The sequence below is a fragment of the Myotis yumanensis genome, unplaced genomic scaffold (genome assembly GCF_028538775.1).
Source record: "Myotis yumanensis isolate MYYU_CA2020_CCGP unplaced genomic scaffold, mMyoYum1.0.hap1 SCAF_10, whole genome shotgun sequence".
NCBI classification, from domain to species: Eukaryota; Metazoa; Chordata; class Mammalia; order Chiroptera; family Vespertilionidae; genus Myotis; species Myotis yumanensis.
In genome coordinates, this window is record NW_027223761.1 from 71,862,729 (window position 1) to 71,976,983 (window position 114,255).

The 114,255-nt window shown below is 40.5% G+C and overlaps 1 protein-coding gene and 1 pseudogene across 1 annotated transcript; one reads left to right on the forward strand and one right to left on the reverse strand.

Moving 5' to 3' along the window:
• Nucleotides 1-6,019: 6,019 nt before the first annotated feature.
• On the reverse strand, nt 6,020-105,250 carry CUL5 (cullin 5). The gene is made up of 19 exons (XM_070425983.1): nt 104,821-105,250; nt 64,102-64,211; nt 52,422-52,521; nt 46,617-46,793; nt 43,347-43,488; nt 41,362-41,507; nt 41,199-41,279; nt 28,483-28,576; nt 26,272-26,402; nt 25,192-25,299; nt 23,037-23,101; nt 21,081-21,213; nt 20,135-20,266; nt 18,944-19,067; nt 18,203-18,378; nt 17,486-17,647; nt 16,659-16,777; nt 14,696-14,819; nt 6,020-9,544 (listed from the first exon to the last, which is right to left on the reverse strand). Exons 1-19 carry the CDS (start codon nt 104,842-104,844, stop codon nt 9,350-9,352), a joined length of 2,343 nt encoding a protein of 780 aa, XP_070282084.1. The 5' UTR covers nt 104,845-105,250; the 3' UTR covers nt 6,020-9,349.
• On the forward strand, nt 55,854-56,646 carry LOC139017636 (14-3-3 protein zeta/delta pseudogene; annotated as a pseudogene).
• Nucleotides 105,251-114,255: the final 9,005 nt, after the last annotated feature.

A 114,255-nucleotide genomic window follows, 5' to 3' on the forward strand; every position in this document is an offset into this window, starting at 1 on the left:
TATGTAGTTATAAGCCCCAGAGTGGTTTTCTAGAAGTAGAAGTTAGCTTTAGGAATAATATTTTCACAGCAGGGGACAAACTGAAAAATAAATTTAAAAAACCTTAAACATTTAGGGAAAAAATGTGGGTATTAGATTCATAATACAAGGTTGTTTGCTATTCATTTCTAATTAAAGTTCTTCTGTAACAAGTAACTTCTATCACAGTTAGTCTACCCTGGTATTGGAATAACCAATTGCACTAGGTTGGATAGTGTCCCCTCCAAAGCCCCACTCCCATACCTGTGAATGTGACTTTATTTGGAAATAGGGTCTTTGCAGAGAAAATAAAGTTAAGATGAGGTCATACTGGAATAAGGTAGCCCTCAATGCAATGACCGGTGTGCTTGTAATAACAGAGACAGCCACACGGGGGGAAGTCACGTGGAGTCAGAGACGGAGACTGGACAGATGCGTCTATAGAATAAACGCCAAGGACGTTCGGCAACCAGAAGCAAGGAAGGAGGCGGGGGACAGACTCTCGCTGGAACCCACAGAAGGAGCCAACCCTGCCAACACCTGCATTTCAGACTCTGGGAGACAACAAGATTCTGTTGTTTTAGCCGTCCAGTGTTTGTACTTCATTCCCTAGGAAATGAATACACTCGTCCTGGGTCAGATAAATTATGTCATTCTTTATGTTTTCTACTTATGGTACATGCCCCGTAAAGCATCTCCTTCCTTGATATCCGGGGAGGTACAAGTATCAGGAGAGCATGAACATGTTTGTACCCCATTATTGAAATAAATATGTAAGCCACTCCTGCCTGGGGTGCCACGTCAGGAACTCAGGTAACTTCTGTGTCCCTGTAAATGCTCGTCTAAACCAGAAACACAGTATGTCCAGCTGGTCAATCCCCAACTGTAATGGTTTCCTTGTTCTAAGTAAGGACAGATATGCAACCCCAGTCAATTAACTTAAACCAAATACTCTTTCCTCATTCCCGGCTTGACTAATAATGCCCTCTTTCCACGTTGCTGCTTTAAAACTCACTCTTGCATCATAATCGCTTGGGAAGAATGCCCAGCTGCTTGTGAGGCATTGCACTCCCCAATCCATGGATTGTTTTCTCTTGAAAAAGGAAACATCAGACTCATTACTAAATTGTTTTATTTTGTCACTTGACACCATGTATCTGTGTAAGAAAATGATTACAGAAGGAAGATACACAAACAATAGTAGACAGTCCTAAAAATAACTTTCATATAATTTATCACTGGGTCTAGAACAAAAAGATACCAAAGAAGATATCTCATAAGAATATATATATAGCTGAAACCGGTTTGGCTCAGTGGATAGAGCGTCGGCCCGCGGACTGAAAGGTCCCAGGTTCGATTCCGGTCAAGGGCATGTACCTGGGTTGCAGGCACATCCCCAGTAGGAGATGTGCAGGAGGCAGCTGATCGATGTTTCTCTCTCATCGATGTTTCTAACTCTCTATCTCTCTCCCTTCCTCTCTGTAAAAAATCAATAAAATATATATTTTTTTAAAAAGAATATATATATATTCAAATTGATTTCTGAGAGAGGAAGACAGAGGGAAGAGGAATAGAAACGTCAATGATGAGAGAGAATCATTGATCGGCTGCCTACTGGGGATCGAGCCCACAACCCGGGCATGTGCCCTGACTGGAAGTCAAACTGTGACCTCCTTCATGGGTTGACGCTCAACCACTGAGCCACACCGGTAGGGCTCAGAAGTTTTTAATGAGCGTAAGACAGAAGTCCTACTATCCAGAGAATGACGTTTGGGCTTGTTACATGTTTCTCCACCTTTAGAAGATGTAGTTCTGTCAACAGTGCTTCCCATGCCTATGATTTCAGTTTTTACAAATAGTGGGCCCCTAATCGAGCAAGGAACTGCACTAGAAAGTGTAAGAAATTTTTAAATGATGAAAATCCTTTCCCTGCTTTTATGCTTTAGATTTGGAGTGATCCCTCAGACATATGCTAAAGGGAATGATCCATTTCACATCTGGTGTCTCAGTCTCAGATACTGGGGTATAGGCTCAATACAGAGAAAAATTGGGTCCAGAAATGCCACAGATTTAAAGCAAGTACAATCTTACAAATCTGTACATTTAGATAGTTTACTTCAAAATGTAGGCCAAGCCCTAGTTGGTTTGGCTTAGTGGATAGTGTGTTGGCCTGCGGACTAAAGAGTCCCAGGTTCGATTCTGATCAAGGGCACATGCCTGGGTTGCGGGCTCGATCCCCAGTAGGGGGCGTGCAGGGGGCAGCCGATCAATGATTCTCTCTCATCATTGATGTTTCTCTTTCTCTCTCTCCCTCTTCCTTCCTCTCTGAAATAAAAAAAAAAAAAAGGCCAAGAAACAACCCAGCAGCTAGTCCTCCCCTACCTCAAATGGTATAAGCATACTATTAAATGTTCCTTTTCACTCAGTGAACACAGTACAAGTAAACAAAGGTCAGGTTCTAGAGATAATGCAGAGGTGGAATTATAATGTGGTATAAGGACGGGAGCAATAGAGATTACATCAAAATTCCCAACCTGGGAGGCTGAGATTGCTACTACGTGGAGCAAGTTTGTGAAAGATGATGAGATGTTCAAGAAATTGCTGGAGCCCCGACCAGGTAGCTCGGTTGGTTAGAGCATCGTCCTGATAGGCTAAGGTTGCTGGTTCGATACCAACATACAAGAGTCAATCAATGAATGCATAAATAAGTGGAACAACACATCAATGTCTCGCTCTTTCTCTCTCTACACAGAAAGGAAATAAAAAGACATTGCTGGGTACACATGCTGATCTTAGGAGGGAAAGCTGGGCTGGAGACACGCTGGAGTATCAATATGCAGACAGTGGTTGAAGCCAGAGTAGATGAAGTCACCCAGGAAGAGCATGTAGCTCAGCAACAGGGGAGAACGGAGATGAGATCCCGAGGTGTGCAGGCAGAAAGAGTCAGACAATGTGACTGAGAAAGCTAAGGGAGAGAAGCGTGAGCCCAGGAGAGAATGGTATCTTTGAAGCTAAGATATGAAACAAATTCAATAAGTAGGAGTGTTCATGGTACAAATGCTGCAAAGAGGTCAAGAGAAAGGTTGAAAATGAGCTTCGGACTAAGCAATAGGGAGGTCACAGGTGACCATGGCAAGAGGACTCGTGGGAACATAAGCCAGTGAGTACCAGGCAGAATACAATCAGATTATGGACTTCTCTACTACTCTTTCAAGATGGTCAGCAAAGAATAGAGGAAGGAGGAAAATAAGGTCACACAAAACATGATCAGGGGAGAGGAAGGAGTTTGTTTGTTTTTTAAAGGACGGTGGATAGTTGAATATGTTTGTAAGCCAGTGGTTATCGAACTTTAGTGTGAACCTGGAGGGTTTACTAAAATTCAGAGTGCTGGGCCCGACCTGAAGAGTCCTGAACCAATAGGTCTGGGTGGGGCTCAAGAACTTGCATTTTCAAGTTCTCAAGTGACGATAACGCTGCTGGTCTGTAGGCCTAGGAGGTTAAGGAGGAAATAACCAAAAGAAGGTTGTGTGAGAAATATAGAAAATATACTTTAGAGCAAAACACAGGAGGCAGAAGGGACTCAGTGAAGGGGTGAAATAGTTGGCCTTGAGTAGGAAGTGAGGTATATCCTTTCTCTGAGACAGGAAGGCAGATGCACATTGTTAGAGGTGGAGAGAAGGCAAGTTATGAAAGTTCATGCCAAAGGTCTGATTTTTTTTTTTAAAAAACTGTATTTTTATTGATTTCAGAGAGGAAGGGAAAGGGAGAGATAGAAACATCAATAACGAGAATCATTGATCCGCTGCCTCCTGCACGCCCCCTACTGGGGATTAAGCCCACAGCCAGGGCACGTGCCCTTGACCGGAATCAAACCCTGAACCCTTCAGTACGCAGACTGACGCTCTATCCACTGAGCCAAACCAGCTAGGGCCGAAGGTCTGTTTTTTTTTTTCTGCTTGTTTCTCAAAGCAAAGTCTTCTGCTAAGGATGGAGGGGATAATGTAGAGAAGGGGAACCATTACACATTCAGTCTCAGGAAAAGAAACTTGTAGAAGTGTTCCCAAGCCCCACTCTTTCTTATAGGCAAGATAACTATGGTCTCTTATCAAGGAGTGTTAATTTTCAAAACGGCTCATTCCTCAAAGTTGGCGATTTCCTCAAACTTCACCATCCTGGTTCCCATTGCTATCACTGAACCATCAATCACTGTGGAGTAAACATCTTTTTAAATAAGTTTATATATTTTTTTAAATTTATTTATTTTAGAGAGGAAGGGAGTGGGAGAGATAGAAACATCAGTGATGAGAGAGAGTCATTGATTGGCTGCCTCCTTTGGGCCCCACACTGGGGATCGCCCACAATCTAGGCATGTGCCCTGACTGGGGATTGAACCATGACCTCCTGGTTCATACTGATAGATCGATGCTCAACCACTGAGCCATGCTGGCCAGTCCAGGAAACATTTTAAATAGTATCAGTCTGCCCGAGTAGCCACAATACAATAAAGGACACACTGCATTTATCACTAAAAGAAAAACACCCAGGGAAATTTCCTGTCAGTTTTTAGATAAACAGCCAAAATTAAAGTTTGGATCAGAATTTGTGACATTAGGTCACTACCAATCCACAGAGCGAACTGCTACTCTTCCCTCACTCTAGAATCTCACTCTAAAAGATTTCTCATCTTGGGTGTTGGAACAGTTAAAATTTATACACAGAATTGTTTATATCTTTTATATGCATGTCTTTTCTTGAATCAGATGCTCATAAACGTCTGCAATTCCACAACAGTCGAAGACCCCTGCTCCAGGCTGTCCATTGGTCAAAACAGTTTAGTGGCAAAGTCCACATTTTATAGCCTAGAATGAGTATAAAATAGTTTCCCCACTTAAAACATTGAACTCTACTCTGTTCTCAAGCACACATGCTCTCATTCATTCGATCGGCATTTGAGTCCTACTATGTGCCAGGAGGTTTCTTTTTGCATTGGGTGTTATCAGGACCGCATCCAACTTTTGATATTTTGGGGACTCTGAGAAAAATATACAAATACAAAATCCCTAGGGCCCTTCCCAGGGCCGGTGTAAGAGCCCCGAAGCTTAATGGTAAATCTAGGTTCTGATTAATCTTATACTCAGACCATACTTTTCTGTCTTCAAGTCAACCCCTGCGCGCCCCCCCCCCGCCCCCCAAACACACACAATCCCAGTTAAAGTCTATGGTTTAGTTCAGGGTCATTATGAAGTGCTATGAATTATCTGTCTCCCTCAAAGTCATATGTTGAAGTGTAATCCAATGTGATGTTATTAGGGGGATGAGTGGGGCCTTTGCTTTGGGTGGTGATTAGGTCATGAGGGTGGAGTCCTCATGGATGGGATTAGTGCCCTTATAAAGCCCTCTTTCTGCCATGCAAGGGTACATCGAGAAGTCAGCAGTCCGTGACCTGAAGAGGTTGTTCACCAGAATCAAACATGATGGCTCCCTGATCTTGGCCTTCCAGCCTCCAGAACTGTGGGAAATAAATTTGTTGCTTCCAAGCCACCCAGTTTTTATACGTTGTTATAGCAGCCAATGACAAAGACATGGTCCATTTTCATAACCTTATTACTAAACTATAGCTTCAAAACTTAAGTATTTACAAATTTTCATATATATAATTTATATTTTAAAATTTGATCTGATATGAAATTTAAATTTGTTATGACAAGGCCTATCTAAACTGATGAATGAATGCATTAATCACTTTCAGGTTTAGAATTTTTGACTTCTTCCAGGCATGAGGACCATATGCTAGCATCAACGGAAAAACTGCATTCCTGATAGCTTTCATTCTGAACTAGAATTTGAAATCTAAAAAAAAAGTGGGTTCCTCTTCATATTTCTGATTCCTAAGGCTGGCTGAGACTTACTATTTCTCCATGAAATACATGAATATACCTATTATAAAATTTTAAATTAAACTCAGAAACTATTTTACAGTAGAACATCAACATTTTCTGGGTAGGTGAAAGCTTTTATATTACATTTTTATTTTGCAAGAAAATAAATTATACAACTTAAAAAATAAAATCCAAAAATTAAGCAGTTCATCAAAATATTTCAGCCTACTGCATACAGAAACTGCTACTATTTAAAATTGTACAGCGTTATCACCTTAGTATGTAGTGGCACACATTCAAAATCGTACATACCATATACGGATAGATTACAACTTAGGAACTCAAATTTGTTCAACACTCCAGGCGACACAGATAGTGTAGATGACAGGAAAGCTTTCATGTAATGTTTATTTCACAAACATGACCTTGGAAGAGTGTGTAAGATAGCATTCCAGTCATTTACATGAAAATAGAAAAACCAGCTTGAGTTTATGATAGCAAATCTTTCTGGAAAACTAGCAAATCTTTCACCCAAAATGTATTTTTTTAAATTTGCCCTTTGAGCAGGGCTAATGAAATCCTACTGCAAATAATGCATAATACTTTTAAACCACGGTCATATTTTGCATTAAATTTAATAGGAAGTAAATATAAGAAGCTAACATTTCATTTTTGGAAATTTCAACACTTATGCACAAAGTAAGAGTAAGAGACTTAAATAGGTTGACAGAATGCTGAGACCCCCTCCAATAAATGTAAAAATTGGAAGACTTCAGAATGTATTTCAAGATCTTCATTAAATCATTGAAACAGTAATGGTTTAATATTTATCTCGTATTAAAATTGTTCTATATTTTACTTTGTAAGTTTTTTTCACATCTATTTACTCTGGCAATGGGATGGTAACAAAGGTTAACATTTTCGAGATGACTCCATCTCTAAGTTAGAAGATGAATGTTTGAAGCTTAAATTAACCTGTGAAGAGTCCTATTGCCATACTAGTCATGGGGGGAAAAAAAGGAATATATTTTTTTCCTTAACTATGTCAGGTTTCATTCCTGCTCAGATAGCACTAATTTTAAGTGCACATTATAGAAAAGGGACCTGATACAGATACAGCTGTGATTATGTATTTAGCAAATTGCTGGTAAATTGTTCTTTTTCTTCAGATTTTTTAAAAATTTAAATTAGCAAATCTATTGTCAAAACATATTTAAAGAAAATTCAGTAATGGTATAGGCACCTTGTCAACTGAATGGTTTTCATAAATACCAAAAAGTAGTTAAACTTTTGTACACATAACAAAAAAAAATGATGAAAGCTGTGAGTCTACAGTATTTACTGCTGTTCTATTCCCCAAAATACAGTTAGGACATAATTAGCTATTAAAAATTTATAAAATTTAATAGAAAAGTTTGCTATGAGTTACCCACTTTTGCATTAAATTTGCCTTTATTAAATCAAAACATCATGGCTCTCACTCTTAAATCACCAAAATGATTAGAAGTTACAAAAAAGTTCTGAGAACAATTATAATTTAAAACAATAAATCTTCGACTTTGAAAAATGGCCTGTAATATTTCCTTCCTTTGGCATTCTTGTATTGGATAAGCAAATATGCCAAGAGCTAAACATAAGGACCACATTTATTACAATTCTTAAAGAATTTATCCATTGTTAGCAGTCATTTAATTAGAGAAAATGATGAGCACTAAATTAATTCTTCACAATAGACTTGGTCTAATAATTGACATTTGCTATCTTAGAACTCATGTATAAGATTTAAAATTAGAAACAAAATTCCAATTTCCTATGAATTTCAGAACAGGCATTTGACTATAATCAGCAAAACCTTAAGTGTTTTAAATCAGCTTTCCTTCATCAGGCAGCTCGCAAAGCCTCTTGGGGTTGGGCAGATTCCGTGAAATGCTCCTGTAATCACTCTGTGATAATGCTGTAAGCCTTCAATGCTCCAGCACACCATATCGGACTGACTTCAAAATCGTATGTTAAAAATTTTACTCAGTATCAAACAAGAAGTAAAACAATTTGCAAGAAAATTTGAAACGTGTATCATAATGAATAAAAATCCACGTTGAGCCATACTTTCCCAATGGGGAGTTCTTCTCTTTCTAAGTTGCTCATGTCCTCAAGTACGAAATCTTCACTCCTCTGAATATTCAGTTACCAGCAACTCGTAAGTTGCTACTTTGGATTGACTAAGAGGAACAAGGTAAGAGTTGCCTTCTGAACATTTAAAAAATGTTTATTTTTCAAATATATAAATATATATGTACATGTATTTGGCAAGTTTACTGTTCATATTAAGATTGCAACACTTTTACTTATGCTTTTCAGGTCTTTCCTATGTTGTGGTTTCTCTCTTCCTCGTAGGTAACTGGTACTTATTACTTGTTTAAAGCAGAATGTCTTCCTATCAGGAAACCTGAGGCTATACATCCCTAATCAAGAGACTAAAATACCAAAATATTTCTATGCTACAGATTAAGGGATCAATTATATAACTGCATTATATGAGAGCAGGAGATTTCTGCCTTGTTTTTAATGAATTTGGATAATGGCATAACAAATATTAGGTATAGATATATTAAGTGTATTAGAAAAAACACACTTAACTTTGCTATTTTGACTCTGCAATCAAAATGACCAACCTATCTCCATACATGTTTCAAACAATTGAAGAAACAATATAAGCTTCACTTTTCCAAAACAAGCTCTCCAGCCATATAAAATAAAAATACTCCTTATCATTAAAAAACAAACAACTAAAACAGCAGTCTCTTGTTTAAAGAAAGCCAACATTTGTAAGGTGGAAAAATTTAATACCATTCTTAGGTCACCATTAAAATCCAGTTATTATACTGAAGCAGTGTTTGAACAAATAATTTGATACTTATTAAATACTTATCTCCTCACCTACATCTGCCCTCTCCCAATGTTGTGTAGACCAGCTCACTCTTTTGACCAAAAGAAACCAAGAGTGCTATTTCTAGTTTTAATTGCATTTTAAAAACAACACATAACAGCATTTTTCAGTGCACAAATATCTGAAGAACCTTCCTTGTGCAAGTACATTTTTGTAAGAGAGGAAAAAGGAGAAAAAAAGCAGTAAGAATCCCACCCTCACCCTTCCCAACTGTATTTCTTCTGGTGGGTATAAGTCAAATTTCCTTTTAAAAGTTCATAAAGGGCTCTTCATGAATGCAAGTGTCTCCCACAAAAGAGCATGCTGTTAAAGAGTGTGTGACATGAAGGGAATGCCATCATGCTAACTAATGTGGTTGGCAAAATATAGTTGTTTTGTTAGGTAAGGCAGAGATTTTAATATTTATGTAATCAAAGTCCAAATAAACTTTCAGCACAAACTGTTGCAACTTTCTGCCCAAGCACTCCAAAATTTGAGTTCTTAATGTTGTCCATGATGTTCAAAATTATGCCATATAAATGAAAGTGTTGATATCAGATTCATCTCTTCTGATGTATTTGTGCTCTATTAGCCATTCTATTTGCTCTTTTATCATTTTCTTTTGTGGCAAGAACATGTTTTTCAAAATTTCTACTAATTCAGTCTGCAGCTGAGCATTACTAATTTTCTTTCTCATCTTCATTATTTGTATGATAGCCTCCTAAAACAAAAAATAAAAATGAAAGAGAATAGTTAGATTATTTTAAGTAAAGGAAAACAAAAAATGACTTTTTATGTATATTATCTTTTATCCAACATCTATCCAAATGATAAATAATCACTAAGACAGCGATTTTCAACCAGTGTGCCACGGTACGCCACAAGAATTTTTAAAACATGCAATACTATTTATTTAGCAGGGGCACCGACCTCTTTTCTCTTAGACTGTCAAGTTAACAACAGCCATGTGGTGTGTATGCCCTGTCTTGAGCCATAAATATATAAGTCACATAACAGAGTTGCATCCTATTTGTCACGTTGCATAATAAGGTTGTGCCTAGAAATCCTTATGTAAAAGTATAGGCACTTAATTTTTTAAAAAGTCACTTTGGAACAAAAAGGGTAGGTAATTATTATTATTACTATTTTTTTGGAAGTCAGTCAAAATTATACCTATTGTTTTTTTATCAGATCGGTATAAAATAAACTTTTGGGTGTGTTGCAAAAATTTACTAATTAGTTTGTGTGTGTAATGAGATAAAAAAGGTTGAAAATCACTACACTAGGAGATTAACATTGAGATCAGTATCTTTTTTTGCTCACTGTAAAAGATAATCTGATTATAGAGATTTTGGAAAATGAGGAAAAGCAAAATTATCTATTCTCTCTCTGCTGAAAGAAAACCAGACCAATGTTTTAGCCAATTACTTTCATTCCTTTTTCCACACTATGTACATGTTAAAAATTTCTATTACCTGTGAGCACAATATGTATATAATCCAGTATTGTGTTAAAAATTAATTAAGAGCCCGGCTGGCGAGGCTCAGTAGTTGAATGTCGACCCATGAACCAGGAGGTCACGGTTCAATTCCTGGTCAGGGTACATGTCTGAGTTGTGAGCTTGATCCCAAGCGTGGGGTGTGAGGAGGCAGCTGATCAATGATTCTTTCTCATCATTGGTGTTTTTATCTCTCCCTCTCCCTTCCTCTCTGAAATCAATAAAAGTATTTTTTTAAAAATCAATTAAGATTCAACAAAACCCTTACACATACTTCTCCCCTTGCTTTCAGTTATTTCTTTATGTAGTAAGAGAGGCTAGTTGGTGTCTGTTTTAAGACATCAATAATTACTATGATTTATATATTTATCAGATTAATAAATTGTATTTGTTATAAATACTATCTTCAATTTGTACCGATTCAACTAAATCTTTTTCAATTTCTTCAGGAGTAAGCATTTTTATCTATGTCAATTTATTCAATATTTTCCTTGATGGTTTAATTCCTACACTGTTACTTGGAGATCAAGTGAATTCCTCCTATTCTCAATATATCCAGAGGCCAGGCTCCTGATCACAGGGGTTTATGTCAAGGGTCCACACAGAAAGAAGGAAGAGGGAAAGTCTGTCCCTTTAAGCTTTTGAGAATTACAGAAACCAGGGAGGAGAGGGAGAACAATTGTAAATGTCCCAATTTCTCCCTTCTAGATTTGGTAGTGGTAAGATGGTGGTTGTGATAAAGAAGTTAAGATGAAAACTGAAGTCAATAAAAATATATTTTAAAAAATATTTTAAAAATTTATTTTTAGAGAGAGAGGAAGGGAGCAGGACAGAGAGACATCGATGTGAGAGCAAAACATCGCCTGGCTGCCTCCTTCACACCCCCTACTGGGGACTGAGCCTAAAACCTGGGCATGTGCCCTGACCAGGGATCGAATGGGCAACCTGTAAGAGCATGGGACAACACACAACTGACTGAGCCACACCGGCCAGAGGCTGGTCCCCATTTACTATGCTGGAGGTCACTAGAAGAGTGGTACGATACGATGGAAATAATCTGCACTCCTGAATCTCTCTCCATTCCCACATGACGCAGAGTTTAGAGTTAATGAACCTGCCACAGGGCAGGAGAGAGTGATCCTGCAGCAGCGAATGATATTACAATGTGCCATGTAGGCCACGGGCCACACTGAACACGTGGCCTAGTCTGAGAGCTCAAGAGCTCAGTGAGAGCAGAGGATGGCAGTGAGAGCAGGGAAGTGGCTATGTGGTCCTTACCAACTGCAAAAAGAATAAATCATAGTTCCTCTGCTACAGACATCAGCAGTAGATAGCAAATTCTCATCTGACAGATAAAGCACTCCATAGCTGCCATGAGCAAGAACCCAGGATACTGTCACAACTTATAAATATGACAACCCCTTCACTGTCACTACAAGGCCAAATGAATTCCTTTCATCCTCAATACATCCAGATGCCATCTGTGAAAACAGCAAATAATGCAAATGGGTGGAATCGGACCAGGGAGAAATAAAAAAGGCTCAGCATGACCTAAAGGAACAGCTCAGGTTACTAGACTGGGCACAACTCTGGATCAGTTTAAGACAAAACAAAAAAACCTCCATTTTCTCTGCACATCTAATAGTATGACTGTACCTGCCATCCCATTATACTCTCAACTCTAATCCATCTGAAATTTACCTATCCTGGTGTCACCATAAACTAGGAATATATCATAATTTTTCCTCCAAAAAGTAAAATTTCCCAAAACTTTTTCTTGAATAATCCATTCCCATTTCATTGGCCATGAAAATTATTTCCTTTATTGTAAAGTTTGTCTGTACTTATATAGGAGACTTACTTCTGAGTTATTTTCCTCAAGTAATCTGCTTGTCATATTTTTGTAGATATTTTTTGTTAACCCTCACCTGTGGATATATTTTTCCATTGGTTTAAAAAAATATATATTTTTATTAATTTCAGAGAAGAAGGGAGGAGAGATAGAAACATCAATAATGAGAATCATTGATCAGCTGCTTCCTGCATGCCCCCTGCAATCTGGGCATGTGCCCTGGACCAGAATCGAAACCGGGACCCTTCAGTTTGTAGGCCGATGCTCTATCCACTGAGCCAAACCAGCTAGGGCTCCATTGATTTTTAGAGAGTGGAAGGGAGAGGGAGAGACAGAGAAACATCGAAATTGGTTGCTTCCTGCATGCGCCTCAATGGGGGCCAGGGATCAAGCCTTCAACCGAGGTACATGCTCTTAACCAAAATCGAACCTAGGACCCATCAGTCCAAGGGCTGATGCTCTAACCACTGAACAAACTGGCTAGGGCATTTTGTAGATATTTTAATAAGTTTTAATATTTGGCAAGGCAAGCTCACCATCATCACCCTATTATTTTTTTAAGGTTTCAAGCACATTATTCTGATAAAACTAAGAATCAATATATAAAATTCCAAAAATATTCTTGGTTGAATTTTGTATGAAATTTGGTAAACTTGATACTAATATGGGAAAAATTGACTCATTAAGTTATTCAGCCTTATCATTAAGGAATATGGTATTTCATGTTCAGCAAAGGCAGCCAGAGACAAAGAGTACATATACCGTCTGATTTAATTTTTATGAAGAACTAGAACAGGCAAAACTAAGCAATGGTGATAGGAATCAAGTGGGTTGGAGGGGGGGACAGTGGCTGGATGGGAGATATGGTGAAATTACTGGAGTGATAGAAATGTTTTGGGTTTTTTTGTTGTTGTTTTTAAAAATATGCTTTATTGATTTCAGAGAGAGGAAGGGAGAGGGAGACAGAGATAGAAACATCAATATGTGAGAAACATTGATCCGCTGCCTCCCACACGCCCCTCACTGGGATTGAGCCCGCAACCTGGGCGTGTGCCCCAACTGGGAATTGAAATGAGACCTCCTGGTTTATGGAACGATGCTCATCCAACTGAGCCACACCAGCTGGGCAAAATGTTCTGTATTTTAATTGAGATGATGGTCACACAGGTATATACATTTATGAAAACTCACTGGAAACTATACTTTGAAAGGCACATTCTGTTATGTGTAAATTACACTCCACTAAAAACTTTAGTAACAAAAAGAGCATGATCTCTTTATTCATATTTTCTTTTCAATCTCAGTAAAGGTCCACTCTCTTCATATAAGATCCTAAACACTACTTTTTAAAGAAATACCTATGAATTTTATGATTTCTTCTTTACTTTACCTCTTGTTTTAAAATTTGTTTACTGATAAATAGAAATGCAATTTTTATTCATCTTTACTCCTTTATCATATTATATGATCTCTAAGTAACAAAAAATTTTACCTTCCTCAAACCTCAAAGGGAAGGTAGGAGAGGGCAGGAGTAAGGGGAAGAGATCAATCAAAGGACTTGTATGCATGCATATAAGCCTAACCAATGGTCACAGACACCAGGGGGGTGAGGGCATGAGTGGGGAGTGGGCGGGGGGGTGGGAGGGCAATGGGTGGGATAAGGACACATATGTAATACCTTAATCAATAAAAAAAAAGTTAACCTTTTCTCATTGCATTGGCCAGTAGTTTCAAATAATACTAAGTAAAAATTGTAAAAGTGGCATAGTTGGTTTTAATAGATCTATTTCTAAAGTTACAATGGTCGTATATTAGCTTGTAATAGGTATTCTTTATTATGTTCAGAAGATATCATAACCCTAGCTTTAAAATGTTTTTAAAAATGTTCCCTAATTTCATATTTCAATGGAATTAGAAGTCAAATAAAAATGTAAATATATCAATCCCAGAATTGTAATTTCTTGCTGAGATACATTTAATCAGGTGTGGTCAAATGAAGACAGAACCTAAAACCAAGGGTTGGCACAACCTACAGAATCTACCATACAGACATCTCTTTTTTTTCTTTTCTTTTTGTTAATCCTTACCTGAGGATATTTTCCCATTGCTTTTAGATAGAGTGGAGGGGAGGGAGGGAGGGAGGGAGAGGAAAAAAGAGAGAGAGAGAGAGAGAGAGAGAGAGAGAGAGAGAGAGAGAGAAAGCGAGGCACACACTGGGGATCAAACCTGCAACCTAGGCACATGCCCTTGAATCGAACCCAAGACCCTTTGGTGCCCAAGTCAATGCTCTAACTACTGAGCATCATTGGCCAGGGCAGACAGACAACATCTCAGTACAATTTTTAAATTCCAGTAAAATGAAAATTAGGTCAAAAAAAGGAAAAAAGGAAAATTAGGTCTTCCTTACAAAAAGGCTGAATACCTACATGCTTTTAAATGTAAAAAAAATGTTTGAAGAATTAAACAACATCAAAATGCCAAAGTTTAAAAAAATTTAGACATTCTATCTTAATATTACAAACCTGGGTTCTTAGTATTCGTAGTTGAACTATTCCTTCATTCTCTTCTTCTCTCATTCTTTCTGTAGTGAGCTGCAAGCGTCCAATCAAGTTGATTTTACCCCTTTTCTGAACTTTTGCATTTTTTCTATAAAAAACATTGAATCAAATTATTTTACAGTGAGAGGCCGTGTAAACATCATATTATAACAACAAGGTCTGAGAGAAAAGAGTTAGATATATTTTAAAAATTAATATCCAGAATTATTTACAGGACAAGTAACAAATAACCAACATACATAGCTTTTCCTAAAATAAACTCTATGATTTCACTCAAACACAATAAAGACTCCATTAATAAAATATAGGTGATTACACTCCTTGTAATAACAAAGTGAATATAATTTGCATTGCCATGAATGCGATTAGATACTTGAAGATATATATGTTGTAATTCAGCATTAGCTTATATACATATACATACATACATATACACACACACATATATATATACATATATATATTTAATTTCAGAGAGGGAGATACAAACATCAACAATGAGAAAGAATCATTGATGGGCCGCCTCCTGCATGCCCCCTACTGGGGATCGAGCCTGCAATCCAGGCACATGTCCTGACCAGGAATCGAACCGTGACCTCCTGGTTCATAGGTACATGCTCAACTACTGAGCCATGCCGGCTGGGCCAGCATTACCTTCTAACAGTCAGCCGTGGGCAAACTACGGCCTGCGGGCCGGATCCGGCCCGTCTGAAATGAATAAAACTAAAAAAAAAAAAAAAGACCTTACCCTTTTATGTAATGATGTTTACTTTGAATTTATATTAGTTCACACAAACACTCCATCCATGCTTTTGTTCCGGCCCTCCGGTCCAGTTTAAGAACCCATTGTGGCCCTCGAGTCAAAAAGTTTGCCCACCCCTTATCTAACTGGAACTTTTGAAAAACTTTTATGTATTGACTGATTTCAGAGAGAGAGGAAAGGAGAGAGGGGGGGAAGGGGATAAGTAGGGAAGGAGGAAAGGAGAGAGAGAAAGAGAAGGAGAGAGGGAGAGGGAGGAAGGAGAGGGAGAGAGGGAGGGGGGCGGGGAGAGAGAGAGAGAGAGAGAGAGAGAGAGAGATTTGTTGTTCCACTTATTTATGTATGCATTCATTGGCTGATTCACTTATTTATGCATGCATTCAGTGGCTGATTCTTGTATGTGTCCTGACTGGGGATGGAACCTGCAACGTTGACATATTGGGACGATGCTCTAAGGAACTGAACTACCCAGCCAGAGCCTAACTGAATCTTAAGGGGAAAAAAAATGCTTTGTGTGCATAAAGCTGCTTTAAAATGCAAAAAGATGATTTACTTTAAAGATGAAAAGCAATACAGTATAATGTCAGACACAAAAATGTATCCATGAAAAATATGTAAAGAAATAAATATCTCCATGGACACAGACAGTAGTGGGGTGAGGACATGTGCTGGGGGGTGGGAGCGGCCTGGGAGAGATCAGTAGGGTAAAAGGAGACATACGTAATACTTTAAACAATAAATAATTTAAATTTAAACAAGAAATAAACATCTCTAGTTCATTAATGTTTAATAAACAGCTCACTGGCATATTCTAGAGCAGCAGGTTTTTCAACTAATGTGCCACAAGAATTTTTAAAATATACAATACTGTACCTGACTATTTAGTCAGGGGCACTGACCTCTTTTCCCTTAGACTGTCAAATAAAACATGACTACAACACAACAATAGCTATCTGATGTGAATAAATCAAAATTATACTTTTTTTTGTGTCAGATTGGCAATAATATATTTTTGGTATGCTGCAAAATTTTAGTAGTTTATGTGTGCCATGAGATGAAAAAGGTTGAAAACTGCTGCTCTAGAATGATGAAGAGTATACGGGTGTGTTTTAAATACCAAAATTCAAACAAGGTATTTTGTTTTAGATCAACCAACATAAACCTTACATTAAACTGAATTCCTGGTTCACTGAGAAGAGGGTACCTTCGGTAAAGTCTTTGGGTGAGTTGACTTGAGGTTCGTACAATAAAACTTGCCGTTTGAGCTTTGGGAAAGCTACTAAAGACTATAAATAAAGAGAAAACAATTAGCACCTATGAACAGTATTAAATACCAAGATCAATTCTCCACCATGCCCAATAGAGGTGAGAAAAGATTATATAATTCAACCTTTTATTTGGTACCTCTGTGAATATAATAATGTAAATGCATAATGAGAACAGAGAGAATGAGGAGAAAAGAGTTGGTTATGAGGAAGCAATACATGTTCCCTTTACAATACATCAAGAAACTAGAGGGACTGGTCATACATGACCCACAGCAAACACCACTTGCCAGTTATATACCAGCTGTTTCTCTCTAGGTAATAATTTATTTTGGAACTTTTAAGATGTCTATGGAGTAGGGATAAAATGTAGTTATGAGCAGGAGGCTAATGAGTACATTTTATAAGGCCACAAAAAACCAAAGTTGTCTAATTCTTAGATTTTTGGTCATATATCTTTGAACACATTCTCATAACGAAACCTTTGATCACACTCCTTACAGATACTATTTAACTACCAACGCAATCGTTCTCTCCTTTTTCTGCCTTTCTCCATTTCAGTAACTTGTTTATTTTTCATTTCCTTTTTTCCATAAATACGTCATTAAAATGTATTTTTCTTGGTTAAAACTCATTTGAAATTGTTATGAATTCATAAATTTATTATAAGCAAATCAACACATTTTTCTGCTATGTGACAGGATAACATTTTAAAAATAAAAAACAAACCCATAAAGTCCTTCTAAGTTCAGCATCAGGGAGTTCAGTTGCAAGTTTTAGATTTTCAAAGCTGATTTTCTCTCTGGGTCTTTGGTTCCATGCAAACAACACAGCCAGCTGAAACGTTGTTACCTCCAAATCATATTGACCTACTTCATTCTTAAATGTTATCTATAACATAACAGATAATACAATTATTTAAAACTAAGAATCTTTTCATAATGATTACCATCTATCTACTATAGGATCTCTTATGTGAGATTACATATGGATAATACTGGTAGCTGCCTTCCAATATCCATTCTTTACTGTCTTACATGGTATTAAGATATTTAACAGACCTCAATGACTGCCCAGAATAAAGGCTTATCTCCCAACTTTCCCTGGAACAAAATGTAGCTATATGACTGAGTTCTGGCCTATGAGATACAAGTGGAAATGATGGGGGAAACTTCTAGAAGTTGCCCTTAAATGAACATATACCCTCATCTTTCTGTTGTGCTGAAAGACATAGTAAGGATCATATTGAATTCTGCGGACAAAGGCAATATCTTAAGGAAGGGATATAATTAGAAGCCCATGTCCCTAACAAGTTCATGGAAGAGATCTACTACTCCTGCTCATACTTTTATATGTGAGAAGCAAACCTATCTTGTTTAAGCAACTCTTATTTGGAGTCCTGATACTTTCAGTCAAACCAATATCTTAACTAACACATTTACTTACAATTCCATTTGACATGAGATGATGCCAATGTAATTTTCTACCACTATGATTTTTTTTATAGAATTCTTCTACTTCAGGTATCAAATCCTCCAGTTCAGTAGGAAGTGAGACAAAGACTTTCTCAGAGCTTCTTGACCAAGCACCGGCATTCAAAATTTTTATATTTACTGAATCAGCTATAGACAAAAATATCAGAAAAATATAAAGTAAATTTTGACAATCGATAAAATTCAAAATAAATAAGCATGTAAATTACATACAGGGTAAGCTTTGGTGAAAATAAACAGGACTAAAGATTTTAAAAGTGTATACTTGTTGACCCGCCCGGGTGGCTCAGTAATTGACCATTCACCCATGAACAGGAGGTCACAGTTTGAATCCTGGTCAGGGTACCTGCTTGGGATGTGGGCTTAATCCCCAGTAGGGGGCGTGCAGGAGGCAGCCAGTCAACAATTCTCTCTCATCATTGATGTTTCTATCTCTCCCTCCCTCTCCTTTCCACTCTGAGAGCAATAAAAACGTATTTTTTTAAATAAAAAGTGTACTCTTGTTTCTAAAATAAAGATTAGCAAATATAGACTCTATTTTGCAGGATGTCTAAGGAATGTGATCTTTGCAACATCCTTGTATTTATTACTGCCAGTGTTTATTTTTAATTTACTGGAAAACAAAGATATTTCTTGTAAAAAAAAAAAGTTTAAAAAATATGTGTGTATCATATACAAAATTATAAAATAATACCTGGCAAAGCCAATTTATTATTTTTGTGCATTTCCTTAAAAGCTTGGTTCAAATCTTCAGATACTTTTATGTCCTGAAACATTCTAGCAAGCTTGTTTACGTAGTCTGCTGGCATACCAACCTCCTATGAAAACCAAAGACAGAAGCATTAAATAATACCCTTCCTCTCACTTATTACAATGTTTATAGTCTACTACCTACTAAATGCAATTCTTAGAAAGTAAATAAGATAGTACAGGCAATCCTGGCTTTCTTTGCACAATTCCAATACGCATGAATTTCAGTTACTCAGTATAATAAATAACTCCAGGACATCAACAACACAGTTCAACTTTCAGTTACCGCTATGTGTTAAATATGAGTAATGCATATTTACTCATGACTAAAGTTTTTTTCACAAAGAAATAAAACACTGAAAGTTTATTTTAAATTACAGTGTACTAAATATTGATTTTGCTAATTTTTCATTTTTCCTACATATTTATATATAGTAAGAGCTTTTAATGTATTGACAAAAATTTCTGAAGTCAGTCACAAAATATTTTTTCCACTGACTTAATATTAAGATCACTTTGCATAGTCTCAGTTTGCACAATAATTTTTATTATCCCACACTACAAAGCAGGTTTACCTCTAAATCTGCAATTTGAAATATATATAAATGAAAGACATAAAATATTTATGTATAATAAAGGTAATTATTATATATAATATTATTATTATATATCAATATAATACAGTATATAATACCATATGTATAAATGAAAAACACATTTTAATGTAACTCAAATTCCATTAAAATGAACTGGGAGGAACAGACAAAATATTTTGATAGGGGAATTCAGTCACAATCAGCAATGATTACCCTAAATAAGCCATCATCTTTTACCTATTGGTTCTTTTTGATATACAGAAGTATTTAGTATGAAAAACACCTTAAAAATGAAATGATCTATTCTGTGGCCTATTTAATAAGGTCAGTTCAAATGAGTAAAGGTGCTTCACTAAAATTCTTTATTAAATAATAACATTATTAGATATCACATTATTTTATCTAATTGATACTATATGCTTATAAAATATTCCCTATTCCTTCGACACTGAAGATATCACAAAAATGTGTTACTTAACCCCACATATGAACCATGTGTTATATTAAGAAAACCAAATATTTTTTAAAAATTCACTTACTCTTAGCCACTCGACCATATTCTCTTCAATTTCACTATCAGCAGAGATGTCCAATATTAGACGTCGTGTCAAATGAGCTTTGTGATATCTCATAAAAACATCTTTGTTTTGTACGTATTTGAGTACCAAGAGCTGTACAGAAAACAAGGTTACTGTCAATTCATATATAAATCTCTCTCATTTAGAACTTCCTGTATCTTTCAATTGTCAAAATTCAGAAATTCATAAGAATATAGAGAGAGAGGGGCCTACTAAATTGCCCGTCTCTGATACACTACTTTACAAGTTAGCAAATTTGAGACAATAACCAAACAACTTTTTAATTCCTGCAAACATCAATTTTTCAAATTTTATATAAATGTAATAAAACTTTACATAAAAAGCAATGGTTCTTCCCAATTTTCTCTTTTGCATATCTTCTTCACTTGTTTCTGACACTAATCTTCTCTCTAGGCCTTTTTGTCTATTATTACTTCTTATTTTCCTGGGCTTATATTACATGACACTAACAACCAGGAAAAAAATAAAAATGAAAACAATAAATTGCTTATTTAACTCGCTCATCCCTAGTTACCTATTTTGGACTCACACACACAAAAAAAGAGGTGAAAAACTCTGTCTCAACAATCATTCTATCACCATCACACCATTCCCTTCTTCCCCCCGCCATGTTTTGACCTTTAGTAGGTGCTAGAATTTAATTGCCTAAAAATAATCAATAAAGAGAAGAATTAAATGCTATTTCCCTTTCTGGAAGTTATAGAATAAAAAATTTTCAGGAAGAAAAAACATTGCCCTATAAAGATCTTGCACTATAAAATTTCATATTAGTTTCTTATAAATATACATTTAAAAAAATTGATGCTATCACAGAAAGTCTTATAAGTAAACTACAAAATCAAAGTCTGGTCATTAAAATCTTTGAAATTAAAAAAAATTTATCTACCACTTCTTTAAGCTTTGCTTCAATTTCTTCAGAAGTTAATTTTTTGCTTAATGGTGTTTTTCTTAGCAACATGTCACAGTAATTGGCAAGCAGCTCAGGGCATTTTGATTCAGGTTGAGTTTTTAATCCTACCCTAAAAAAGAAATTAAAACCAATTAATAAAAAATAATTGATATCTGCAAGTATTTCTTCTAAAGCCAATTTTTCACTAATTTCTTATGTTGAATTAAACCAGTGATCAGGATTGGGACTTGGGTGAGCAAGAAGACACCGTGGATGCACAATTTAAGGAGGCACACACACTCAGGTTCTCGGAGAGCTAGACCTGCTAGACCTTAAAATGTTGTGCCCTAGGTGCCTCTTTGCCTCATTCTAGTAGTGGCCTTGCCGATGATATATATATTTATTTATTATTTGTTTTATTTTACTGTTTTGTGAATCCTCACTTGAGGACATTTTTTCATTGATTCTCAGGGAGAGTGGGAGAGGGAAAGACAGAGAGAAACATCGATGTGAGAGAAATACATAGATTGGGTGCCTCCTGCACGAGCCCTGACCGGGCAGAGAAGGATCCTGCAAGCAATGCCCTTGACCGAATTGAACATGGGATCTTTTGGTCCACAGGCCGATGCTCTATCCACTGAGCCAAATTGGCTAAGGCTATTATTATTTTTTAAAGTATGTTTTTATTGGTGGTGGTGGTGGTGGGGCAATGGGGAGGGATAAGGACACATATGGAATACCTTAATCAATAAAGAAAATTTAAAAATAAAATGTTTTTATTGATTTTTAGAGAGAGAGGAAGGGAGGAGAATTGAGAGACAGAAACATTGATGAGATGAGAAACATTATCAATTGGCTGCATGCCCCCTACCGAGGATCAAGCCTGCAACCCAGGCATGTTCCCTGATCGGGAATCAAACGCGTGACTTCTTGGTTCCTGGGTCAATACTCAACTACTGAACTACACCGGCCGGGTGCCAATGATCTTTAAAATATTTTATTTATATACTTGATAAAATACTTTTGAATTAAAATGATTTTTAAATAAATTTATTGGAATGACATTGCATAATAAAATTATGCTTCCAATGTACAATTCTGTAATACATTACCTGTATATTGCATTGTGTAAATCCATGCATATTTATGTTAACATTTAAAACTTTTCATTACTAATATGTTAACATAAAACTGTTCCTTCATTCTCTGAAATGTTTCTTTCCAATGTAACCTAAATTCCAAAGTGATATGCTTGGTAGCTACTATCATCCATTTAAAAAACTGCAAACAGCCCTGGCCAGTGTGGTTCAGTTGGTTGAATGTTGTTTTGTGCACCTGAAGATCATGGGTTTGACTCCCAGTCAGGGCACATACCTAAGTTTCAGGTTTGATCTCGGTCAGGGCATGTATGGAGGCAACCGATCAATGTATCTCTCTCATATCCATGTTTCTTTCTCTTTCTCAAATAAAATGTTAAAAATAAATAAATAAGTAAGTAAGTAAATAAATAAAATGTTTTAGCATTAAGTGTGAAATTTGTTTAAAATAGCAATTCTCAGCTAGAAATTACATCAAAATATATTTCCAATTGACCTTTAGTGCTACTTAGCACTACTCTGAAGTTACTATAACTAGCTCAGATTTATTGCTATTTCATTACATTCTGACTTTCTGATTTTTCTATAATAGTATTTAGCACAGGTAAATTCATCCTATAAATGACAGATCAATTAACATTTTTTGGACATAAAAGGAGATAACTTAATACACAATTAAAAATTGAGGCAGAGTTTTTAATAATCAAATGTTGCACAAATCATAAAGTAAAAAAAAAATGAAACAAAAAACAAACCTAATAAAATCAGAAAAATAGGGCACTTTGCATACTCAATAACATATATGACACTCCAAAAAATTTATGAATTTCAAACATATGATTTAAAAAAAACTTACCCTTTCTGCTTCAAAGGTAATTCAAGTTTAAATATGGTAGCATCATTAACAACTGCTTTATATGCCTGCAAATAATAATTTAAAATAAAATATAAAGATTCTTTTTGATATTTAAAATATAGTTACATAAGTAGTTACAATTCCAAAAATACATAAAAATATAAATTAGTTTTATTTTTAATGGTGTATCTGGCCTGATAGAATTTTTAAAGTAAATGACTTCAGCATTCTCTCTGTTATTTTATGATTGTCATTATCTTCAAGTTCCTGGGGCCTTAATTCTGCCTGACAGCCATACCATTTTCTCTTGTCCACAAATTATCCCGGAAAACATTTTCATATTATCTCTTTTCTCATCAAACTTCAGGTATTTCCTCCTCCATGTACACTCTTGGCTGACAATGTAGCTTCCTATTTCACTGAGAAAACTAATAATCAGAGTTCCCTCCCATTTCTCTTGCATCATCAACTTTTCCCTTCTCCACTGTTTCTGTACCTTCAGCATACAAACACATTATTATTTTTTAAATCTTAAACATTCTCTGTTGGCTCTGTCCACCTTCAGCTATTGTCCCATTTCTCTTTGAAGCTAACCTCCTAGAGGAACTAACTCCCTTTCTACAATTTCTCTACTGCCATTCTTATTGGAAACCATTCCAAGCACACTTTCACACCACTACTCCACCCATTCGTTCTGTCAGAGTCACTCACTACCTCTCCCTGTTGCTGAAGATAATGGGTAATCCCCATCTTATTTGACCTGTCAGGAGCATTTTAAAGGTGCAGAGCATGCCCTCTTCATGAAAGTGCTTTTTCCACTTGTTTTCTAGCACACCACACTCTCCTGGTCGTTCCACCCTTCTCCTTTCATGAGGAAAGATGGTTCCTCATCTTTCTGATAACTAAATCTAGAATCCAACAGGCCAGTTTTTGGATCTCTCTTCTGTCCTGACTTATTACATTAGTGATCATAGTAGTGTCAGTGCTTTAATACCACCTATATGCTGAAGCTCCCAAATTTATTTTTTTCAGGCCCACTCCCTCCCTTAAAGTCCAGACTTGACACTGCTACATGGATGTTTAATAAACATTTCAAAGTTAACTTGTCTAGAACAAAATTCCTAATCTCTCTGCAACCATCTCTCCCTAACATACTTCTTCCAGTCTTCCCCATCTCAGCAAGCATCTAATTGATCAGAACAGAAATCTGAGTGGCATCCTGGAATGATCTCTTTCTGTCACACTCCATATCTGATTCATTACCAAATCCTGCAGAGTCTATTTTCATTATGTAATCAGAATTCAACCACTTTTGACTACCTGCACCCACTATTGTTCTGGGCCAAGCTTCTACCATTATTTAATTGAATTACTTAAATAGGTTCTTAACTGATATTCTTGCTTCTTCTCTTGCCCCCCTTCAGTCTATTCAGCAGCCAGGTGATCCTGTTAAAATGTAAGTCAGGTCCTGTCATTCTGTTCAAAAGCTTTCAATGACTTTCCAAACCCTACTCAGAGTAAAAGCCATGGTCCACAGTCTTACATGCCCTGAGTTCCTGTTACCTCTTTGACTTTATTTTCTACTATTCTCTCCCTCATTCAATCTACTCTGGCCAAATTGACGTCTTTCTTCTATGTTCCTGGAACATGACTGTATATTCCTGCCGTACAGACTTTCTCCAGCTGGAATACTCTTCCCTCAGACAGACACATGACTCACTCTAATCAGCCTCAATCTTGATTCAAATGTCACCTCAAAGAAGCCTTTGCAGGTCGTTTAATTTAATATTTCAATAATACTAAAAACTGGAAAAAAAAATTCTTAGGAAAATGAGGAAGAGCAAGTTTCTGGCTAAATTCTAATTCACAAGTATACCCAATGCTTACAAAAACGTACAACAACCCAAATATAATAAATATGGTTGCCTTCAATTGATGAAAAATCTGAGTTCCTAGGTTTTTAGTTTCTAATAAAATAAACTATGACATGTTATCGGCAAACTAAGTAAAAAATGCATATCCTTTCAGTTTTCCATAAACAGGATTATACGATATTCTTTTCTGTACTTTGCTTTTATTCAGTAACCAATGTATCTTTCCAAATCTAAATAAAAAGTAAGTAATGACAGCAGTGTTAATATACAGGGATATATACCTTATCTCTTGCAGTAAGAAACCGGGGATCATCTTGAAAAGCTTCTTTGACGAGTTTACTAAATCTATTAAATAGTGTAAGTAACTGCTCAACATATTTTTCAGAGTCCTAAAAATAAAACGTTTTATAGTCAACTGAGTTTTTAAAAAGAAAAGAATACAAAAAAGTGAGAAAATATAAACATCCTATCTAATAAAGAGGGAATATGCTAATTGACCCTCATGTCATCACAAAGATGGCGGCACCCACAGCCAATAAGGAGGGAATATGCTAATTGACTGGCCCACCCTCAAAGATGGTGGCACCCACAGCGAATAAGGAGGGAATATGTTAAATGACTGCCATGACCTCAAAGATGGTGGCGCCCACAACCACAAGATGGCGGCTGCCCAACCACCCAGGGCTGGCCCGAGGGATGACCAAACGATGAACAAGCAGGCTGCATGGGGCGACCAGGCCAGCAGGGGGGTTAGTGAGGAACGACAAAAAGACTGAACAGCAGGCTGTGTGGGGCGACCAGGCTGGTGGGGGGGCTGTGAGGGGTGACCAGGCTGGCAGGGGCGGGGGGCATTTGGGGATGACCAGGCCGGCAGGGGGGACTGTTGGGGGCGACCAGGCTGGCAGGGGGGGCAGTTGGGGGCAACCAGGCCGGCAGGGGGGGCAGGTAGGGGTGATGAGTCCGGCAGTGGGGGCAGTTAGGGGTGATCAGGCCGGCACACAGAGGCAGTGAGGGGTAATCAGGCTGGCAGGGGGTAGGCAGTTAGGGGCGACCAGGCAGGCAGGCAGGTGAGCAGTTAGGAGCCAGCAGTCCAGGATTGTGAGAGGGATCCCGGATTGGAGAGGGTGCAGGCTGGGCTGAGGGGACCGCCCCCGTGCACGAATTTCATGCACCGGGCCTCTAGTAATTTTAATAAAACACGATAGCCTTAAAATTTGGGAAATTTTCTGGAAAAAAATTTCATTAAAATAAATGGGTTCCAACATCACTGGTTTCCAATCAATTACTATTTTATATACCCAAATCTCCATTAAAAAAATAAACTTGATATACATCAGTCATTGCCATTGAGGAAAACTTACAGTAGTAATAGTTTCAGCAGCTGCTACCATATCTGCAAGGCCAGCACTAATAATATGTTCCTCCAAGTCTTTCAACATTGGCTCTATTCCATTAGGAACTTTGTCCATCAATGAAAACATTAAGTGTAATTCTGAAAGGTAGAACACACACATGTAATCATTGCAACCATCAGAATAAGTTTTCTCTTTGATTGTATGATGGGTGTAGAACAGTGGCCGGCAAACTGTGGCTCACGAGCCACATGCAGCTCCTTTGGCCCCTTGAGTGTGGCTCTTCCACAAAATACCACATGCGGGTGCGCATGTATAGTGCGATTGAAACTTTGTGGCCCATGCGCAGAAGTCGGTATTCTGTGGAAGAGCCAGACTCAAGGGGCCAAAGAGCCGCATGTGCCTCGCGAGCCGCAGTTTGCCGACCGCAGGTGTAGAACACCTATGACAGTAAGAGTTTGGAGAAATATTAGTTTGAAGTTGGTAATATTTTGTGGGTACAATTAGTTCAGGAGTTGTCATAGTAAAGTACTATAAATTCCTCATCCATCCTGTCAGTCTGACAAAAAGTTATTAAAAAAAAAAAACTAATGAAAAATGAGCACATACTGTAAAACCCAACTCTTTTAAAAAGTGGGTCATTTGACTGTCAATGCATGGAATATTTTATTCTAAGAAGTACAACAGTTTATACAGAACAGTAGCACATTTTATGAAGTAGATATAATATTAAATACACTACCATATCACTAAAGGGTAAAAAAAATCATCTCATCAGATTGTTCAGAGTAATGATTATAAAATAAAAGTTTATTAGTGATAATATACAGCTGTATTCATAAAGATTTTTTCAGTGTTCAAAAGCATCTTCTCATATTATACCATTTAACTGACCTTCATAAAAATCTGACTTCACAGATTGCTTACTACTAAATAAATCCTTTTGGAGGGAGTCCAAAATGGATCAGATATAACTCTACTTAGTCTGGCATACAGAAATTCAAATATTTCATTTAAGCCACTGAGCAGCTTGCTTTTATTACTTCTATAAAGTGTATGAACTTAAGTGAATTGAAAGACATACTTTAATGCAACTAGAGATTAAATGGGACCTTGCAATTATATATACTAAAATCTGGAGAGGAATACATCAAAATGTCAAAAGTGGTTCTCTGGGTAGTAGGGAATATGGATCATTTATACTGTATTCTTTTTGGTTGTAATGTACTTGCCACTCAAATACATCTTTATTAAGAAAACATTTAAGCAATTAAAAAACACTTTTGAAATCTTAAATTGTAAAATTTTTGGGGAGAGGGATGAATATTAATTAACACGGAGTGTTTTATTACTTTCTAAAAATATTTGCTGCAAGGTTCCACATAAAAGTCAGATATCTAGTTCTATCCTGTACCATATGTTTACTATTTTTTTTTTTTTTTTTTTACAGAGAGGAAGGAAGAGGGATAGACAGTTAGAAACATCAATCAGCTGCCTTCTGCACACCCCCCACTGGGGATGTGCCCGCAACCAAGGTACATGCCCTTGACCAGAACCGAACCTGGGACCTTTCAGTCTGCAGGCCAACGCTCCATCCACTGAGCCAAAACGGTTAGGGCCATATGTTTACTATTTAAATTAGCCTTTAAAAACAGAGTCCTGCCCTGGCTGGTTTGGCTCAGTGGTTAGAGTGTTGGCCCTGGGACTGTAGGGTTGCAGGTTTGATTCCTACCTAAAGGCACGTACCTCAGTTGCAGGCTCATCCAAGGTCCCTGTCGGGGCACATGTGGGAGGCAACCAATCAATGTGTCCCTCTTATATCGATGTTTCTTTCTTTTTCTCTCTCCCAGCTCTTCCTCCCTTCCACTCTCTCTAAAAAAATCAATGGGAAAAATATTCTCGGGTAAGGATTAAAACACACACACACACATACACACACACACACACACACACTCATATTTCGAAGAATAAATACACACATGTGCATTTGTGCCTGTACTGATACCTAAGGGGGGGGAAATGCTTAACATACAAGTGTATAATCTTCTTCACAGTGCTTCTAACTGTGCTAAATATTTTATCATTTTCTTTAAGCACAGTTTACTTCAACAAATATACTTATGTATAAAAGAGTGATTTAAGAGCAATTTATTGAAAGTGATCTGTCTCAAAGATATCCTCTTAAAAAATAATGAGAACTTTAAGTGATATTTTACCTACTTTCAGTTTCATTTCGCTTGATCATGCCTTGGCACTCTGCTAAGATAGTTTCTTTAAAGGACGTCACCAGGGCATTTACACAGCATTCCATGAGCTGAAATATATAAAAAATTGGTCAAGTCTATTATAAGCACAAATTTATTCCATTTTATTTTGCTTTATGGACCCATTAAACTATATTTTTCAACAACAGCAAAAAATAAAGTATACTAAAAGTAGATTTTACTTACCTTTATTATAGGAATGTTGAAGATGGATAATCTACTCTAGTTTACCAGAGTATGCTTCCCTTAAAGAAAAGGCTATTGAATTTGGGTTCTCTCTGGAAATTTTAACAAAACTCCCCAAAGGAGGGGTGGGAAAAAATGACACACACACACAAAACAAAATGAAAATATAACTTTAATGAACTCTTCTTCTGGAGAGTCTCTGTTGGAATTAGACTCTAAAATTCTAAAAGTACTCATACATTCATTCAATAAACCATCATTAGATGCCTACTATGTATGGGTACCAAAGAAATGTTCAGGAAATTAAGAAGAGTGAGATATCACCATAGCTTTGGCAACACACACACACACACACCCAGAACACAAGCAATAAAACGAACTATATACTTCTTTCATCCATAGATGAAATTTAAATTGGATCTTGAAAATAAGTATCAGTGCTAAAAGGACTGAATATTTTATAGGAATAATAAGCTGAATGTTGCAGAGAAGGGACAGACAGTGGATGAGAAAGCTAGAAAGGTAGGCTGGAGCAAGAACATTAATGAAAAAATCTATGGTATGGGATTTTATTCTATAGGTAGGGAAAAAAGAATAGAAGGTTTTCAACAGAGGACACAGGTAATCAGCTTCTACTTCCCCCAAGTCATTTTTAAAAGATCAGTCAAGCCCTAAGCCAGTGGTCGGCAAACTGCGGCTCATGAGCCACATGCGGCTCTTTGGCCCCTTGAGTGTGGCTCTTCCACAAAATACCACATACGGGCGCACACGTACAGTGCAATTGAAACTTCGTGGCCAATGCGCAGAAGTCGGTATTTTGTGGAAGAGCCAGACTCAAGGGGCCAAAGAGCCGCATGTGGCTCACGAGCCGCAGTTTGCCGACCACTACCCTAACCAGTTTGGCTCAGTGGATAGAGCGTCAGCCTGCAGACTCAAGGGTCCCAAGTTCGATTCTGGTCAGGGCATGTACCTTGGTTGCGAGCACATCCCCAGTAGGGAGTGTGCAGGAGGCAGCTGATCGATGTTTCTCTCTCATTGATGTTTCTAACTCTCTATCCCTCTCCCTTACCCTCTGTAAAAAATCAATAAAATATATTAAAAAAAAAAGATCAGTCAAATGGCAGCAAGATACATGGTACTGAGTGAGTAGTAGGGAGGCTGGCATGTGAGGCTGTTGAAATATTTGAAGTAAGACGGCCAGGGCTTAGAGTTCTATGTAACCCTCAGGAAAATTCGCCCTACCCCATCACTGCTCACTTGCATCATATAATTATTTACTCTTCTTGCAAGTATCAAATAAAATGAGTGGATTGTGAGTAATAGAGCAAGGTATACTAACGCTGATACACCTGTTCTGAAAAGCAGATCATCTATCTGTATTAAGAAAGGAAATTATGTGTGCCTTAAAAATTCTTTGTTAAAATTCCCTTCTGGAATTAACATAATGTTGATACTTACTGAAGTTGAATTTAGAATTTAGGTCAGTGATGGTTAACCTATGACACGCGTGTCAGAGGTGACACGCGAACTCAAATTTCTATACGTGACACGGCATCAGAGTTAAGTTAGGGTTTTTCAAAATGCTGACACGCCGAGCTCAAAAGGTTCACCATCACTGATTTAGGTAATGGAGATTCATTACATTATTCTTTCTTCTTCTAAATATATTTTAAAATTTCCATAATAAGAACTTTTTTTCAGGTCTTTCTTTGAGAATTATGCTAACAACTTTAAAATCTATGTATGTTAATTTCTGTCCTAAGGAAAACAATACACATAAGAAGTGGTTGAGAATTTTCTGTCACACCAACTGCTAAGTAATCTCATTCTATAAGTAGAAAAAGCACAACTAAACATTTCCACCTTCAGTAGCAAAACCAGATTGAGAATAGGTAATTATATAGAACTAATGAAGAAAAAAGAGAAAGCGCAGTTGAAATAAGCTCCAAGTCCAAGTCACTTCATCTGTTTTCTAATTCATTGAAAATTTACACTTGGACATAATCCAGTTCAGTACTAGTCCAATTTTGCAAATTGCAAAATTCTAGACAAGAGTTTTTCAAACTGTTTTGAAATCAGTTTCAATAGCTGTGATCAGCTTTTATTTATTATTATTTTAATCATCACCTAAGGATACATTTTTATTGATTTTTTTAAGAGGGAGAAGGAAGAAGAAGGAGAGGGGGGGAAGAGAGGAAGGTAAGGAGAGAGAGGGAGGTAGAGAGAGAGAGAGAGAGAGAGAGAGGGAAACATTAAGCGGCTGCCTCCTGGGTATGTGCCTTGACTGGGAATTGAACCCTGGACCCTATGGTGCACGGAAGGATGCTCCAACCTGATGAGCCACACCAGCCAGGGCACAGCTTTTTTAAAATTTTAATAATACAGAACAAAATAAAAAAATCAGAATGCATTACAAATAATAACAAAATTATTTCATAAAACTTTTGTTTCAAATATTTGCAAATTAACATAATAAAAATATTAAATATATATATATATTTTTTTAAATATATTTTATTGATTTTTTACAGAGAGGAAGGGAGAGAGATAGAGAGTTAGAAACATCGATGAGAGAGAAACATCGATCAGCTGCCTCCTGCACATCTCCTACTGGGGATGTGCCCGCAACCCCAGGTACATGCCCTTGACCGGAATCGAACCCGGGACCTTTCAGTCCGCAGGCCGACGCTCTATCCACTGAGCCAAACCGGTTTTGGCTTAAATATATTTCTTATTGTGGGTTATGATGAGGATTAAGAGAAGAGGCTAAATTGAAAAAACAATTGAAGTAAACTGAGCAGAATTTGGTTAACTGCTTAAATGAAAGAACTTAGGGAAATAAAAGGTTGATGAAGCAGTTTCTAGCCTGAGAGGTTAAACAAATTATAATAATAGATATGTTTTAATAAGCACTGACTCTGTACCGAGTGTTTTGTTAAATGGTTTACATACATTATCTAATTTAACCCACAAGAAAACCTTATGAAGCAGGTATCTACACTAATAAAAGACAAAGATGCTAATTGACCGTACCTTCGCTGAGCCCAAGCCACAGCCACCAGCCAATCAGAGCAACTATATGCAAATTAACCCAACCAAGATAGCGGCCGGCAGCCACAGAGCTGGAGCAAGCAGGAGGCTTGGTTGCCCGGGCGATGGAGGAAGCCAAGCTTCCCGCCTGCTCTGGCCGGCTGTGGCCTCTGCAAAAGGCAACAAAGTTTCAATTATAGAAGCTAAATAAATCCCAGAAACCTGCTTCCAGCCAACCTCCACTGGAAGCTTGGATGGCTGGGGACTGTGGCCAGTCTGCAAATAGCCATCAGCCCCTCATCCAGGATGGCCACACCCTCATGGGGTGAGGGTCCCCGCTGGGGCGCTTGGCCAGCCTACAAACAGCCATCAGTCCCTCACCCAGGCTGGCCAGGCACCCCAGGGGGGACCCCTATCCTGAAGGGACTGTGGCTAGTCTGAAAACAGACATCTGCCCCTCATCTGGGCTGACCAGGCACCCCAGCGGGGACCTCCACCCTGAAGGGGCTGTGGCCAGCCTGCAAACAGCCATCAGCCCCTCACCCAGGCTGGCCAGGCACCCCAGCAGGCCCCCCACCCTGATCCGGGACACTCTTCAGGGCAAACCAGCCTGCCCCGACCCGTGCACCAGGCCTCTATCCTATATAATAAAAGTGTAATATGCAAATTGACCCTAACAGCAGAGCGACTGGGAATCACTGGTCACTATGACACACACTGACCATCAGGGGGCAGACGCTTAATGCAGGAGCTGCCCCCTGGTGGTCAGTCTGCTCCCACAGGGGATGCTCTGCTCAGCCACAAGCCAGGCTGACGGCTTTCAGTACAGCGGTGGTGGTGGGAGCCTCTCCTGCCTCCTCAGCAGTGCTAAGGATGTCCGACTGCAGCTTAGACCTGCTCCCTGCTTGCAAGTGGACATCCCCTGAGGGCTCCCGGGCTGCCAGAGGGATGTCTGACTGCCAGCTTAGGCCCAATCCCCCGGGGAGCGGGCCTAAGCCAGCAGCTAGTCATCCCCTGAGGGGTCCCAGACTGGGAGAGGGTACAGGCCAGGCTGAGGGACCCTCCCAAATGCACAAATTTTTGTGCACCGGGCCTCTAGTTTAACATATGGGGAAATAAGCTTAGAGAGGCTAAGTAACTTGCAAATGCTGTAGAGTTACTTCATAAGGTCTTCAGCTGTAATATGAGATCAGGTACAGGACTCCACAGCCTACAATTTTTATTACTACATTAACAGAGCAAATATATACTTAGTAATGACTATATGCTCAGAACTGAGTTAAGTGTTATAAGGAATACAGAAGTATAAAACATGCTTTATATTCTCAATGATTTTTCAATCCAGTTGAGAAATATAATTAATTACATATCTAAAAATGTTTGCATACTTCATATATAATAGAAGTATATCAAAAGAAGTTCGATTTCATTAATAAAGCAAAGAAGTGAAAATATATCCATCATTATGACACTACAAACTTCGTGAGAACAGAGACTGTTTTGCCCATTGCTATATATTCATGGCCTCTCACACAGTTGGTGTTTCATAAAATAACACAACAAAGCAGTCTATAATATGCTATGAAATCAATAAATAGAGACAGTGTGAAATCAAATAAGAGAAAATTTATGAAAGCTAGAGAATTTGGGGTAACTTTATTGTATAATGGGCTATAAGGATTCTGAAGGATTTACTAGGCAGAAAATTAGTAAGTAAAACATTTTAAAAAGAAGAAAAAACATTATTCAGAAATGAACCCAAGAAAAAAAATGAATACTAGTAAAATAAGGTATATGAACAAGTAGGATGACTACTGGAGTAGGATGACTCTTACAGCACAGCATTAAGTTAGAAAAATAGTTTAGGGCCAAATTATGAAGGGTCTTGAAAATCAGAGATAGGAAATAATGATACCATAGCTTTTAAAAATCATTATTTTTAAAAATCCTCATCCAAGGAAATGTTTTGATTGATTTTAGAGAGAGGGAAAGGGAGAAGAAGAGGGAGAGAGAGAGAAAAATCGATGTGAGTGAAACATCAATTGGTTGCCTCCTGTATATGTCCTGACTGGAGATCAAACCCAAAACCTGGGTATAACCTGACTGAGAACTAAACCCGAGACAATTTGGTGCATGGAACGATGCTCCACCAACTGAGCCATATTGACTAGGGCTTTTTTTAGAACAAAGAGGGAGAGAGAGAGAAAGAAAGAGAGAGAGAACCTAAGAGAAACATCAATCAGGTTGCGTCTTGTATGTGCCCCTGACCCTACCTACGTATGTGCCCTGACTTGGAATCCAAGCAGCAACCTTTTGGTGCATGGGATGATGCTCCAATAAACTGAGTATGCCTGATCTATTTGGGGCCCAGGGCTTGGAAAAACAGATCTTGGTGCACATTTTGATCCTTTCCAACGGAACTCAGTCTCAGTAGAGGGAGCCACAAGCTGTGGATTGCTGGTAGCTCCAAACAGGGTACTCAGGGGTGGGGCACAGGGGCAGATTATAAGGGGTCAATGGGAGAAAAAGGGAACATTTGTAATACTTACAACAATAAAGATTTAAAATTTAAAAAAGATATAGGTATATAAAGGACATTCCAGGAAGTATTATTTGTAAGAAATATAGTATCACTAGAGGCCTGGTGCATGAAATGAAATTCGTGCACTTGGGGGGGGGGGGGGGGCGTCCCTCAGCCCGGCCTGCACCCTCTCACAGTCTGGGAGCCCTCAGAGGTCATCCTTAGTGCTGCTACAGAGGCGGGAGAGACTCCCACCACCACCGCTGCACTTGCCTGTGGGAGTGCACTAACCACCAGGGGGCAGCTCCTGCATTGAGCATCTTCCCCCTGGTGGTCAGTGCGCATCATAGCGACCAGTCATTCCACTGTTTGGTCGATTTGCTTATTAGCCTTTTGTTATATAGGATGATGAATAATAATTAAAGTGCCCATAATTAGAGGATTGGTTAGGTATATTAGCACACACATACACATATGATAAAAAATATACAGGTATTAAAAATGTTATACTATAGAAGGGTTTAGAGTAAGCATGTTAAACTCGTGGTCAAGGCATGCGGCCCACTGGCCATGAGTTTGATATGCTTGGTTTGGAGTAAAAATGCATGATGTCATAAATTTTTTAAAAAAATGCTAGAGGAAAGAAAGAAAAAGGAAGGAAGGGTGGGAAGAAGAAAAGAGGGATCAACTAAGCAAATATGACAAAATGATGAACATTATTAAATCTCGGGGCTGGGTATGGTTGGCTGGGTTCATTATATTATTTTTCTCAACTTTTATAAATATTTGAAAGCTTTTATAACAAAGCTTTTCTTAAAAAAAAAAGATTATAGTATAGATCCCTATGTGTTGAAAAATCTTTAGAACTCTATTCTATGTTGGCAAAAAGAAGAAAGGAAGGTTGCTTATAGTGTTCTCTCTTTATTTCAAATGAGTTTCATTTTAACAAGAGGGTAAGTTTTTGGAGGACAGAGACCATGTTATTCCTCTTTTGTATTTCTTTCCCATCATTTTCAAAGTACTATATACAGTCGACCCTGAATATATTCTTGTTATTTGAAAAATACATCTTGAATGAAAGTACAGTGATAAGCCATCTCTCTCACCTTGTATTCCCTTTCTGTCTCCTTTCGCTAGCTTCCGTGAAGAAAAAAACTTTTTGCCATATGCCATCACTCCTATATTTTGTCTGAGATGAGCACAACTTCTAAATCCAAAGCAATCTCTCCCCAGAGGTCTGCAAGGTGAAACACTTTAACTATCAATGTGCTTGATGATTTACCTTCCTCTATAGCAAAACTCTTCAAAGATGATGCCTGCCATAAAACACCGCAGGCACTCAGTAACTGTCGAAAATGAAAGGTGGGAGAGGCAGGCTAAGTGATATAGTAGTCTTCTCTTAGTGGTATTCAATTTCAACAATTCTACTTCTCTGAAATTTAGTAAGAAGCAACAAGAACAGTTCTGATTTCCATTAGTTATGTAATTCTGTGTAAGTAATAATTTGCTTTGCCTCAGGTATAAAATAGAAGTTTGAACTAAAAATTATCCTATGTTTCTCCACTTTAAGATTCTACTTTTTCATTATCAAGTAGGTATTTAACCATACATAGATATCTGTAATGTATTCAAGAATTAATTTATTCCATGTGTGGGAGGTTATTCTCAAAATTAATTTCTCTTGGACTTTCTAGCTTGGTTTAGACCTCCCTCCCTCCCTCCCTCCCTCTTGCTATTTTAAGTAGTGGTGCTTGCTTCATTTCTAAACTAGTTACACAAGTAACCCTTTAAACAGAACAATGAATAGTCAGACTAATTCACCTTAACTTTTTGGATATCACCTTTAATATACTAAAATATTCAAGATTAACAACTACCCACTTTAAAGACAATAATTTATGACTATGACCTAGTTCTAACTGAGTTTTATCAATGTTTTTTACAGACAGTAAACTAGTTTCTGATTAGAATCAGTAAGCAACTTTCTCCAAACCAGAGCCCTAACAGTAAAAACTACCATGGCAGACACAGTGCTTAAATGTTTTCTATACAGTTATTTTATTACACTCTGATAACATAAGTGGGTATTATCCCATTGTACAGTTGGGAAAACAAGGATTACAGAGGTTGAATAATTTGCCAAAGGGCACACAGCTGGTATAATGACAACAGTGGAATTCAAATCCTCACCTAGTTCCAAATGAATGCCCCGACCACTGTAACACACTGTCTCTGACTCCCCACGAGTGCCCAGTCATTTTGAGTAGATGTTTGTCACCATCAGTAACTCTCTCTGCCACTACTCTGCCATATAAACAACCCATTGTACTCCAGGGTCACTCCTAAGATAGGAACCGGGTCTATCTTATTATTCCCAACTAGCACAAGGCCTGACATAGTTTAGGTGCATAATAAATACTAACTGAGTGCTCTCAGGAACTCCAAGGTATGTTGGACTATCACCTAAAATATTAATGGCCATAGAAAAAATTTATTTTGGTTTAAAATTTTTTCCTTGGTCTTTTCTTACTGTTGTGGGTCTCTTTTTGCTGTCAATAATGCCTCTTCAGGAGCACAGCTCTGAAGCCTCTTACCCAGTTTCACTAACATACTGCCAGATCTTTTGCTCCAGACCCATCCAAAGATAATCAAGCTTATTAGAACTGCGTGTCTACTGGAAGTGGATCTGAGTGGTGCTAAGTTGCTCTCCTATAAGGTAAAGTAGAAGAGCCTGATAATATCCTTAAGGGAAGAATAAGAGTACACTCACTTAATATAGTAAAAATGCATACATCATGCCAAAAAAACACCATCATGCATAATGGTGAAAATTTAGAAGCATTCCCATCAAAGATTAGAAGAAGACAAGGATCTCCAAAATTATTAACATTTTTCTAAAATTAACCATTTAATATTAGACAGATTTAATTCATTGAAGGAAATAGAAGGTATTAATATTAGAAAAAAAGAAGCAACATCATTTACAAATGACAATTAGATGCTTGGAATAAACCAAAAGAATGAAATAAAACTCTTAAAAACCACGAAAAAATCAGTAAGCTGCTAAGCACTGTATGAGCACTTGAAATGTACATCTGGCCTTCATTAGGCCTGGCCTCACAACTGGGTACTACCTAGGTGAGGCTTGCTCTATTATTCAGAATACAGTCCAAAAACTTTTTTTCTGAATATATTGAAAACTAATCAGGTTTAGAAGAGTGACCTAGGCTAACTAAATTTAAAGAAGGTGAATCATAAACCATAATAATTTGCTAGTTGTTAGAGGAAAATACACGTGCCAAAAATGTACCTACATTAATCTTAAATTCTGCTGTGCATTTTTGTGTAGCCCCATATGACTGACCATATAACTGTCCTCCATTAATAAGAATAGCCTAATAGGTAAGTATAGACAAAATTAGTATCAATAAAGATATAGCATAACGTGTTCTGATGACTGATAATTCCTCTAAGAGAAAATTTAGGACGGTAAGTCTGTTTCCAATAGTTTTTAGTATAGAAAGTGGCTTGTTTTTTACTAGTTGTTCAAATAATAGTGTTTACACTTTATATATATATATATATATACATATATAAATATTTTTATTGATTGCAGAGAGGAAGGGAGATAAAAACATCAATGATTAGAGAGACTCATTGATAGGCTGCCTCCTGCATGCTTCCCACTGGGGATCGAGCCTGTAACCTGGGCATGTGCCTTTGACCAGAATTGAACCGGGGACCCTTTAGTCCACAGGCTGATGCTCCATCCACTAAGCCAAACCAGCTACAGCTACACCTTATTTATATTAAACTAGAGGCTCGATGCATGAAATTCGTATAAGGGGCCTGGCCCTCGCAGCACCAGCTTCATCCAGAAGGTAGTCCAGAGGGTTGTTCTGCTGTTTGGTCTAATTAGCATATTAGCTCTTTATTATATAGGATTACTAGTAGAACCTAGGACAGTGATGGCGAACCTATGACACGCGTGTCAGAGGTGACACGCGAACTCATTTTTTTGGTTGATTTTTGTTAGATGGCATTTAAATATATAAAATAAATATCAAAAATATAAGTTTTTGTTTTACTATGGTTGCAGATATCAAAAAATTTCTATATGTGACACGGTACCAGAGTTAAGTTAGGGTTTTTCAAAATGCTGACACGCTGAGCTCAAAAGGTTCACCATCACTGACCTAGGACTTGCGTGATTTTTTTGTTTTCTGTTCCTTCCAGTACATCATTCTAACACATTATTTCTCTTTGAAAACAAGAAATGTAAATTAACAAACATTATAGTAAATATTATGTATATAGTATAATGGCTTTAGTTCAGTGAGGTATATAATATAGTAATACATCTGCATTAAGTCTTACATTCCCAATGTCATAATTAATTCTAAAGTTCTGGTGCTTAATGTCTTCTCTACACCAAATTTTGCTATAATCTATGTTGTTAAAAGTTAGGAGATGATAATCTTTGAAGAAAGAGATAGTAACCGTCCTTTATAGGGTAGAAGGTTTATTTGGAAGCAAGCTATATTGCATTTAGTGTCTTTGTTGAAAAATAACAAAAAGACTTATCTTTAAATTCTAGCATCATTTAGCTGGTGAGATGCTCACACTATTTGGTAACTGTGGAAGAGCAAATTCACATCTCCTAGTTCAAGTTTTTTACACGCGCACGTGCTTGTTCGTGTGTGTGTGTGTGTGTGTGTGTGTGTGTGTGTGAGAAAAGTACAAAGGGAGAGCCCGGGCGAGTGTGCTCAGCGGTTAGAGCATCGGCCCGAAGACCGGAGCTTTGCGGGTTCAATTCCTGGTCAAGGGCACAAACCTGGGTTTCAGGTTGAATCCCTGGGCCGGTTGGGGCATGTGCGGGAAGCAACCAATCGATGTGTCTCTCTCTCAATGATGTTTCTTTCTCTCACCCCCCTCCCTTCCACTCTCTCTAAAAATCAATGGGAAAAATATCCTCTGGTGAGGATTAACAAAACAAACAGATAAATAAATAAAGCAGAAAGGGAGATTTAACTGTTCTTTCAGGCTGTCATGTGTATTTGTTTATCTCTACCTTTCTCATTCTGTTTTTCTTGCTGTCTCTGATTCTCAGACCATTATAGTTGAATTTCCATGTTAATATGGGTATGCTCTAATTAAGTTATATAAACTAGAGTAGAAGAATAGAACTACAATCCTATCATACGAAACTGTAACATTCTCCACCCAGACGAAATGGACACATAATAAACTTAAAATAAAATCCCTCAAACTCAGTGGTTCTCAACCTTCCTAATGCCGCGACCCTTTAATACAGTTCCTCATGTTTTGGTGACCCCCAACCATAAGATTATTTTTGTTGCTACTTCATAACTGTAATTTTGCTACTGTAAACAATATGTAATTATATATGTGTTTTCTGATGGTCTTAGGCGACCCCTGTGAAAGGGTCGTTCAACCCCCAAAGGGGTCACGACCCACAGGTTGAGAATCGTTGCTCTAACTGAACTCATCTTTCTCCCTTACTACTAGGATTTATTCTTATACCTGGTCTCTGTAGCAACACAATTCTCCCAAGCCAAAACCTCAGAAACGAAGGGACTCAATTCTGTCCAATATCTAGCCCCACCCATAGGATACAACATTCCATCCCTGGCAGTCTTTACCTGATCCTTTCCTTCCCATTGCTATAACCCTACTTGGTACTGCAAATACCTTCTTGAATTACTGTAAAAACCTCCTTCTTACTCCCGATTCCCAGCTCTTCCCCACTTCAATTGAACTTTCATACTGTCACTACATTAATCTTCCTGAGGGATAACTCTGACATGGCAAACTTATTTAACAAACATTCAATGGCCTTCCCTGCCTTCTGAATGAAGCCCTAGCCAGCTTTAAATTTCTATAGAAAACGTCTATAAAACAACCATATGCTAGTTAGCCTCCTTTCCTGGCCAATAGCAAAGTTATTTTAACCTTTGAAAAAGGAAATATACTGCACATTATGAAAAGCAATACAAAACAAAAACGAGGTAAAAGATCCAACCCAACCCAACCCAACCCAACCCAACCCCTGAACAAAGAATAAACATGACTACCATTCAAGATGAAAGAAGCCAAAGAAAAGTCAGAAGGAAAAAAAAAATCAGTTGAAAATGTTTGGTCGTAGGCAAACTGAAATGTTACTTCTTTGAATGTAAATCTAAACCTAATTCCCAGGCTCCATAGGCTGAAAGGAACTGGAGGAAATATTATTGCTATATTTTCCTTATTAAAGTACACTAAAGTCATTCTCCATGTAAGAGAAAACACCCAGAACAGATATTGTAGCATAGCTACTACCTCAGATCAGTTTTTTTAAAATGAGGAACATACAATATAAATTAAATGAAACAATATAAAAGACTGGTGTTCACTTATCAAATAGTACTTTATCTCATGACAAGATGAAGTTTGAAAACATCCTCCCATAAGAAGAGGAAATATCCTGCAGCAGCAATGATTCAGTACTCACTAATTCAGTGTTCACAGCCATTTTATAGAACATAATCTCTGCGAATAATGAGAATCAAATGTATCTTTGGGGAGCATATTTTACTTGTCACATGAAAGTCACTAAAAGGGTTAACTTTAGATATGCATAACACATAATAAAGGAAACTGATTAAAAAGTGAGTACATTTAATATAGCAAAAAGTCTAGAGCAAGGATGGCAAATACACTTTATCTTTCATGTAAGCTCTGAAAACCAATGTGTTCTCAATAAGGTGTCTATTAAAGCTGTGCTCTGTCTCATTGCGAAAGTACTATAATCAATTAGTAATGTTGGTCAGAGACAGAGAAAGGATAAGTCATGCTATGTGTATTATATATTTGCCATCCCTGGGCTACTGTACTTCAAATAATCCCATAGAATATACAGTTAAAAAACTACTTACTGCTTCAACAGAGTTACATTCCCGTCTTGTTTCTAAATAACGTAGTGCTCGTTTTTCTTCTTCTTTTAATTTAGCATCTGCCTGTCCAGAGGCAAAATAGCAATCATTTTAAGAATATCAAGAGAATAGCTCAAATTAGCACTTATACTAAGTTCTGACTTACATATTTCATATAATTCTGTACACCATTTTGTTGTAAATATGAGGGTGCCTGTGTTCTATAAAATCTCTCTGTTGAATCCAAGTACGCCTTCTCAAAATTGTCCCTATAAATTTGAAGCTTATCCTCAGGATTAGAACAAAGGTTAACTGAAAAACAGAAAATAAAATTTTACTCTAATTATGATTAATATCAGTATTTTGAGTAAGATCAATGAAATAACAAATAATGAGGAGTCATTATGTATAAGGGACTAACAATGCTCAAAAGAATATAAAAATATATGGGACAAAACCTTCTCTATAAAAAACTTAAAAGTTAACAGCACAAAGCAGTAAAGCAACAAACAGCATAGAGAACATGATATTTTATTTTGAATAGGAAAGACACTGACTTCTAACTGGATCAAGATACTATTCACAAAAGAGATGAGATTTGAAATGAGTTTTAAGGAATAAACTAGGATTTACATAACTAGATCTATCTAATGTAAGAAAAAAAAATATTTAGAAGTAGAAAAGCACAAGGTCAAGTCAAAGTATAATGACTAGATTGTCTGAGTAGATTGTAAGGTTAACAGAAGGTAAGGGTAAGTGGTTGTGGAGAGCCTCATATCTCAGGCTAAGTAACCTGAATTTAGTATGGTGTACCACTAAGTGGATAAGGAAAATAGCAATAAAATAGTACTTAAAATTAATCTTGTGAACAGTATATGGGTAAAATGATAACAATATGATCCCTATAAGAAGACTATTTCAAAATTCCAGAAGTAAAGTTTAGAGAAGTTCAAACTGATGGCAGGTGAAATAAAAAGGAAGGTAGGGGAGGGTGGGAGTAAGGGGGAGAGGTCAACCAAAGGACTTGTATGCATGCATATAAGCCTAACCAATGGACACAGACACCAGGGGGGCGAGGGCATGAGTGTGGGGGGGGGTGGGGGTGGGCAATGGGGGAATAAGGACACATATGTAGTACCTTAATCAATGAAAAAATAAAATCACACACACACAAAAAAATATAAGTGGAAATGCAAAAAACAAGTAAATGGAAATGCAAAATATATATATATGGAAATGCAAAAAAAAGAAGGAATGAATAGGGACTTGGCTAATGAAAATTTAGATTTGATACCTAAAGAAATATGAGGGCAATGAAGAAAGCAAGTCAATGGTAACTAAAGGTTCATTAATATAAAATTCTTAATGACAACCATTTTGTGCCAGGCATTCCATGTTCAGCAAAAATACAATGTCAACAACACAGTTAATTGCTTGAAAGTAGAATGACAAGGAGGCATCTATAATAATAAAAGCATAATATGCTAATTAGACAGGACGTCCTTCCGGAAAAGCTGGGGCTGTGAGGGAAGCCCGGGCCCTAGGTGCCAGAGGGAAGCCGGTGCTGGCAGCTGAGGAAAGGCAGGCCTACCCTTGCACGAATTTCATGCACCAGGCCTCTAGTAGGTACTGTAAAGCACTATGAGAGGGCCCAACTTAGTCTGGGTATTAGGAAAGGGCTGCATGAGGAAATAGAAGATGAGAATAAGTAAGAAGATAAAACGGGAGGAGGAAGAATATTCTAGTCAGAGGAATATCTGATTGAAAGAACAAATGAGAATGTCATTGTCAGAAACAGAAAAGACTGGAGACAAATGTACATATGAAATTAACTTACATCCTAAATATATAAGTACTAAACCAGTTAATTTATAAGCTATAGATGCAAATCTACACTTCTCTAATTTAAGTTGCTAAAAACATTCACCAACCAATAAATGAGATGGAGAAAATAAATATTCACCACTCAAATATTAATTTTTGTAGGTTTCTTTAAAGCAGAATTAATACCTTTTGTGTACTCGGAAAAGCATTTGGCACTAAAAGTAGATGTTACTTGTGCTAATAAACATACTTTTGCTAGCACTACTCTAAGATTGTCTTAGAATTTGCATGAAAAGGAAATTATGATAATAAAAGTTCAGAACATACCATAGGATTCTCTTACTCCAATGACCAGCTGAGAATCAAAAGCTTCTCCTAATCGTTCAGCATGTACCAGCTTCATTGCACTATCTTGGAGTCTGTTTTTTATATTTGAAAAGATGGACTCATTCCATGTATCAAGCATGAGCTAAGAAAAAAAGAACAAAATACACAATTCATTTAAATTATTAATATACAAAGTACCACATATACACATTTTTTTTTTTGAAGTGGGAACAATGGAGCACTTTCTTTTATTTGGGGAATGGAGTTTGAAGTTCAGATGAATTGAGATTGAGATGAGTGTGAGTCTTAGAGAGGGGTGGGCATTTTGAAAACAGAGCTAGGGTAAAAAAAATTAAGTACAAATACTAAAAAAGGAAATCAAATTCTTAGGCCTACATTCACTTGAATCCTTCAGGGAAGCAGTATATTTAAATGTGGTAAAGAATACATGGCAATTAATGGTAAAGAATATGTGTTTCAGAATCCAAGATAATTGTTAAACATTAAAATTTAGTTATGTGTATTAAAATGAAAAAATACGTAAAATTTGTGGACTATTTTAAAAAGTCATAATTTATATATATTGACTATTACTAATAGTGATATTTTTCTGTTTGAAATCATTACTTTTGCTTATGGCAAAGTTTGGTGTGGTATGCAATATTTAGTTTTAGACTGACCTTATTCTTTATCAGAAAGTGATTAAAATACGCACAACCAAAGCCAAAAAAAATCAAACATAATTAAATTTGAATTCCAGCTCTGTTACTTATTTACCTCCTTTTCCATCTATAAAATAATGAAAATAATAGTATAAATTTCAACTGGTTGCAAAAATTAAATATGGTAATACATGGAAAATGTTAGTTCCCTTATAGTTCCAAGGTTGAATTTCAGAAATACTGGTATGACAATGGCCGGGTAGCTCAGTTGGTTAGAGCATCATCCCAATAAGCCAAGGTTGCGGGTTTGATCCCCAGTCAAGGCACAAGAATCAACTGATGAATGCATAAATAAGTGGAACAATAAAGGAATGTTTTCCTCCCACCACTGCTCTCTCTAAAATTAATAAACAAACAAGAAATATTGGTTATGTGTTTGGAATGCTCATGTGCACATTTGTACAAACACATAATAAATGCGAAAACAACTGAAAATCTGTTTGATAGTGGACCTTAAAAAAAAGGAATATATAAATCCATCAATCTTATAGATGTTCCATTTAAATGATGGAAATAATATATAGGCAGTCCTCGGGTTACGTCGTTTCGTGGTTACGTCACCATCTCCCATTTATTAAAAAAAAAAAAGTTCCGTCATTTCGACGAATGTACATATGTGCTTTATGTTTTTATTATTTATTTACCACAAGTAAAGGTCAGGAATTGTTATCTTTCTTTAAAATTTTTTTTTACTGTTTCACCTAATTACTGCTGTGTATGTGCTCCATGTGAGTGATGTAGGTGCTTATGTAGGTGGGTTCCGACTTACGGCGAAAATCGCATTATGTCATGCAGTAGGAACGGATCTCCAATGTAACCTGAGGACCTACTATATACATATTCATGAGTATGTACTGTCACTCCAAAAGTAACTTTGTCAGATATAGGAAATATATTAATAATAGCAGCAACAGCAATAATAACAAGAATAATAGTTATATAACATTCACTAAGTACCTAGCACTGCTCTAAATACTGTCCACATATAACTCATTTAATCCTCACAACTTACATATAGGTACAATTATCTCCTTTTAGATATGAGGAACCTGGGGCACAGAGAGGAAAGCTAATGTTCCCACATTTACAGAGCTCATAGTGACAACACGGGAACTTGAATGCAACAACTGTAGTTCTAGACTCTATGCCAATGGTTCTCAACCTTCTGACCCTTTAAATACAGTTCCTCATGTTGTGACCCAACCATAAAATTATTTTCGTTGCTACTTCATAACTGTAATGTTGCTACTGTTATGAATTGTAACGTAAATATCTGATATGCAGGGTGGTCTTAGGCAACCCCTGTGAAAGGGTTGTTCGACCGCCAAAGGGGTCGCGACCCATAGGTTGAGAACCGCTGCAGAGTCTATGCTCTTAATCATTAAGTGATGCTGATTCCCACAATCTGTAGGGAACAGTTAAAGAAATTAAAAAAACAACAACACAAATGCCAAGAGTGAACAAGATTATGAAACTGCAAATTAAAAACCATCCAGAAGTGTTTTTTTCTTTTTTGGGGTGGTGGTGATAACGTCTCATACTGCAGCTATTTCTACCACTGAAGAAATTTCTACCAGTAGGAATCTCAATTTACAGCAATCTCGTCAGCATTAGTACAAATTTTAAAGTTGGGGCAATAATGCCCAGGCCACTACCTGAATGTTTGAATGCCGGATTTTGTTGTTACAACATTGCAGCAAGTAGAGAGTTGTTTAAAGTTTAAATGGCCTTTTTAACTTTTCAAATATGGTTTAATGTGATTCTCACAAGTAGGAAAATACACGATAAATGAGGACAGAGAGGTTAGGTCATTGCTGATTGAAGAGTTGAAAGGGAAATCTGGGACTCCAATTTCAGAGCTTAGCTTTTTCCATTAAATCATGAGTTATTACTGGGCACAGTGCTTTTAACTACAAATTATGCAAAATATTTAGCCACAATTACGCAAATACAAAGATATCGGAAGGTAACCTAATAAAAGAAGAGATTTTTGAAACACAATAAAAGTCATGTAATTTAGAGGAAGGTAAAGATACAAAGAAAGAATAACAAAATAAAAACTCGAAGATAAAACTAGGAAAAGAAGAAAGTGAAAGGAAAAGCAAAGAAGGTAATGTTTGAAACACAGATCTAAAGCTTAACACCATATGAAAAGATGAAAGAAAATTGAAGCTAAAAATGGGAAAAAACATTATTTGATAAAACCCAGCAAGAACTAGAAAGGACTTTATATGTGAAGCAGAAAAACCCACTTAATATATAAAGTACTTTCAAAAGTTTTCAAATCTGCCCAGGCTCAGCGGTTATGTGTCAACTTATGAACCAGGAGGTCACGGCTTGATTCCTGGTCAGAGTGCATGCCTGGGTTGCAGGCTCAAACCCCAGTGTGGGGTGTGCAGGAGGCAGCTGATCGGTAGTTCTTTCTCACCATTGATGTTTATATTTCTCTCCTTCCGTTACCCTTCCTCTCTGTAATCAATATATATTTTAAGTCTTTAAATCATCCTTCCTGAAGAATATTAGAAAAAAGATGGGAAAACTTACTTACCTTTCGAACAATACCGTCTTCTACATTTGATTTTTTATTGCCGCCCTGTTTACCCAATAAAGTAATCTCTAGTTGACAAAAAGGCTTTGGTAAAATATCACATTGTGTAAAGAATTTTCGCCATTCAACAATATATGCTTTTAGCAAAGCTGTATCATCTTGATGGCTTAGTACTCGCTGGAAAAAAAGAAAAGAATTGTATCAATTTGAAATACAGGTGCTTTAAAGAATACTAGAACATTTTTATGCTATAAATTTAGAATATTTATAGTATAAACTATCTTATACCCAAAAGAAATTAAAACATATGTATATATCCAAGAGAAAACTAAAATGTTCACACAGACTTGTGATTTCACAATTAATACATATATCTGATCATTATGGTATATACATGAAACTAATAAAATGCTCTATGTCAATAATGTCAATTAAAAAACCCCTGTATCATACTCTTTGTAATACTTAAAGCAATACAACAAAATAAAAAAAAGAAAAGCAAAAGGCAAATAAATTAATGTTGTAGAAAGAAAAAACAACAACAAAAAACAAAACCCCTGTATCCATTATCACCTTATCTTCCCCTTTATCTCTCCCCTCTCCTACCCATTCTCAACCTTAAACAACCACTAATTTACTTTCTGTGTCTATATATTTGCCTGTTGTAGAGTGTGCCCATATTATATTCCTTTTTGTGGCTAAATACTATTTCATTTTATCAAAGCACTATATTTCGTTCATTTTTGTCCACTGACAGACATTGGGTTGTTTTCACCTTTTAGCTATCATGAATAATCCTATATAATAAAAGCCCAGCAACCGTAATGGCAGAACGACCAGATGACCACTCAACCAGTCACTATGAGGTGCACTGACCACCTCTCAGTCCCTTTCCCTGGCAGGCAGGCTCCGATCACAGATGGTGAACAGGGACCCCGGGTGGGTGGCGGGGGTGCGGGTGGCGCCAGGCCAAGGCCCCTGCTCCGCCGGTCGCCCCCCCCCCCCCCCCACACACACAGAGGGCAACTGGTGTTGGGGTTGGGGCTGGCAAGCGGGCAGGAATGGCCGACCTCTCAGTCCCTCCCCTGGCCATCAGGCTCTCATCACTGGATGGTGAATGGGAAACTGGGGTGGGTGGCAGTGGGGGGTGGGGCCGGCTGCTGGCAGCTGGGGAGGATGGCCCTGATCACAGGCTAGGCCTAGGGACCGTATCTGCACACGATTTCGTGTGCTGGGCCTCTAGTCTATATAATAGAGAGCCAAGGTCGTAACAAGGCTCGACCTGACTGGAAGTCAGTGCTGGGTTGCTGTGGTGACCTAGCACTGACTGGGGCCGCTGCGGGTGCCCTGACCCAGCACTGACTGCCTAGGGGGCTGCGGATCAGGCCCGGAGAGAGGCCTGCAGAGAGAGAGGCAGGGTCTGATTTGTAGCCTCTGTGGCAGCCATTGATCAGAACTTGCCTCTCTTTCTCTCCAGGCCTGGTCAACAGTCACACCTCCATTTCTCTCCAGACCTCCACCAGGGCTGCTGATCAGCCCTGCCTTTCTGATCAGGCGCTGTTGATAGGCCCAGAGACGCAGTCAGGCATAGAAACTGACCAATCAGAACCAAATCTGGGTGAATATAAGGAGCCAATGGCTGCCTGGGAGGCAGAGCTTTTGACGCTGACTGGCATAGAAACTGACCAATCAGAACCAAATCTGGGTCAACTGTGAGGAGCCAATGGCTGCCTAGGAGGCGGAGTTTCTGATGCTGACTGGCATAGAAACTGACCAATCAGAACCAAATCTGGGTGAATATAAGGAGCCAATGGCTGCCTAGGAGGCGGAGTTTCTGATGCTGACTGGCATAGAAACTGACCAATCAGAACCAAATTGGCCAGCAGAGGAGGGCAGTTGGGGGCGAGATCAGGCCTACAGGGGAGGGAGTTGGGAGTGAGATCAGGCCGGCAGGGGAGGGAAGTTAGGGGTGATCAGGCCAGCAGGGAAGAGCAGTTGGGGGTGAGATCAGTCTGGCAGGGGAGGGCAGTTAGGGGCCAACAGGCAGGCAGGGGAGGGCAGTTGGGGGCAACCAGGCTGGCAGGGGAGGGCAGTTGGGGGCGAGATCAGGACAGCAGGAGAGGGCAGTTGGGGTCGAGATCAGGCTGGCAAGGGAGGGCAGTTATGGGTGCTCAGGCAGGCAGAGGCAGTTGGGGGCTCGATCAGGCTGGCAGGGGAGAGCAGCTGGGGGTTCAATCAGGCCGGCAGGGGAGGGCAGTTAGGGGCGATCAGGCAGGCAGGCAGAGGCAGTGAGGGATGATCAGGCAGGCAGACAGAGAGGTTAGGGGCTATCAGGCAGGCAAGCAGAGGGGTTAGGGGCAATCAGGCAGGCAGGCAGGTGAGTGGTTAGGAGCCAGCGGTCCCAGATTGTGAGAGGGATGTCCGATTGGAGTGGGTGCAAGCTGGGCTGAGGGAACCCCCACTCCATGCACAAATTTTGTGCAGCAGACCTCTAGTATTATTATAAATATCTGTGTACAAAAAATGTTCACAAAAACTTGTGCACTTACCTATAAAAGAGAAAGGACTCAAAATCAGAAATGAAAGTGGAGACATACAACTGATACCACAGAAATACAAAGGGTCTTGAGACTACTATGAACATTACATGCCAACAAATCTGACAACCTAGAACTGATGAATAGATTACTAGAAACATACAGTCTACCAAATGTGAATCATAAAAAAATAGAAAATCTGAACAGATGGATCACTAGTAAGGAGATTCAATAAAAAACGTCAACAAACAGCCCGGTTGGTGTGGCTCAAGGGTTAACCTATGGACCAGGAGGTAACAGTTCGATTCCCAGTTAGGGCACATGCCCCGGTTGCGGGCTTGATTCCTGGGGAGGTGGGTGGGGAGAAGGGGAGATGCAGGAGGCAGCTGATCAATGATTCTCTTTCATCATTGATGTTTCTATCTCTCTCTCCCTTTCTGGTCCTCTCTGAAATCAATAAAAAAAAATTTTTTTTAAGTCAACAAACAAAACAAAAGTCCAGGACCAGATGGCTTCACTGGTGAATTTTATCAAGTATTTAAAGGAGAGTTAATACCAAGTTCTTCTCAAATTCTTACAGAAAATAGTTCCAAACTCATTTTACAAGGCCAGCATTATCTTGATTCTAAAACTAGACAAGAGTGCCACAAGAAAAGAAAATTACAGGCTAAAATCCCTGATAAATGTAGATGCAAAAATCCTGAAAATATTAACAAATCAAATTCTACAGTACATTAAAAGGATTACACACCACCATCAAGTGGGATTTATTCCAGTGATGCAAGAATGGTTCAACACTGGCAAATCAATCCATGTGATAATGTCACGTTGATAAGATGGATAAAAATCACATGATCCCCTTGGTAGATGCTGAAGATACATTTGACACAATTCAACATCCTTATATGATAAAGACTCTCAACCAGGTGGGTATAGTGAGAAAGTACCTCAACATAATAAAGGATTTATGTGACAAGCCCACAACTAATGTCATATTCAACGGAGAAAGCCGAAAGCCTTTCCTCTAAGGTCAGGAACAAGACAGGATGCCCACTCTCACCAATCCTATTCAACAAAACATTGGAAGTCCCAGCCAGAGCAATTAGGCAAGAAAAAGAAATACAAAGCAACTAAATTGGAAAGGAAGGCGAAAAACTCACCATTTCCAAATGATACGATGTTATATATAGAAAATCCTAACACCACCACAAAAAAACTGTTAGAATAAACAAATTCAGTAAAGTTGCAGGATACAAAATCACAACCCAAAAATCCATTGTAGTTCTATACTGTTTGTTTCATAGGAAACTATTGGAAAGAGAAATTATAAAAACAATCCTATTTACAATGCAACAAAAAGAATAAAATACCTAAGAATAAATTTAACCAGGAAGGGGAAAGACCTACACTGGAAACTATAAAACATTGATAAAAGAAACTAAAGAAGGCACAAAAATGAAAAGATATTCTGTGCTCAGGACTTGGAAGAATATTGTTAAAATGTGCATAAACCCCAGAGCAATCTACAATGGGAAAAGGACAATCTCTTCAATAAATGGTGCTGGGAAAATTGGACAGCCACATGCAAAAGAATAAAACTTGACCATCTTTCAACATAAATAACATTAACTCAAAATAGATTAAAGACTAAATTTAAGATATGAAACCATAAAACTACTAAAAAACACTGGTAGTAAGCTCCTTGACATCAATGTTGGTAGTGGGTTTTTTTTGCAGTTGGTACAAAAAGCAAAAATAAACATTGTAGGAGTACATCAATGTACAACAAAGCTTCCAAACATCAAAGGAAAGTATCAACAAAATAAAAAGGCAATCTACTGAATGGGAGAAAATATTTGCAAATCCTATCTGATAAGAGTCAATATCCAAAACAGATTTTAAAAAATCATACAACTCAATAGCAATACAGAAACAAAACAAAACAAAACAAAACAAAACAAAAAAACAATTAAAAATGGGCAGAGAATCCAAATAGACCTTTTTCCAAAGAAGACATACAAATGACCAACAGGTACATGAAAAGATGTTCAATATCACTAATCATCATGGAAATGATAATCCAAACCACAATGAGCTACCACTTCACACCTGGTAGAATGGCTATTATCAAGAAGACAAGAATAAGTGTTGGATGTGGAGAAAAGGGAACCCTTGTGCACTGTTGGTGGGAATGTAAATTAGTACAGCCACTATGGAAAATAGTATGGAAGTTCCTCAAAAAATAAAAAATAGAACTAGCATATGATTCAGAAATTCTACCTCTAACTATCCATCCAAAGAAAACAAAAACACTAATTTGAAAAAAATATACAGTCGGCCCTCTGTATTCATGGGTTCTGCATTTGTAATTGGTTTAATCTACAGATGCAGAACCAAAAGATACAAAGGGCGGACTAAGGGACTTGAGCATCCATGGATTTTGGCATCTGCTAGGAGTCCTTGAACCACCCCCTCCCCCCCGTGAAAACCCCCCATGTTCGCTGCAATATTATTGACAATAGCCAAGATATGGAAACAACCTAAATGTCCACAGGCAGATGAATGGAGAAAGAATATGTGGTACATACACAGAATGAAATATTATTCAACCATAAAAAAATGTCATGCCATTTGGAACAACATGGATGGAATTTGAAGAAAACTACTGTCAGTTTGAAAAGAGGTATTAGTGTGAGAAAAAACTAGATTTATGTGGGCTGACATATGGCTAAAAATAAATGGTGGCGGAGAAATCCAAAGGACCTATAAAAAACTGAAATTTTAAATCTTTGTTTTTCACAATTAAATTTATTGTGGTGACATTAGTTAATAACCTTTATATAAGTTTCAAGTGTACAATCCAATAATACATTATCTGTCTATTACACTGAGTGCTCACCTCCCAGAGCCTAGTCTCCTTCTGTCACCATATATTGAGCACCTTTACCCTCTTCAACATCCCTCCACCCTCCTTCCCCTCTGGTAACCACCATATTGTTGTCTGCGTCTATAACTTTGTTTTGTTTGTTCACTTGTTGTTTATAACATCTTTTAATTGAGGATAATAATGTACTCTCTTAAAAGAAATGTCACTCAGGGGGGAAAATAAGCAAATGATTATCATTTCATTAAAAAATTTATTTAAGAAATACGTCGAGTCAATATAATATTTAAAATTACTTCAGGAAGTCCTACATTTAAAGTATTTTTTATAATATTCTTTGAGTAAAATCTTAAAATAAACGTAATATAAAGGTGCAGAACTTACTGCCTGTGCTTGCTTAATAAACTCAAGAATATCTTCTTTTAAAGCCTGGTGAATTTTTGCTGGGCCTTTATCATCCCAGAGACAGACAGCATGCACATCCCTATAAAAATAAAGCAGATAAACAAACATTAACACTAGAACAAGAACAATGTTAAGTTCTGTTTTTACAGTTTCCATGGACCATAGAATCCATTCATATGAACTAAGCATGTGTTGTAAGCTGTCTCACATTCGTTTCTATTTTCTTTGTCATTCATTGTTTTCTTTAAATCTCTGCTAGTTATTGCATAATATATAGATTTTTTTATCCTTATCCGAGGATATGTTTACTGATTTTTTAGAAATAGAAGAAGGGAGGAAGAGAGGGAGGGAGGGAGAGAGGGAGAGAGAAATTGATTGATGTGAGAGAAACATTGATGGGTTGCCTCATGTATGTGCCCAGACTGGGGATTGAACCCGCAACCTTTGGTGTATGGGACAATTCTTCAACCAAGCAACCTGGCCAGGGCTGCATAAATATCTATACTAATAAAAGGGTAATATGCTAATTAGACCAGGAGACCTTCTGGGAGAACTTCCAGATGTCCTTCTGGACAAAGCCACGGTGGCGGGGCGGAGGCTGTGGCAGTTAGGGGTGATCAGGCCAGCAGGGGGGGCAGTTGGGAGCAAGCAGGCCTGCAGGGGGGGGCAGTTGGGAGCGAGCAGGCCTGCAGGGGGGGGGGGGGCAGTTGGGGGCAAGCAGGCCGGCGGTGGGGGGCATTTGGGGGTGATTAGGCTGGTGGTGGGGGGCAGTTGGGGGCGAGCAGGCCGGCAGGCAGAGTGGTTAGGGGTGATCGGGCAGGCAGGCAGGTGAGCGGTTAGGAGCCAGCAGTCCTGGATTGCGAGAGGGATGTCTGACTGCTGGTTAAACTGGGGTCCCAGATTGGAGAGGATGCAGGCTGGACTAAGGGACACGCCCCCATAGATGAATTTTGTGCACCAGGCCACTAGTATACATATATTTTTAAATCCTCACCCAAGGATATTTTTCCATTGATTTTTAGAGAGAGCAGAAGAGAGAGAGAAAGACAGAGAGAAATAGTGATGTGAGAGAAACTCAGCGATTGGTGCCACCTGCAAGAGCCCTGACCAGGGCTGGGGCCGGGAAGGAGCCTGTAACCAAGGTACATGCCCTTGACCAGAATCGAACCCAGGACCCTTTGGTCCGCAGGCTGACACTCTATCCACTGAGCCAAACTGGCTAGGGCTGCATAAATATTTTTAATTATAAAAGTATACTATCTCCTAATCCCATTTCCCAAAGTGAACTATTAATATTTTCTTGTGCAAAGCAAGTATAAACCCTATTAATTCTTTAATTCAATATATGTAAACTAGTCTATTGTTTTGAAAATATAGTAATTTAAATCCCATTACAGTGAATCTTCCATACATTCATTACATTTACACATTAATTACTATTGTGTCTCCTTTAGTTAAAAAAACAAAAAACAAACAAAAACTCTCATAAACTGGTTACAAAAACTCTAAACTTATCAAGCTGACATATTTTAACCAAAGAACATTCATTACAGAAATATATTTAAGATTAATACATATCCTCAAAGTCAATTTGTTAATTACTAAGTTGTAGAGCAGGGAAACATAACAAAAGGGTAGTCTTTTATTCAGGATTTTTTATTGAGGATTCTTTTATTTGGAAAACGCTCCCCAGTGACTTATTCAGCACCTTCTCAAGTCCCTGCTATAAAAAATGTCAAAGAAATCTAAATAAAACACCTCCAGAATTGTAACATTATAATAATGGCCAAATAGTTTGTTTTATATTCAGATTCTAAGGAACATCAGTATAACCCAAAGTTCTGTCTGCATATTAATTTTTTTAATACTGTATATTTTTATTGATTTCAGAGAGGGAGGGGGAGGGAGAAAGAAAGAGAGAGAGAGAGAGAGAAACATCAATGATGAGAGAATCATTGATCGGCTGCCTTCTGCACGCCCCACACTAGGGATCGAGCCTGCAACCCAGGCATGTGTCCTTGACCAGAATCAAACCTGGGACCTTTCAGTCTGCAGGCTGACGTTCTATCCACTGAGCCACACCGGCTAGGGCTGCATATTAATTTTTTAAAATATATTTTTATTGATGTCAGAGAGGAAGGGAGAGGGAGAGAGAGAAAGAAACATCAATGATGAAAGAGAATCATTGATCGGCTGCCTCCTGCACACCCCGCACTGGGGATCGAGCCCGAAACCAGGGCATGTGCCCTGACAGGGAATCGTGACCTCCTGGTTCATACGTCAAACCTCAACCACTGAGCCACGCCAGCCAGGCTGCATATTAATTTGAACTTGCTTTTGTCATTTGTTTAATTCAGCTTAATAGTGGTATCTGCTCCAGTGTCTGGAATGCAGTAAGCACACAAATATTTGTTAAATAACAACATAATATAGTCAGTAACATCTGACTGCTCAATACCAGTATGTGCCAGATTCTATTCTAAGCTGTTTTAACTCATTTATCCTTCACAGCAACTCTGAAGGAGTATTATTTTCATTGCAATTTTACAGATGTGGAAACTGAGGCAAAGAGAGGTTAAGGGGCATTCCCAAGTAACATTCCCAAGATTGCAGAGCTAGTATATATGGTGGAACCAGGCAGTTGGGCTCCAGAGGCCACACCAACCATTTCCCCAAATTTACTCTTGCACTTCCTCAATCCATCCAACCAACAGTAGCCAAAATAATCTTTATGAAACTCAAAAATCACAGCATATTACCTCTACATTTAAAATCATCCAATGGTGTTCCACTACTCTTTGAATAAAGTACAAAATGGTTAATTGACCCTTATAATAAGCTGCAGTATCACCTCATGACTAAAGGAATCAAGAGTTGAAAAGAAGAAATTGATACAAAAATAGATTGATTATAACTCAATATGTTTACAACTATTACTGTGCATATAAACACAAGGCATCAGAGAGTGGTGGAAGAATATTTTATGAAGTAACAATGAGTAAAGAACTGTGGATTACTATGGTGTCTGTAGTGCACTATAAACAAATCAATATGGTTAGTATGTGAAGTGGGGAGTGATAAGCAAAAAATTAGGCAAACTAACCTTATTTTAGCCCCTAAATTCAATCATGGTCCTATTATACCCATTTCCTAAATATCACTCTAATTTGGATATTTCCATCCATCACCACCAGTATATAATTAAAATCATGATAATCTCTTGCTTATTATAACAAAAACCAGTATGAACTGACTGCCAAGGGCCAGGCACTCTACATATATTGATTCATGTTAGTTTAGGTTTTCCAAGAAGTAGATGGGATTAGAAGAACAAGAGATTTATTGAAGTAAATGTCTGTGAGGGAAAATGGGAAGTGAACTCCAAGAACCTGGGCCAGGGATAAACCTACAATGCAAGGAGCTGAATTATGCAACGAAGAGAGGAATCTTCTCTCAGTTGCTTATAAGAATGTTATAGGAGTCCGGGTTATCTTGGAGAGTCATCTCCACTATTGAGCAAAAAATGAGAGGTGCTGAGAAGAAACAGCAGATGGCTCAATATAAAGAGAAGATTGAAGGGCTATATACAATGATGTAGTACTGTCTCTCTTGGAAAAGTTCTTGATCCCCAAAGCTTCACAAGCACAAAGCAAAGTTTTCAATTTGAAAAGGAAAGGAGCCCTGGCTGGTGTGGCTCCAGTTGGTTGGAACGTCATCCCTTACACAAAAAGATGGCAGGTTTGATTCCCGGTCAGGGCACAAACCCAGGTGGTAGGTTTGATCCCTGGTTGGGAGGCAGCTGATTGATGTTTCTCTCTCCCCCTTCCTCTCTTTCAAAATAAAAAAAATTAAAAAATAAATTTATGAAAAGTAAAGCACTACTATTGTTACTTGACTGAGGTTGCTGCTGGTGATGACAATAGAGGAATTGTGGATCAGTCACAACAAGCATACCAAGATGCTTTTGAAATCAGTAAAAAGAAATGTAACCAACACACCCTATCAGATTGGGTCTGGCTGGTCCTTAACTTCTCTGTGTTCTATTATGAGATTCTGAACTCTTTGGAGAAAGAGTGCTTTGCAAAGAAAACTTGATGAAGCCATTGCTGAACTTGATACTTTACGTGAAGAGTCATACAAAGACAGCAAGCTAATAATGCAATTACTGAGAGAACACCTGACATTGTGGATATTGGATACCTAAAAAGATGAAGCTGAAGCAGGAGAATGAAGAGAAAATTAACCCGCCTCCCAACTTTTGTCTGCCTCATTTTAAAATTTACACAGTGGACCATTTGTCATCCATGCTGTCCCATAAATAGTTTTTTGTTTACCATTTATGACAGATTTGTTATTTTAATTTCTCTATCTTCCATGTGGTTTTTATGTTTAATATAAGGGGAGTAGAAATAGTTAACATTTAGGGAATTCTGTTTTCATCTTGAGGTGGGCAATAGGGGGATGTGGGATTTTTATACAAGTTATAAATGTTTGACATAGTACATTTGGAACATTGTGGCTTCACAAGGACCAGTGTTAAAACAGTTTCCATGTCTAAGCAAAGAAAACTGCCTACATACTGGTTTGTCCTGGTGGGGAATAAAAATAATAATTGGTTCTAGTCACATGTGTAGTTGTAGGTACTGAAGTTTTGGAGCACTTAGAGCAGAGGTGGGGAACCTTTTTTCTGATGTTTTATAACATCACTAGAGGCCCGGTGCATGAAATTCATGCACAGGTAGGACTCCTAGGCCTGGCGAGTGATCAGGGCTGATCGGGGCCTTCCTTCCCCAGCTGCCAGCCGGGGCCTTCCTTCTTTCTGCGCCGCCTCCGGGTGGTCAGCACACATCATAGCGAGCGAACTCCCAGTCGAACTCCTGAGGGGACACTTTGCATATTAGCCTTTTATATATATACTAGAGGCCCATTGCAGGAAGATTCCTGCAAGAACAGGGCTTCCTTGGGCCCATTCCTGCAAGAATAGGGCTTCCTGCGGCCGGAGCAAAGCAGAGAAGGGAGCTTCTCCTTTCTCCGCTGCCTCAGCTCCTTACCTTCTTCGCCGCTTCGCTCCCTTCTGCAGCGCTTGGCTTCCTTCTACACTGTCTTCAGTCTTCGCTCCCGCCTGCATATGCAACAGGGCGGGAGGCCCGGCCTGAGGTCCCCCAGCCCAGGCCTGGGGCGCACTTTGAGGTCCCCCGTCAAGCCACGCAGGGTGGGGGATGCAGCCTGAGATCCCCTGTCAAGCCCCGCCAGATGGGGGGGTGTGGCCTGAGGTCCCCTGTCAATGTAGAGTGCTGGGGAGTGCGATTGTGCTCCTACTGTCTTTCACCAAAAGTGCCGGGAGTGCTATCGCGCTCCTCCTGCAGTGTACAGTTCTAAGTCTGCTTTTATTAGTGATGATGATATTGCTAAATATGTGAATTCTTGCTGTGAAGATGACCATTTTGTGGAAGATATTGAATATGTAACTTCATTTACTTGCGATTCATAATTTTTTTCCTACACTGCTGTAAAATCAGAAAAAATGCCTTGGCAATTTTAGCACAGTTCCTAGGATATTGGTTGGCACTCAAAGGGTTAATTTGCATACTTGCTGATTGGCTGGTGGGCGTAGCAGAGGGACGGTCAATTTGCATGTTTCTCTTTTATTAGTGTAGGTAGACTAGTGGCCCGGTGCACGAAATTCATGCACATTAAAAGGGAATTAGACAAAATATTTTAATATTGCTATTTGCCCTTTCTCTGTAATAGAAGTGTCAGAGATTAAAGAAAATTAGTAAAATGTATATGAAAATCTTTCTCCTGTCAGAGTCTGGGGCACACCACGGGACCCAGAGTCAAGTCCCCGCCCACACATGTCTGCCTCAAAATCGCATAAGACCCAGACCCGGCTGGCCCCCCACCCCCATTGGGCTAGATCCAGACCTGGCTGGTCCCACCCCTGTCAAGCCCCGCCAGGTGGGGAGCGCAGCCTCAGGTCCCCTGGCCCGGCAACAGGGCGGGAGGCCCGGCCTGAGGTCCCCCAGCCCAGGCCTGGGGCGCACTTTGAGGTCCCCCGTCAAGCCACGCAGGGTGGGGGATGCAGCCTGAGATCCCCTGTCAAGCCCCGCCAGATGGGGGGGCGTGGCCTGAGGTCCCCTGTCAAGCCCCACCGGGCGGGGGGCACGGCCTCAGGTCCCCTGGCCTGGAGCTGGGGTGGGAGGTGTGGCCTGAGGTCCCCCGTCAAGCCCTTGCTGGGCGGGGGGCACAGCCTGAGGTCCCCTGGCCTGGTGCCAGGGCAGGGGTGTGGCCTGAGGTTCCCTGTAAAGCCCCACGGGGGTGGGGGGGGGCACAGCCTCAGGGCCCTGCTGATTGCTCGTTAAGTCTTATTATGGGAACTCAGCCTCCACTGTGGGTGCCATCTATGTGGCGGAGTGATGGCCAATTTGCATATTCCCTCTTTATTATATAGGATTTGTAGGCCATACAAAATTATCAACTTAAAAATTAGCCTGCTATATTTGGTCAAATATTTAATTACCTCACCCCTAATGCATTGGCAGGTCCAGACCCAATGATTTCTCGGGCCTTATATGCCCCATGAGCCAGACATTTGTTCTCTACTCCTCACTTAGAGGGATGCAGTAAAAATGGATATCCCATGGATAGCACATGTTGAACCATGTGTGTATCTGTGGAATACTAACTTTCAATGTGCACACCTGCACATCTGTGACTACAGCTGAAAAAGTCTTCCTTTAGTTGTGACCCAGTTTACTCTGGATAAGGGCAGAAATGGTTCACATTCCATAATTTGTAAAATCACCTGCTGTTTTCTTTCATTCACTTTGCTACACTCATTTTATTTGTATTTAAATGTGTTAGGCAACCTAAGAACACATGTACAAGTCAAGATGCAGTAAAATGAATTGCTTGATATCCATTACTTCATGTACATCAAGCACAGCAGTAAAACAAAAAACAAAACAAAACATGTATTTACCATTTTTAAAGGTTTTTACTTTTGTGAATTTTTCTTTGATACTTGCCTAACATGCAGCATGTGCTGTAAAATAGTTAACAGTGAAATAACTCGAAATTATGATTAGCTTTAATGTCTCATGAAATTTTCACAAATAATCTAAGCATAATTGTTAAGAATGTGTATTATGTAAGTAGAATAAAAGCTTTATGAATAGACAAAAATTGTTTATTTATACCAGAAAATGCATACCAACATATAAAAAATATAATTAGATATGTAAGATACAAATACATTAGAATACTTTAACACATCCTTATAACATCCAGGATGTACGCAGCTGAAAATATTAAACTCAATTAACAAAGAAACAGAATTTCCGGAGGATAAGGCCCAGAAATCAGGATTTTGAAAAGATTCCCAAGTGATTCTAATGTGCAGTCAAGGTTGAGAACCACTGCCTTAGATTGTCAAATAAAAAAATGACAAAGCCAACACAATAATTACTATTTGGTGTGAATTAATCAAGATCATACCTATTTCTTTTTTGTCAGATAGGCCAAAAATATATTTTTTTAGTGTGCCGCAGAATTTCAGTAATTAGTTTGTGTTTGATAAGCTCAATTTGTTTAATGGCTGATATTGGTAATGGTGGAGGAAAAGGTACGTGTTTTCATTTCTGCAGAATGCTTAAATCCTCTAACCTGTCTGAAAATATTTCCATTTTGTCTTAAATTTGATTAAGTATAGGATACTACCCTTTCAAATATTTAAAGAAAATGCTCCTTTAACCTCCTGCATCCCATTTGTCCAATGAAAGAATGGGGGTAGTCTGTTTTGTTTGGAAGGTAACTTATTTTTCTCTGCAAGAATTAGGATTATTTTCTTTATCCTTGGAATTCTGACATTCCTTGAGGATGTGCCTAGGCATTTTTTTAAGCACCTTTAATATGAAGACTTGTTTATAGGAATAGGTGGCAAGGGAAAGAGTTTTTAGTCCTAGAAACTTTCTTCTTGTACTCTGACTGTATCTTCTCCTCTACTATTTTTGTTCTCTCCTTCTGGAATCCTTTTTAGTAGAAGTTAATCTGATTCTAGATCTAGCCTTGATATTTATTAATTAAAAATTTTTTTATTGATTTCAGAGAGGAAGAGAGAGGGAGACAGAAATATCAATGATGAGAGAGAATCACTGATTGGTTGCCTTCTGCACACTCCCTACTGGGGATCGAGCCCGAAACCTAGGCATGTGCCCTGACCAGGAATTGAACCATGACCTCCTGGTTCATAGGCCAACTCTCTGGTCGGGCAATAAAAATATATATATTTTTAAAAGAAGTAAATCTCAACTAAGCGAGGTGCTTCCCACCCCTCTCAAGGACATTTGGAAACATATGAGAGCCTTTTCTGTTCAATAATGAGGGGAGGGGAGGAGAGTACACAAGGAGTGTCCGCTACTAAATGTTATGAGTATGAATACCAGAATGATAAACAACCCACAACATGTAGGATCATCTTTTATAACCACTCAAAACGTTAATAACACTCCTACTAAAAAATAAGGATGCAGAGTATGAGAAAAGGGGAGTAAAAAGTGAATGTAGTTTAACATCAATACATTAAACACGTCAGATTTAGAGATAAGCAAGCTCTGTTATTATGGTTAAATAGGCTAAAATTTGGAAAGGTAGGTCTTGCAACTTTGGTGATAGCATGATAAGACACCCAGAATCCTAAGCGGACAACATATTGATAAACCTTGGGTAACTCCAAGGAGATCAAAGATTTTTAAAAACAATATATTAAAGCCACTAGCTGTAGCAAGTATACAAAGTTATTGACTATTTCTGCTTAGAAGTACACATTAAGCAAGGAACGGCATCACACTATGCTCCTGTTCCCAGGAAGGAGTGCACAGAGAACAAGCATTATTCTAGATGATAAAGCATATTATCAACACAAATTAGAAAAAATAAAACAAAAAGAAACCCTACCACATTCAACATATTATTCATAAAATAGTTTAATCAAATAATTTAAGAAAAATACATGTATATGTGAATGCTATGAAGTTTTAAAAGGTCTCTGCTGTTTCTTATTAAATGCTAATTTATTAAAAGGCAGAATCATGGATATGAGTTAATATGCAACAAGTTCTATATTGTTTAGGGAAATTAGATTATTTTCTTATGTAATAAAGAGAAAAAATGAGCACAAAAGCTTAATGTATACATATAGATTACTCAGTCACATGTCTACAATTCACTGATATAGTCATTGATATAGTATTTCACTAGTGCACACACACAAATTATAGCAGGTGTGAGACAAGACTTGGAACATGACTGTCTGTTCTGTCATATATTGTCTTTGCTAACGCTGAAGAAAAGTCATTGGCTTTTTTGGAATCCCGAATCCGCAAATCCTAAACCTGGATCTATATCTAAGCTGAAACCTGATAATGTCTGATGATGGGCTGTTTAAACTTCAAACTTCAGTTTAGTGTACTGAACTAAAGCAGGCATATGCTCAAGGAGCTCGTCTTTGACTTGATTGCTGAAGATTTAAGACACACTTCTGTGGAGCCATAAGCTGAAAACATCATGTACTTTGTTGGACCACTGGAATCACTTGCAATGCCCACAGAAAAGGGCTTATTCTCTGATGGGCCATCTGAAATCAAGCTGTTGCCTGGTTTTATCTATCTGATACAGAGACTAAGGTACAATCCTAACTTGTGGTTACTGACAAAAGCTCTAGTTGGCAGAGGGCACTGTACTCGCTCCTTCCAGCCTGGACTCTCCATTGCTCTTAGGGATCTCTCAATACTATTGACTTATGTTCAGCTTTCTGGATTAGCTGCAGTTTTCAACAATGTATTAATAACCTGACCCTATTTCTCTTACTTTTACCTCACCCCTCCTGTACACACATTTTAGTTAGGCAACTTAGTTATTAAACACAGCTATTTTCAGAGGAACTAACTTTTTCCAGGCTGCTCACTAGATTATCAGGACAAAAGAGGTGGGAGGTGATGTAAATCTATTTTGAAAGTTTTTGAAAACTCGGGATTTCATCCAGACCAAACCCGAAACATGATACATCTTTCTAGTTAGGCTATACAAAAATGTCTTTCTATACAAATGCTTTTGTTCCTCTTGCAGGTCTGGATAATTGGGGAAATGAATAATTTTCATTAATGCATTGGACATACTGATTTTATAAGGGAGAGAAAACAAAACTCAGCATCAGGAGGACATTAATGATTTTTGTTTTTCAGAACTATTCTGGAAAGCTTTCACCTCTTCCTAGAAAACAAAACAAAACAAAAAAAAACACACACACAAAAATAAACAAAAACAAAAAAACTCCTGGCGTTAACTTTCCATGCTGCTGTGAATGCTTTGACTTCAATCATACCTAACAGTGCTCCGAGACAACAGAGAGCAGCCCCAATTCCGACATTTTCCACAAAGACCAACTCTAAATGTAATCCGCACTGGTGAGGCAAATGAACTGGTGTCATAAATTAAACTGTTTGGAATTAATTGCTTTCAGGCAATCCAAGCCTGAAATCAAGGCCTGAACTGAATTAACTGGACTGGATTAGGAACTCTAGAGTGAAAGGCCTGGGAGGAGGGCACACTAGGGGGCCTTCTTAACCTATACTACCTGACTAACAATTGTAAACTATTTGTTTCCAAGGGTACCATGTACACCCTCTAAGACTGTACTTCTTTATTTGTGTACCCTATCGTGACACTGTTTGAACCCTGGAAGTGTTGAGGTCCACTTCAATTTATAGACCAGAGTTGTACTTTGCCTGAATTGATACTTCAGGCCATGTAAAAAGGTCCATACAGAAAGTCACCTACTTTTCTAAGACAAACCTCATGGTTAATGGGATTTATTTTAACTAACTAAATGCAGGGCCTCTAAAAGATGTACCTGAGATCAATTATATAGGTTGGTCTTGCCTTGCTGTGTGAAGTCCTACTGATAATAGTTTTGCTGTAAAGACATTTGGCCAAAGGCCAGGAGTTAACACAGCAGACTGAAGACTGTATTCCTTAGAAAGGCCTGCTTGGCCTGGGCTGGAATCTGAGAACTTGAATGGTCAACAGTTCCCTACACTGACAAAACTTTCCTGAAATGATAAGAATGGCTAACTGTGTCTAATAATCTATCTGTGTAAATAGTATGGTTTACACTGAACACCTGCTCTCTTTTTCTGAGGGTCTGAATTTTTGGTACATGACAGGCAGAAGCTGCCTATGTGACCAGCCTCCAATAAAAACCCTGGGCACTGAGTCTCCAATGAGCTTCTCTGGAAGACAACACATCACATATGTTGTCAATCTTGCTGTTGGGGAAGTTAAGTGTGCCTCATGTGACTCTACTGGGCAAATACTCTTGGCAGTTTGTGTGTCTTTCCTCAGACTTCACCCCATGTGCCTTTTCCCCTTTGCTGATTTTGCTTTGTAATAAACCATAGCTGTGAGTATAACTACATGTTCAGTCCTATGAGTCCTTGCAAATCACTGAAATCAGGGGTGGTCTTGACGACCCCCAACATAAGTAGTTATAGTTTTAAACAAGTAAATACATCAATAGAGTAAACATTTCACTTGAACATAGAAATGCACCACCAAAACTTCCTTTATGTTAGCAAAAAGTTAGAATTAATGGATTACTTACGAAAACAGATCAAACCACTGCTGTTTTGTAACAGACTCTTGGCGTAAAAGCTTCAAAACAATTGGACGCATGAAATCCCATTTGTCTTCAAACTGAAGAGAACCTTTATTCTTTGATAAAAAGAAAAGGATAAATAATAGTTTAATTTAAATGCAGTTAAATCAAAAGTGTTTATTTTTATTTTTTTTAAAAGATAGCAAGAGAAATTTAAAAGAATCAGTTTTCCATAATGGAATCCCTATAAATTTAACCTGGTATCAAGAAATCACAGGAAGAAAACCATAAAAAAAAATCAATTGTACAAAATTATATAGTGAAGAATTTGGTGTTGTCCAAAGTGAAGGTCTACCCTTTGCCCTTGGCTTCTAGTCTGGGCCCTTGGAAAGTTGTCATTATTTGCCTGGGGACCTTGGTTCATATTGAATATTCTAACAATGTGATTTAGGAAGGGAACTAACCAAACCCACATAGTCTTTGGGTGGGGACTGGCCAATTCGGAAACAATAACAATGCAAATTAGGGTGGGGGCTTTGGTTCAACCAACCTGGAGACTGAGATTACCCATGTGAGCAATCAATCAATCATGTCTACATGACAAAGCCTCAATAAAAATTCTGGACACCAAAAATTGGGTGAGTTTCATGGTGGCAGTACTCTATATGCACTGTCACAGTGAGGCAAGGAAAGAAATGAGACCTGACTACACTAGGAAGGACAAGGGAAGCTCTACTCGAAAAAACCTTCCTGGACTCAGCCCTATATGTCTCTTCCTTCGGCTGACCTTAATCTTTTCTTTCCTTGTAACAAATCATAACCATGAGTAAAACAGCTTTCAGTAAGATCTATGAGTTTTTCTAATGAATTATGAAACCTCATGCTGTTTGGGGAACCCCTCATGTATGTAGCTAGTGTCAGAAATGAAAGTGGTCATGTGTTCAAAGAATATGGCCTCAAATTTTATAGTAGCCCTAAACTCCTCACAAAATGTACATTTAAAATCTATATAAACTCTGAAAACTGAGAAGAAGAAAAAACCCACACAAGAAGATATTCCATTTCATTTTATAGTGCTAAGAAAATACTGATACCAAACTGGTGAGAAGAGAAAAAATGAAAACTCTAGAGCAGTGGTTCTCAACCTGTGGGTAGCGACCCCTTTGGGGGTCGAATGACCCTTTCACAGGGGTCGCCTAAGACCATCGGAAAACACATATATAATTACATGTTGTTTTTGTGATTAATCACTATGCTTTAACCGTTTGAGTCCCAAGCATGCGATCGCACTGCTTGGTATTTCTCGACATAAAATAAAACAAGCGCGATCACGCTGTTTGGGTCTTTTCGTACTCATTTAGAGAAAGCGCGGTTGCGCTGTTTGGGATTCTTCGACAGTGTTTTTTCAATACCCCCTGGGACTCAAACGAATCGTATGTTTTCTTGACAAAATCTCAGCAGCGCGATTGCGCTGCTTAGGACTCAAACAGTTAATTATGTTCAATTTGTAACAAGGAAAATACATCCTGCATATCAGATATTTACATGACGATTCATAACAGAAGCAAAATTACAGTTATGAAGAAGCAACGAAAACAATTTTATGGTTGGGGGTCACCACAACATGAGGAACTGTATTAAAGGGTCGAGGCATTAGGAAGGTTGAGAACCACTGCTCTAGACCAATCTAACATAAAGAACATAGATGCAACATCTTAAATAAATAGTAAATTAAACAAGTGGTATATCAACAGAATGACACCTCATAATTATGCACAATTTATCCCAGGAATGTCAAAGTGGCTCAATATTAAAAAAAAAAATCAATTCGTTACATTACTAAAAAGAGAGACCCCATAAGTTAAATATAGCCATGTGACTTGCTTTTGCACATAAATTTGAATAAAAACCATTAATTTTCTAATATACCAGTATCACACACCCTAACAAACTCGTTATTGTTTTTACTATATAACTTATTGAAGGTGTTGCTCACTTGTATCAGGTCAAATTCATGCACTGACGGCATGGAATCTGCAAACTCCATGAAACTATAACCCAGAAGCAGTTTTTCTTTTTATAAATATATTTTAGTGATTTCAGAGAGGAAGGGAAAGGGAGAAAGAGGTAGAAACATCAATAATGAGAGAGAATCATCGATTGGCTGCCTCCTGCACACCCCACACAGAGGATCGAGCCCGCAACCAGGGCATGTGCCCTGACCAGGAATTGAACCATGAACCCCTGGTTCATAGGTCGATGCTCCATCACTGAGCCACACTGGCTGAGCCAGAAGCAGCTTTTAAACATATGGTCTGACAAGAACCTACACTAGAATCACCTAGGATGGTGATTACACATATAGATTTCTAAAACCTAACTCAGACCTGCTGGATCAGAATCTCTTTTTTTTCTTAAAAACATATTTTCATTGACTTCAGATAGGAAAGGAGAGGGAGACATAGAAACATCAGTGATGAGAGAGAATCATTGATTGGCTGCCCCTGGCACGCCCCGCACTGGAAACTGAGCCCATAATTCGAGCATGTGCCCTCACCAGGAATTGAACTGTGGTCTCCTGGCTCATAGGTTGGCACTTAACCACTGAGCAATGCCAGCAGGGCTGGATCAGAATCTCTTGAGGTGAGATTAGAATGTGCATATATAACAAATTCATGATAAAAGTGTACAAAAATGTTAAGAGGGTTTATGACTCAAAAAAGTTAGAAACCACTAATATTAAACTCTTCAAAAGCAAGTGATCCTTCTTACACCTACAAATACAGTTGATCCTAAAATTTATTGTACTGTCTCACCCAAGGTATGTACTTTAAAATTTTTATTTTTTATTTTATAGAGAGGAAAGGAGAAAGGGCAGGGGGAGAAGGAGAAGGAGAGAAACATTAATGTGATTAGAGAAACATCGATTGGTTGCATCCCATATGCGGCCAACTGGGGATCAAGCCCACAACCTAGGTATGTGCCCTGACCAGGTATTGAGCCTGTAACCTTTTAATGTATGGGATGACACTCCAACAACTGAGCCACCTGGCCAGGGGACAAATCTTCTTGATTATGACATGGAGAATCGTAATTTCCTCTTAATAAAAGGATATTTTATAATGTCAATTAAGTCTATTTCCTTAAGTCATTTTGGCAATTTACAAAATAAAATGTAGTATAAATCCTTCACTTAAAATTAAAAAGGTACATACAGAGGACTAGAATAAACAGGTATTTGAGATAAATTAAATACTGGCTAGGCTCTGAAATCTATCAGCTACGGCAAAATAACAGGAAATACATTTTGGTGCTCCTGTTTGATGAAACATACAAGATTAACTACAGAAACACTTTCTCCTAATAATCAATTAAAGAAGGAATTTAATAATTAAATGTTTTCTATTAAGTTTTTATAATAGACTAGAGGCCCGGTGCACAAAAATTTGTGCACTCGTGGGGGGGTCCCCCAGCCCGGCCTGTGCCCTCTCACAGTCTGGGACCCCTCGGGAGATAACAACCTGCTGACTTAGGCCTGCTCCCGGGTGGCAGAGGGCACGCCCAATCCCTAGGTGCAGCCCCTGGTCAGGCTCAGAGCAGGGCCGATTGGGGAGTTGGGGCGCCGCCCCCTGTCATGCACAGAGCAGGGCGGATCAGGAGGTTGCGATGCCACCCTCAGTCACGCTCAGGGTAGGGCCGATTGGGGGGTTGGGGCACCGCCCTCTGCCACACTCAAGGCAGGGTCGATGGGGAGGTTGCGGTGCCACCCCGTCACGCACAGAGCAGGGCCGATCAGGGGGTTGGGGCGCTGCCCCCTGTCACTCACAGAGCAGGGCCAATCAGGGGGTTGGGGCGCTGCCCCCTGTCACTCACAGAGCAGGGCCGATCAGGGGGTTGGGGTGCTGCCCTCTGTCACTCACAGAGCAGGGCCCATCAGGGGGGTTGGGGCTCCGTACCGTCACACACAGAGGAGGGCTGATTGAGGAGCTCCCCCCTGTCACTCACAGAGTAGGGCCGATAGGGGAGTTGGGGCACCGCCCCCTGTCACACACAGAGCAGGGTGGATCAGAGGGTTGGGGCGCTGCACCATGTCACACTCAGGGCAGGGCCAATGGGGAGGTTATGGCTCTACCCTGTCACACACAGAGCAAGGCCCATGGAGGTGGGTTGGGGCACCACCCTCTATCACCCACAGAGCAGGGCCGATCAGGGGGTTGGGGCACCGCCACTGTCACACTCAGGGCAGGGCCGATGGAGAGGTTATGGCTCTACCCTGTCACACACAGAGCAGGGCCCGTGGGGGGGGGGGGGCACCCCACCCTGTCACACACAGAGCAGGACTGATCAGGGGGTTGGTGCACCACACCCTGTCATACACAGAGCCGCAGGGGATTGGGGAGCTCCCCCCTATCAGGCACAGAGCAGGGCTGATCTGGGGGTTGGGGCGCCTTCCCCTGTCACGAACAGAGCAGGGCAGTTAGGGAGGTTGTGGCCCCGCCCCCTGTCACACACAGAGCCACAGGGCAATCAGGGGGTTGGGGAGCGCCCCCCCCTATCAGGCACAGAGCAGGGCTGATCAGGGGGTTGGGGCGCCTTCCCCTGTCACGAACAGAGCAGGGTGGATAGGGAGGTTGTGGCCCCGCCCCCTGTCACTCACAGAGCCGCAGGGTGATCAGGGGGTTTGGGCGTTGCCCCCTGTCATGCTGATCCCGGTGCCGGGAGCCTTGCTGCTCCGCTGATCCCGGTGCCGGGAGGCATATTATCCTTTTACTATATAGAATAGAGGCCTGGTGCACGGGTGGGGGCCGGCTGGTTTGCCCTGAAGGGTGTCCTGGATCAGGGTGGGGGTCCCCACTGGGTGCCTGGCCAGTCTGGGTGAGGGGCTGAGGGCCGTTTTCCGGCTGGCGGGTGACTAAAGCTCCCAACAGCTCCTTTTTTTCTCTCTCTTTTTTTTAATTCTGGGCCAGCTTTAGCTCTGAGGCTTCGGCTGCTGAAAGCCGGTTTCTGGCCTTTGTTTTTCCTTCTGTATTTGATACAATGTTGTGGTCTGGCTGGCTGAACCTGGCTGACTGAAAGCTGGTTTCTGGGGTTTTGTTTACTTATTTGCAACATAGTACATAGTTGCTTAGAGTTGCAGCTGAGAGGCTGGCAACTCAGGCGGGGAAGTTAGAGTCAGCCGTCACTGGAGCAAGCAAACCTCCCTGTTCGCTTCAGTGCATGGCTGCTGGCCGCCATCTTGGCTGACAGTTAATTTGCATAAGGATATGCTGATTAGCCAATGGGAAGGGTAGCAGTCGTACGCTAATTACCATGTTTCTCTTTTATTAGTATAGATTACAAAAATGATACTCAAGCAGTTCTTTGATCTATTCTATTTAACTCCAGGGCATATCATTAAGTCATAACTAAGCAGCAGGACACCAAACCTACTATGAAACACAATACCTTACTTCGTAAAGGGACCTTCAAATCATGAACCATGATTTATGTTTCCAAAGGTTAACTGAAGGCTGCCTGATCTTATTAACGTGCTACAAAGTATTTTCTGCTTTAATTCTTTCATTATTATTCAGAATTCACCAATTGCCACTAAGTCTAGGATTATCTCATCCACTGGCTCTTTTTCATCAAAAGAATTTCAACACTTGCCAATACCCTTCTATTATTCACTCCTTATGACACAACTAATTCCTTCACAGGCACTCTTCTCACACAGATGGGCTATGGGGAAGTCATTGGGAGCTGGCCACGGAAGATATGTGGGGGAGGAGTATTGCAGGCAGAGGAAGCAGCCCTTGCAAAGACCCTAATCCAAACACAGAAGGATGTTAGTTGTACTCAGGGAAGATAGAGCAAAGCAAGGACAGAGGAAAGGACCGATGAGGTCAGAAAAACAACGAAGGTTGGATCTTGCAGGGCCTTTAAGGCCATTATAAAGACTTTGGCTTCAATGTAAGTGAGATGGGGAACCATTAAAAAGTTCTGAGCCCTAGCCAGTTTGGCTCAGTGGATAGAGTGTCAGCCTGCGGACCAAAGGGTCCCAGGTCCGATTCCGGTCAAGAGCATGTACCTTGGTTGCAGGCTCCTCCCTGGCCCGGGCCCTGGTCGAGGCACATGCAGAAGGCAACCAACTGATGTGTTTCTCTCACATCAATATTTCTCTTTGTTTTTCCCTCTCAAAATCAATGGAAAAATATCCTCAGGTGAGGATTTTAAAAAAAGGAACAAAACAGAGAACACAAAAATAGATCCAAAGAAATATATGCAACTCATTTAAAAAATAACAATAATTTTTTTTGGAGCCCTGGCTAGTGTGTCTCAGTTGGCTGAAGTATCATCTGGTGCATCAAAAGATGGCAGGTTCGATCTGTGGAGGGGCTTGTGTGTGAGGCAACCGTTAGATGTTTCTCGGTCACAATGATGTTTCCCTCCCTCTTTCTCTCGCTCTCCCCCTCACCGCTCCCTTTCTCTCTCGAATAAATGAAAAACATATCCTTGGATGAGGATTAAGAATAAATAAATAAAAGTTGTTCAACATCACTAATCATTAGAGAAATGCAAATCAAAACCACAATGAGATACCATAGATAAATGGCTACCATAGATAAATCAACAAACAAGTGTTGGAGAAAAGGAAACCCCAGTGCACTTTTGGCAGTGCAACCATTATGGAAAACACTGAGGAGGTTCCTCAAAATGTTAAAAATGGAACTGCCTTATGACCAGTGATTGCACTTCTGGAAATACCTCTGAAGAAACCCCAAACACTAATTCAAAAGAACATATGCACCCCTATGTTCACTGCAGCATTATTTACAATAGCCAAGATATGGAAGCAGCTCAAGTGCCCACCAGAAGAGTGGATAAAAAAAAAACTATGGTATATTTACACAGTGGATACTACTCAGCGGTAAAAAAGAATGAAACTTTATCTTTTGCAACATAGATGGATCTAGAGCAAGCATGTCAAACTTGCAAGCCACAGGCCGCATGCCTCATTTATTTGGCCTGTGTTAACCTTTGAGTTTGACATGTTTTATCTAGAGCAGTGGTTCTCAACCTTCCTAATCCCAGCTGCGACCCTTTAATACAGTTCCTCATGTTGTGGTGACGCCCAACCATAAAATTATTTTCGTTGCTACTTCATAACTGTAATTTTGCTACTGTTATGAATCGTAATGTAAGTATCTGATATGCAGGATGTATTTTCATTGTTACAAATTGAACATAATTAAAGCATAGTGATTAATCACAAAAACAATATGTAGTTATATATTGTGAAATATTTATTTCTAATTACAAATAAATGAAATTTTGTGTTGAAGCATGGTGTAGCATGGGTAACAGTCTCAATATAACAACAGTAAACTACATTGCTACATTTTGCAACAGTTTGTGTAAAAAGCCAACGTCAGTGGGAAGGTTGAGATTGCTTCTTTCTCACCAGATCAGAAATTCTTGGGGCAGTCTTTGCAAGAGCACAACGTAGATCATCTTCCACAACAAGTCTACTTCTGTATTTAGACTTGATAACCAACAAGCTGGAAAACCCTGTTTCACAAAGATATGTTGTTGGAAATGGAAGAAGAAGGCGCAACACAGTCTCAGACAGAACAAGATATGAATGCAAACACTTGATCCAAAATTTTGTAACTGGCATTGTAGAGAAATCAGTTCTCGCTGCATCGTTGTTAATAAGTTCAATGAACTTCTCTTGTGCTGTCTCAGGAACATCTTCAACTTTTACTGTGAATGGGCTTCTGGCAAGTGCAAATGGGGTGTCAAGTAGATTTGGAAAATACGATGAAATTTCGTCTGCAAGCATGTGGAAGTGTTCTTTCACAGAAATTATCATCATAATCCTTTTGTCTGGTTCAATGTCATGTTCCTCAAAGAAAGCAGTTACGGTAGGCAACATGTAAATTTTATTTTCATCCAATTTTTTTTTTTTTTTTTTTTTTTTGCCAAAGCTGAAGTTTCATTTGGAATGATCAGATCTTTTCAGACAAATCGAGGCATGTTGCATTTGGTCCTTGCAGTGATAAATTTAACTGATTCAAGATGGCAAAGATGTCAACCAAGTAAGTTATTTTCTGCAGTTCACTTTTATCGCTGAAAAGTGCTTCGAACTGCGGTCTTGCTTTCTAATTAAAAAACGTTTTGAGTTCATCACGAAGCTCAAAGACACATTTTAAAATTTTTCCTCTCAACAACCATCTCACTTCAGTGTGAAATAGCAGAGCATTGTTCGGCGCATCCAACTCGTTGTACAGTTTCGAAAACAGTCGACTGTTTAAAGTGCTCGCCTTTATAAAACTGACACAACTTATGACACTTTTCATTACTTCTTGTAACTCTTGTAGCAGTGTCTTCATTGCTAATATTTGCTGATGAATCATACAGTGAGTTCCGATGACTTTTGGTGACTCATTCAGTAGCACACGTTGAAATCCAGATTGACATCCTAGCATAGCTGGAGTACCTTCTGTGCAAATACCATAAACCTTTTCCCAAGAGAGCTTATGCTCTTTCAGAAATGAACCAACTGTGTCAAATACATCACGTGCAGTAGTTGTCGTTTCAAGAGGTTTGCAAAAAAGAAACTCATCTTTAAAGTCACCATATTAATATACCTCATGTAAACCAGTATCTGTGAACAGTTTGCAACGTCTGTAGATTCATCAAGCTGGATACTAAATATTGGAAGTGGAGCAGATTTAATTTCCTGGATTACCTGATCAAGAATATCAGCAGACATGTCATTTATTCTTCTGCGGACAGTGTTGTTAGATAAGGAAATTGCACTCAATTTCGTAACAAATTCGTCTCCGATTGTAACTTGAACAATGTCTTTGGCCACTGGCAATAGTAAATCTTGAGCAATGGTGTGAGGTTTCATAGCTCTGGTGATTCTGAGTGCCACCAAATATGAAGCTTCAACAGCTGTTACGTTTTTCTTGTGGTACTTGCCACCAATGTCAAGTCTGGCTTTCTTGAGTCCATCAGCTTTGCTTCTAAAATAGTTGGTATCCTTGCCAGCAAAGCTCGGATGCTTGCTATCAAAATGGCGTTTTAGTTTGTTTGGCTTCAAAGATTCGGCTGATAGAACTTCACAACAAATAACACGTTGCGGTTTCTCAATTCCTGCTGTAATTATTGAGGTAAAACCATACTGTAAAAAATCCTCACTATATTTTCTTTTCTTAACGTTCTTCTCTACACGATCCATTGTCATGGGATGGTTTGCTAATAAAAATAATATATAACAATAGCTTTAATAATACAAAAGATGATACTTGGCATAGTTCAGTCAATACAGTTCATTAAAGTTTTCTTTGATTTACCATTCTCTGTGTTGTTTTTTTTACATACCTGTTACTATCACAAGGAGGCAGTATTCACATCAACCACAGCTGAATATAAAGACCGATCAGCATCCAGATTAAGTACCCATGGTACAGATTTTTTTTGCAGTAGTTGATGATTTTACAGTACATGATTTTACATTTACCCAGTAATTATAATACATGAAATGTCGTTCTACCTCCAATACTGCTGCTTTCAACACAGTAGCTGCTTTTAACAGAGTAGCTGCTTTCAACATAGCAGCTGCTTTCTACACAGTAGCTGCTCTCTACACGTGTGACTGGTCCGCATAAGTACATTATGGTGCCAACCCTGTCACATACACCTGTATTTGTACGGGGTGTATGTGATGGGGTTAGTGCGATGATGTCATCACACTGGGTACTCGTATGTGAGCGTATCTGCATGTGGGCGGACCCGCCTGGAGACGGATAGAGGAGCCGTGTCTCGGTTCCTAAGACCATCAAATATATGTGTTTTCTGATGGTCTTAGGCGACCCCTGTGAAAGGGTCATTCGACCCCCAAAGGGGTGGTGACCCACAGGTTGAGAACCACTTATCTAGAGGGTATTATGCTAAGTGATGTAAGTCAGACAAAGAAAGACAAATACCATATGATTTCACTTAAATGTGGAATCTAATAAATAAAATAAAAAGACTCATAGATACAGAGAACAGACTGACAGTTGTTAAAGGGGAGGGGATTGGGAGATGGGTGAAAAAGGTGACAGGATTAAGCAATACAAATTGGTAGTTACAGAACAGTCACAGAGATGTAGATTTCAGCATAGGGATTACAGTCAATAGTATCATGATAACTATGTATGCGGCCAGGTGGGTACTTGAAGCAGCAGAGGGACTACTCTGTAAAGTACATTATTTTCTAACCACTTTGCTGTACATCTGAAACTAATACAGAATAATACTGAATATAAAACTGTAATTCAAAACCAGTTAAAAAAATTTAAATGACACACACACACACATACACACAAAGAGTATGGCATTCTGTAAACTAAGTGAATGAAAGCATATCAAGAAAGAGAGGATGATCAACTTTAGCAATGCTCCTAAGAGGTTATGTATGATAACCCCTGAAATAGCAACATGAAAGTTACTGAGACTTTGTCATAATAGTTTTTCTAGGGTGATATGAACAAAAGCCATATTGGAGTATAATTAAGAGAGATCTTACTAAATTCTCTCAAATAAGAAGCATGTGGCCTCAGTGAGCCCCATACCACCAGCTAAGTGGCTCCAGGCCCAGCATTAGCAGCAGCCAGCCTTGGTTCATAGCTTGGCTTTGCCTAAGCCCCTCCAAGCCCAGCACAAGTAGCAGATATCTGCAGATCACTTTGTAGCTTATGCCAGGTGGCCCCAGGCAGAACATAGGACAGGGCTGACCTTGGTCTGCACCTCACGGGAGGCCCCAGAACAAGTGTAATCAGTGGACAGCTTCAGACAATGTCGAAGAACCACCTAACCACAAGTGTCACTCTCAAGAAGTGGACTCAGCAGGCACCCGAGCCCTGACAGAGTAAGTCCTACTCCATAGGCTGGGCCCCTGCACAGCCGATCCTCTATGGTGGTCAGAAATCAGTGGTCACAGACAGTCCTTGCAGCTGATTGGCCTGGGTAAATCCCTCCCATTGATGTGCCAACAACAATCAAGGCTCAACCACAAGATGAGGGTGTACAGACCACACAGGGGGGCATACCTTGAGTTCCCAGCTTGGGTGATAGGAGAGGCTGTGCCACTGGACCCTACAGGACACCTACTACATTAGGCCACTCTACCAAGGCTGGAAGATGTATCAGCTCTGCCTAATACATAGAAACAAACAGGGAGGTTGCTAAAATAAGGAGACAAAGAAACACATCCCAAATGAAAGAACAAAGCAAAACACCAGAAAAAGAACTAAAAAAAATCTACTATATGCAAAGTTCAAAACATGGGTTATATGGATGCTCAATGAACTTAGTGAGAACCTCAACATCATACAAAAGAACCAGAAATAAAGGATATACTAACGGAAATGTCTTACAAGGAATCAACAGTAGAGTAGATGAAGCCGAGAATCAAATCAGCCATTTGAAATATAAGGAAGAAACACCCAATCAGAACAGGAAAAAATATCCAAAAAAAATAGGCCAGTGTAAGTAGCCTCTGGGAAAACTTCAAGCATACCCAATATTCGCATCATGGGAGTGCTGGAAGAAGAGAGAGAGAGCAATAAATTGAAAACCTATTTGAAAACATAATGAAAGAAAACTTCCCTAACTTGGTGAAGTAAATAGACATACAATGCCAGGAAGCACAGAGAATCCCAAACAAGATAAACCCAAAGAGGCCCACATCAAGAACATCATAATTAAAATGCCAAAGGTTAAAGACAAAGAGAATCAAAAGCAGCAAGAGAAAAGCAGTTAGTTATCTACAAGGGAGCTCCCATAAGACTGACAGCTGATTTCTCAAGAGAAATGTTGCAGGCCATAAGGAACTGGTAAGAAACATTCAAAATGATGAAAAGCAAGGACCTATAATCAAGATTACTCTACCCAGAAATGCTATCATTTAGACTTGAAGGACAGATAAACAGCTCCCGTGACAAGAAAAATCTAAAGGAGTTAATCACCAACTAACCAGTATTATATGAAATGTTAAAGGGTCTTCTTTAAGACGAAGATCAAGAATATGAACAATACCCCTGGCAAGTGTAACTCAGTTGGTTGGAGTGTTGTTCTGTACACCAAAGGTGGTGGATTTGATTCCCAGTCAGGGCACATAACTAGGCTGCGGGTTCGATCCTCAGTTGGGGGGCTTACAAGAGGCAACTGATCGATGTTTCTCTCTCTCCCTCCCTTCCTCTCTTAAAGATCAAATAAAAAAGAGTATGCACAATAAAATGGCAATAAATACATTATCTATCAGCAATTGAATCTAAAAAACAAAATGTATAAACAAGCAGTACAGAAACAGACTCATAGATACAGAAAACGTTTTGACAGTTGCCAGATCGGAGGGGTGGTGAGGATGGGTGAAAAAGGTGAAGGGATCAAGAAATACAAATTGGTTGTACAGAATAGTCATGTGAATGTAATGCACAGCATAAGGAATATAGTCAATAACAATCTAGTAACTATGTAAGTGTCAGATGGATGGGAGATTTATCATAATTATCACTTTAAAAAAAAAAAAGAGAGAGAAGCCCAGCCAGCGTAGCTCAGTGGTTGAGCCTCAACCTATGATCCAGGAAGTCTCAGTTCAATTCCCAATCAGGGCACATGATTGGGTTTTGGGCTCAATCCCCAGAGGCAGCCAATCAATGATTCTCTCTCATCATGGATGTTTCTATCTCTCTCTCCCTTCCTGTCTGAAATCAATAAAAATGTATTTTAAGAAAAGAGAGAGAAAGAAAGGCACTAGAAAAAGTAAAGAGAACTCGATAATTTTAGCTTTAAAAGGGAGCACAGAAATGACATAATAACTGGTATAATGAGAGGGAGTCAATTGTTTTTTTAAGTTGGCATACAGTCCAGCCAGTGTGGCTCAGTGGTTGAGCATCAACTTATGAACCCAGAGGGCATGGTTCTCTTCCTGGTTGCAGAATATGCCTGGTTTGCAGGCTCGATCCCTAGTGGAGGGTATGTAGGAGGCAGCTGTTCAATGATTCTCACTCAGTATTGATATTTCTATCTCTCACCCCCTCATCCTTTCTCTCTGAAATCAATAAAAAATATATAATAAATATATTTTTTAAAAATAAATAAAATCTTTAAAAAAAGGATGGAACACAATGTTTGTATATTGGTAGGCATGCTCCAGGACATAATATTGATGAAGTAGGAGCAAAAAGGAGAAGTTGCCATAGAATCTAAATTGCTTTGGGGAAGCAGAAGGGAATGGAATCTAATGCATAGGTGGAGGAATTGGCTATATGCTAAGAGGGGAAGGCAAAGTATGCATCTGTAGATACTGGTAGGAAATAGATGCTGATTAGGAGGATAGACAAGGCACCATGCTGAGTTCATTTTTTATTGCTTCGGTTTCTCAGTGATGTGGAAATAAGAAAAATGCTTGGGAGTTAGGGGAGGAGGTGCTGGAATCTTGGAGAAAATATGTGAAATAGACATCTAGGAAAGTGGAAGAATAAATTACTATGGTTCCACTAAGTTAAGAAGACAGATTTCAAACTTTGGGAAGTCAAAGCAACAAAATTTTGTGGCACCATGAATACCAGAAAAAAGAAAACTAGAGAGGGAGCTATGGAGATATGCAGAGGGGTCCCCTAGAGACTGAATATTAACCTAGACACTTGTGTGAGAAAACTATCAGAGACTGCATGAAGAACTACAAGAAAGGAGTGGACAGAACAACCCCCAGAGCCCACACAGGGGTAGGAAGAGTTTGTGTTCCCACCAGCCAGAGTTAAATGTTCCTTTTAATATATATATATATATTTGATTTCAGAGAGAAAGGGAGGGAGAGAGAGAGAGAAACATCAATGATGCGAGAGAATCATTGATCGGTTGCCTTCTGCACACCCCCCAACTGGGGATCGAGCCTGGCATGTGCCCTGACCAGGAATCGAACTGTGACCTACTGGTTCATAGGTCGATGCTCAACCACTGAGCCACACCAGCCGGGCAGAGTTAAATGTTCCTTAACAAGCTAGGAATTGGGTAGAGATCTCAAAAAGATATTGCATTTATAGTGGAGCCAAAATAGCCCTACCCTGAATGTTGTTCTAGACCAGTGGTTCCCAAGGTGGGGCACATGCCCCACCGGGGGGTGGGGGGTGTCACAATTTTATTTCTAAGGAGGGCAATTTGAGAGTTATCAACAGTGCATTTTTTTTGCATTTCTTAAGGTTCTAGGGGCCTCCTATACAGAATTCCATCTAGTAAACAGGGAATATGCTAATTGACTGTCATGCCCTAACAAGATGACAGCAGCCACAGCCAATAAAAAGGGAATATGCTTATTGACTGCCACGCCCTCACAAAGACGGCAGAACCCACAGCCACAAGATGGCGGCGCCTGGTCCCCTCAGCCCCGCCTCATCCAGCCTCAGTCCCCCTGTTCCCTCAGCCCCGCCTCATGCAGCCTCAGTCCCCTGTCCCCTCAACCCCGCCTCATCCAGCCTCAGTCCCCTCAGCCCCCCACCTCATCCAGCTTCAGTCCCCTCAGCCCTGCCTCATCCAGCCTCAGTCCCCCGTCCCCTCAGCCCTGCCTCATCCAGCCTCAGTCCCCTCAGCCCCGCCTCATCCAGCCCCAGTCCCCTCAGCCCCGCCTCATCCAGCCTCAGTCCCCTCAGCCCCACCTCATCCAGCCTCAGTCCCCTCAGCCCTGCCTCATCCAGCCTCAGTCCCCCGTCCCCTCAGCCCTGCCTCATCCAGCCTCAGTCCCCCGTCCCCTCAGCCCCGCCTCATCCAGCCTCAGTCCCCTCAGCCCCGCCTCATCCAACCCCAGTCCCCTCAGCCCCACCTCATCCAGCCTCAGACCCCTCAACCCCACCTCATCCAGCCTCAGACCCGTCCCCTCAGCCCCACCTCATCCAGCTTCAGTCCCCTCAGCCCCACCTCATCCAGCCTCAGTCCCCTCAACCCCACCTCATCCAGCCTCAGACCCCTGTCCCCTCAGCCCCACCTCATCCAGCCTCAGTCCCCTCAGCCCCACCTCATCCAGCCTCAGACCCGTCCCCTCAGCCCCACCTCATCCAGCTTCAGTCCCCTCAGCCCCACCTCATCCAGCCTCAGTCCCCTCAACCCCACCTCATCCAGCCTCAGACCCCTGTCCCCTCAGCCCCGCCTCATCCAGGCTCAGTCCCCTCAGCCCCGCCTCATCCAGCCTCAGTCCCCTCAGCCCTGCCTCATCCAGCCTCAGTCCCCTCAGCCCCGCCTCATCCAGCCTCAGTCCCCTCAGCCCCGCCTCATCCAGCCTCAGTCCCCTCAGCCCTGCCTCATCCAGCCTCAGTCCCCTCAGCCCCGCCTCATCCAGCCTCAGTCCCCTCAGCCCCGCCTCATCCAGCCTCAGACCCCTGTCCCCTCAGCCCTGCCTCATCCAGCCTCAGTCCCCTCAGCCCCGCCTCATCCAGCCTCAGTCCCCTGTCCCCTCAGCCCTGCCTCATCCAGCCTCAGACCCCTGTCCCCTCAGCCCTGCCTCATCCAGCCTCAGACCCCTGTCCCCTCAGCCCTGCCTCATCCAGCCTCAGTCGCCAAAGCCCCACCTCATCCAGCCTCAGTCCCCTCAGCCCTGCCTCACCCAGTCCCCGCAGCGTCCAGCCTCAGTCCCCTCAGCCCCGCCTCATCCAGTCCCCGCAGTGTCCAGCCTCAGCCCTGCAGGGGAAGGCAGTTGGAGGTGATCAGGCTGGCAGGGGAGGGCAGGTGGAGGTGATCGGGCAAGCAGGGGAGGGCAGTTGGGGACAATCATGCCAGCAGGAGAGCAGTTAGGCGTCAGTCAGGCTGGCATGGGAGTGGTTAGTGGGTGATCAGGCTGGCAGGCAGAGTGGTTAAGGGCAATCAGGCAGGCGAGTGGTTAGGAGCCAGCAGTCCCGGATTGTGAGAGGGATGTCCGACTGCCGGTTTAGGCTAAACCGGCATCAGACATCCCCCGAAGGGTCCCAGATTGGAGAGGGTGCAGGCCGGGCTGAGGGACACCCCCCCTCCCATGCACGAATTTCATACACTGGGCCTCTAGTATATATTGTGACATATTTATGCATTTCAGTTGTCTATTATGTTTTGAAACTTTATTTGCTATTTTTTCATATCACTTCATATTATTATTTTTCTTAACAATTTCTTAATGGTTTCTTCCTCAGTACTTCAACTGTCCTTTAGTTCTTTTATTTTTCTCTTTCATGGATCCCGTGTTCTTTGGAAGCTTGTTTAAACCAAGTTAATGGCCTTTTAGGCTTCCTCCACGTGAATAAGAGTTCACTTTTTGTATAATAATAAGAATTATATGTTATGGAGGGGGAGGAGGCATCAGGATTTCAGAGATGCTTAGGTGGGGCATGGCCAAAAAAAGGTTGGAAACCACTGTTCTAGACTCATCCTAACAAAACTTAAAAGCAAACTTCAAAAGGATCAAGTTGAGGAGAGAACCAAGATGGTGGCATAGGTAACACCTGTACTTGCTGCCTCTCACAACCACATCAAAACTACAACAAAAAGACAAAACAACTACCATCCAGAACTGCGGGAAAGCTGGCTGAGTGGAAGTTCTACAACTATAAGGAAAGAAAAAAGTGCATTGAGACTGGTAGGAGGTGCAGAGGCGCCCATGGAACAGGCTGGAAACCGGGTGTGCTGTTTGTTTTTTTTTCAATCAGGAGGGAGATACTCTGAACTCCAGTTCCCGGCGAGACTCTGGAGACCCAGACTCATACAGGGAGAAACTGGACTGTCTGGCATCGGGCTGGAATGCAGGGCGGCTTTCTCTCAGAAGTGCTTGCAGTGATCATTGTTCCTGTGCAGGGGCGTGGGAGGCAGAGACGTGGGGACCACTCCGGTGCAGGGCTGACTGGCAGCCATTGCTGTTTGCCCCGCCCCACCCAATTTACAACCCCACCGAAGCTGTGCGCAGCAGCTTTTGCATATGAATGGCCTGTCTTTTCTCAGCCTAAAACCTGTCAAACTGCAGCTGGGTCAGAGAGCCCAAAGCTTCCAAAAGAAGGCCCAAGGCCTGGCAGCAGCAGCCTGCCTTGCTTCACAGCTGGGCCTCATCTGGGCACTTCCAAACCCCATACAAAGAGGAGAAATCTGCAGATCTCTCTGTAGCTCCTGCTGGGTGGCCTTAGGCAGTGGCTGACTTTGCATCTCTTTGGAGATCCAAGAGCCAGTGTACCCAGTGATCAGTGTGAGACCATACCAGATTACAACTCTTCACATCCATAAGCGACACATGCAAGGGGCAGACTCAGCGAGTACCAAAGCCCCACGGAAGCAAGTCCTGCCCCATAAGGGTGTCTCCTGCACAGCAGTTCTTCCATTGTAGACACAGCTGGTCCTCACAGCCAATTGGTCTGGAGGTCAATTCCTCCCAGTGATACCAACAGCAATCAAGGCTTAACTACAAGACTGTGCACACAGCCCACAAAGGGGTGCACCAAGTGTCCACCTCAGGTGATTGGGGAGGCTGAGCCATGGGCCCTATAAGACACCTCCCACACAAGGCCACTCTATCAACACAGGGAAGCAGCCAAAATGCGGAGACAAAGAAACAGGTCACAAATGACAGAAATGGAGGAAAGCAAACTACTGGATATAGAGTTCAAAACCACAGTTATAAGGTTACTCAAGAATCTTCTAGAAACCTCCAAGAAACTTAGTGAGACCTTCAAGGATCTTAGTGAGAATGCCAAAAAAATGGAAAAGGACCAGACAGAAATTAAGCATACATTGACTGAAATAAAGAATAACATACAGAGATTCAACAATAGAGTAGAGGATTCCAAGAATCAAGTCAAAGATTTGAAATACAAGGAGGCAAAAAACACCCAACTGGAAGAGCAAAAATAAAAAAGAATCCAAAAATATGAAGATAGTGCAAGGAGCCTCTGGGAGAAATTTAAGCGTACCAGGAAGAGATTGGACAAAAATCTTACACCTATGGACGAGGACAATGGGGGGGTGGGGTGAGGGCATGGGGTGGGGTGGGCACCGGGTGGAGGGGAGGTATGGGGGGAAAAAAGAGGAACATGTGTAATAATCTGAACAATAAAGTTTAAAAAAGAAAAGGATCAAGTTGATTCCAAGTAACTTTACTGTGTCACAGCCAAATCAAAATATTTAAAGGAAATTTTCAAAATCCAGTCACTCACCCTGGCCTGTGTGGCTCAGTTAGTTGGGCATGGTCTTATGCATCAAAAGGTTACTGGTTTGATTCCTGGTCAGGGACCATGCCCGGGTTGTGGGCTCAATCCTCAGTAGGAAGGGGAGGGGGGGCATGCAGGAGGCAGTCAATCGATGTGCTCTCACATTGATGTTTCTCTCTCTCCCTTTTTCTACAATCAACAAACATATCCTTGAGTGAAAATTAAAAAAATAAAAATACAGCTCCCAAAGCTTAAAACTAACAATGTCTGACATCCAATAAAAATGAACAGGAAGGCAAAAAAGCAGGGAAATCTGAAAAAAAAAAAAAAAAAAACACAAACCATCAACATCAACTGACCCAGAAATGGCATGGATAGTTTTAGTAGACAAAGACATTAAGTTAGCTATTATAAATATACTCCACACATTCAGGAAGACAGAGGAAAGCATGAACATCATAGAAACAAAAGATTTTTTTAAAATGAGTATCTGTGAGCTGTGGGACATCAAATGATCTAACCCACATATAACTGGAGTCTTGGGGTGGAGGGAATATTTGAAGAAATAAAAGCCAATGTTTCCTAATTTGATGAAAGCTAAAGCCCCAGAGATCTAAGATATTAAACAATAAACAGGTATAATCAATGAAAGGAGGCCCTACTAGAGTTAGATTACTGAAATAAGAGCTTTAGCGTGAGTTAGACAGGAGGAAGTAATCAGAGTGGGATGCTTGAAACTGAGGTTATGGAAGGGTAGAATTTAAAAACTTTCTCATTATATTATTACTAGAGGCCCACTGCATGAAATTTGTGCATGGGGGGGGGGTAGATCCCTCAGGCTGGCCTGCACCCTCTCACAATCCGGGACCCCTTGGGGGATGTCTGACAGCCAGTTTAGGCCTGACCCCGCAGACATCCCTCTTGCAACCCGAAATCCCTCTCACAATCTGGGACTGCTGGCTCCTAACTGCTCGCCTGCCTGCCTGCCTGCCTGATTGCCCCTAACCACTCTTCCTGCCTGCCTGATCGCCCCTAACCACTCTTCCTGCCTGCCTGATTGCCCCTAACCACTTGTCTGCCTGCCTGATTGCCCCTAACCACTCGCCTGCCTGCCTCATGGCCCCTAACCACTTACCTGCCTGCCTCATCACCCCTAACTACTCTCCTGCCTGCCTGATGGCTCCTAACCCCTCTGCCTGCCTGCCTGATAGCCCCTAACGACTCGCCTGCCTTCCTGATTGCCCCTAACTGCCTCTGCCTCAGCCCTCGCCCGCTGTGGTGGCTGCCTCTGCCTCGGCCCCTGCCGCCGCAGCTTTGTCTGGAAGGTTGTCTAGAAGGACATCCGGAAGGTTGTTCACTGTCAGGTCTAATTAGCATAAGAGGCTTTTATTATTATAGATTGTTTTATTTAATCATTCAATTGCAAAATGTTCTACTATTTCTTTCATTACAAATACATGTCATCTGGCTATTCTGGCTTAATAGAGCACAACGAAATTTATGCATGTGATATCTGTGGTACAAAAGAGGACTTCCTTTTGTTTATTTTTAGATAGTTTCCTCTACCTAACCTCTAAGCCTAAGGGATCTCATGAGACCTGCATCAGGGGAGCAATGGGCAGTGGCAGCTTGTCCTGGACTAACCCCCTGAACCTGTCTCCAAGTCTCCCTTTTCCCCCTTTTCTCTGACTTCCCAGTAGCCAACGCAGCCCAGTCTAGGCTCTCCTGTTGCTTCTTCTGTGCCCTTCCTTGTTTCATTACCATAAGTATGTTTTTGCTGTGGTCAATAAATTCTTGCAAAAAATAAACAAATATAAGGATAAATTCATTTAATCTTTACAGCTATTCTATGTATTAGGTGACAGTATCTATCCTATCTAATAGTAGACAAACATGGTAATTGACCGTACCTTTGCTATGCCTCCCCTTGGCTAATCAGCGCAATAAGCAAATTAACTGCAAACAAAGATGGCGGCTAATTTGCATACTGCAGGCAGATCCTGCTGTGCTGCCCTGCCTCAGGCGGGCGGCAGCGCGATCACGAGCCGCCCCAGCGCAGGATCTGGGCCTGCCGTGTGCTGGGTGGGGTGGGCAGGGCGGGCGGCAGCACGATCTGAGAGGTCGTCTGACCCAGCACAGGATCCAGGCCTGCCATCTGGGACCGGGGGAGATGGGGCAGACACCGCGGGATTGGGCGTGCCATCTGCCATCCGGGAGCGGGCCTAAGCCAGCAGGTGGTTATCTCCTGAGGGGTCCCAGACTGTGAGAGGGCACAGATTGGGCTGAGGGCCCTCCCCCAGCCAGTGCACAAATTTTTGTGCCCCAGGCTTCTAGTCTACACTAATAAAAGAGAAACATGGTAATTGGCGTACGACCACTACCCTTCTGATTGGCTAATCAGCGTATCCTTATGCAAATTAACTGTCAGCCAAGATGGCGGCCGGCAGCCATGCACTGAAGCGAGCAGGGAGGTTTCCTTGCTCCAGTGACTGCAGACTGCAACGTTCCCTGCCTGACTTGCAGGCCCTCTGAGCTGGCAGTTTGAAACATTCTAACAAATATAGCCGGCTGGGATCTCAGAGCTGAAGTTATACATTGTTTCGATTATAGAACGGCAAACAAACCAGCAGCGGAAGCCTCAGAGCTAGAGCCAGAGCTAAAGCTGGCCCAGAAGAAAAAAAAAAAGAAAAAAAGGAGTGGTTGGGAGCTTCCCGCCAGCCTGAAAGCAGTCAAAACCGCCAGCCTGAAAGCAGCCCTCGGCCCCTCACCCAGACTGGCCAGGCACCCCAGTGGGGACCCCCACCCTGAAGGGTGTGTGACCAGATGCAAACAGCCCTCATCTCCTCATCCAGGCTGGCCAGGCACCCCAGTGGGGACCCCCACCCTGAAGGGTGTGTGACCAGATGCAAACAGCCCTCAGCCCCTCATCCAGGCTGGCCAGGCACCCCAGTGGGGACCCCCACCCTGATCCAGGACACCCTTCAGGGAAAACCAGCCAGCCCCCAGGCCTCTATCCTATATAGTAAAAGGGTAATATGCCTCCCAGCACTGGGATCAGCGGAGCAGTGAGGCCTCCTGGCACCAGATCAGCGTGACAGGGGGCAGCGCCCAAACCCCCTGATCGCCCTGCGGCTCTGTGTGTGACAGGGGGTGGAGCCCCAACCTCCTGATCGGCCCTGCTCTGTGTGTGACAGGGTGCGGCGCCCAAACCTGCCCCCCCCCCCTCCACGGGCCCTGCTCTGTGTGTGACAGGGGGCGGTGCCCCAACTCCCCTATTGGCCCTACTCTGTGCGTGACAGGGAGGAGCTCCCCAACCCCCTGATGGGCCCTGCTCTGTGCGTGACAGGGGGGAGTTCCCCAACCCCGTGATGGGCCCTGCTCTGTGAGTGACAGGGGGCAGCGCCCCAACCTCCTGATTGGCCCTGCTCTGTGCGTGACAGGGGGTGGCACCACAACCTCCCCATCGACCCTGCCTTAAGTGTGACAGGGGGCGGTGCCCCAACCCCCCAATCGGCCCTACCCTGAGCGTGACTGAGGGTGGCATCACAACCTCCCAATCTGCCCTGCTCTGTGCATGACGGGGTGGCGCCCCAACTCCCCAATTAGCCCTGCTCTGAGCCCGACCAGGGGCTGCACTTAGGGATTGGGCCTGCCCTCTGCCACCGGGAGCAGGCCTAAGCCAGCAGGTCGTTATCTCCCGAGGGGTCCCAGACTTCGAGAGGGCATAGGCCGGGCTGGGGGACCCCCCCTCCCCCCCCGAGTGCACAAATTTTTGTGCACCGGGCCTCTAGTATATATATAAAGAGCCAGGGGCCGTCACATCTGAAACAACCAAATGGACGACTCAACAGGCTGAGTGGGGCAACCAGGCCGGCAGGGGGTTAGTGAGGAACGACCAAACGACTGAACAGCAGGCTGTATGGCACGACCAGGCCGGCATGGGGGTTAGTGAGGAACGACCAAACGACTGAACAGCAGGCTGCATGGGGCAACCAGGCCGGCATGGGGGTGAGGGGTGACCCAATGACTGAGCAGCAGGCTGTGTGGGGCAACCAGGCCGGCGGGGGTGGGGGAAGCTGTTGGGGCGATCAGGCCAGCAGGCAGGCAGTTAGGAGTGATCAGGCCAGCAGGGAGGGAGTTAGGGGTGACCAGGCCAGCTTGTGGCTGCCAGCGCTCTAGGCTTCACTGCCTGTGCTGCCGCCTGTCTGGCTGGCAGGGACCAGAGTGCTGCTCCCGCCCCTGGTGGTGAAACAGGGAGGAGGGCACTGGGTGCAGGGAGGGGACGTCAGCTGTGGTCCTCCTGGCGCTGGGAAGGGGCCTGGCCTGGGCCCAGTGGGGAGCTTAGGAAGTCTGGCTGAGCAGATTCCTGTTCATACCAACTTACTCTGCCATCTTCCTCCAGCTCTCCAAGCTAGCCCTCCTGTGCCATCTGCCTGGGGGCATGACCTATGGGAAACCTCTCCAAGCACAGACTGTGAACCTGGAGACTCGAGGAAGAGTGTTCGGTGGGGCCTGGGTGGGGACCAGTGCAGAACTACCAGGGCAGAGCTGCTTTGGTGTCTCCGTGAACATTGCAACCGACCCAAGGAGGAAACCAAGAGTGGAAAGGCCGGGAGCTCTGGATTCCCAGCACTTTAGTCACTTGAAAACAGCCCCGCTTGGGATGCGAGGCGGCTGTATGTTCAGATGAGAAGTGAGGGGGCTAAATACCACCATCACTGGGCTCCCATTGGTTTGAGGCCCACGCATCCACCACGAGAAGGAAAAACGGAGGGAGGAGCCCGGAGGAAGGGAGGACAATCGAAGGAAACGTGTCTAGACTTTCCCCAGCCCTCTCCCTCTTTCCGCTGCCTACAAAAGCCCCAGGCCCGGCCACAGTTTTGCCTCCACCTTTTAGTCCCCTGTTCTCCAACCACAGAGGAAAGTAATAAAGGAGGAGTCTGTGCTGCCTCCAGAAAGTATCTATACACCTGATCGGCCGGTCACCTCCCACAGAGGACATCTGTCAGTAGGACATCCCCTGAGGGCTCCTGGACTGTGAGGGGGGACAGGCCAGGCTGAGGGACCCTCCCCCGCCCCCGTGCACAAATTTCGTGCACTGGGCATCTAGTCATTTTATAAATGAAAAATACTGTACATTGTAGCCTGAGATTAGGGTATTTCCCTAAGGTTACAGGTAAAAGTGACAGAGTTCAAATCTGAACAGTTTAATTCTGTTAGAGCCATGTTCTTCACTACTCCCTGGATCTTTCCTGGATGAGGAATGGAAGAACTTCTAACATTTGGCCAGATTCAGCCTTTCACTTAATTTTATCAAGTTTGTAAACTGCAAAAATCTAAAATTAAAAGAATTTAGTGGCAATTATTTAGGAGCCATAATGTAGAAGCATCACTACATAAAAGATATATTTCTCCTTAAACATGATGAGAGGGGGAGGACACTATGCTCCCAAAAGTTAAATATGTTTTCATTGAAATAGAAAGTATCACATTACACTTCTCTTTAAAATCTTTAGGTCTCTCTTATAGAGGAAAAAATTTTTTAAACAAATTCTGACAATGCTTTATTTTCTGAAACTCAAATAACTTATTTTAAGGGGAAAAAACCCAAAATAATAGTACTGATGAAAGACTTTATTTTAGGGGGCTTCTTTATCATTCATTTATTACATTTATTCATTCAACCAGTACCTGAGTGCCTACTGTACATGAAGAATTATGCCAGTCACTGGGACACATAAATGAAAGGCCTTCAAGGAATTCACATTCTAGTACAGTGCTTTTCAAATTGTGGTTCGTAGGTTCCTAAAAGGGCCCCAGGATGTATTTTTTTTTAAATATATTTTTATTGATTTCAGAGAGGAAAGGAGAGAGAAACATCAATGATGACAGAATCATTGATCAGCTACCTCCTGCACACCCCCTACTGGGGATTGAGCCCGCAACCTGGGCATGTGCCCTGACTGGCAATCGAACCCAGGACCCTTCAGTCCACAGGCTGACACTCTATCCACTGAGTCAAACTGGCAAGGGCAGGATGTATTCTTGAGGCTCAAAACTAATAAAAAAATTTTTTTACTTTGTTATTTGTTTTAAAAAGTTAAATAAAATATTAATACAAGTAGAGTGTGGATCATTTTTATGGCCTTATAACTAAGACTAACCATTAAAAAAACACAAGTTGTATTATATTAAAATTAAGAACTCTCGTTCCTTAAAAGACACCATTAAGAGAGTGAAAATAGCCCTAACCGGTTTGGCTCAGTGGATAGAGCATCGGCCTGCGGGCTGAAGGGTCCAAGGTTCGATTCCAGTCAAGGGCATGTACCTTGGTTTCGGGCACATCCCTAGTAGGGGGTGTGCAAGAGGCAGCTGTTCGATGTTTCTCTCTCATCGATGTTCCTAACTCTCTCTATCCCTCTCCCTTGCTCTCTGTAAAAAATCAATAAAATATATTTTTTTAAAAAAAGAGAGTGAAAATAAGCAATCCACTGAGTGGAAAAAGTATTTCTAATACATATACCCAAGATTTTTTATTAGGTATCAGACATTGTTTTTTTTTGTTTTTTTTTTTAAATATATTTTTTTTATTGATTTTTTACAGAGAGGAAGGGAGAGAGATAGAAAGTTAGAAACATCGATGAGAGAGAAACATCGATCAGCTGCCTCCTGCACATCTCCTACTGGGGATGTGCCCGCAACCCAAGTACATGCCCTTGACCGGAATCGAACCTGGGACCTTTCAGTCCGCAGGCCGACGCTCTATCCACTGAGCCAAACCGGTCTCGGCAGGTATCAGACATTGTTAGTTTTATTCCTAAAAATCAATAAGAAAGACAATCCAATTTAAAAACTGGCAAAACAGCCCTAACTGGTTTGGCTCAGTGGATAGAGCATCGGCATGCGGACTGAAGGGTCCCAGGTTCGATTCTGGTCAAGGGCATATACCTTGGTTGCAGGCACATCCTCAGTGAGGGGTGTACAGGAGGCAGCTGGTCGGTGTTTCTCTCTCATCGATGTTTCTAACTCTCTATCCCTCTCCCTTCCTCTCTGTAAAAAATATCAATAAAATATATATTAAAAAAAAAAAAAACACTGGCAAAACATTTGAACAAACCTTTTACAAGGACAATATCTAAATGGCAAATAATCCTATGAAAAGGCATCCATCATCATTCATCAACAGGAAAATACATATTAAAACTCCAATGAGCCCTGGCTGGTGTGGCTCAGTTGGTTGAGTGTAGTGCAGTAGTCCCGTGCACCGAAGGGTCACTGGTTCAATTCTGGCCAGAGTGCATGCCCAGGTTGCAGGTTTGAGCCTGGTCGAATATGTGCAGGAGGCAACCAACTGATGTTTCACATCACTGTTTCTCTCCTTCCCACCCCCTTTCTCTTTCTCTCTAAAATCAATTTTAAAATACTTTTAAAAAAACCCACAGTGAAATATTACTACATATTACCAAAAAGGCTAAAATAGAAAAGAACAACAATACCAAGTATTGGAAATAATTTAGAGAAATAAGAACTCTCATTGTACTGGTAAGAGTGTAAATTGGTACAACCATTTCAAAAAATGATTTATCAGCATGTACGAAAGCTAAACATATGTATACTATATAACCCAGCAATTTCACTTGTAAGTATACTTCCAACAGAGCTGCATACATTTGTCTACTTATAAAAGAAAGTACATAGTATCTTTATTCTCAATAGTAAAAAACTGTAAACAACCCAAAATCCATCAACAATAGGATGGATAAATTGTGGAATAGTCATAACAATGAAATACGATAAAGCAAGCAAAGTTTAACATGTAATAATGCAGATGAATCTCATAAACATAATGTTGAGCAATGAAGTCAGACATAAGAGTACATACTATGCTCATGAATAGGCAAAACACAACTACAATTATCAAAAATCAGAAGTGATTATCTTGGGGAGGGGATAGCAAGATAGAGGCTGGGATGGGGCAAGAGAGGGACTTTTGGGGGTACTGTTAACATTTTATCTAGATATGGGTGCTGATTACACAAGTATGTTAATTAAAAATGCCTGTATAGAGATCATAATTCAATTATTTAAAAACTGTCATGCTGGTGTTGTTCATTTAAATCTTGTTGAGTTTTTAGTGCTGCATTTAACTGGTAAATCTATTTATTAATTATTAAAGAACTAGTGAAAAAATAAAAGAACCAGTGGCCCAGTGCACGAATTTATGCACATTAAAAGGAAATTAATTAGAAGAAATATCTTAATATCGCTATTCACCCTTTCTCTATAATAGAAGTGTCAGAGATGAAAGAAAATTAGTAAGATATATATGAAAATAATATATACATTGATTAATAAACAATAACATGATATAGGAACAACAGACATGATATAAAAACAACAAAAACATGATATAAAAACATTGATAATGACTGATAAATTGATTAAACTTATTCTAATATCTCCCTGTATACCACATTAAGAGTAAAAACACTTTCAGAGTGTTTGACTAATTTCCCTTGTGATGAAGTATTTACAACTTTAACATCACACGCTCTTCGAACTTGAGAGACAGCAACATATAACTGACCATGTCTGAAAACGGGTTCAGGTAGCAATATTCCTAGTCTGTCTAGAGCAGTGGTCGCCAACTGGTGGTCCACGGTCCGTGAGGTCCAAAAGGTTGGCAACCACTGGTCTAGAGTTTGACCTTGTGATTTATTAGTAGTTATTGTAAATGCTGACATCACGGGAAACTGTCTTCGAATGAATTTAAATGGGAAGCCAGTGTCAGACGGGGACAAATCAATTCTTGGAATCAGAACAACCTCTCCTTCCACAGATCCTAGTAATATTTCAGCTTCAATTATGTTAGGTCGAAATCTTTTGATAATAAATCTAGTACCATTACAAAGACCTCATTTACTATTAAGATTTCTCAGTAGTATGATGATTGCACATACTTTCAATTTTAATTTATGAAGCGACATTCCCGAAGGAGTAATACTATTAAGAAATTCAATGAGAAAATTTTCCTTTTTGGCATCATCCATTGAATCAATGGAATCATCACTCAAATGGTACGTTGTGCCAACAGTTGGTCTTCAGATACATTCTGTCGACAACACCAGCTTCTTTTGGCTTCAGAGGTACATTGTGCCAATAGTTGGTCTTCAGACATATTCTGTCGATGCTGCTGCTTTCTTTCAGCTTCAGAACGTCAACAAAAACAACCAAATTCACGATAGACAATGACAGATCGAAACACACACGTATAATTGGTGCCAGCGAGAGCTTTATATGTATCTCGCGAGTCAACGTTGATTTTTAAATTGCCAGTGCGCATCTTATGTACCGGCCAGTTGGTCGGTTGGACGTACGTACAGTTGGTCACTTAGCCTTATATATATATATAGATTCTGAACTTAGGAAATGTACAGTGAGTTTTACATCTATACATATCAAGAATATTATACTAGTTTCTTTCCTTCCTTCCATCCCTTCATTCCTCTTTCCTGAATAATTCAGTCCAAAAGCCAGATTTCTCACTTCCAGAGAAGGAAGTTACATATATGGAAAAGGAAAAGGATAGAAATCAATTTATTGAACTAAGATGAATTCATGGGTTTCAATAATACAGATACAGAAATAAGTATAGGGTGTGTATGTGTATGTCTAGTTCAGTCTACTGAGAGGGTCTGCAAGGAGTGACTCCCCAGTAGCATACCTAGCATCCAGATTTTGATTTCTCAATACCCTATTCCATGAAAAGGCTTCTTAGAGAACATGCTAGTTCCAAGGTTGAGGAAAGTAAGAAAGTATTCAATCTAAGCAAAATAAATGATAGTAACAATTTGTAATATATTAGATAAAACAATTCTTTGGATGGTGGGAGAATGATAGCCATTGGCTATTGATATAATCATATTCAACTTTTAGAAAGATCATCTATAAATTCACTGAAGGAAAAACTGAAAGGGAGTCTAGCAAAAAGCTACTACTATAGGGCAATAAATGATTATACCCAAAAACTGAGGCAATGAAACAGAAAAGGTGTTAATGGTAAAATGGTGATGACGCAGATTTTATAAGATTATGACGTAGCCACTTGCCAAATGTGTTACCTTGAGTAAATTACTTAAACTCTTTCTGCTCCAGTTTCTTCTATATAAAATGGATATACTAAGTATATATTTGAAAAGGCTGTTATAAGGATATATGTGTGAAATGTTCAGAAAAGCGGTTGACATAAAGAAACATAGTGTTGGCTATCATTATAATATTAGAACTTCCACTGCTTCTGCTTCAATAATAACAAGATTTGGTGATAATGAGATGTGGGGCTGAGAGAAAGAATGTTGAAAATGACTCAACATAAGCAATATTAAGGCCTTAAGCTCCCAAATGACTAGTGTATAGTCCCCCTCATCACCAGTACTCCCCATTGCTTTTTACTTAACACAGCGGTTCTCAACCTGTGGGTCGTGACCCCTTTGGGGGTCAAACGACCCTTTCACAGGGGTCGCTTAAGACCATCGGAAAACACATATATAATTACATATTGTTTTTGTGATTAATCATTATGCTTTAATTATGTTCAATTTGTAATAACGAAAATACATCCTGCATATCAGATATTTACATTACGATTCATAACAGTAGCAAAATTACAGTTATGAAGTAGCAACGAAAATAATTTTATGGTTGGGGGTCACCACAACATGAGGAACTGTATTAAAGGGTCACGGCATTAGGAAGGTTGAGAACCACTGACTTAACACATTACGGATGGATCATAAGAATTCTTACTTCATATTACACAGTGTTTTACAAAGTATCATACTTGAAAAAGATATTAGCTTGTAAGAACATGTAATAAATAACTTCAAAATGCAATGGGTATTTAATTTTAAAGCGGGCCTTTAACATTTAAGTAAAACGTTTTTTGTGCTTGTTCAATAGAAACTTATCTGGCCACTGGGTAAAGTTAGCAATAAAATTACTGGTCTGCAATGTGTTAATATCGCCTTCATAGGGCAGAGGGGGAAAAACCAGTGTCAAGTTTTTCAGAAACAATTAGGAGAGAAGATGAAAATAGTAAGAAGAAAAAAAGATGAAAGAAAAACAAGTGAACAAAGGTTCAGCTCCCTTTACCTGCTCTAATCAGTATTAAAAAATCAGGATGTCTTAATATAAAATGTTGCTTGCGCCGAACCGGTTTGGCTCAGTGGATAGAGCGTCGGCCTGCGGACTCAAGGGTCCCAGGTTCGATTCCGGTCAAGGGCATGTACCTTGGTTGCAGGCACATCCCCAATAGGGGGTGTGCAGGAGGCAGCTGATCAATCTCTCATCGATGTTTCTAACTCTCTATCCCTCTCCCTTCTTCTCTGTAAAAAATCAATAAAATATTAAAAAAAAAAAAATGTTGCTTGCACAGACTCAAATAAAATATATTCAGTATTATCTGAAAAGTATTACCTAATGAAAGAATCAGTTAAAAACATCACGGTTGCAGATTCAAGCCCTGGTCAGGAAACATACACAGAACAGCAAATTGATGCCTGTCCATCTTTCTATCTGCACTGACCACCAGGAGGCAGACGCTCTGACCGGTAGGTTAGCTTGCTGCTGGGGTCCGGCAAATCGGGACTGAGCGAGATGGACCGGACATGCCCTGGAGCCCTCCCGCGGTCCCTCCCCGGCTGGCCAACCTCCTGCATCCCCGGCCCCAATCGTGCACCAGTGGGGTCCCTCGGCCTGGCCTACCACCTCTCGCAATCCGGGACTCCTCGGGGGATGTCGGAGAGCCGGTTTCAGCCCTATGGCAGAACAACTGGTCGCTATGACGTGCACTGACCAACAGGAGACAGACGCTCAATGTAGGAGCTGCCCCCTGGTGGTCAGTGCACTCCCAGAGGGGGAGCACCACTCAGCCAGAAGCCGGGCTCATGGCTGGTGAGCACAGCAGTGGTGGCGGGAGAGGCTCCACAGCAGCACTAAGTATATCCTACTGACGGTTTAGGCCCGCTCCCCCTGGGCCATCAGTCAGACATCCTCTGAGGGCTCCCAGACTGCTAAAGGGTGCAGACCTGGTTGAGTGACTACACCCCTCCCCGCCCCAAGTACACAAATTTTGTGCACTGGGCCTCAAGTCAATAAATAAGAAAAGACAAGAAAAAGACAGATTGACAGTAAAGTCCCACAATCGCTTCTCTGAAGCCATGGTTATTTAAAAAGCAACAAAACAACTGGCCCTGTTCAGTTTTTCTCAATGGTTAGAATGTCAATCTGTGCACCGAAGGGTTGCAGGTTCGATCCCAGCTAGGGCATACACAAGAAGCAACCGATGAATGCATTAATAAGTGGAACAACAAGTTGATATTTCTCTCTCTCTCTCTCAAAATCAATAGATTAAAAAAAATTAAAAACAAAACAAAACCAAAAGCCCTGGCAGGATAGTTCAGTTGATTAGAGTGTCCTCCCAATACACCAAGGTTGTGGGTTCCATCCCTGGTCAGGGCACATACAAGGAACAGAAAACTGATGTTGCTTGCACAGACTCTCTCTCTCTCTCTCTTTCTCTCTCTCTCCCCCTACCTCTCTCTCTCTCTAAAATTCAATAAATAAGAAAAAAAAAATAAAACAGATTGACAGTAAAGTCTCACAATCTCTTAGTTGTAGCCACTGTTGTTTAAAAGCAAACAACAGCCGAAACCGGTTTGGCTCAGTGGATAGAGCATCGGCCTGCGGACTGAAGGGTCCCAGGTTCGATTCCGGTCAAGGGCATGTACCTTTGTTGCGGGCATATCCCCAGTAGGAGATGTGCAGGAGGCAGCTGATCGATGTTTCTCTCTCATCGATGTTTCTAACTATCTCTCTCCCTTCCTTTCTGTGAAAAATCAATAAAATATATTTAAAAAAATAAAAATAAAAAATAAAAGCAAACAACAAACAAACAAAACATGCATTAGGAATAAGTTACAGAAAAAGTTTAACTTTTTATAATGTGTTTGGAGTGTGGGGAGGTGTTATAGGCCAGTAATGAAAGATGCTATATGGATCTTTCTAGAATAGAGTACTACTTAAAAAAATCTGCACACCTCCCATCAAAATTCAAGAATGCTTTTTCAAATGAGTTAATTTACAATTCCATTTTATTCAGTCCCAAGAAGAAGTAGACATATAATTGCTTATGTGGAGAATTCAATACTATGTTAAAAAATAGGAATGTTTAAATAAATACATACAAATAAACAAAAACACTGGTTTGTAAAATTTTTTTTTAATATTATTATTGATTTCAGAGAGGAAGGAAGGGGGGAGAGAGATGGAAACATCAATGATGAGAGAGAATCACTGATCAGCTGCCTCCTGCATGTCCCCCGACTGGGGATCGAGCCCACAACCCGGGCATGTGCTCCCTGATCGGGAACAGAACCATGACCTCCTGGGTGATAGGTCGACACTCAATCACTGAGGTACGCCTGCTGGGCTAAAATGTTTTAAATGTAACATTATCATTTTTTAATGACTCACTTACTTTGAAACAAATATTGACCTATTGGTTTGCCTGAAAATGTCCAAAAATCCCTAGATAATATACAGAACAAAACATACCCCATCAATTAGTAGAAGTGATATTACTACAATATTTTACAATGATGTCAATTGTTGCTTTTAAGAGAAAATAAAGAATAAAGTTATTGTCCTGGTCCGATGGCTCAGCTGGTTGGAGCATTGTCCCATACATCAAAAGGTCATGGGTTCGATTCCAGATCAGGGCACATACCTAGGTTTCAGGTTCGATCAGGATGGGACCCGTACGGGAAGCAACCTGTCAATCTTTCTCTCTCTCTCTCTCTCTCTCTCTCTCTCTCAGATCAATAAAAACAAACAAAAACACACACATATCCTTGGGTGAGGATAAAAAAAGTAGTTATTATTGCTGTACATCATCATGCTACATCTTCTCATGACAAAAGTGCAAGTAGAGTTATGGTGAAAGGATAAGTTGAAGGCAAGACAAGAAATAATATCTATAGCAATTATTTCCTATCCCTTGTATTTTTTCATGCCCATAACATTTTGACTACAATACAAGGAGGTTAGTTGTTTTAAGAGTTGTATTTGTTCCCTCTTTGAAGTTTCTAATCTATTGATTACAGATTATATCCAATGATGGCATTCTAATAACTTACCAAAGAAATCCAATTTGTGTATTTTAAGTCTCTCAAATAAATTACGAGGTTCACTATTTGAATGTGTGGGTTTCCATATTGTCTATAAGCCACTAGTGCTCCCAGTTATGTGATTTTAAAACCACATTTGCAATCCCCATTAACCAAAAGAACCACAAACTACAGTACACATTTGAATACTGGCAATTCTATGTTCCAGCCACACAACCCTTTTAAAGGTGTTCCTCAGCCCAGCCAGCGTGGCTCAGTGGTTGAGCGTCAACCTATGAGTCAGGAGGTCACAGTTCGATTCCCGGTCAGGGCATATGCCTGGGTTTCGGGCTCGATCCCCAGTGTGGGGCATACAGGAAGCAGCTGATCAATGATTCTCTCTCATCACTGATGTTTCTATCTCTCTCTTCCTCTCCCTTCCAACCTGAAATCAATAAAAATACATTTAAAAAATGGTTTTCCTCAAATATGCCAAGCTCACCACTGCACCTCAAGACCTTTGCCTAACAAGCAGATCATTCAGGGCTCAGGATCAATGTCACTTCACAGAGGGCTTCCCAAACCAATCCAAGAAAAGTACCCTCTCGCTGTCTTTTCTGTGTATCCAGAACCAAGGTCATGAGCTGGTAGAAGAGTTGCTTTGATTTTGCTATGAGACTGACATTTTGACTTCAGACTAAAGAGTATTTTTAAGAAGACCAGAAAGCTATGGGTTCTGACTAAAATGTGTTCTTGGCAGGGAAGGAAAATTCAACAGAACATAGTTGAAAGTGACATTTAAGGTAAAAAATAAAATTATTTTCTGTTGTAAATAAATAAAATAGTGCCCCATCTTCTGAACACTCTTGATTATATTGTTTTCAACACAGCCCTCATTGCTACAAAACCTACCCAATGTGTTACTTACGCCTTTAACTTGTCTGTCACATAGTATTGAGCACAGAGTAGATGCTCAGGTATTAGTGGAATGAACAAATTCCAGTTATACAGATCAATATCCTTAATATTACTTGTATGTACTCCATGTATTATGACCAATGTTTTAACCTGAGCTGTAACTTCTTGATTTGTTTATAAAGCCTATCAGGCACCAGTTTACTTTACCTACTCTACTGAGGCAAGAGGCAGATGGCTTTCTGTGACACAACTGAGTTCACCAGTATCCTAGCAAAACACCTAAGAAACATCTCTTCGTCTTTTCTATCCTTCTTCTCTGTCCACCAGATAGAAGCCTAGTGTCCTCTTGATGCCTTCATGAGTCTAAAATGCTCTTCTAATTCATTAAATGACTGGTCTCTCAAAGTTTATCTGGAACTGTGACTTCCTGTTTGTAGCTTTAATGAACACACATCACTTCTAGATTATTGTAACTATTCACTCACTTTTCTCATACCATGAAACATTCTCACACATTTATCACACAGTTTTACAGTAAGTGGTTTCATCCATTATTCCCACTCTATCAATGATCAACATACATACACCTGAGTCTGTTTTCTCCCTAGGCTGTGTGTCAAATGTAACCATGTCTCCAGGACAAGACACTGGAGTGAGAAGGCAGCCCTAAGGATCACATCACTCTTAGATGCCCATTCAAGAGGGTAATTTCCATTAACCCAATGAAACCCAACAAGTAAGGTTCTAAATAAACGAGGCTCTTATCTGTTTAAATAGACATTAAAAAGAAAGTTCCAGTTGTGTATCTTAACTACATTCATTGACAACATTCAAATCTTGGTATCACATCCATATTCCTGGCCAAGCATGTTCCTGACTCAGTGCCTTTGCACTGGCTGTTCTGTTCCTTCCACCTGAAACTCTTCTCCCAAATATGCACTTGGCTGTTCCCTTGCTTCATTCAGATCTCGCCTCACTTATCTCCTTACAGGCCTTCCCTGATCATCCTATCAAAAATAATACCTACCACTCAGTATCCTTTACCCTGATTATTTTTCTTCATAACTTTTATCACAACCTAACCTTTTAGTATACACTATTTGCTTATAAGTTTATTGCCTCTCTTCCCCACAAAAATGTAAGTTACATTAAGGGTAAGAATTTGTCTACCTAGATAACCATTGTCTAGTTGGAATTAGAAAATGCTAAATACTTGTTGAAATGACTTTATTTTCCACAGACTTAAAGACTCCTGTTTGGTTTCAATGAACATGGTTTCATTAGCACCAATGCCCTTCATTCATGGCCACCCCACATACCAGATTCTGAATACACACAAAGTAGAAATAATGATGAGTAATGGGATTTACATGTGACAGCCAAGAAGAGATTGAGGGTCTAACAATGTATCTGATCACATATTTTTCATTATTCATTCTCTATGGAACTTTATTTCAACTCCCTAGTCCAGCATTAAAGACCTTTCACAATCTAACCCTCACTTTCCTTTGCATTCCTGTCTCCCACTGTTTCCCATATTCTAGGTTACTGTACTGCAAAGATTTCAGGAGGACCATTCATACAGAATGCAACGCAGCATGCAGTCCTGCTACAAGGTAGCCATACTGATCTAGTTTCCATTCCTGCCAAATTTTCTGCTAATCACCACCTACAAACAGTCTACCCATTCTTCAAACTCCAGCTCCAGTGTTTTCTCCATAAAACTTTCCTTGATCAGCCACCAGAAAGGATCTCGGTCTGTGAGGGATCTTACAGCGCACAGTAACACTCTTGAAGTTTCTGCCTTAGAGCAAATCATTAGTAATCTTTTTTAGTATATGGGAAATTCCCAAATAGGCTGGGCATTGTTTACACATCTTTGTTATCCTTCATGATACCTTGTACATATGTCTGATAAAATTATTTTAGTCCTGGCTAGTGTGGCTCAGTTGGCTGAGCGTCATTCCACGCACCAAAAGGTGGCGGTTTGATTTCCGGTCAAGGCACATGCCCTGGTTGCAGGCTCAATTCCTGGTGGGCACGTGCAGGAGGCAGCCAATTGGTGTTTCTCTCACATAGATGTTTCTATCTCTCTTTCTCTCCTTCTCCCTTCCTCTCTCTCTAAAAACAATAAAAAACATATCTTTAAAAATTATTTTAATAATGAGTAAATTCTACACAACTCTGAATCACTCCTTTGCAGAAGATGGTTAAGGCATCAACAAAAATTAATGAAGCCCTGGCACTAATGGGGCTTACAATCCAGAAAGAGAGATATGTAAACAGATCCTGTAACTAATACTCAAGGCATAACGTAAGTGCTAGAAGAGACTGATGCAGAGCTACGGTTGTGCAAAGTAGGCAACAACTAATTGCAAATGAAAGCACTAAAAGAAAGGAGGTATTTTGGCTGAGTCTTAATGAATAAATAAGATTTTAATAGGCAAACACTGAGGGGAGAGGGGATTCTTGATAAAAGAAACATCAAACATAAAGAGTCTTAAAGGCTCTAGTATGCTAGTGAACCAAAAATAACCAGCCAGGTAGACAGAGAGAGAAACAGGGAAGAAATGTGAATATGACTGTGTTATTAGGGAGAAGACCCAGCTGGAAGGGTATCTAAGAATTTGAACCACCAAAGGTATCGGAGCAGGAAAGTTAAATGGTTAGTACTGGTTAATTTTGGACTAGAGCTCACAACAGAGTTAAGAGATAAAAATTGTGAAATCATGGGAGTTAAGACTGCCCCCACCCCCATAAAAAAGAAAGTACAATGATAGAAAAGGGCTAAAGATTAAATATTGAGAAATAATTACATTGGGGAGGAGAGAAGAAGAGGGAAGTCAGTGAAAAACACAAAGTGATTTGAAAGATAGGAGATCAAGAAGAGAATGTCATAGAAACCAAAAGGGAAGCAGATGTAGTAATCAACAATATCCGGAAAGAGGACGAATGTCTGAGAAGGATCTCATTTGGCAGTGAGGAGGCTGCTGGACCCCTTAAGACTAATAGCTTCAATATAACTGTGTGAGGGTAGGAAGAGAGCCAAGTGACAGTAAGTTAAGGGAAAAGGGGAAGCATTACAAAGCAGCAAGTGGGGGCTGCTTCTCTAAGAACTGTGACAGTGAGTGGAAAGAGAAAAAAAAACACAAAAGTTTGAGGGCAAAGCAGAGCACAGGTTAAGCTTATATGAGTAGTTACATGAACTTTTTTTATTTCCAAAGAATAAAGGAGATTGAAACACAATATCAGGAGACATGTTGCCAGGTCGTAGGGGTGAAATGAAGGCAGAACAAATGGAAGAGGGCAAAATAGAAGGTGCCTTGGAAAAGAGAACATAGGGAAAACCAGAAAATTTTGTGGTATTGACCAAGGAAGTTAAAGGCACTCCAAATAGCTTGATAAAGTAATGTGCCAAGAATTAAATGGGATGATGCTCAGCAAAATAAGATTTAAACAATTGCTATTTGGAAAAGGATACTCAATTGGAAATGAAGAAAATAAGCACCAAGGGCCATGATAACTGCAAAAGGAACAAGCAGCATTAAACGTTAAAACAAAATTTTCAAGTAGTAATATTAAAAAGTTATAAACTCCCCAAGCAACTGATAATTGAATGTCAAAATGTACAACGCAAATCTTGTATTATCCAAAAGATTTCCAAAATCCAGCAACAACCTACTTTTTTTAAATTAAAAAAATTTTTTAAAATTGATTTTAGAGAGAGGAAGAGGAGGGAAGGAGAGAAAGAGAAACAGTGATGTGAGAGAGAAAAACCTCCTGCATGCTCCCCCAAACCCAGATCAAACCCGCCATCTCGTTATGTGCCCGCACGGGGAAACGAACCTGTCACCTTTTTGGTGTATGGGATGACACTCCAATCAACCAAGTCACATTGGCCAGGGCAACAGTCCACTTTCTTTAAATAAGAATACAATTGCCCTAACCGGTTTGGCTCAGTGGATAGAGCGTCGTCGGCCTGCGGACCAAAGGGTCCCGGGTTCGATTCCCGGTCAAGGGCATGTACCTTGGCTGCGGGCACATTCCCAGTGGGGGGTGTGCAGGAGGCAGCTGATCGATGTTTCTCTCTCATCGATGTTTCTAACTCTCTATCCCTCTCCCTTCCTCTCTGTAAAAAATCAATAAAATATATTAAAAAAATAAATAAAGAATACAATTGTTATTACAATCAAAATCCAATATTTAAAATAAGTAGGTGATTTTTATTGTAAGTTTCATATCAAAGTTTTGAATCAGTCATAATATATTAACTATCCTTCTGAAGTCTGTCATCCACAAATTCAATAAACTTAATCCAAGTTACTGATAAACAGAAAGAGGACATTTTCCTCAAGTCGGACACTAAAGGCCTCCCTCAGGGTTGATGATAGCTTATTGGTCACCAGTCTGCAGGTACAGTTATTTAACTGATAATGAATCAAATTCTAACCAAATTCTTATCCAGCTCACATATCTCCATTTTGACCACAGGACATGCTAATTCTGTCAAATATGCTCTAGTGAAGCTCTGGCTGGATGGCTCAGTTGGTTGGAGCGTCATCCCACACACCAGAAGTTGTCCGATTGGATTCCCGGTCAGGCACATACCCAGGTTTTGTGAATGGCAGGCAACCGATCGATGTTTCTCCCTCTCTTTCCCCCTTCCTCTCTCTAAAATCAATAAAACGCTCTCTCTCTCTCTGGTAAAATCTAATTGCACAATGTCTAAAACATTTTTCTAATGAACCAGTCTATTAATTCTGTCAGAAAAAGGAATGAGGTGAATCTGGCCATACCCTAGCCAGCCCTATCTTTATTCAAGGTACCACCAGCCTGGAATTTAAATGATCCTATGAATTATGTTATGGAACCTGGTCCCGGTCCGCGGCTCCAGCCTCCCAGGCTTCCCTTTAAATATGTAAACTTTTGGGGAAAAAAAAGTAAACTTTTGGTGATAACAGATAAAAGAATTAAATGTCTCTTTATAGTTGTCCTTTATATTATGTTAGTGGAACATATTTAAAACCACACACTACTAAAAATAATATTTAGAAATTATTTTTCCCTCCGTTCAACATTTCATAAAACAATTTTATTGAAAAGATCCCAGTGAATCTTTGCATCTGTGTTCATGTTCACTAGAGCGAGTCATTAGCAGTGTTCCAAAGCAGTTTCTTTCCTCTTATTTATAAAAGTTGTTGGAGTCACAGAACTTTTGAATCCTTGTTATCTTTTTAACCTAAACACGAAGTACTCGTGTTCTGTACCTTCAGACAGTTCCTTCACTCAGCAGGTGTATGCTATAGGTGTAGACCAGGGGTGGGCAAACTTTTTGACTCGAGGGCCACAATGGGTTCTTAAACTGGACCGGAGGGCCGGAACAAAAGCATGGATGGAGTGTTTGTGTGAACTAATATAAATTCAAAGTAAACATCATTACATAAAAGGGTACGGTCTTTTTTTTTTTAGTTTTATTCATTTCAAACGGGCCAGATCCGGCCTGCGGGCCGTAGTTTGCCCACAGCTGGTCTAGACTCATCATCTCTACAAGATAAGGACTTACTCGTGTTGACTGAACCAGCTTCAGATTTAGTATATCTCCTCCAGTCAGTCCTTGGCAAGGCTTTGAATGGGGGCAAATTCAGCAACTCGCTCTTTTCCGAGAGAGGATTCTTTGGGGGAAAAGACCTTGTTGTATATGTGCAAGCAATCAAGCCAGGAATTCACAAAGAATCAGGAACCCAATCGTTTCTTGGACACATTTCAATTAATGACGAGATAGCACTTCTTAGTATATTGCATGTGGGTGCACTAACAGTCGTCTTCAGAAGGCAAACAAGTGTTCTTTCTGAACTAATATCTTAGGACTTTGCTATACTGTTCTAAGAGCTGAATAGGGCGGGTTACTCAATGCCCATGAATTGTTTTTCTTAGAGAAACAGCCCAGAGTAGCAATTCTAGTGATTTCTGTGTATTGCATACTCATTGCCAGTCACTGTTTTAAGCATTTTACAGTCATTCAACTCAACCTTCACGCTAATTAACAGGTGCTATTAATAATCCCATTCTAGGGATGAATAACCGGGCAGAGAGGTCAGGAAACTTCTCTAAGGTCAAACAGCTTCCTAAGCAGCCCAAACTGTCCGGCTCTAGACCCCTCCTCCCTTTAATTTAAAAGAACACACACTACCTCTTAGGTTAGAGTCAGTCCCATCTACCGGGCAGTTCGTAAGACCTGCGAGGGGTGTCAGGATACCTAACCCATTTTCCACCCAGTTGTTTCCTATATCCATCTACACCGTCCGACGATGACCTACCTGGGCGAGGAGCCCACCCTTTGCACTGAGGCTCCCCGAGCTCATCGCACCCCCATTTATTTCGGTTTCAGTGGTTCTCAACCTTCCTAATGCCGCGACCCTTTAATACGGTTCCTCGTGTTGTGGTGACCCCCAATTTCATTGTTACAAATGGAACACAATTAAAGCATAGTGATGAATCACAAAAACGATATGTAATGATATGTGTGTTTTCCGATGGTCTTAGGCGAACCCTGTGAAAGGGTCGTTCGACCCGCCCCCAAGGGGGTCGCGACCCACAGGTTGAGAACCGCTGGAAGACTTTCCAGGCACAAGGCTCCTCCTGGGAACACACGCACAGGACAGACAGACTCGAGGGGCCCCGTCTTCCTCTTCCTCCTCCTCCTCCTCCTCCTCCTCCTCCTCCTCCCAACGCGGTCACCGGCGACAGAGAACCTGCCCCTCTGGGCCTAGCTCGCCTTGGCGCTCCCAGATACAGAAAACTTAACTTTTAAGCCGTTTTCTTTGACAAAGGTAACGCTTCCAGGCTAAGCCCTACAACGAGGCAGCACTGCCTCGGTCCTCATCTGCAATGGGCTGGGGCGCAGTTCCCGAAGGAACGGGGCAGCCCGGGCGCGGAAGAACCGGGGGCCGATCGCGGGCGAGGACAGCGTGCAGCAGGGGGTGGGGTGGGGTGAAAGCACCGCCGTCCGACACGGAATCCGGGCGGAGGACGAGAGCAGAAACGGAGACCCACGCTGGGCAGCGTTTCCTCGGATTTTCCTCGCATGCACCTTACACCCTCGTTTCAGAAGGAACGGAGACCCCAAGAGTAGCAACTGCCTGGCCGGTCGGGCCACATGCACTTCCTTTCATCTCCCGCCCGAGGCCACAGCGGGTCCCCCCGTCAGCATCACCCCGGTAAGCCCGCAGCCCGGCCTTCCGCACACCGGTCAACGCGCCGGAGGGACACCCGGAGCCTCTCGACCCCAAGGCCGGAGCCCCGCGTCCCGGTCCGGGCCCCGGCCGCAGCCTCCCCGGCTTCCCTCCCGTGAGACACCGCCCACATTCCCCCCCTCGGAACCTGAACCGAGCCTCTCCCGAAGAGCTGAACCCAGCGGTCACCGAGTGGAAGCCAAGCGGGACGGAGGGTCTTACCTTTAACAGATTAGACGTCGCCATGTTCCTTCAACTTAGAGTCTCGCGAGACGGCGCGCGACTTCGTGGCGCTGGGGACCAGGCCGCAGCCGGAGGCCGCGGTGCCCACGGGGCCGACGGGCCCAGCGGCCCGCACCGGGTGCGGCGGGAGCGGGCGGCCTGCCGACGCGCGGACCTCGTCCCAAGTCCCTGGAGCGTTCTCACTGTCTCCCCTACATGGTCACCGCAGCTGCCCCACACGAAAGAGCTCATGCAAACGCTCAGGGAGGCCGCTCCGGCGAACAGGGAGAAGGTAACGGGAGCCGACCTGTACTGGAAGAGGAAGCATCGGCTCCACGAGCTTCCCCACGCCTTCGGGTTAGTCTTTGTGGCTGCACCCGCGGCGGCCACCGGCTCCGAATTTAGCTGGGCTTAGGCCCGGCAGCTCGGGTTCCTCGGCCGCATCACGTGACGCGGCGGGCGGGGGCGGGGGCGCGCTCGGGAGCGAGCGTGGGAGCCTGGAAGCCTAGGTGGGCCCGGCGGCGGCGAAGGGGCGGGAGCGCGCCCTCTGCTGGCGGGACCGCGCATCTTCCTTCGTCCCGCTCCCCGAATCCCGAGGTACCTTATCTAGAATGAAATGCTTTTAACAACTGTCTTCAACATGAACTGGCACGTAAAAGCCGCCCAGTAAATATTTGTGGAATGAATATATGAGTGGATGAATGCACCAACGTAGTAACTATTCTATTCAAGAGTGCCCGGCACTGAAATCTATAAAAGATGGATCAAGCAGTGAATATTATTAACCTTGGATTTCCTGAAGGCACATTATATTAGCAGCTTCTGAACTGTGAGCCCCCCAAGCCTTATCCCTTCCGACCACAAGCCACTGGCCAAGGGAAGAGAACGTAATTTATATGTAGAACCTACATAATACAATACAATATTGTATTGTGCATGTTTACAAACAGGATTTACAGTGTTAGAAGTAAATAAACCAGGGGAGGGGGATGAAGTTTGAAATTTTAAATAGAGTGAGCCAGGTGGGGGCTCACTGAGCAGATGGCATTTGAGACTAGAAGAAAGTAAGGAAGAAGGCCAAGCTTAGGTGGGAGAAGAGCAGTCCAGCCAGGACTCAGGTGGCAGGTTGCCCAGAAGGTCCAAGGAACAGTGAGAAGGGTGGTGTGTTCAGAGCAGAAAAAGTAAGGAGAAAAAGTAAGCAGAAAAAGTAAGGAGAGTGTAAGATTGTATAGGACTTTGTTGACTATAACGACTTTTTGTTGTTGTTAATCCTCACCTGAAGATATTTTTCCATTGATTTTTAATTTGTAGAGAGAGTGGAAGGGAGGGGGAAAGACAAAGAAACATGGATTGGCTGCTTCCAGCATGCGCCCCCAACAGGGCCAGGGAGTGAGCCTGCAACCCAGGCAGGTACAGTGTTTGAATATTTAATTTAAAAATTGAAAACACAAGCACATCGTATAAAACTCAGGAGGTGCTAACGGGAATACAGTTAAAAGTAATCCTTCTTTCTGGGGTAATGTAATGTTCTATATTGTGGTAGGGATTTGGGTGATTCAGGTGTATGCACTTGTCAAAACTCAACCCTTAAGATTTTTGCATCTCGTTCAAAATAAAAGATAGTAAACAATTTGAAATTTCATTAATGATATTTGTGCTAAAGAATTTAGGGGTAAGTGAAGTTATGTTTACAATTTACTTGAAATGTATAAAAAATGAGATGGATTGATGGTTGCATATAAAGTTTGACAAAGCAAGTATAGTGGAATGTTATAACAGAATCTAGGTGGTAGATATACTTATGTTCTCTGTGTAAATCTTTCAGCGTGTTTGTATGTTTTTATTTTTTAAAATCTTTATTGTTGAGAGTATTACAGATGTTCTCCCCCCCTCCCCCTTGCCCAACTTCTATCTGATTCCAGCCCCACCCCAGGTCTTAACCATCCTACTGTCTGTGTTCATAGGTAATGCATATATATGCATAAGATCCTTGGTTAATTTCTTACCACATCCCCTCCCCCCTTCCCTCAGAGATTCATCAGTCTGTTCCACGTTTCCATGCCTCATGGAATCTGTTCTGGCTCCACCATTTCTCGCATTAACAATGCATACTTTGAAGCAGTAGTAGTCACCAATACCATACCTCAGGAGGATAAGACGAAGCATTGCTCCAAAATACAAGTGATCGACATCTCCATGATTCTTGCAGAAGCCATCAGGAGAACTCACAATGGGGAATCTGTTTCCTACCTCTTCAGCCATGTCCCTTTATAATAGAATAACTCCTGGGGCTTTTAAAAAATAAAGTGAACCCCTTTCCTTGTGGGGGAAAAAAAAACAATGGAGGACTTGCCCAGGTTTGTTTCAACTCCTATTACATTTATTTATTTATTTATTTTTAAATTATATTTTTATTGATTTTTTAATTATATTTTTTATTGATTTCAGAGAGGAGAGAGAGAGAGAGAGAGAGAGAGAGAGGAGGGCTTTTGACATCTCCCAGATCTATCACAAAAAAAAAAAAAAAAGAGTCTGCCTCAAAAGACTACACTGCTTCCTGGCACCAGGAGAGAAACATGAGTGATGAGAGAGAGTCACCAATTGGCTACCTCCTACATGCTCCACACTGGGGATCGAGCCCACAGCATGAGCATGTGCCCTGACTGGGAATCGAACCCTGACCTGGTTCATAGGTCAATGCTCAACCACTGAGCCACACCAACTGGGCTACATTTATTTCTTAATGCTGGTTTTCTTTTATTTTTTAAAAAACTTTTTATTATAGAAAATTTCATAAAAGTAGAAAAAATAGCATATTAAATCCTCATATATCTCCTGTATTCGATTTCTATTGCTATAACAAATTACTATAAATTTAGTCGCTTAAAACAATGCAAATTTATTCTCTTATGGTCCTGAAGGTCAGCATTTTAAAATCGGTGTCAGCAGGGCTGCATGTCTCCTGAAGGTTTCAGGAAAGAATCTGTCCCTTGCCTTCTTCATCTTCTAGTCTAGTGGCTTCCTTCATTCCTTGGCTGGTGGCTCCTTCCTCCGTTTTCCAAGTTAGCAGTATAGCATCTTCTTTCTTTGACTTTGCTTCCATTATGACATGCTCTTTTCCTTTTTTTGACTTTGCCTCCTTTGCCTCCTTCTTATAAGGACACCTGTGATTATATGGGGCCCACCTGGAAAAATCCAGGGTAATATTCCCATCTCAAGATCCTTAACTTAATCACACCTGCAAAAACACTTTTGCCATGTAAGCTAACATATTCACAGGTTCTAGAGATTAGGACATGGCCATCTTTGGTGGGCAGGGAGGCATTATTTTGTCTTCCATCCATACCAACAACTCATAGTCACTCTTGTCCCACGTATCCTCTAACTTGCTTCAACCTATTTCTTTGAAGCAAATCCCAGCTAGCCATCATTTCATCTATAAAAATTTGAGCACGTATCTCTAAAAGGTAAGAAAGAGCTTGAACAAGAAAACATGACTGTATACCATGATCTTACCTAAAAATCAACATGTCTTAATATCACTGTTTAGTATTCAGTTTCTCTGATTCTTACATAATAACTTTTATAGTTGAATCAGGATCATATGATCAATATAACACATATGCTTGATATAGCCCTTAAGTCTTTTGAACTTATACCATAAACTTCTCTGATGGGCACTGAGATATCCACACTGAGTCCCTTCTATGAAGGATTTACTGTCCCAGCATTGCTGTCAGCAGGCAACATCCAGCTGTCAGTTCCCTCACCTCATCCAGTGCCCACCACTTTTGGAAGGCCCATCTCGGACAACTTTTATCAACAAAAAGGAATAAAGGCCTGGTCATCTCAGCCAAAGTTGTCTCAGCTTCCTGAGAAATTCATCCTGTGACAGTTGTTACCAGAAGAGTTTTAATAAAGGAGGAATTACAAAATGAAATTTTGGAATTGTATCACTTCTTATTAGTATGATAAGGACACATCACAGGTTGTTAAAACTTTCTCCAGGGGTGAATTGTTTGATATATGGTAGAAGGGAATTAATTGGCTGGTGAGATACTAGTATATGAGGCATTTGAAGAATCTAAGCAAACTATATGAGGGGTCACTATAGTAACTGTAAGGACAATGCTATTGGTTATCATGAAGAACTAGAAAAAAAATAATGAAAAGCTGGGAGCATTAATTGCCCATTGGAAACTAAGTGTGAAATCCAGGTCTTCCTGAGAGCTTACAGAGAGGCTTTCATCTCTACAATGGGAGGATAGAGAAAGCCAAGGACCAGAACCAAGACTTAATCATCAGAGTAGCCAAGCTCCAAAAAGAGTTAATTGAAAAAGAATGGGAACCTGACATATGGAGTGAACACATCTAGTTTGAAGACCTAGGAAATCTTGAATCACTAGATTCCCCTGAATTCTCTAAGCCTGGGAAGCCTTACCTGGTAGTTCACAAACACCATATTGGGTCATTAGTCTGTGGGGTAAAAGCCAGCACAGTGGGGAAGGCCAAGTAATAAGCTAAGTGCACATCTGCCCTGGCCAAGAGAATAAATACTATATCTTGAGGGAGATAGTGGGAATTAGAGCTGTTCTTAAAGATTTTAGAATTTAGGGCTGGTAATTCTCTTCACATCTCCATTTAATTCACCAGTCTTAATACTCCAGACAGATTTTGGAGAATGACAGTAGATTACCAAATTCAACCAATTGTAGCCCCAATGATACCAATTGCAGCATTGTCCCAGATATGCTATCTTTGCTAGAGTAGATTAACATGGTCCTAGATAAAAGGCACATGGCTTTTGATTTTGTGAATACATTCTTTCCTATTTACATCAGAAAAGAGAATCAAAATCAGTTTGCACCTGGTATGGACAACAATAAAATTTATAGTTTTGTCCCAGGGCTATGTTAACTCTCCTGTCCTTTGTCATACTGTAGTACAAGAAGATCTAGTCTAGACTATCTTAACATGCTGCACAACATCATTTGATTACTTGGTAAGTTGTGTAATTTATGACAAATGACTAGCTATCATGCTGGGAACCTTTATAAGACACATGTACTTCAGAAGTTGGAAATAGACCCTATGAAAATTCAGGAACCTGCCACAAGAGTAGAAAATTTTAAGGGTCAAGTGATCAGATACATGCTGAGACATTCCATCTAAAGTAAAGAACAAATTGTTGCATCTTACTCCTCTTATCATGCAGAAGAAAGAGCAAATCCTGGTAGGTCTCTTGGGTTCTGAAGACAACTTAGTTCATAGCAGACAATAATACTCTGACCCTTATACCGGATTTCCAAAAATAGAAGTGGTTCAGACTGCAGTACACGTGGCTCTACTGCTTGGACCAAAAGTCAGCAGACCTATACCATTAGACAAATCAGTTGTGGGAAAGACACATTGTAGAGTTTATGGCAAGACCCAATGGGAGAATTCTCAAATAGCCCCTAGAGTTCTGGTTCTGAATCAAAGTTGTTCCATCGATAGCAGATAATTATATGCCTTTTTAAAAACAACTTCTGGTATGATACTTGGCACTGGTAGAGGTGAAGTGCCTGATTATGAAGCACTGAGTGACCATGTAGCTACAATGGCCCTTCATGAGTTGGTTTCCATTAGGGCCACCAAGTACAGCAACACTTTTGTAAGCTAGAAGTGATGCATCCAGTATTGAGCTCAAGACAGATCAGAAGTAGAAACAGAAGCAAGCTTTGTAGGCAGGAAGCTTGGAAACCTATGTCATCCAACACTAGTGCATCTCTTCCTTCACTTACATCTATGGCCTTACGATCAACTGATAAAGGAGAAAAAAGGCCAGGCTTCATTCATGATGGGTTGGCTCAGTATGTGTAGGCCAAAATGGAGAGCAGTTGCACCAAAGCCTTGAAAGGCAGTCGTCAGGGAACATTGACCTATGTGCAGAGCTTTGAGTGGTGCACTTTGACAAAGATGCTCTCTTTGACCAAATTTAGTCAGGTTCCTCTGAGCCTGAGTAGGCCTCGTCCTTGGGCATGTCTCAGAGCCCAGTTTTAGCAGGAACCCTACTAAGCCAATTTAGCCCAAATACCCGACTCTTGATATTTGATCAAATTACTCATCCCTTATCGTCTCCCAGGTAATATCTGGATTCCCTGGCCCTCTTTCAGCAGAATCCTGGTAGGTCTGTTTAGCCAGAATCCCCTGATAATTCCTTTTAGTAATTTTCTACCCACTGGTCCCACCTTGCTGCTTTGTTATAAATCTCCACTTTCTCTTGTTGATTTAAAATTAAACTCAGTTCTATAGTGAGGATTCTTTTCCTCCATTTCAGTAAAATCTGTCTTTACTGCTTTAATTACTGTCCAGTTCTGGTTTTTCTCAAGCAATTTGGTCATTTACTTTATGTAGAAAGAGAAATGGAATGAAGTTAAGATATACAGACTCTTGTGCAGTGGTGAATGGCATGGTTATCTGATTAGGGGTATGAAAGTAGGATGATTTAGGACAAAGAAGTCTGGGACAGAGGCAGAGGATGAACATATGGGATGGGGCACAAAGTAAGAAGGTCTTTTTTATTATGTTAATCTGCCAAAGCTACCTCAGAAGAGGCACTAAACAACCAAATAGAGAAAATTACCCACCAGTTGGCATCAACCAACCTCTGTCAATGCCACCCTGTTCTGGCATGAATGACACATGAGCAAGTGGTCAGGAATGGAGGCTGTGCTTAGACTCAACAGCATGGGCTCCCACTTATTAAGGCTGAATGTGTACCTTTGAAAGTTAAATCTACCTTCAGAAGAGACCAACACTTGAGTCATTAAAAAAATATCATCCTTTGAGGATAATTGGCTCCTTGGTGACAAATTGACTAGGTTGAAAGGTCAACTGTTAATTCTGGCAGGAATAGAACACATATATTGGCATGGGTTTGCCTTTCTTGCAGTTACTCAGCACAACATGCCATGTATTATCACATCAGACTAAGGTCCCACTTAGATGCAAAGTGGGCCCATGACGATTGCATCACATACTGCACCTCCCAGAAGCTGCTGACCTGACAGAGCATTGGAATGGCCTGTTAAAGGCAGAGCTGAGGGAGCATTTGAGATCTTGCATCAATTCGGTTCAGATAAATTCTTTTTAAAAAAAATTAAATGTTTTTCACCGTAAAGTAAACTCTTATAAAAATTCTCTACAGGCTTGGACATTTCTTATGTGGACAACCTCTAGGTCTTTTCACTGCCATCTCCTCTGCTGGGGACTCTTCCATGTCTGCCTCATTTCTTTTTATTGGTCCAATTATTCCTTCTGTTTGGTTGAAGAATCCTTCTCTGACTATGAGACCTGCCCAGGTGCTCTTCTTTTGTCCATTGCAGCACAGTGTCCTGACCTCTCAAACCGTTACAGTGGAATGGCTTTTCTACTCTTTTAGATAATAACTTCCTTTAGAGTGAACCTGCTTTCTTTTCATTGTTGACAATTCTAATTCTAACAGTGCCTGAAACAGCATAAATATTTCAGGAAAAAGTTATTGATCATCTAAACTATAGTTAACTTATTATGTCATTAAAATGCAATATTAACTATACAATATTAATTGAATCAGTGAGTTTCTTGTTTCAATGACAAATGCCTCATATATATATAAAACTGCATTACAGATTTTTATGTGTGTAATATTTCCTAAAAATGAAATTACATAAGCAAATTTAGGTTTCAAATATTTTGAGGAATATTTCTTACACAGTCTGCTTATATGTCAACTCAGTTCCTATGGTTTTTGTCTTGTTAAACCAAAATTAGTGAAGCAAATTGAATAACAAGCATATTTCTTTATTTTATTTGCATAGTTATTATTTAAAAGTATAAATTAATAATTTTAGTAAAGCAATCAATAAATATAGAAATAACTTCAAAAAATAAAGGCAGAGCTGAAATGTACAATGAGCTAGTATTTATTACATACTGGGACACTTATTAAAACGATGGTACTGCCTTAAAAACATTATATTAATTAAAGAAAGCTGGTCACAAAAGACAGCATATTATATGATTCCATTTATATGAAATATCCAGTATAATCAAATAGAGACACAACATAGATTAGTGGTTATTTAGAACTCAGGTGGTGTGGGGGTGGGGAGGGGTGTTGGGAGTAATAGCTAAAGGTTTTGCGGATTTCTTTTTGAGGTAACAAAAATGTTTTAAAACTAACTGTGGTGATGGTTTTGCAACTCTGAATTTATGAAAAATCAGTTAATTGTACATTTTAAATGGATGAATTATGTAATAATTATATGTCAATAAAGCTATTACCAAAAAATCTTTTAAAAAAACAATGGTACTAATAATCATTTCATACATAACAGGCTAAGAAGCCCAAAACTTTTTTTGTTAATCCTCACCCGAGGATATTTTCACATTGATTTTGAGAGAGAGTAGAAGGGAGAGAGAGAGAGAGGAAGAGAGAGAGAGAAACATTAATGTGAGAGAGACACATCAATTGGTTGCCTCCTGCACACACCCTGACCAGAGCCGGGGAACCTACAACTGAGGTACATGCTCTTGATCAGAATCAAACCCGGTACCCTTCAGTCTGTGGGCCGACGCTCTATCCACTGAGCCAACCTGGCTAGGGCAGAAGCCCAGTTCTTTGACCCACAGTCCTTACCACACTGCACATGCATTTACTGTTCCTGGTGATAACTGCTGCTGAGACGTGACAGCCCGCCCTCATTTGAGCACCTATCCATCTGGTTAGATGATGTAGGTCATTGCCAGCTATTCCCAAGAGCTATATTACCTTCTGTTTGTCATATTAAGGCATTCTTCCTTGACTCTAAGAATGAGACCATTTCAAAGAGTCATGACCATTTCTAATAGCTAGTATCAAAATTAGCTTTTGGCCCACCATGGGGATTAAAACTGGCTTCTTGGCAACTTGGTGGTTATAAGAGTAATACTAAAAATAAAACAAAAATAAAAGGTGACATTTATCAAGTGCTTAATCTGTGCCAAACACTGTTGTAAATACAGGGTGGGGCAAATGTAGATCTACAGCTGTGAGTGTGTGAAACAGTTTATTCTTACATTATTATTTATTAATTATTGTATTATTTTCCATACAAACAAATGTAAGCCTACGTTTGTCCCACCCTGCATTTTACATGTGTCACTGGTTATATGTGCAGAAGTTATGAACATTTTTTCCGCGTGATTTAACAGTTCAATTCAAAATTCAAAAAGTTTCTACTGTGTGCAAGGCTGAAGCATGACAAGGATGAACCAACTAGAAAAAGTCACAAATTCTGAATTATCTGTTAAAGCATAGTACATGACCATGATTTCTTTTCAATAATTCTGAAATCCAAAAGCTCTAAAAACCTAATTCTTTTGATAACTCATAAAAATATCTGACCTGAACTCATTAGATTTTGTGTTTAC

Coding starts and splice junctions, on each gene's coding strand:
- CUL5 (XM_070425983.1), bottom strand. CDS start 104,844: ATGGCGACGTCTAATCTGTTAAAG. Junction 26,403..28,482: donor CAAGCGAAATGAAACTGAAA/GTAGGTAAAATA, acceptor TCTACCTTTCAG/AATTACACTTAATGTTTTCA. Junction 18,379..18,943: donor TAATAAATTGGCTTTGCCAG/GTATTATTTTAT, acceptor TTTTGTCTATAG/CTGATTCAGTAAATATAAAA.